The sequence below is a fragment of the Ranitomeya variabilis genome, chromosome 8 (assembly GCF_051348905.1).
Source record: "Ranitomeya variabilis isolate aRanVar5 chromosome 8, aRanVar5.hap1, whole genome shotgun sequence".
Classification (NCBI taxonomy): domain Eukaryota; kingdom Metazoa; phylum Chordata; class Amphibia; order Anura; family Dendrobatidae; genus Ranitomeya; species Ranitomeya variabilis.
Genome location: NC_135239.1, coordinates 41,666,470 through 41,784,657, shown reverse-complemented (window position 1 = coordinate 41,784,657; position 118,188 = coordinate 41,666,470). Strand labels below are relative to the sequence as shown.

At 42.5% G+C, this 118,188-nt stretch overlaps 2 protein-coding genes across 2 annotated transcripts; one reads left to right on the top strand and one right to left on the bottom strand.

Moving 5' to 3' along the window:
- Positions 1-11,001: 11,001 nt before the first annotated feature.
- LAMC2 (laminin subunit gamma 2) lies at positions 11,002-46,135 on the top strand. The gene is made up of 23 exons (XM_077278406.1): positions 11,002-11,215; positions 22,515-22,712; positions 22,832-22,949; positions 24,635-24,736; positions 25,372-25,508; positions 27,044-27,172; positions 28,149-28,338; positions 28,426-28,538; positions 29,765-29,983; positions 30,079-30,261; positions 31,351-31,596; positions 32,182-32,318; positions 32,417-32,564; positions 32,995-33,200; positions 33,505-33,584; positions 34,305-34,430; positions 35,289-35,433; positions 37,613-37,762; positions 38,772-38,886; positions 40,159-40,358; positions 41,365-41,523; positions 42,609-42,708; positions 44,153-46,135. Exons 1-23 carry the CDS (start codon positions 11,128-11,130, stop codon positions 44,404-44,406), a joined length of 3,543 nt encoding a protein of 1,180 aa, XP_077134521.1. The 5' UTR covers positions 11,002-11,127; the 3' UTR covers positions 44,407-46,135.
- Positions 44,739-97,263, bottom strand: NMNAT2 (nicotinamide nucleotide adenylyltransferase 2). The gene is made up of 11 exons (XM_077278407.1): positions 96,964-97,263; positions 61,868-61,956; positions 56,566-56,633; positions 54,628-54,706; positions 54,256-54,386; positions 52,457-52,533; positions 50,576-50,620; positions 50,393-50,469; positions 50,148-50,249; positions 48,617-48,684; positions 44,739-46,929 (listed from the first exon to the last, which is right to left on the bottom strand). The coding sequence occupies exons 1-11, from the start codon at positions 97,046-97,048 to the stop codon at positions 46,827-46,829; spliced, it is 924 nt and encodes a 307-aa protein (XP_077134522.1). The 5' UTR covers positions 97,049-97,263; the 3' UTR covers positions 44,739-46,826.
- Between the last annotated feature and the right edge of the window lie 20,925 nt (positions 97,264-118,188).

Genomic DNA, 118,188 nt, shown 5'->3' with positions numbered 1-118,188 from the left:
GTTCTGAGAACGATACATCTGTTACACCTGGTCTTTCTATACAGCAATCACTCATCTGAAGGACGCTCTCCATCCCTGCTCCCCAGCTATGTATTGGGGGGCTCTCTCGGAGGGTAACCCCTTTATCTTTTTTATTTTAAATGACACTGGTGCTATAAATGATTTTTGACTTTGCTTGATTCCTGTGAGTGTTTTTATTTTTTTGTATCCAGATTATAACTCAAGTTGAATGTCTATTTTGTTCCAGTTTTTAATCTTTTATTTCTGTAAATATGTTTCTGGCTGGAAGGAGATGGCATTAGGAGGAGAGGAAGGTGGTGGTCATTTGTAGCTAAGGTGTGCCCCCCGATCCCTTCTCCCTCTCCTCCTGTTCTCCGCGTCCTCCACCCGACAAGTCTCTCTGAAACATTATGTATCGCTCCACCCATAGAAGCACAGACACTTGTGTAGGGTTACAGCACAAAGCTAAATTTTACTCCTCACTGAAACTCCTCGTAGCCCCTAACTCGTGTCAGTGTTTCTTCTGTTTTTACCTCCTCGTGTGTCATCCTTCATCAAAGGACCCTTCCCGAAAGGAAAAGCAACCATTTCACTGTTACGCCCGCTCCTCTGGCCACAAAGCTTTGTGCCCGATTTGCTCTCTCCGTTTAATGTGTCCATAGACACATAACGTACTACAGACTGTTCAGAAGGGGAGACTGGGTCATCTGTGGTCTTTTTTTTTTTTTTTTTTTTGTCCAGGGAAGAAAGGGGTTCAACAGAACACAACGCATTTTTTATGTATAAAACAGTATTTCTTATTTATAATAAATTGAATATTTGTAACCCCTTATCATACTCAAGTTGTGCATTCTTTCCTCGTTCTATTCCAGTCTTAGGATTTTTTAAGGGTCTGTTCACATAACGTTTATGGCCTCTGGTTAAAGGGAATAAGTCAGCAGGTTTTTTGTGTAATCTGATAGCAGCATAATGTGTAGAGAGAGAGAGTCTGATTCCAGAGATGTATCACTTACTGGGCTGCTTAATATAGTTTTGATAGAAACCCTGTTTTGACTGATGCAGATGTAGCAGAGCTAAGACTTCTGTGCTGTGTATAACCCGGCCCCACCCCTGTGTGCACTGAATTGTCAGCATGCAGCCAATCAGTGGTTGGGGGCGGGGTTACACAGTTTAGCCTGACTTGCTTGCACTTGAGATGTAGTCCTCATTCCTTTTTTGGTAAACAGTAGAATGATGTGCTTTACCAAAAAGCTCTATCTTGGTCTCATGTGTCTACATGACACTTTCCCAGAAGGATTTTGGCTTACTCGTGTACATTTTGGCAGATTACAGTCTAGCTTTTATGTTTTGCTGTCCGCAGTGGGGTCCTCCTGGGTCTCCTGCCATAGTGTTTCATTCACATGTCGACAGTTTGCACTAACACTGATGCACCCTGAACCTGCAGGACAGCTTGAATCTCTTTGGAACTTGATTGGGGCTGCTTATTCTCTATTAGGACTATCCTGTGTTGCAACTTTTCATCAATTTTTCCTCTGTCATCCACATCCAGGGAGATTTATCTACCATGGGTTGTAAATGTCTTGATTCTGTTGCACACCATGGACAAAGGAACATCAAGATCTTGGGAGATGGACTTGTAACCTTGAGATTGTTAATGTCTTTCAACAATTTTGGTTCTCAAGTCCTCAGACAGTTCTCTTCTCTTTCTGTTCTCTATGCTTAGAGGTGTGACCCACACCCAACAATGCAACGATTGAGTTAACGTCTTCCCTTTGTATCCAGTTTCAAGTGTGATTTTCATGTTGCCCACACTGGTCATTTGCCACAGGTGAGTTTGAACGAGCATCACATGCTTTAAACAAAGTTGTTTACACACAATTTTGTCTGACCCGTTTTGGGGGTTTTGTGTGAAATCATATCCAATTTGCAATTTTTTCCATGCTTTATTCCAATAAGCACAAAAGAAATACACTTGTTTTGTTATAAACACGTTCAATTATAATCATTTTTGGGGAGAAATACTTCATTTTTTTGGAACAACTTCAGTGGTGCCATCACTTTTGGCAATGACTGTATAGTGTTACCTACCATCCAGTAAAGCCTTCAGAGAAGGCACACATGCACCAGAATAATGTTAAAGAATATGATCTTTCTCCAGGGTTTAGCATTGGCCTGGTTTCAGCCCATTAATTGCCATGAGTGATGTATAACTTTTCTGAGGAACATAAATGAGCCCTCGGTCACAACGTCGGCGATATTCTGGTTTTCTTTGTTGGAGAGAAGAATGTATCTAGAGTGAGTCCTCAAGAGGCTCCAAATGTATTCAGTCTTCTCCCACCCAGCCTGATTTGACAGCTGCAGCTTGTACTGAGCAGTGTGAGATCTCAGCAGGGAGGAGGTACACTGAGGAGTTGTCAACCAGACTAGGTTGGACGTAAACGAAGTGCAAACTTTCAAAATGGATTATACAGCCATTCTGATGTGTATTCTCAAAGTAAGTACACCAGGCAGTTCAGGTGTAATAGATTAATAGAATAAGCTATACTGTTTTGTATTGTGAAATCTGATGACAGATTGGTTTAGATTTTTACATTAAGCTTGGAGAGACTTGAATAAACTCAATATGCTTTTCATTTGATGCCACGAAGGGTCATGAGCTCCAGGAGAACCCCTCCTAATAGCCCCTCTTTATAAAAGATGAGAGTTCAGGGGACTCCACATTATAAATAATTTCATAATGGGACACTTTGTGCAATCTACCTCTCCTATGCTCGGGGTGCAAAGCTGAACATGTCCCAAGTACAGTGTATTTTCATATATTTCGGCAAGGATTAATGGGTGTGGGTACTATTTTAAAAATCCGCCCGAGGGGAAGAACTGGAGGCAGATCCAGCGTTCTTTACGTAGTAATGGCAAGCAGGTTAGGACACATCTCGCCTGGCATAGGAGCAGGGTGTTTCCCAATTAACTGTACGTTATATGATTGATGTTAAATCATCGTCACTCAGATCAGAATATTTGCTTATTTTTTTGGCTTTTTTTATATTCACGAGTCCCTCTTCCTTTTGATAGAGGTTGTTAGACTGTGAGCTCATCTTGGCCACAATGATGTTGAGTAATGAATGTGCTCTCGTACAGGGCTGTGTAACATATCGGGTTCAGACAACTCCTAGAATTGTGGACTGTTCTTTTGAGTCACTAAAGGTCATGTTCCCAAGTACATAAACGCTGCTACGTTTTTGGAAAATAATGGCATTCTGTATTTTTTGCTTTTTGTTTGTAGCCATTTTTTTAGCAGATTTTAATGAAGTGATTTCATAATGCAGAAATATTGGGATTCAGCACTTAGAAATGCATCTGCATTAGTAATGAGCGAAAGTGCTGGGATAAGGTGTTATCTGAGCATGCTCTGGTGCTAACAGAGTGTCTCCAGCATGCTCGAAAAATACGTTTGAGTTCTCGAGTCTGCATGACTCGCGGCTGTTCAACAACCACAACACGTGCAGGAATTACCTAAAAAAACAGGCAATCCCTCCATATGTTGCGGCTGTCGAACAGCTGCGGGAACTCAAACATATTTTTCAAGCATGCCGAAGTAACATGGTTAGCACCTGAGCATGCTGAGATAACATTTTATCTGAGTACGTTCGCTCATCACTAATCTGCATCTTTTACATGAGTTTTTTCAGGCTCCATATAGAAGTCTGTAGTGGAAAAAAGTATCTAAAAATGCACAGTACAACGGCATCATTAAACACAATGGGCAGGGGATTTCATATACCGGTAATCACATCCACTTTGCCTAAACTGTTAAAAGAGGCAAATTTCCTGCACAAAAAAATGCAGCGCAAACAAAAATGACGCATTTCCGCTACATGGGAACATGGCTTGAATCGCTCGAGTTTTTGTCGAATACGTTACAGGGGAACTCGTATGATGCTCGTTTCAATATTAAACAGGACAACTTTAAAAAGTAAAAAGCATTAGGCTATGTTCACATGTTACGTTTTTTTTCTGCAGGCAAAACCTGTTTTCTTTTCCATATAGAAGCTGTTTACAAAAAGCAGGTTTTGCTGCTTTTTTGTTATTTCTTGTGCATGCTGATAAATTTCAGCGCCCCCTCTCCCCCCCCAAAAAAAATCATACACAGCTTAAGGCCATGTGCACACGTCGCAGTTTTTTCGCTATAGAAACGCTAAAAAAAGCTCACATTAAGCATCCTATTTAATAGAATGCAATCCGCATTTTTTGTGCAGATGCTGCGTTGTTTTCCTGAGCGGAAACGCATTCCAGAAAAAAACACAGCATGTTCATTAATTTTAATTTGCGGAATCACGGGGATTCCGCACACATAGAAATGCATTGATCCGCTTACTTCCCGCATGGGGCTATGCCCACCATGCGGGAAGTAAGCGGATCATGTGCGGTTGGTACCCAGGGTGGAGGAGAGGAGACTTTCCTCCACGAACTGGGCACCATATAATTGTTAAAAAAAAATATATAAATTAAAAATAGTGATATACTCTCCTTCCGATGGCCCCCGGAGTCTTCCCGCCTCTCAGCCGTGCATGCGGGCGCTTCCGTTCCCATGGATGCTTTGTGTGAAGGACCTGCGATGAAGTCGCGGTCACGTGACCGTGACGTCAGCACAGGTCCTGCACACAAAGCATCTATAGGAACGGAAGCCACCGCGTGCACCGCTGAGGAGATCGGGGGCCTTCGGAAGGTGAGAATAACCATTTTTTAAAATTATTTTTAACATTATATATTTTTACTATTGATGCTGCATAGGCAGCATCAATAGTAAAAAGTTGGTCACACTTGTCAAACACTATGTTTGACAAGTGTGACCAACCTGTCAATCAGTTTTCCAAGCGATGCTAAAGATCGCTTGGAAAACGCTAGCATTCTGCAAGCTAATTATGCTTGCAAAACGCTAGTGTTTAGCAGGAATATGCATGCCAATTCGCATGTGATATACCCGCGGCAGGAGTTGCAGAATTGCCGCCGAAATTTCCGCGGAAATTCTGCGACGTGTGCACTTAGCCTAAGGCTTTTGCACCAGAAACACAGCAAGACCTCATAAATGCTTTTTTTTTCCTGCGTTTTTGCACTTAACCATTACTTTCTATGGGTGAAAAAAAACACAGAAAGAAGTGATATGCTGCAGTTTTCCGAATCACAAATAAAATAAAATAATGAGCTTGGATTAAGTAGGTATACATGCAGCACATAAACGCATGTTCACATTGGCCATAAAGCGCATACAACCTACAAGAAACAAACTGAGAAAAACCCTGCTGTAGCTAAATAAGTAAAAAGCAAAAGTGCATTTAAATAACACAGGATTCTTAGTAATACTGTTTTGATCAAAAATAGCACAAAAGCCATCCCACCGCGACAAGGTGACCCTGATCGGGACAGTCCTACACTGTCTAATACTAAAACCCTAACCATGTGTCAGAGTTGACCTCAGTGCGTGAATAAGGGCAGACAAAAGGACCGGGTCCCGACCTGTGGACACCAGTCTGGGAAGCCTTTAAATGTAATTTCCAGCTCAGGTCCTTTGTCTTTAATATTAGGCCATGTAGGTGAGTTGCCCACAGGGCAGTGGGGTACTCGGGTCCGGTCACAAGGGGGATGTCACGGTGGCTGCCACCCGGTCCGTGGCCCTGGGGCTCAACGTTAAAGGGGAACATGTTCAAAGTTTGTCGTAACGCCACCTGTGGAGTTCGGTCAGTAGTAGGACCGACGCTGCATTGAAGGGGTCCCCTGGGGGATGTTGCGGCAGCACAGATGTTACACTTCCCACAGGTGAAGCGGGATCCCCAGGGGTCCTATGGTGTAGGGCGTGGATGGTATAGCCGGTAAATTAATGGAGGAGACAAGCTGTAAGTCTTTACCTGGTTTACTATGGGTGACAGTCCAGGGCACTAGCAACAGGTGAATTAGGAGTCCAAGCAGTCCAGAGTCAAGCTGAATCCCCTTGGCAGGTCAGGTAGGAGCCTTCCACTTTGCGCTTGCTGTAACTGAGGTCCCTGCTGCCACTAAGTGTTCCCAGCAAAGTCCTAATTCGTTCTCCTGTCCAGGGACAGGTACCTCTATGGCAGGCAGCTTGAGCTGTGCTTACTGGGGTCTTTTCACAGCGACTCCAGGCTCCAAGGTGCTGCTGTACCACAGTTGAATATGGGCAAAGTCCATGTAATCCTCTGCCCTGCGGGTCTGCTTTGTGTTTTATTGTTCCACAAAAGCCTCGGGCTCCCGGTACCCGGTTTCTGCGCACTGACTCCCTGGAGACCTACTCGTGGCCTCCTGGAGTCCTGTACCTCCTCTCTGCTCCCTTCCTGTCTGTCTTCGCTCACAGACTGTCCCTACAGACAAACCTAACTCCTCCTTCAAACCAGGATCTTTATCCAGGGAAGCTGCCCTAAAACAGGGTTTTGAGCTCCCCCTCCTGGCCTGGATTTGGAAGGTGTTGTGTGTGATAACCTGCCAAAGGGAATCAGGCATAGCACTACCCTCCCCGAGAGGAAGGCAGCACTACTGTGGTACCCAAATTCCTCGGGTGCCACATAGGACGGTCCCGATCAGGGTCACCTTGTCGACGGTGGGATGGCTTTTATGCTATTTTTGATCAAAAACAAAATTACTAAGAATTAAAGAACTGATCAAACAAGAAAAGTGTGACCGCCTCTCTAATGATTTCAATAATGAAGCCGCTGCTACTGATTGTTTTAAATAGATGTGAGAAGGTTAGGGTGCGGTCAGGTGATTGGATAAATCGGACCGCGATGCACAGACTGGTTGGCGGCAGGTCTCCCAACTCGAGCGTGACAACCTCATCGATTACTGGACTGAACGTTTCTGGTCCCGTAGGCCAAGGTGCCCACCACTCAGGAAAATGCAACAAATTCATTAAATGGCACGCGTCTCGTTACCACTTTGGTGGCTTGTACTCCAGCATGGCGGGCAAAGAACGGCATTCACTACGCCAGACCTGATGAATCGTCTCCTTAGTGTTTTCTCCATACATCTAGGTCCCCTATAAATGATGTTGTATTCTTCCTCTGTAGCAATACTACGTAATTCAGCATCAAGTGCATATAATGGAAGGAACAATAATATGGTCTGTAGAGATCTGTGGGGAGCTTTATGGATTTATACAAAACAGATTAGGCCCCCTTCACACTTCCATATAATAACGGCACTGGCAAAAAAATGTTACTGATGTCATCAGTGTTTTGGATCAGTGTGTCGTCCGTGTTTATCTCGTATGGCTTAAGAAAAATCAATTCCAAAGCTGCTTTTATACCATGCAATGTTGGACACGTACCACACAGACACAGATGCCATCCATTTGTATTGCAAGGACCTGTAGACTTGTATTGTTCTTGTCATCCATAAAAACTCGGACTATTGTAGCACCATAGATTATAATGGGTACGTGTGACATCCGGGCAGCTCAGTGGTTAGCACTGTACGGTGGCTCAGTGGTTGGCACTGGGGTCCAGGGTTCAAATCCCATCAAGGACAACATCTGCAAGGAGGTTGTATATTCTCCCTGTGTTTGCGTGGGTTTCCTCTGGGTTCTCCGGTTTCTTCCCACATTCCAAAGACATACTGATAGGGAATGTAGATTGTGAGCCCCACCGGGGACAGTGATGATAATGTCTGTAAAGTGCTGCGGAATATGATGGCGCTGTATAAGCAAAGCATAATAAATAAGCGGATGCCCCACGTACCTGAAACAGGGACATGTGATGGAGGCCTTATAATATGGCCGGGTGCATTGGCCCTATGCTTTCCTAATCTCAGTCGTGCAGTGATACATTGTTGCCCGTATTACTCGTAATGTCTGGTGGCGACAGGAGAATACTTTCGGAAGTTTCCCTCCCGTTTGCTGTTTACTTTGTGTATCCGCAGGGCATGTAGTCTGTGCAGAGGGAGCGCCTCACCGCAGCCTCGTCTGCCTTCCCTGCAGGCTTGTTCTCAGCTGGGTGTCATTGCTCTGACCGCTGCAGCAATCATTACCTAAGTGTCTGATTCACTCACTGCTTCCTGTCTGCAGAACACAGATCTCCACCTCACATAGTGGAGGGCGTTCAGTATCACATGGTGATGCCCCGGATTTTTGTATGGCCGACCGTCATATTTCCATAATGCATGGATAGTTGGGAATATCCTAAAACGAACGGTCCAATGACAGATTGCAGGTTGGCATAAACAGCAGCCTGCACTCTGCTGATGTGAGACGTACACTGATCCTAGTTAATTATGGTCCATTCTCCAGCTCTATTAACTTCCATAACATGGATAGAACCTAAATGAGCAAATACCCCACAATAAATAAAAAGTACATGTAAATAACATAGGGGACGGAGTTGACTTTTGTTTTTGCTGTAGTTTTTTGTACTTTGTACATACTGGTGTCCCCATTTTTGGGCTCGGCATTTTGCTCATACAGATTTCCGGAGGCAGGTGTATGAGCGAGGAAAAAAAAAGTTGTTGTTCCAGCTTCTGGTAAAATAGTTCTTTCTTTATTTTAAGTCCATTACAAATTTACAATGGTTGCCTAGGCAGGCAAGGGAGCAAGACGCGTTTCGAACGTTCACTGGCGTTCTTTATCACAGCTGTGATAATGCAAGTGAGCATTCGAAACGCGTCTTGCTCCCTTGCCCTGTCTATGCAACCATTGTAATTTTTGTAAATTTTTAATGGACTTTAAAGAATAATTATTTTACCAGAAGCTGGAACAACAACTTTTTTTTCCTTGAGTATATTATTTGGTGTGGATCCACCTAGTTCCGTGCAAGCTGGACTTCAAGTACTAGGTGATCTTGCGTTCTCTTTACTATAGGTGTATGAGCAGTCAGGTCTGGGTCCTTCTCTGCCCCTGTCTGTTTTGAGGTCTGCTGACAGATAGCGAGGTGAGATACTAGAGTTAGCGTCCCTCCCGATCAGGTACACCTTGTCGCGGTGGGATGGCTTTTACACTTTTTCTTCCATTATCAAAATAGTGTTGATTAAATCCTATATTATTTCCATGCACTATTACTATTTATTTACTTACTGCGGGGTATTTGCTCATTCTGTTTTTATATTTGATTCTGTCTATTAAATGGTGACGGTGCACTCCCCAACTCCAGTCCTCAAGAGCCACCAACAGGTCGTGTTTTCAGGATTTCCTTAGTATGGCCCAGGTGATGGAATTGTTGCCTGTCTAGATGATGGAATTCTTACCTGGGCAATACTAAGGAAATCCTGAAAACATGACCTGTTGGTGGCTCTTGAGGACTATACTGTATGTTCTGGGACATTTCACTGGTTTTACCATAACATGGAGACTAAAAATATTTTGTGTAACAAGAAGTGTTTTCTAAAATCATTTATTATTATTATTATTATTATTATTATTATTAACCCTCCCAACCGCCACATCCACATGCACACTCCATTTGGCCGAGTGAGCATGTATTATGTATGGAGAGAGGGGAATAAGTTGCTGGACTTATCGACCCAAATAATAAAAGGATTGGGCAAGTTGAATCCCATAGCTGAATTCTGATGATCCCACCAAAACAGGTAGGTTCAGCTGACATTAATCTTATGTCTATGGCCAACGTTACAGATGTTTAAAGTGAACCTGTCAGCAGGATTGTGCACAGTAACCTACAGACACTGTCAGGTTGGCGCCGTTATACTGATTACAATGATGCCTTGGTTGATGAAATCCATCATGTGGTTGTGGTTCAATCTTTATTTGCAGTTTTTAGTTAATGAGATTAATGAGATTCTCGTGCTCTGGGGCAGGGCTTTATGTGGTGCTCTGCTTACATATTCATCCTTATGGGCTTATGACAGATCACTGATCCCTCAGTGGCCTGTCCCTTATTTTACATACTGTATATCTTATTGTTTGGAGGAAAAAAATGACATTCATCATGCAGGCTCCAGCGCTGTAGCATGATACGATCTATAGCATCCATATATTCATTTTATTTAGTAATATAAATTTGTTGAGAAAAAAAATCTCCCTCAAAATGGCTCCGGCCGTGCCTGCATAGTAGCATAATTTGGAACGCCAATAGATACTACTGCGCAAGCACCATCTTGGTGGAGACAATTTGTTTTTTCCTCTAGCAAAATGGCGCCGGCGGTGGTACCTGTGCAGTAGCATCTATTGCGTTTCGAATTATGCTACTGCGCTGGCACCATTTTAAGGAAGATATATTTGGGCGCAGTCCAGCCGCGAATTGGCGCGGGATTTGAACCACGCTTCGCGAATTGGTCGCAGCTGGCCGAATCCTGTGTATTCAATGTATTATTCTAAAATCTTCAGAAATAAACTACATACATATTCTAGAATACCCGATGCGCTAGAATCGGGCTACCATCCAGTATATATATAACTACTATAAAGTCATGGTCTCACGTGATATGTCTATTATGTTTCTTTTGTTTAATTGGGGTTCTTCTTACTTTTTTTTTTTTTTCGAAAATCTGCATTTAACTGTCCAAACAAAGTAGACATGATTTAATGAAAACTGCTGCCCAATGAGCATATAAAGATGGACTGTGGGTGTTTTTTATGCATTTTTTTCTCCGTAGGCTTCAAAAGAAAAAAAAAAAAAAAAAAAGCATCTAAAAAAACGCAATAGCATTTTTAAGTGCAGAAATAAAACTTTTTTAAAAAAAAAATGCTGATTCATATAAAAAAAGCAATTTTCAGAGAAGATTGTAATTGTGTATTTTAGTGCGGACACCTGCAGAAGAAACGCATGTACGCTACGTGTGAACACGGCCTAAAGCTATACTTTGACCGTCTCCATGCAGGGCTTTTGGAATGGAACGGTCTGCGATCCTGCGCTCTGCTGAGCCGGTCACCCCTGGCGCCCACTGAGCAGGTTGGATGATGTGTGGGGCAGGATCTAGTGTGTGCCTGTGAAATAGGGAAGGGTTGGGCTGTTATTCAGAGGGTGAGTCACAACAGAAGATCTTTGTGTCTGTAATGAGTCAGGTTACAGCGAACTCATAAAACACACCTGAAGGACACAGAAGCAGCCAGACTGAGGGTGCAGGGTGCACGACACGCAGAACCCCCCAAACAACCAAAGCGACCACAATAGGATGGTTTTATGGAGGAGCCTGGACCTGCCGCTGCTGCTTCCATTCCTGGGTTTACTCTCTGTGGCTCTTACTGCATCATCCATAGATGGTGAGAATCAAGATTTGTCTTTTGGTGGTGGGTAATGGTTCATCATGTAGAATGGGATCCAAAGAGTTAAAACTTTATGTGCTTTTGCTTTCTATGAGTATGACTCGCACATTTTGGCTTTGACAACAAGAAAAAGTTTTATTTTTAATGCCTAGGAGAAAATACTTTTTTTTTTTCACCCCAGAAAAAGATCCACTCTTGTACTTGGGTATTACAGCTCACTTTTTTAAGTGACCAAGATTGAGCTGAAATACCAGAAACAGCCTTTGGGCAAGGGTGGCGCTGTTTCTAGGAGAAAAAGAAAGAAAGAAGAGCCCTTTTATAAATCTTAAACAGTTATGTTTCTAAAGTTTAAAAAAAAAATCTTTGTTTTTTCAAATGTAAAAAATAATTAATTTACTCCATTGTCACCTAACTCGCCCAGATTTATGAAAGATGTATATATTTAGTATTGTGAGGATACAGAGACGTGTGGCAAATGTCTCAGTCAGGACTAAGAAAATCTAGTGGTCATCTCCTATGTGGGCATTAATACAGGCCTGTAATAGAGCGTGCCCAGCGGCTCTCTAGCTGTGGTACAACTACTACTCCAGCAGAAATGCCGCGAGTGATTGTGCAAATAATGGAGAACTACAGCACCAGTAAGAAAATACTACAGTAAAGTTTGTTTGCTTCATTGTACCGCTACATACTGTAGTTATTGTGGATTTATATATAACCAGCATAAAGTTCCGCAATAGAATCTTAAGAATAAATCTACAAAAGTTATACAAACACCAAGAACAAAACATCTCAAAATATATATTGTATATCGGTGTGAGTACTTGCCAATAGTTTCAAAGTTGTAATATTTTCTGATCACAGTTTGTATGGAGCAGGAGCTATCGTCAAGTGCTTATGTGTATGCATGTATGTCCATAGACAAAGTGTCATTGAAGTTGCTCCAATTGAAGGGATATTCTCAAGTTTCACAGTTATACCCTGTCCTTGGTATAAAGGATAAGTTCCCGATCACTGGGGGTCCCATAATTCCGAGAACCAGCACTGAAGAGCCTCCTATGAAGGGAGTTTTGGTTGATTATGAGCACTTCCGCTCTATCATTTTTATAGGAATATCAAAGACCACCCAGGCAAAACACTCGGCTATCTCCAGCTGTGCCACCAACGGGGTTCTCAAATATTCAGGCAACCTCTTCTCAATCACTATGTTTCCCCCAAAGTAATTACATCTATACTCGCCTCCAGTGCTTACTCTGTTTGAGCAGTGCCGGCATTGGCTCTCACTGGGATTGTGTGACATGTCAAGCAATCCCTACAGCCGATCAGTGGTCACTTCACTGTCCCTCCCTTTGGCTGTAATTCACGTCGAGAGGAAGTAAGAGCTGCGGATGCTCACTCGCTTCCTCTGAAAATCTGGTTTATCTAAAAGAGGGTACAGTTGAGCGGCTGCTGATTGGCTGCAGGAATTATTTTTACCTGAGGAAAGCACAGTAATTGAGAAGGGGTTGTCCAAGCAGTGGAATAAATAGAGCAGCAGTGTGCTTGATCGACTTCCACTCCATTCACACTGGACTCTTAAGAGATCTCAGGATCAGTGGTGGTCCCAACGGTCAGACCCCCAGCGATCAAGAAGTTATCCCCTATCCTGAGAATAGGGAATAACCTCCAAACTTACAAGTAACCCTTTAAATGAGATGATGAATAGTGACTATTAAAAGGAGTGCTGTGGGATTATTTGGCACAAGTCCTCCGGTTACGTGAGAGACACGTTACCTTTACCTTATATAGTTATGTATTAGAGATCTCATACGAAGATGCTTCATTTTCTGGATGGTGGCTGATGGTACATTATAGAGTTTATGTAGATATGTAATTGCAGATATATAGGCTACATAAATATGGAGCGCCCACCAGGGCCGTGGGGTACTCGGTACCTTTATGGTTCTTAAAGGGATGTGGTCACGGTGGCAGTGACCCAGTCCGTGGCCCTGGGCATCCAATAAAAGGGAAATAAAGTTTATGAAAATGTTTGTGATGCCACTTGTGGTATTCGGTCAGGGATGACCGACGGTGCTTAAAGGGGTCTACTGGGGATGATGTTATTGCAGCAGGGATGGTATGGCTTTCCACAGGTGAAGCTTAGTCCCCTGGGCTCCCGGTGTTTTAGGCAAAGATGGTGTGGTTCCGGAAAGAAGTGGAGGACACAAGGTTGCAGCCTCTTTACCTTTTTACTGTAGTAGGCAGCCACAGTCCAGGGTACGAATCACAGGTGATGGTGAGGTCCGGCCGGCCTGGAAGCGATTCTGAGATCCCTCTAGCCAGGTGGGGTTGGAAGCCTTCCTTTCTGCGCTGTGTTGTAGTTCCTTGCTGCCCTAGGCCTCACACAAGGTTCTCACTTTCTCTCTTTCCCTTTTGGTAGGACACTACCCGCATGGCAGGAAACTCAAGCCTTTTTACAGGTGTATCTCAGATGACTCCGGGCTCTATGTGCTGCTATGCCTTTGGGTGTTAATGGTGGACAGGCGACTTGCAATCTGCTGGCTGCCGGTTTATGCTGTGGGGCATAAAGTTACCCCCACAACCTCGGTCTTCCAGCCACTGGTTTCATGCTCTTCAGCATGGAGGAAGCTCAGTCGCAGCTCCCCTCCAGCTCTTCACTTCTGCTTTGCTCCTTCCTCCTTCACACTCTCTACAAACTGTTCTGTTCCTCTTTCTTTCTTTTCCAGGAGCTGCAGAATCACGGGTCTGCACGGCCCCAGCTTTCCTCACAGGAGCTGCAGCACCTCACGTCTGCACGGCCCCAGCTTTCTTCCTCACACCTCTCCTCTCTCTCTCTCACAAACTAACTAACTCCTCCTCAGACAGAATATATATAGGGAAGTTCCCCTGAATCTGGGTTTTGAGCTCCCCCATCTGGCCTGGTGTCAACACGTTGCATGTATGTGTTACCTGTTAATGGGATCTTTCCTCGCTTCCAGGCATGGCATCACCCTCCCCGAGAGGAAGGCAATACCACTGTAACAACGGGTTACCTGGGATGTTACAAATATATATACGCTTTAGTAGCTGATATAATTGCAGGTTACATAGGAAATTTCCAATACAACGTTACTTTATTGTCAGAAAAGTAACTTCACGCTGAAGTCTGCCATGGAGTCTATACTCCAAAGAGCCTTAAAGGGATATTCACATCTTCTAAGATGGGTACATTTGTAAAAACAAGCAACTTTGGTATTTAGTTATTATTAAAATTTCATAGAATGTTAGAGTTGAAGAGACCTCAAGGGTTCAGGATTCACTAAACCATCTCAGACAGGTGTCTGTCCAGCCTCTATTTGAAGACTTCTATTAAAGGAGAACTCGCCACCTCTCGTGGCAGCCTGTTCCACTCATTGATCGCCCTCACTGTCAGAAATGGTTTTTTTAATATCTAATCTCTATCTTCTCCCTTTCAGTTTCATTCCATTGGTCTTCTTGTTTCCATGTACAAATGAGAATAATGATGATCCCTCTACACTGTGACAGCCCTTAAGATATTTGTAGACAGCTATTAAGTCTCCTCTTAGCCTTCTTTTTTGCAAGCTAAACATTCTCAAATCCTTGAACCATTCCTCGTAGGACATGCTTTACAGTCCGCTCACCAACCTGGTACCTCTTCTCTGAACTTGCTCCAGTTTTTCAATGTCTTTTTTTTCAATGTGGTGCCAAGAACTGGATACAGTATTCCAGATGAGGCCTGACCAATGAGGAGTAGAGGGGGATAATTACTTCACATGGTCTAGACTCTATGCTTTTCTTAATACAACCTAGAATTGTGTTTGCCTTTTTTGCTGCTGCATCACACTGTTGACTCATGTGCAGTCTGTGATCTGTTAGGATTCCCAACTCTTTTTCTGTTGCTTAGTTCTAGTCCTCCCTTTCTGCGGATATAATTTTAGCTTTTCTTGCCCAGATGTAGAATATTGCATTTTTCCGTTAAATACCTCTCTATTAGTCGCTGCCTATTTTTCAAGCTTATCTAGATCCTTCTGAATACTTTCTTTGTCTTCTAGTGTTATCTATCCCTCCTAGCTTTACATAGTCTACAAATGTGATGAGTTTACCTTCAGTTCCCTTTTCTAGGTCATTTATAAAACTGTTCAACAACACTGGCACCAGGACAGAGCCTTGTGGTACCCAACTTGACACACTCTTCCAATTGGATGTGCAACCATTTATTACCACTCTTTGAGTACGATAACTGAACCAATTATTATTATTACTTATCATTATGGCACCTTTTCTTCCATGGCACTTTACATGTGAGGAGGGGTATACATAATAAAAACAAGTACAGTAATAATAATCTTTATTTTTATATAGCGCTAACATATTTCGCAGCGCTTTACAGTTTGCACACATTATTATCACTGTCCCTGTTCGGGCTCACAATCTAAATTTCCTATCAGTATGTCTTTGGAATGTGGGAGGAAACCCACGCAAACACGGAGAGAACATACAAACTCTTTTGCAGATGTTGTCCTTAGTGGGGCTTGAACCCAGGACTCCAGCGCTGCAAGGCTGCTGTGCTATCCACTGCGCCACCGTGACAGTAATCTTAAACAATACACACCACTGGTACAAGAGGAGAGAGGATACTGCCTGCGAGCGCTCACAATCTACAAAGGATGGGTGAGGATACAATAGGCGAGGGCAGAGCTGGTTATGAATCCACTTACCCATAGCCTTGTCAATCCCATACTTTGTCATTTTTCCCAATAATGATGGTATGATATACTTTATCAAATGCACTGCTGAAGTCGAGATATACTATATCTACTGCATTTCCCTGATCCACCCAGTCAGTGATTCCATCATACAAGGAAATTAGATTAGTCTGGCATGACTTGTTTGCTACAAACCCATGCTGGTTAATTACTGTGTATTCTAATCCAAGTATTTACAAACATGCTATTTAATAATTTGTTCAAATATCTGTCCTGGTATAGAAGTAAGGCTCACTGGCCTGTAATTTCCTGGCTCCATCTTCTTTCCTTTTTTTGAAGATAGGGACAAGATTTTCCCTGATCCAATCTCCTGGGACTTCTCCTGTTCTCCAGGATTTTTCAAAGATTCCAGCTAGTGGTTCTGCAATTTCCTCTGCTAACTCTTTCAGTACCATAGGATGTAATTCATCTGGACCAGGAGATTTAAAATCATTTACATTACCTAAGTGTTCACTGACCATCTCTCTGTTTATGGATAGATTGGATTATTTTATTCCTTCGATAGCACTGTGAAGATCAATGAATGTTACAATGGCTTTCTGAGAGAACACAGATGCAAAATAGGAATTGAAAAGTTCGGCCACCTCAACATGATTTTTGACCACTTCACCCTTTTCACCCTGTAAAAATCCTAGAGCATTTTTGACTATTTTTTTGCTTTTGACATACCTCCAAAATCCTTTTTTATTGCTTTTGGTCTCCCTTGCAAGCGTTACTTCATTACTGGCTTTAGCTCTGCTAACGCTTCCCCTGCATTCCCTGCAGACAGCATTATATTATTCTTTAGATATGCTCCCCTCTTTCCATTTAATATACATTTTTTTAAAAATTTTAACACTGGTCTCTTTAAATGCTTCAAATTCTTCCTTCTTTTTGGGATTGTTACCAATAGTGCAGTGAGAATTTAATTTGGTAAAATCTCCCATCCTTCTTGGACATTTCTGTGCTTTAGAACATCCAACCATTGGACCTTTCATACCCTCTTTCTGAGTCCATTAAAATCTGCCTTTCTGAAGTTGAATCTTAAAATCTGAGCCCTCACTGGTCTTCCTCCTCTTCTTATCCAAAATCTCTAAAAATCTCCCATCTTTTCTATTTTATTGTTTATTGCTTGTTGCCCAGAGGGGCAGCCGCCGCCGTTAATACTTCTGAACATACACAGTGTTTACAAGCTCTTTCCTATTGACCTTGTAAGCACCTTTCTCCTACTGGCTGGGATTGGTTGGCGCCCACTTTTAGCTCCTGATCCAAGCCAGCTTTAATTCCACTGCGCTTCTGATGCTGCAGAGGTAAAGTCAGGTGCAGGAGTTGGCCCATATGTAAAGACCATTACTAATAAAGATCTGAGATACCTGGTGGACCCCATTAGAGTTTTTGTATGATAATATAAAGAATATTTTAAGCATATACCGTAGTTGTATTTATTTCACAGCCTCTTGTCATCAGAACAGCCAATAATGCAATGGTTAAGCAGTGGCACTGCAGAAAAAGGGGAGCCACACATTATAAAAACAATTGCTCAAAGATACGCACAACACCAAACAATCAATAGGCAAGTAGGATGACTATCTGTGGTCTAGGAGAGGCGAGTGTGGCATCACCCCGGGTAATCATCCTACTGGCCTACTGACTGTTGGGCGCTGCGCATATCTTTTTACATTATGCGGAGCCTTTTTACTACAATGCTCTGTCCCTTGCATAGTGTTGGTACCCTTGGGTATCATGGAGCATGCCATGCCATTCCATCTGTATCTATTCTTACTCTTTTACTATATAGTTTATTAGCCCATTTGCCCTTGGTCTTTACTATTTGCTGATTAACATGCAGCCCTTTTTGGTGGAATCCTATCATTTTTCTTACATGACCCACTTGAGCATTTGCCTCTCTTCTTCCACATATGTACGGTATTTATACCTACCACTTTTTCTATGTACTGATAGGTCTCTTGTGTATATACACCTGATATAGACTGTATTGGGGGGGGCCTTTATTTCGGTGCATGCTCTATTTGTGATATGATGATCAGTGTACATTGTTTTTTTTGTACCTATAGTTCCTCTTATACCCAAGTATTGTCCTATATCATAATAAGCTTCTACCTTTACCACTTGTATAATCCTATGTTTTCCATTTGTACTTCCTGCATATACTCTTACACTTTTTGGCACACACCTGTTCCCTGTAGTCTTTTTTTTTTTTTTTTTTTTTTTTTTTTTTTTTGGGGGGGGGGTGTTCAATATAGTTTTTATATCATTTAATATATTTGGATACACATGAGCAATTGTTTTTATAATGTGTGGGCACCCGTTTTCTGCAGTGCAGCTGCTTAACCATTGCTAGTTTAATAAAGGGTTTGTTTTTTTTTTACTTTTGAGCTCATTGCCTTTGTCTCCTTTTATGACCTACGGTGAGATTCGGCTTTTTTTCTTCGGGTATTTCCAGTTCATTGTTATATAAACTTGGGATATCACACTTGCATGTAGCTGAGAAGTGAGGCTCTGGAGGTGGTTACTGGTGGGCTCTTGGCTCCCGAGTCTGACACTGCCCGGCAGACATCATTAATCCCTGTTCCATTCTGTGTATTTGCATCCCGCCTCTGCTGGAGGTTATTACAGCTGATTGGTGGCAGTGCCGGGTGTGTGTCAGACCACCACTAATCTTATACTGATAAGCAGGCTCGGACTGACCCACAGGATAACCGGAGAATCCTCCGGTAGGCCCTCCCTATGAAGGAGTGCTAACTACTAGTGCTATTACACTTGATTCATAATTTGCCGAAAAATGTATAATATCATCATTCATTAAACAAGCTAGCCAAATTGTCACGGATCCCTAATCCGTGGTGTCACTTCTTCATCACGTGCCCGCTCTCAGGCAACCCATATGCCTGCAAGGGTTAATCTATCTCCCCAATCTCAGTCCAGCATTCAACCTCTGTCCTATGCTGTAATGGAAGCATAAATCACACACCGGTCTAGGCCACACACCCGCTCATACACGCTGCCACCACTCACCGAATACATGGGTGATGAGTCCCGGAAATATTAGTGCTAATAATGTCTATCATTCATAGGGCTCACACACCTTAGGCTATGGATTCTTTTAGAACATTCAGGCCACGTTCACACTTTGCGGGTTCCTCTGCGGGTTAATCCCGCAGCGGAATTGATAAATCTGCAGGGCAAACCCGCTGCGGTTATCCCTGCAGATTTATCGCGGTTTGTTCCGCGGTTTCTGCTGCGGGATTACTCCTGTACTATTGATGCTGCATATGCAGCAATATGCAGCATCAATAGTAATGTAAAAAATAATAAAAATTGGTTATACTCACCCCCTCTGACGTCGCGATCTCCTCGGCGCTGCACGCGGCTGTGCCGACAAGGACCTTCACGGTCATGTGATCGCGGCGTCATCACGGTCATGTGACCGCGACGTCACCACAGGTCCTGCAAGCACAGCAACTGAGACCGGACGCCGCGGGCAGCGCTGAGAGGTGAGTATAGCATCATTTTTTATTTTAATTCTTTTTTTTACACCAAAATATGGTTCCCAGGGCCTGGAGGAGAGTCTCCTCTCCTCCACCCCGGGTACCATCTGCACATTATCCGCTTAACTTCCCGCAACGTGGGCACAGCCCCGTGCGGGAAGTGAGCGGATCAATGCATTTCTATGGGTGCAGAATCGCTGCGATTCTGCACCAAGAAGTGACATGCTCCTTCTTTTTTTCCGCAGAAAAGCCGCGCGGCTTTTCCCGCGGAAATCCGCAGCGTGGGCACAGCGGGTTTTGTTTTCCATAGGGTAACATTGTACTGTACCCTGCATGGAAAACTGCTGCAGATCCGCAGTGTCAAATCCGCTGCGGATCCGCGGCAAAAACCGCAAAGTGTGAACATGGCCTCAAGGTTCAACTTGTTAAAGTTTTATACTTTAATACAAAAAAAGTTCAGTGCTTACAGTAAGAAAAAGTTATAAAAATATGAGAATAAAAAGACATACAACTTATGCAAAACAGTATAAATATAAAGAGGAGAAACTTACAGAAATCATCTAACTGGTAGTTTAATTTCTGCTCCCTGAGGGGCGGTAAATGGAGTTGCTGGAACACATCAGCGTCGGCTGCCCTCACGTGAACACGTGTCTCTGTATACAGGTCTAATTTATAACTTTGGTCTGGAGGTCAGGTTTCTAGAACAGCCCCTCAGGTTAATACCATAATTGCTTGGTTTTTGATTGGACCAGGGGCCGCGCCCCCCAATGTATATATTATTTTCTCTTGAGATCCTGTGTGTAAAAGCTGTCACAGATATACTATCAGGCCATAATTAACATCTCTCTTCCAAGAGCTAGGAGGTGTCAAATGTTCCCTCTCTTCTTGGATCTCAGCACGACCCCCTGGTGAGATTTGGGGACAGAAGTCTGCTTGTCTCAAGAAGATACACATTAACACTTGGGTGAGACCTGCCTTCAGGACAGATGCCACATTATCACTAGTCACACATATAACCCTAGACATATGTCACTACACACATATAGATATATATACATATTTCACCACACAAATATTACAGGTTATTTTTGCATGTAGCTGAACAGTGTGGCCCCAGAATCAATGCTATAAGTGGGCCTTTGACAACACAGTGTGACACTGCTGATGAGGATGGGGAATCAATATAGAAATACTAGATAATCCCTTATGGTGAATCAGACATGTAGGATGAGAGCATGAAAACCACATCCATGGTGCAGAATTCCTATGGGGATGGATTTTTGTAGCAATATAACTGTTGACAGCAGAATTTACTGCACAAAGTTGGGAGTGTCGAAGCGGCGAGATGTTTAAGTCGTGTGACTCCAGGACGCTGTAAAGGGGCCGAGCAGAAGCTCATTACATGGGACAATGCAGGAGGGAACGAGAAGGAAATCTACTCTTTGGCTGGCATCTAATTGTCGTGGAATGTCATCATGTTACAACCTGAGTTTTGCTGGATCCGTCACTTATTACCAGACCCTTGAAATAGAGATCTAAGCAGTCGTAAACTATTTATATCAGGAAATGATTACAGGGAGACAGACCGCAGGACGTACGGTAAGTGTACGTCACCTAAACATCTTAAATTACCACTTCTCTGCTCTGATTATCCAGTTAAAGATGTTTTCACTGTCTGGTGTTGGAAAATAAATGCGTTGTAACAAGTGCAGGTAGAAGAAAATTGATCGCTGACGGAGAAGGCTTACCTTTAACGAACCTGTAGTTGTAGATTAGGGAGCTGGAGTGACGTAGGCAGTCGGGAGAACTGGTGTGAGGATGTCTAAGGGTCTGTGCACACAGTGGTTGTTGGATACCGGCATACCCGCCAAGCTTTGCAAACAGAAAATGCTTCATATAAATACTGGCGGTGTGTGTCCTGAAGTGTCTTTTTCGTAAGATTATTCATATCTTTCTGTGTCCGCTTTTTCCTCTGCCTTATTTTTTTATACTTGTTTGAATAAAATATTGAGTGACTTCTAAGCAAAAGTCACTTGAAGAAAGGACAGATGACTTCTTTTAAAAGCTTTGCCTCTTAACAAGCAAGAAGCGCTTAAAAGAAGCTTGAAAACCTGACCACATCGATTGCACAGCAAGGCGTTTTTACATTGCTGTGCATATGTTCTCTCTTCTTATTTAGGAGGGTTACAGAGCATGCCCACTAGACTTGGGAGACTTGATACTCAGGACCCCGGTCCATCAGACAGTGCACTTCAACCTTGGGCAGAGCCGAAAAGGAGATTGCGATTGGCGCATGCTCCAGATTAAAAAACAATTTTTTAACAGGCTTCATTCAGTCGTCAGTGATTTTTCTAATACAAAAAAAGGGACCAGTTTTTCAGTGTTAGATAGACCTCCCGAAGACATTAGATTTTTTTTTCATGAACGAGAAAAAGGGGGCCGATTATTTTGATCAAAGTGTGGTTCAAGTGTCATCTTATTTTCTCGTGCGAGGTGAAATAAAAAAAAAAACTTAATTTTGACTGTCCGTGAAAATAGGTACAGGAAAGATATACTGTATATCATGGTACCATGAAAATAGGACCACATACAAATGTCATCCGAGTACGGTCCGATTTTTCCACTGACTCATTGACTTGCATTGCTGATTTTGTTCTCACCCTCAGATCCAAATCAGACATGCCTCCGATATTTTCAGCAGACCGCTCAGACCGAGTAAAAAATTGGACATGTGCACGGCCCCATAGAATGACATTGGTCCGAGTGCGATCTAACATTTTGTTGGTTCGAGCTCAGACTGCTAATATGGTCCTCTGCACCTGCCCTTAAGCTACAGAACCTTAAATATTAATGGAGCTGGACCGTCCCTATTTTTTATCTGAATCTGCGTGTTCCTCAACAATGTCGTAATTCCATGCTTGTATTTAGGACCCGTTATCAGAGGTTAGCGGATGTTGAAATCCTTTCTTATAATGTTAAGTTATTGACGTAGGCTCTAATTCCCGTAAGTATCCTCCTTACATTTTGCTTCTTTTTCCTTTTCAGTCCATATATCAGTGTGCAACTGTAATGGCCACACTCAGCGCTGCGTGTTTGACCCAGAATTGCAGGCACAGACGGGGTCCGGCTTCCGCTGCATAGACTGTAATGGAGGCACAGATGGTCCAAACTGTGAGAAATGCAAGGACGGTTACTACCCACAACAGGATGGTGCTTGCACACCCTGTCACTGCCATGCTAAAGGTATATTTTGAAGAAGAGAAACTACTAATTTTATATAACTATGGCATGGTAAGGGTCAGGGATCAATAAACAATTTTCCACCTTTACTGATTGGATGCATTTTATATCTTTCCCTGCAGGTTCTCTTAGCTCTCAGTGTGATGACTATGGACGATGTAGCTGTAAGCCAGGTGTAATGGGTGAGAAGTGTGACAGATGCCAGCCCGGCTGGCAATCACTCACTGAGGCTGGATGCAGGTAAATATAATATGTGAGAAGTTTAACCAACAGAACTGCCATGATAATTAAGAAGGACCATCATTTTCTAGTTGTTTGACGGCAAGATATCTTATTGAGAACTAACATTATTGGACCTGAAGGTTAAAGTGGGTTAATAACCTCTCGAGAGCTGTAGCACATAGGCATGAAATGTCCATGACAGTGAAGTAGACTCAAGCTCAACACCATGATAAACGACCATGAAAATAAATATTTTGGCCTTGCCCCCAAGGACTTGAATATCCACCCCTGCAAAACTAGAAGGTCTGTCCGTGAGGACTTGAAAAGCCACCCCTGAGAAGCTAGAAGATCTGTCAATGAGGATTTGAAGGTCTGTCTCTGAAATACTAAAAGTTCTGTCCCTGAGGAATTGAAAATCCACCTGGAAAACTAAATTAGTCTCTGAGGACATGAAGGTCCACCTCTGAGAAAATAGAAGACTTGTCCCTGAGGTTTTGAAAATCCACCTCTGAGAAACTAGAGGACTTGTCCATGAGGACTTGTAAGTACACACCCACCCCATAGAAACTAGAACGTCTGCCCATAAGGATTTGAAAATCCACCCCCTAAGATCTGTCTCAGAAGATGTAAATCTTACATTAATTCCAGAGTCTATTCACTCTACTGTAAAACATCATGAAAATAAATACTTTGTCTTCACCCCAATGACTTGAATATCCACCCCTGAGAATCTACAAGATCTGTCCCTGAGGACTTGAAGGTCCACCCCTGAGAAGCTACAAGATCTGTCCCTGAGGACTTGACGGTTCACCCCTGAGAAGCTAAAATATCTGTCCCTGAGGACTCGAAAGTCCACCTCTGAGAAGCTACAAGATCTGTTCCTGAGGACTTGAAGGTCTACCCTGAAGAAACTAGATCTGTCTATGAGAACTTGAAGGTCCACCCCTGAGTAACTAGAATATCTGTCCCTGAGGATTTCAAGGTCCTCGCCATAGAAAATAGAAGATCTTCCCATTAAAGATTTGAAAATCTATCCCTAAGACACATGAAGATCCACCTCTGAAGATATAAATCTTGTGTTCTTTCCAGAGTCTATTCGCTCTTCTGAAACGGACAACCAGCATGTACATGGACTCATCAACTAATATCCAGGGATGTTTATATGAATGCAGAGACGTTCATAGAGCACCAATACATACATGACAACAATGTGTGGCTTTCAGGCATTATCTGCACCATACAGTACATTTTGTAGTGACAACCTTTGTGGGAAAGGTAATGGTGGCCATATTGGTTGTCACTCATAAACCAATCTAAGGAAGGTTGAATGGAATTTATGACACAATATAGGATGTAGCTACTTCAGATCAGCAATAAATAGATCTCTGCATATTAGAATCTCAGATAAATAAGAATCACTGTAATAATACAGAGGACCAGGGGGCATTCATTATGTTTGGAGGAAAGGCAAGTCTGGCAGCTAAATAGGAAAGGGTTCTTTACAGTTACAGCAATCAGACTGTGAAATGGCCAACCACAAGAGATAGTAATGGCAAACACTACATCAGCATTAAAAAAGGGCTAGCGATAGAGAATGTATAATGTAGAGAATGTGTAACTGGTGGAGAAAAGTTGAACTTGATGGACCTGTGTCTTTTTTTCTACCTATGTTACATTGTCCTTTTGTTTTCTCCAAATTTCAGACGACAAGGCTGCCTATGTGACCCAGCAGGTAGCAGCCAAGGGTGCGACAGGGTAGGAAATTGTGTCTGCAAACCCCAAGTCACTGGAGAGAGTTGTGACAGGTAATGTAACATTTTGGCGCTTTGTTCATTTTCCTAGTATCTCAGAAAATGGGGGATAATCTGGATAAATAGCAGTCTACATATATAAATATATGGCACTGCCGTAATGACTAGCAACAAAAAAAATCAAGATATCATATAACTGTGTCAAATGAAAACTATAAAGTTATGGCTCCTAGAATGCAGCCACACAAAAGTGATTTTTTTTTTCCTATAAGACATGTATTAAGGCTGGTTTTACACTTGCCGTGTTTTTGCGGCCCCAATAGCCATTTTTTTTCTCAATACTTTTGCTAAAGTATTGGTAACCCGAAAAACGGCAATCCGCAAGTTTTTTGTGGTCCATTATTGTGGCGGACCATGAAAATTGCGGCGATACGGCCCAGCAAAAAAGGCCCGCAATAACGGGCCGCAAAAAACACAGTATGTGTAAAATGTAAAAAAAAATAAATCCTACAAGTATTTGGTATGAGGGAATTGACTTAGATTACGGTAAATTTAAACTTGGTCTAAAAAAATAAAATATATGTAATATATGTAAATTATTATTATTTTTTTAACTGTTTGGATCCATGTTCCGAATAATAGCAGAAAACAATGTGCTTATAACGCCAGCGTCTTGGTGATAATTGCAGGTGTAAGCCGGGACACTATGACCTGCAGGCCGGCCGATCGGAGGGATGCCTGCAGTGTTTCTGCTATGGGCATTCAGCAAATTGCCGCAGCTCCAAGGACTACAGCCGGAATGAGATCACATCTTCTTTTGAGAAAGGTTTGTACCAAAGTTGTATTTATTATCTTCCTATATGTCCCCATGTGTGCCCGGCCTGTCCGTGGGAGCTTCCTCCTAGACAGTCGTGTCTCGGTGTGAGCCTTCCTATAGCTTCCTTATATCGTCGGTTGTAATTTCCTATTTATTTTTTTTCCCAAGTCTGCATTGTCTAATAGGAAGCAAAAGTAACAAATCTCTTTAATCAGCACACATAAACAAATACACCATACACCATACAAATACACCATAAACAGATCCACCAAATAGGGATTTTTCCGACTCAATGTAAAAGCTATCCAGTTTTGAAAAATGCTTTTCTTATAAGGCAGCGTTCACATATTGCATATGTTTTTTTTTATGCCAGCGTTCCTGCAGTTTTATTTTAGCAGAATTTGTGCAAATTTTGCTGCCTTTTTTATTGCAGACTAAGGGTAAATTTACACTAGGCATTTTTCAGCGTTTTTTTATGGCACTTTTCAGCTGCGTTTTACAGTACCAGCAAAGCCTATGTGATTTCAGAAAACTCATGCACTCATATTTTTTTTTATTATCAGTATTTTGTGCTTTGCATGTTTTTTTGCACAATAGGGCATGTCATTACTTCCATTTTTTTTAGCGTTTTTGTTTTTTTTTCAGCATTTTCCACCCATTAACATGATTGGGTGGTGAAAAAAACACTGAAAATCTGCAGCCAAAAAACACAGGTATTGGGTTTTGCTGCTTTTTTTGTGTGCCAAAACCTGATTCCGTAGAATAGGACTTTTTTTTGTATTAAAAACTATCAGCATGCACAAGAGACAAATCTAGCATGCCAAAAACGCACAAAAAACTAAGCTACGCTGAAAAAAAAACTGTGAACTTACCCTAAATACAGATTTCACCCTTTCCATTGCAAAGGACAAAATCCACATTGATTCTGGGCAAAGAATAAAACTGCTGCAGATTAAAAAATAATAAAAAAGTCTAATTTTGCCCAGATTGAAGAACGACCAGAGAAATAAAATTTGCACACTTTTCTCCCAAGGAGCATTGCATATAGGACTCCATACTCAGTCACTGTGTGTATAATTAACAATGAATGTTTCCATTGATAAAAAAAAGAAAAGAAAAACAAGTACTAAAAACTGTGAAAATGCACAAAGTTGCTTAACCCATTATCTACCAATGTCCTTTTTTTTGGACGCCTAATCTTTAGCTTCTAGCAACTAAGATTTTATAATTTGTATAATTAGGTCCAATTTTTTGTGTTGTGTTTGTAAAATGTATGTTTTCAAAATAGGAAATCATGTCATTGTCATTTTTAATTGAATATTGGGACGCCCTTTTCTGAAAAATCTGTACTTGTAAAAATTTTAATTTGGCAAGTAATGGGTCAAGAACTGCATAACTTTTTTTTGCAAAAGACTGAAACATTTCTCATATAAGTGAAAAAGTACCAGCGGCTTATAATCCATATTATTATCACAGATATTTCTTTGCACATGGCTTGCTTTCTATTTTTCTATCTGACCTTGTATCTGTCCTGTTCCCTGTAGATGTAGAAGGCTGGACTGGGGTCCTAAAGGACGGATCCCCTGCCTCCGCCCCTGTCCGCAAGTCCCGCCATCATAAGGAGGTGTATCTAGCGTCACGACAGCTGGAACCTCTATATTTCAGCGCCCCAGGTAATGTAACCCATATGGCTGAAGATTAGAGGCCAAATGCAAAAGATACATTAATAAAATGCAAAAAATAAATTAATATTTGTGCCTTAGACTTCGGATTACACGTACAATCCCCCAAAAGTCCAACATGGCAGATCAGACTTTTGACAGATTATCAGTACACAGTCTGTTGGATAAAAGAAAGAGATTATCAAACTCAAACCGATAATCCGGATATATACAATAAATGGAGAAAAGTATTAGCATACACTGCTCAATCTGTGAATTTAGGTTTTTGGTCCCCCCGACCCGTCGCCATTCTGTCTGCCTTTACATACGGGACAATGGCCGGTGGTGCAGAGCTCACTGATCCCCGCACGGTTCTGTAGCCACCTGTCACATTTCTTCCCTCTTAAACATTCTCCCATCACCTGTGAGTGATATTATTGAAAAATGGAAGGAAGTGTAACAAGTAAGCCATAAAGTGGAGACCCCGTAATGTTGCAGAGTGGGGGGCTGAGTGCTGAGGAGCAGGGGGCAGAAAAGTCACCAACGCTCTGCTGACTCCATAACTGCAGAGTCCAGACTTCCTCTGTGTGAGAGGAACGTTACGGCATGGATTTCCATGGACGAGCAGCTGCTTACAAGCCTTACATCACCAAGCACAATGTCAATCATTGGATGTCAACAGCACTGGGCTCTGGAGCAATGGAAACGTGTCCTGGGGAGTGACGGATCACACTTCTCTGTCCGTTGTCTCATGGATGAGTCTGGGTTTGGTGAATGACAGGAGAACATTACCCTCCTGACTGCGTTGTGCCTGGGGCCAACTTCATATTAAGGTCCATGGATGTAGAATATAAAGCTTCTGGAGGTGTAATGTGGAGGGGGGCACATACTTTAGTCCATGTAGTATAATAGCAGTCAAATATTTCAGACAAAACATTTTTCCTTGGGTTTTTCCAGGATTTTAACGTCTGAGCTTTGTCTTCTGCAGGAGCTTTCTTAGGAGATCAGTCTCTAAGTTACGGCCAACTGTTCTCCATAACTTTCCGCGTGGATCGAGGACGTCACCGGGCCGGTGCTGAAGATTTAATACTAGAAGGAGGAGGATTGAGAGTAACCGCGCCACTTACTTCCTCCAAAACCTCTCTGCCCTGCAGATTGCCTCAGACATACACCTTCAGGTGAGGTGACGATACTGTCTGCTGATAACAGTCTTTCCTGAATTTCTCACCATGAATGAAACGTACAAAACCGTCTCCTCTCTACAGATTAGATGAACTCTCCTTCAGCCCTTGGACTCCCAAAATCAGTCATTTTGACTTTCGCCGTCTTTTAAGTAATTTGACGTCTTTGAGAATTCGCGCTACTTATGGAGAATACAGTAAGTGCTAGGAAAAGCAAGTTTCATGTCTGTTTATTGCGCCCTCTAGTGATGGAATTGGTTACTACATCTCTTACTGTTTATAATGCGCCAAAAAAGAGAAATTAGAGCAACAAAAGTATCTTAAAAAAAGTTATAACTTTATTGAACAGATATTGTAAACCATCGTTTAACATAACATATACAGAGGTTTTTCAGGGCAATTCAAAGCAAAAGCATGTATACAAACCGATATAACACCCAGCATAAAGTCATTAAGGTGACCAATTATCTTATTATACAAACGTATATTATAACACAAGGTACAAGCAAGGAACTGAGACAGAAAGTGCAAGTCCATCATAATACATTGTAATGCATCTAATAGCGGGTATACCATGTGCTTGACAATAATCCAACAGATGTTTCGCATGTTTGCTTCTTCAGGGGGTGTTTTTTTTTTATTTAAAAAGACAAAATTAATTCCATGCTAGTCAGCTGAGGAATAAAAAAACTTTTGGAAACTACTCCGATTGTATGGTATCACACAGCGGTATTTTAGTGCTAATTTTGCCATCTTAATTCAGCTAGGCACTCAAGATTTGGTGCAATGATTTGGTAATCTTCAGACAAATCGATTTCTCGTTTTGCTTTGCAGACCTTATTATAGCAGATCAATTTCACTTTTTATTGGCTTAAAATGATGGGTGAGGGAATAGGCTCCTGCCTTTGGCTGCAGTTTATCTCCCGCAGGAACAAAGGATTGGGCGTGTTGTAATTCAGCATGCCCAGTCCTTATTTTCCACAATATTTTCCATTGAATGAGAACTAAGACACAATGTCAGCATGTAATACACAATAGATGGTCAAGCACAAACACTAGTGGAAAAACTGGCATCTAATATATACGGTCACCTTAAAAGGGTTGTTCACTACTTTAAGACATTTACTTAATAGTCTCAGGTGGTCAAAAAGTAAAAAAAAAGAAAAGTGCCTCATCTACCATGACAGCACCACCACTGTATATGTATGCGAGTATTCCCCAATAGTTTGCTGGCTTCCTCTTATGGTGATGGTGTAGGAGGGTGGGATGTGATGTCGGGTGACCGCTGCAAACAATCAGATTGGCTGCTAAAGCCTTGACATTTTACCCAGGAACAGGAAGAAACAGGGTTTCTTTAGGTTGTTGGATTGAGACAGAAAACTAGAAAATGTAATATACTATCTGTATTTACTGTGTCCACCAGGCACCGGATACCTGCAGAGTGTTTCTCTCATCACCGCTCGTCCTGGTCCCGAGGATTCGGCTCCATGGGTGGAGAAATGTGATTGCCCTGTTGGCTATAAAGGTGATTCCTGTGATCAGTGCACCCCAGGATACTACAGAGAGTCTCCAGCACTGGGGGCTTTCAGCCCTTGTGTCCCCTGCAGATGCCAAGGTGGAGGCCGCTGTGACCCAGAAACTGGTAAACGTCTCAATACGTTCATGTTTGGTCAGGAGTTTCCGCACATTCAGTTTTGTTGATTTTTTTTCTTGTGTTGCCTTTTGGTGATTAATCAGGTGACTGTTATTCTGGTGATGAGAATCAGAATATTGACTGCGCTGACTGCCCACACGGACAGTATAATGACCCGCGGGACCCCCAGAGGTGCCTGCCATGTCCTTGTGGTTCTGGCATAGGATGCTCATTGTCTCCCGAGACTCAGGAACCCGTGTGTGATCACTGTCCTGTCGGCCTAAGTGGTGAGTAACCAGCCGGGCTTGGAAGGGGACTGAGGTCACAATGCATTGTCTGTATGCAAGTTAGCTCTCCTCCAGAAGGAAGAAAACTATTTTTTTAGTGTCTCCTCTAGTTAGCTACTCTGGAGGTCCACGTCTGACCTATTAAAGAGCCTTAGATCATTAAAACATAGATCATAGAAATACAAGCTGTCATGCTCGGGGCAGGAGAGTGTTGTGATGCAATCGTCGTGTTATCTAAACCCATTTAAACCAAAAGTAGAGTCCCCTCTGAAATAAAGAGACACCCATGAAATATCGGATTTCTATTTTCTACAAGTCTGGAGTCTAGAGGTGGGTAGGTGGATCCTCTTCTTTCTCAGAAACCACTTTATTTTATCCATTTCTGTATTAAATATGTTTGCCATTAAAAGGGGTTATCCAACCTGATGATATTGATGGTCTTTTTTTCTTTAGAATAGGTCATAAATATCAGATTGGTGGAGGTCTCATGACCGACACCCCCACCGATCCCCTGGATGTCAAAAGTTGAACGGAGTCGGAGCAGCACAGCTGCGTTCTCTATATAATGTCCACTGCCGAGAGCTGCAGATCAACTCTTAGAGAAGTGAATCATTTATCCTATTGAAGGATAGCTAATTAATATCATAAGTCCAGGCACCCCTTTAATAAGTTTTATCCATCGTAATAATTGTCAATTATTAAAAGCCACAGTTTGTGTCATACATCTAGTTAAAAGCAAACTGCAGTAAAAGTTGGAAGTGAAATAAAAAAGTTGCAGGTAAAATATAAAGTTGCAGGTGAAATAAAATTGTGGGAGAAATAAAATGTTGAAGGTGAAATAAAAAGTTGCAGGTGAAATAAAATGTTTCAGGTGAAATAAAATATTGCAGGAGAAATAAAATGTTGGAGGTGAAATAAAAAGTTTCAGGTGAAATAAAATTGCGGGACAAATAAAATGTTGCTTGTGAAATAAAAAGTTGCAGGGGAAATAAAAAGTTGCAGGTGAAATAAAAAGTTGCAGGTGGGCGTAGATTGTGTAGTCAACTGCAACCATCTAATTGGGGTTCTTTTAACATCCACCCAAACCAGGTCTTCGCTGTGACCTATGTGCAGATGGATATTTTGGAGATCCAGAAGGACAACGTGGACCACAACGTCACTGCAGACCTTGTGCATGTAACAACAATATTGACCCTAATGTACCGGGAAACTGTGATGCCGCGACCGGCGAGTGTTTGAGATGTATCCACAATACGGCCGGATTCCACTGTGACCGATGCAGAGACGGATACTTTGGTAACGCTTTGGATCCAAACCCTGAACGCAAATGTATAGGTAATGCACCTTTATTTTACCCAAATTTGTATGTAATCAGTGCGGAAAGTTCTCAGTGGTGTAGATAACAGCGATCATTTAAGTAGACATTGTCCAAAGCAATCCAGCAATCCCATTGAATGAAAATAAATGTTACATGTTACAAGTTGAGCCATGTTGTAAATTTTGTGCAGGAGCTTCATAGTTAATCTTCTGTACCATTTTTCATACATATTATATATTTTATTACATATTATCATACAGTGTAACTTAGAGATATATTGTAACAGAAGTTAGAATTTTCTTTCATTGAAATGTCCACTTCATAAATGTTTTTGATGATTAAACTTTTAAAACGTCTTTGTAGCATTCACAGCGTTGTTTTCGGATACAGAGCGCCAAATCCTCTGCAGAGATAGATTTAAGTCATAATATTCTGGATGACTGCAGCCGCCACTAGAGGGAGCTTGGGAGCCAACTGCATACTGTTGATAAAGTGTAGAGCAAGCAGCTACACTCCCCCTAGTGGTGGATTTAGAAACAACACAAATGCTAACATTTGAACGTTTTTTGCTGTGAATGATCAGTTTCTATTTTCTGCCGCAGCTTGTTCCTGTCACCCAATTGGTTCCCAGCAGCCGAGCTGTCAGAAGGATAGCTCCTGTGTGTGCAAACCTCATTTTTATGGGGACAACTGTGATCAGCCACAATGCCCTAGCTGTTATTCCCAGGTCAGCGACAAGGTACGTAAACCAGCCGCTAGAAGTATAAAGTTGTGTTATCTTAAAAATCATGTATTTATATAACAATATCAACTTTCAATTTGCTTGTTTTTTCTTAGATGACATTATACAAGAAGCAGCTGCAGGGCCTGGCGGGTGCTGGCAATGGCCAGAATCAGGGGACAGATACACGTTACCTAGAGGAGCAAATGAGTAGAGCGGAGGAGGCATCTAAGGCCATGTTAAGAGATGCAGAATCTGCTCATGGTGAGAGCTCCACTGAACACCAAATTTAAAGGGGTCGTTCAACCTTACGGACAATATTTCTGTTTTCCTCAAATGCATGAATTTGGGGGTTAAAATAATTTTTGCTATTGGATCTCAGTAGAAATTTTGCAGCGTTTGGCTTTTACTGTTTTTTTTTTTTTTTTGCATGTTCAACTTTGATGTGGTCTGTGGACATAAATCAGCTGAGGAGAGCTCAGAAAAAGTCAGATAAAAGAGTTAAAAACTCTGCTGCCATTCAATATAGATGAGCTCACCAACCCCATTAATATTCCATCTGCCTGTAAGGGAAATATATCTATATATATATATATATATATATATATATATATATATATATATATATATATATATATATATATATATATATATATATATATATATATATATATATTTGATAATCATTCTATAGGTGCTGAGCAATCCCTTCAGAGACAGATGTCCGGGCTGCAGGGATTACAGGCAGAGACCCAGAATGACCTGGAGCGACTGCAGACGAAGCTGCAAGGTGCAGAGTCTGACTCCAGTCAGCACCAGAGCCGGTTACAGGATTTAAAGGGGAAGATCACAATTGCAATGCAGCAACTCAATGGTGGCCAAACTGAATTAAACCAGCTGGTAAGCTAATATACTGTGCACTTACTCCATATATCTCCATTATATCCATGTGGAGACTCTGCTGCCTGTCTCTGCGCATGCGCCGCTCCTGAAGCCAAGAAAGCATCACATGGATGTTACTGACACAGAGACCACCAGGGGTAACACAGCCCATACATGCATAGTAAAGGGTATTAATTACAGATTTATCAGCCACAACTTAGTTCATGGCCTTTCCTGAAAATATTTCTATATGGTCACCAACCCCTTTAACAATTTTTCACAACTTATTTTTTATTTTAATAATTTCTTTTTCTTATTACAGACATTTTCTTCTGTAGATTCGTCCTGGAATTCAAACTCTTTCTCACAACTTGGCCAAGAGGCCCAGACTATAGCAAACAGGTAATGTCCTGCTGATTGTCCTAGACTCGGGAGACATAGTGGTCTACGCCATGTAGTATAATGCCGTGCTATCGCAGTGTGTCAAGACCCATGCCAAAGCATAAAATTACACCTACTTATGCATGGGTATGATATCCATACTTGTGCACAATGAGCACATCATTGGTATATATATGCTGTGTCCCTTTAAACTACATCCACCACATGTCCCTTTCTCATCATGTCTATTGCTACCTCCCTGAATCAAAAAGTTACCCCAAATAGTTGTTTCTGGCATTTTTGTCAGGGCATAGATGAGTTGCTGACTCTGCCGGGAGTTCGGGAGGTCTTCCCTTTAGGGCACATGAACATATATTGCGGCCATGTCCTATCTGATGCCTTACCGGATCTGCTACTTTTTACAGCATGAGAAAAAAATTGCAAATATGCAATCAATGTAACTAACTAAGTCAATTATTCTAACCAATATATCCATGCAAGCGGCAAACTATAGATAATCAGCAAGGAAATTAGAGCTGATGAGATACATGTGCTGGAGATGAAGAAAATTGTTGGGTCTTTTACGTGATATTCGATGTGATCAGTTGTTATAGTCCTAAATTTCCAAATGTGATGTAATATTTATTATATCCATCTCCCTGTATAATAATAGTCCAGTTACTGGACAAAAAACAATCCGATTCTTCACTGTACCTTCATTATTGATCTTGTGTCACACAGGCTTTCTCAGGATGCTCAGACCGTCGTGCAGGATGCAGCCGATGCCTTGGCCGATACTCAGAGAGCAATGCAGATCCTGCGCTCCGGAGATGTGGACCTCGGTGCCGCGGAGAGACTAAGAGCAAGGTACAGGTTAGCGGTAACCGTTGCAGATTTCGGCATTCAGAAGAATCATTCGGCCACTCGTTGTGGGAGAATAAGGCTATGTGCACACGTAGAAAGGAGCTCTGTGGATTTTTCCGCAGCGGATTTTATAAATCCGCAGGTAAAATGCACTGCGTTTTACCTGCGGATTGACCGCGTTTTCTTTGCGGATTTTGTGTGGATTCCACCTGCGGTTTTACACCTGCGGATTCCTATTATGGAGCAGGTGTAAACCGCTGCGGAATCCGCACAAAGAATTGACATGCTGCGGAATGTAACCCGCAGCGTTTCCGCCCGTTTTTTTCCGCAGCATGGGCACAGCGGATTGTGTTTTCATTGGTTTACATTGTACTGTAAACGCATGGAAAGCTGCTGCGGATCCACAGCAAAATCCGCAATGTGTGCACATAGCCTTGTTTTATTTAGGACATAGAAGAACCTTTATCTGGCATCATGGCGGATTACAGGAGAGAACGGAGAGGTCGTACAATACAGTCCATGCCGTCTTCTCAGGATAGTCCCGCCAAAGCATAGGGCATGGAAGAAAGTTATATTGCCAGTCAGATGATACATAACAGCCTCCAATTGCTTCCTGCAGGCGGCGAAAAAAGGCTCAAAAGCCTTTTTCTGAGTGCTTTCTCGGGTATTTTTTGAAAGCCGACCCACTAGAAGAACGCCTGAGAAAACCGTTGTGTGAACATGCGCTGATGAGTGGTCATCCATGTAATGAGCAGACAGCTGGGGTCCATCAGAACCCTGTTCTAGCTCGTATATGGGGGTCCTCCGACATTTATATGCCTTGTTTTCCCTAGATATGTCTATAGCGTTATGTGTTCATAGGTTGGATGATGTCCGCACCCAAAATGGAGAAATAGAGAGCGAGGCCATTAAAGCCGCAGCGGCGGCAGAGAGGTCCTACCATGAAAGCGTGCAAACCGCCCGAGCGCTGGCGCAGGCGTCTCTTACGGATCCTCTAGGATTCCAGGTAATGGTGTCAGCGAGACCGCCACATATAATCACATTGATCGTCTCAGATTCCACCGGTATGGAGAGTTTGGACATTTTACAAATACGGTGTCAAGTCCTGAAAATATGAAGGACTCCAAACAAATCGAGTTATTTGAGCACATGAGTTTGTTATAAATGTTATCGGGTAGTTGATAATAAAATATATAATTTCATCCATTTATAGATTAAATAGCCAAGAAGGAACGTGTGCTAATGTCTCCATGGCGACTGTAGAACACCTCCCGTCTGAAAGGAAATCATAGCAACCAATCAGATAACTGTTTTCTTTTATAAAACAGCTGTGGTAAATTGAAAGCTGCGTTCTGATTGGTTGCTAAGGTGCAAGAAAGATGATTTTTCATTTATCTGCCTCATTATTCTTGGTGCATAATAACGTATGAGGTGGAAGACAATAAAATGGCACCATGCATGGCCTATTAATAGTGTGGAACCATTATATTATATATGTATATAACCCAACTAGTCTGATAATTGGGATCAAGACAGATCTGCGGTGCTTCACAGATTGTTTTGGGCTTTCTTTCTGGAGAATATATTGCTGATTAATTGGGTTATCCTACAAAGGAAACAAAAATGGTGACAAATGTCTAATGGTTGAGGCTACAACTGTTGAGACTCCCAATAAACACAAGAATGGGAGTCCTGTGTCCCCCCATGTGGATGGAGTGGCCGTGCTCATGTGTGACCACCAGTAAATTCACTTTGCTGGGCCTATGCGAGCGTTCGAGCACAGGCATGAGCAGCCTCCTGTCCTTTACACAGTGAATGGAGCAATGGCCACACATTGGTACTGCCACTCCAGCCATACGGGGGGACACGGGACCACCGTTCTCATGATTGGTGTGTGCCTCAGCGGTGGGACTCCTGGGATCATACATCTACCACCTATACTATGTTATGCGTCATAGTGCGTGTCTATATGTAAAAAATGATAGTGAGAGCCCCATCCAGAACCGGGGCTGATATTGGTGGCTGCAATCTGTATACAGCGCTACCAAATAGGTTTCAGCCTTATAACAGGAAAAAAAACATACTAAATAGAATACATAAATGTACACACCTCAGTACTGAAATTGCAACGCCAAGAAGGAAAAGTAATGGAATTATAGAGATGATAGGATGGAAAGACATGTCCATAATTCCATGAGTTTTCCCTCTTGGTGAAGCAATTTTAATGTGGAGAATATAATGAAACTCCCAGAAATGACATGGGTCCCATAGAACCAAAAATTAAATCCAAGTGAATATATATCTTTACCCATGTAACAGTGAGTGTATACTCCCGATACAATTAGAAGCCAAAAAAATTGGAGTTCTATACACAATGGTAAAATTAGAAAAAAAGATATTATATTACACAAAATGAAAATTACAAGAAAAAAACTGAATGAAGCACGAACAAGGAATATAAAACCCTAGTGAGAAGCACATGGGTCCAAGGCATAAGAAAAAATAATGATAAACATCATGCTTTAGTACGAGGCACTATAGTTTGCAAAAATGTGTAATGTCAACCATATATGTCAGCAACAAGTCCACCTCCTTGGCACCAAGTTACGTCCATCATGGGTAAGTGATCCAGCGGTTAAGGGCACTTCTTTTTCCTTCATGTGGGGGCGTATTGTCACTGTGGCAGCCTCAGGGAATTCACTATGAACGTTGTAGATTTATTACATGGTTGTCAGCACCATAGGATCACATAAAATTCTAATTTGTTGCTGACTTATATGGTTGACATTACACATTTTTGCAAACTATAGTGCCTCGTACTAATACCATGATGTTTATCATTATTTTTTCTTACGCCTTGGACCCATGTGCTTCTCACTAGGGTTTTATATTCCTTGTTCGTGCTTCATTCAGTTTTTTTTTATTGTAATTTTAATTTTGTGTGATAAAGTATCTTTTTTCTAATTCTACCATTGTGTATGGAACTCCAATTTTTTTATTTCTAATTTTAATGTGGAGAAGTATAAACCCTATATAGACATCTACAGATATGTCTCAGTGACAAATCATGGGTGAAATACCCGACATTCTAGGCTGTCAGATCTGGAGAAGGCTCTCAGTACCTGGGAATAATTATTAGGAACCATCTGCTTGGACTCACGGTGATACATCTTCTTAATTATCAGGGGGAGATGGAACGTCTGAGAGGAGAATCCTCGTCCTTGAGAACTTCAGTGGAAGCTGAAATATCTCAGATCAAGAATTTACAAAGCAAATTTACTGCCTGGGAACAGGATGTAGAGCAGCAGCTTCAGGAGGGACGAAGCAACCGGCTGGTAAGGATATAAATCACCACTGACCACCAATCTCCTTTATTACCTTGGCAAAGAATTTCAATTTATATGGATATACTGGTAATTATTTCATAGACCTCCCTATAATGCTAATGTAACTTTCAATGCAGTTTTTGAGCCAAACATGCGAGTGGATACAATATAGAGAAGTATCAGTCTTTGCGTTATATTTTTCCTTCTTTTTGGATTCACAATTGTGTTTAGATAAAACTGAAATTTCAATAAGTGCAGAAGGGTCTGATCTGGAAAGTGTAAAATGGGATTTGCTCACCTGGGAGGTTGTGACCCTGTAGTTAGCTTGTATGGAAACGGCTGCCGCAGATCGACCAAAAAGACAGGCTACAAATTAGAGGATGAAAGTAGATGTAAACCCGCGCCGCTGAGGATCCAGTATAACATAAGAGACCAGAAACGGTATTGACGCGGTTTTATTTGTCAACGCGTTTCGAGGTAATCCTACTAAACTAAGGCACGGTTCACATGAGTGTTTGGTGCAGATTTTACAGACCGATGCATTTCTACATCAATCTCGGTATATAATAAATTTTTTATTTTGCACCAAATTCATGAACCACGTGTACCATTTTGGAGAATAATGTGAACGAATACCACAAGCCATAAAAAAAAAGTGACTTAAAAAATGCAATTGATGAATCGGCCCCTATGTTTCTATAGGTATGGTTCAGGAAAATATAATGAAGAATATTTCACTTTTTTAGGCCGGTTTCACACATCCAACATCCATGATCCAATTACAGACTGCAATGTCCGGTGTGGCTGAAAGTCTCCTGACCTGATCTTCTCATCATCATGTATTGGGAGCTGCTGAGTTTGGGACAGGAGACACAGCCAGACTAGACCTCGTGGTTCGTTTTCAGAAAGATGAATGTCGATGAGAGAAATCGGCCTCTCCATCTCTCTTCAGATGGCCTGGATCTTATTACTTTATTTTTACACATTTGAGAACTTATTTTTCCTGTATTTCTTGCAGGTGGCAGATCAGTTGCTATCACGCACAAGTGCTGCGAAGAATAAAGCAGAAAAGGCAATGCAAACAGGGAACAGCACGTACCATGAGATTGAAGGGATCCTGAGCAGCCTGAGGGGTGAGTATGTGTACACTAATAGTTAGGATAGGAGCACACAGTGTCTGTAAGATGCTGGCGGAACTGTCGAGGTTTTCCTAGGTGAAGAAGACTATTGAAGTTTGCGATCTTGCGGTTGTTTTTTTTGCTTTTTTTTCGTTAATTTAAGCTTTAACTAACGAGCCCAAATGAATAGGCTACTTCTCTATATCTGAACCCTGATCTGTGCGAGCGGACAGCATGAGCAGTGAGCTCAGTGGATCTGTGGGAGCGGACAGCATGAGCAGTGAGCTCAGGGGATCTGTGCGAGCGGACAGCATGAGCAGTGAGCTCAGCAGATCTGTGTGAGCGGACACAATGAGCAGTGAGCGCAGGGGATCTGTGCGAGCGGACAGCAATGAACAGTAAGCTCAGGGGATCTGTGCGAGCGGACAGCATGAGCAGTGAGCTCAGCAGATCTGTGTGAGCGGACAGCATGAGCAGTGAGCGGACAGCATGAGCAGTGAGCTCAGCAGATCTGTGTGAGCGGACAGCATGAGCAGTGAGCTCAGCAGATCTGTGTGAGCGGACAGCATGAGCAGTGAGCTCAGGGGATCTGTGCGAGCGGACAGCATGAGCAGTGAGCTCAGGGGATTTGTGTGAGCGGACAGCATGAGCAGTGAGCTCAGGGGATCTGTGCGAGCGGACAGCATGAGCAGTGAGCTCAGCGGATCTGTGTGAGCGGACAGCATGAGCAGTGAGCTCAGGGGATCTGTGCGAGCGGACAGCATGAGCAGTGAGCTCAGGGGATCTGTGTGAGCGGACAGCATGAGCAGTGAGCTCAGGGGATCTGTGCGAGCGGACAGCATGAGCAGTGAGCTCAGCGGATCTGTGTGAGCGGACAGCATGAGCTGCTGAGCTCACTGATTGGCTGCAGTGTTTTTATTGACGTGACATCAGCGCTGCAGACAATAACAGATGTTGTGAGCAACGGCGGAGACTCCGTGCTGGACTTGAAGCATGTGAATATAGCATAGTTGTGTATTTTTTTTTTTTATTATAAACTCCAGGTTTTCTGAAAATAGAAATTCTAGATTTTACTGTGTTGCATTTTGAGGCCTTTTGGATTAGTTGTTACAGGCATAATTTTGAGGGTACACATAGAGGTTTGGATGGATAAATGGATGACTCTTTATTAACTCAGTATTGAGTCAAAGAATATTGATTTTTTTTTTTTAATCCAGACATCCCGTTAAATGGGGTTGCACAGCGTTTGTTTGTAATTTTGCCATAAACCTCACTTTTTTTTTTTAGGGTGTGGAGACTCGGTAGGCGACCGTCGCACAGAGGCTGAGGACGCACTGAGGCGTCTCCCGCAGATCATGCGCCAGACTCAGGCTGCTGTGGATACTACAGAGGAAGCAGCAGCCGCTCTGAAGGGGGCAGAGAAGGATGCCGGCACTACGGTCGGAAACGCCAGAGAGGCGCTAAGTATAACATCAGCAATACAACAGGTACAGCTGGGACCTCGGTGGAGAATGCCACGATACTAAAAATGGCGGCGATGTGTCGGCTGTGTGTGGCGCTGTCTTGTTTTATAAGATTTCTTACTCACAAAGGTTGTCTAACAGATCCAAGAGCAATTTTATAGTCAATGCAATAACCCAGAGGAGGCTGTATGACGCGGATCTTGAGGATTGTATACCGTACTTCTTCAATGTCCATTGTCCAGATATCAGGACAGTAGCTGCCATAATCCCAATTTTTGCTTTTCTGCAAAAGGTGAAAACGTCGGAATACACAATGAGTAAGATTCATCTGTAGTGTTGATGGCTGCATGAGTCTGCAAGGTGCCGACAAATAATGCATCATGTATTTGGATCAGCTTGTTAGCTGTATTAGGTTATACGTACACGGCTAAATAATGGCTCCGAACAACCGCCAATAATGCAATTGCCATTCATTTAGCCTTAGAGCGGTTTTTCAAAATCTAGAAAAAAAAAAAATTCTAATGTTTTTACACTCTAGGAAACCTATTCCATAGCATTTATTCTTTACAATGATGATACTGTAGTTAGGCGGTTCTGTGGATATCGCTTATCACCATCATGCGTCGATTGATGGGTAGTGCCAAGCTTCATATGTCCCCAAATTGCTGATGTGTCCATATTTAAAAGTCTAGGTCCTCAGCCTGTAACCTATGCACTAGTGATGAGTGAACGTGCTGGGATAAGGTGTTATCTCAGCATGCTCGGGTGCTAACCGAGTGTCTTCGGCGTGCTAGAAAATGATGTTCGAGTCCCCACAGCTGCATGTCTCGCGGCTATTCGACAGCCTCAACACATGCAGGGATTACCTACCCAGTGTTGAGGATAGGAGGCTGGTGGACATCTGGCCTGGGTGCATGAACACAACACTATTCCTAGTGGAGATTGGCGCAGTGTCCCCATGATGATGATGATGAGATGCTAGTAATCTTTGGCTTGTCTTGTATAATACATGCCGTGCTCTACTTCACAGGACATGATGCAGATGAGCCTCGATGCAAACAGCACAGCTGAACTGGCCTTGACTTTGGAACGAGAGTTTGCACAGTTGCGTAAGATGGTTACCGAAACAGCTGGAGATCTGGATGACAGGACTAAGGTTGCAGAACAAGACAGTGCGGCAGCTCAAGGGGTACGAATCATCTTATCCCAAGACATGTATTGGTAGATAAAAGATGAAATAAGGTCTTATCCAAGTGGTGAAGGAGAGAAAATATCTGGTTGTGCTCAACTTGTAGGGTTGTGTGTGACACAACCAGTAAATACATATAAGACAACTGTTCCAGCTTCCAAGGAAAGTACCGATATATGAAAGGGTAATGGAAGTAACCTGTGCTGCTGGATCAATGACGAGCCGCGATGGAAAAGGAGATGTTGGTTTATTGTCAGCGCGTTTCAGTGTCACTCCGACTCCTTCTTCAGGACAACAACAATAAAAGCCATTGTGATTGTCCTGAAGGAGTCTGAAACGCGTTGGCAATAAACCAATATCTCCTTTTCCATCGCGGCTCGTCATTGATCCAGCAGCGCCGGTTACTTCCATTGTCCTTGGCATATTTTAAGACATATATTGGCACATTTTTAGATCATCCTCTGGGGACCATATTTTTTTCATTTATATTAATCTGTGCTAAATCTGTCAGCTGCTTCATGATGCTTGAACAGCGTGAATCAGAGTCTGCAGCGAGACATGTATCACTCTGAAATACTGCGGCCGTTCAGACAAAACATACTTTAACCTGGCGGCCCGGGATGATGCGACTAAGATGTCTAATCCAAGTGGTTGGCTTCTCCTGGTCCCAATCTCCTTGGCTGACGGGACTTTCCCAATTTTTGTGTGTCTAACGGAGCCAGTCTGTGATTTATGCTGTACATTGTTCAGGCAGAATGAATCTGGTACCATTCTGTGATTTATGCTGTACATTGTTCAGGCAGAATGAATCTGGTACCATTACATTAATGTTAGAAATGTGATGTGAGCTCATTCAGAAAATACTTTGTTCCCCAAAACAGCACCTCTCCTGATTACTGGTGGTATGTGGTATTGCATCCAAGCTATGCAAACTGCCAATAGATATCACCAATCTCATCTTTGTCACTGCTAGCTGATTAAGTTTGTAATAATAATAATAATTTAAAAAAATAAACTCATAACTGAGTTATGACGTTTCTGGAGATACCTGGATGCATTTTGTAATTTTCTTTGTCCTCCATTAGATTGCTGTTAGTGCTCTGGAAGCTGAGGTCAGTGCTGGCGGCAGCCTGGACGCTGTAACAGAAACGCTGAATGCCCTTGATCATGTTCTGAGGCTACTAGGTAAGAGGCCGCCATCATTCATCTTCTGGAGGAGCCGGCTCTCCTTGCATCATGTCCGGATTGCATTACTGCAGCTATTAGTACTTCTGTGCCAGCTGAGGCCTCGTAGTCTTCAGAGACCATTGTCACTACAAATCAGATTTCAAGGCAGAAATTAGGTAAATCCTGCCTGGAGTGATGGTTTCTCCTCAGTGGCCAGTTGCTCTGTTGCAGTGTCTGCTTCATTAATGATTTCCATAGAAGAACTATACTGAACTTTCCACCTCACTCCTTCATATACTTACATCTTATCCTATCGGCTCTCGTATTTGTTTATCAGCTGTAAATTACTATATATCAGTGTAAAGGATAAGGCATCAAATGTAAGGGAGCCAAACATGTCGTTCACATAGGCCTGGGGTCCCGCACCGCCACAATGCACATCCTTTAACTCATTCGCTCTCTTGGGCTCTGTCTCCCTCTTTTCTTCCTTCTCTCTGTTGTTCTGTGTTTTATTATCCATTTTTCTTTCTCTCTCTCCTGTTATTTCATTCTCGCTCTATCCTTCCTTTTTAAATGTTCTCTCCTCTTTTTCTTGTATACTGATTTCTTTCTCTCATCCCCTCTTTCATAATCTCCCTTATGTTCTTTTTTCGTTCTCTCTCATCCTTCCTCTGGTTGTTCTCCTCTGGTTCTTGTATTCTCTCTTGTTCTATGTCTCTCTCATTCTTTCTCTTTCTTGTTCTATGTCTCTCTTGTTTACTCTCTCCATCTCTGTCTCAAGTTCTCTCTCTCACATCCTTTCTCTCTTGTCCTCTCATTTTCTCCTTCTATCTCTATATCTCTCACTCTTTCGCCTTAACATTCTTTCATTCTCTCTCTCCTTCTGTCTTTCTCACTCCTTTACACTCCTTTGTTCTCTCTCGCTCCTCTCATTCTTTCATTCTCTCTCTCATTCTCTCCATGTTTCTGTTTCTTGCTCTTTCTTTTACACTCTTTCATCCTCTCTCATTCTCTCCATCTATTAATTTCTCTCCTTTACATTCTTTCTTCCTCTCTTGTCCTCTAACATTCTCTCCATCTCTCCTACTGTCTCTTTCTCGCCCTCTTATGTCCTTTCTCTTGTCCTCACTACTCTCTCATTCTCTCCTTTTGTCTGTTTCTCACTCTCCTTTACACTTTCATCCTCTCTCTTGTCCGTCCTCTCTCATTCTCTCCTTTTGTCTCTATTTCTCTCTTATCCTCTCTCCTTTACTCTTTCATTCATTCTTTCTCTCCTTTACTCTTTGTTTCTCTCTTTTACTCTTTCATTCCTTTTTTCTCTCCTTTACTCTCCATCATTCTTTCTCTCTTTTGTCTTTTACTCTTTCATTCCCTCCATTTCTCCTTTACTCTGGCTCATTCTTTCTCTCTCTTGCTCTCCTGTCTGCATTTGTCTCTAAACTGTCTGATTTTCTTTTTGCAGACCAACCCGTAGAAGGCAGTGAAGAAGCGATAAGAGCATTGGATCGCAGTATGCAGAGCGCTCGTACCAAGGTCACCGGGGAGCTCAGGCCCGCTTTGGAGGTGTTGGAATCAGCAGCTAAAACTCAAAAACAGGAAATTCTCATTTTAGAGAAAGAGATTCAACAGGCTCTCACCGACATCCAAAACCTTCGTGACATACGTAAAGCTCTACCACCAGGGTGCTACAGTACCTCTGCCATTGAGAGACCTTGAAAGCACCATGCACAGTGATGGTTCATCAAAGCGGCGCCAAAAGCCACATGGTCGCCCAACCTCACCCATACTGGGTGCAATATGCTGCAGTATTTAAGAACACGATCACTCATTGATATTTTTTCTATTTCAAGGAATATATTCAGTTTTGGACATGGCTGAGAAAGAGAGAGAGGACTCGCGTATATATATATATATAAAACTACCTGAAACATTGAACTTCGTCCATTGCACCATTGTAATTCTGCTTTGTACTGTCCCTATTTATTTATTAATAAAATGTGATCCTTATTCTACCATTTCCTCCCATCGTCGATATGACAACTCACAGGTTCTAGCAAAGCAAGATCTTTATTGGTAAAACAGCGACATTAATATGAACAGAACCGTACACTAGTCAAAGAACTGCAATCAACCCCTCCAAACATGAGACGAACCCCCACTTTTTATTTTTAGTTTTTTTTGCACAAGTTACATCAATTTAAAAAAAAAAAAAAAACTTTCTGGTCCTTCATTCTTGACTTTTTATGGCCACACGAAATTCAATTATTTCCCAAATTTGCCTTCAAGTAAATGAGGCCAATAAGGGACAGTAGTAAACCATGTTTGGGGCCAGTAACCACAAGGGCAAGTGATTTTATCGTTTTCACAGTCCCATCTGCACTTTTTACAGTCCTCAAAGACAGTATTCCATTTGCGTTTTTGTAAGAAATTCATCCATTACATGCCGTAATGAAAGCCAAGCCAACATATGATGAGGAGGGATGGGCACTGATGTATACAAGGCATGTCTATATGGTTCAGGCTCTATGAAATTATGCATGCTGGCTAAAATGAAGGACCTATGCCAAGAAAAGCCTATGCACTTAGATGGTCCTCATAGCGTCAGTCCATTGGTGGGATCATGTAGACAATGTCTGCTCTTAGTCTCTGCTGACTCCGCAGACCATCTTGGATTATTGACCATGACTGATACCACATTTTATATTTTCAATCTGATTTCAGCATTACGTCGAAAATAGTATTTGCTCACCGATAGCCCTTTCAGATGTAGTTTTAGATTGTGTTTTATGTTACTCTACAATCTCTAATACTAGTGATGAGCGCAAGCTCTCGTTACTCGAGTTTGCCATGAGTGCTTGGTATACACGGAGTTTCGTGGGTGTTCGAGTGACATGTTCGACTTGCCGCGCCCGCATGTTTTACGGCTCTTATAAAGTCAAAAAACGTGTGGATTGCCTGACAAACATGGGCAATCCTCGCATGTTTCATGGCTGTCTAACAGCCTCGAAACATGAGGGCATGGCGAGTCGAAAATGTCACTCGAGTACCCGCGATACTCCGTGCATACCCGAGCACCCTTGACAAACTCGAGTAACGAGCACTTGCGTTCATCACTATTTATATTCTTTTTGAAGTGATTATTAGACCAAAAATTATTTTGCTCCCTTTGAAAGTCTATGATAAATGGTATCAGCTCAATTGTGGCCCCCGATCCCAATAAAAGGTATTTTCGGAGCGGGACATAAAGGTTTAGGAGTGTGCGCCGCTGCACAAATACGTCATAAAAACTGCTACTCCATCATATAGGAGTGAGTCCTGATTTGCTAAAGCAGACATTGAAAGTAGAAAATTTGGAAAGTTGGGCTGCGCAGAGTCTGTGACACCATTTTGAGCCGCACTTCCACAATAGTTGTAACTGGAGTAAAGGATCCTGGGTAAAAAAAAACTTTTATCCAAGGATCTGCACGATGTCACTATTAATCTGTGTACTTTTTAGTGAGTCATATGCCATTTCCTCCCAGATAGGGGGTGTTAATAATGTTATGCTAACACCATGGAGCTATAAGCAGGGGAAGAACATGCTAGTTGCATGCAGAATGCTTATGGAGGGAATGCACCAAGGACCCCCTTCTCTTGGCATCCACAGTCCTCCGATGGTAGGTAGGAAGAGGACTGGAATATTTGATTTACTCCCAGTTACCACCACTAAAGAAAGTTGAGAAAATAATATGATTTGTACTTAAACTCCCACCCTCAAATCCTGATGAACAGGGGAATAAATAAATATATATATATATATATATATATATATATATATATATATATATTACCCTGTTACATTATATAGTCCACCCTTCCCCTATCATATACAGAATGGTTGGACAGCATGGTTACACCCCAGAATAACACTGCCCCCGAGCACTCCCCTCAGATGTACCGCGAGCGTTCCCCACTTTGGAGTCATAAGATATTAGAAGTGAATGAGTAAGGCATAGAGGTGAGGAGGACAGGAATGAGTGGGGTAAGAGAGGCATCATGATCTGTGAGGAGACTGTGGTGGGTAGTGAGTAATAACACATTGGATTGTGATGACCAAGGTGAGCACAAGGCTGCGCCTACAGCAGGAGCGGGCACGGTCACCCCGATGTATTGATATAAAGCTGACTTTTCAGTACATAGTCAATGACAGGTTGCACCAAGTAATCCACCACGTGTCCATCCCCATGCTGCAGGGCCAACCTGGAGGAGACAGACATGGGCATCAACAAGATTATTCTGCAACTTCAATCTCAGACGTATCCATGACATACATTTTTCTAATTTTTTTGTACTATTTATGTCTTGGAGTGAAACTAATGGAGGTGTAAAGGTGGTTATTGCATATTGGGCCTGTGGCAGCCCTATGACCTCTATGCCATATAGGAAGACGCCAGCATTATAAATGGGCCCAGTTACAGATTTTGCATTGGTTTGCGTGATTCTTTTAAAGCAAATCATTCTATAGCATTAAACGGGTTGTTCGGGCTTGTGAATCCTCAGAGCGTGCAGCGTGCACACTGTCGAGATTCTCCAGTGTCGGCCCTGGGAGCAGACGGGCACATGACATGCATACATGCAGTCACTTGCCAACTAGACATGCGTGGCTTGCTCAATACAAATGAATTGAGCGAGGCCAGACACGTTTAGTCGGAATGTGGCCGAATGTATGGAAATCGCACACTTGCAGTCACGTGACCCTTTGGCGCCAGCACCGGAGAATCCTGACAAGCGCGCACACAAGGCATGCTGTGAGCAATCACAAGTCTGCAGTCACATAGAGTGACTGCAGACTTGCGCCCCCAGCCTGGAAAACCCCTTTAAGGTAAAAAAACAATTGTACTTAATATGATTGCAAAGCAAGATCCAATTTTTAAATAGGAAGACAATACACATTTTAGGTAGTGTTAAAGGGGTTGTCTTGTAAAAACAGGCAACTTTGCAATTTGATTGCTATTAAAAATCCTCTCTGCTCTCAAGAATAGACGGATATTTAATTCTATAGTTGACTACTCCTTGTATAGTTTCCCCACCACCTCTGCAGGCTATCAGCGGTGGCCGGGCTCCTAGGCATGGAGTGCACTGCTTACAACTTCTTTGCTATAGACTAGCAGTGTTTCCCAAACTCCAGTCCTCAAAGACCCCCAAATGTCATATTTTCAGGTTCTCATTAGTATTGCAAAGACGAGATAACTTGTGGCCATGTCTGATGCCTTGATAATCATCACTATTACATATCTGCAAATATGAAAACCTTCAGGGGTTATATAGGAGTTCTACCCTTAGTATCAACCATTAATGTATGATCAGTAGAGGTAGAACTTCTTGGACCACCACTGATCAAACCGAGGGGTCAGAGCACTTGTTCTTTTTCCAAGATGACCACTTTAAGGGTTCGCTCACACCGGTGTATACATGATCGGTCCCTTTCTCATCCAGGAGGGTGGGATGATTTTGTTCTCACTTGTCATCCGTGTGTTGTCCGTGTACAATCCGTTATTTTACCCAGCAGTAATGAATCATTTACAGTTTACTATCTTACAGAATTGGAATGTATCTGTAAAACTTGGGTTCCATATGGCATGCGATTTTTTTTTTCTCGCACTGTCTGATTTTGGAGTGAAATCGTAGCATGCTGAGAAAAAGCCAGCAGATCTGCACGGCCTCACTGAATAACATTGGTCTGAGAGCATTGGTCCGATTTTTTATGGGATTGCACTGGTCTGTTTCATATTCAAGTGTGAGCGACCCCCAAAAGTAACTAAGCTGGACAGATGTTAAAGTAAAGTGTCCTGCAAGTCATCCTGATATACAGACTGAGAATCAGCACGTATAGAAACAAATCGAATATCTATTTCGGGCCGGTAGGATACTAGACGCGCAGTATTACCTGCTCTTGGTGGAGCTCACATGGGACATCGGATGGTTGGTGTCATCTTTCACCACAAGGATGTTGTTCTGTAGAGGACAGTTAGCAGGTTAAGTTCTGCGATATTATTCCAATGTACCGTAATTCTCGAAAAGAAAATATGTTCCCCAAGCAAAACCATTCAAGGGTTTATGTTCACCACAATTGGGGGCCATAGACCGGTATCAGCTCAGGGAACTGACATTTCTCTCCCTTCTGGATGGCATTGCAATGTTAGCAAACAAGTGTTGCAATGCAGTTACATTCAAAACTTTGACCCATCTGGTTTCTACATCCTCTGTGTATCACAATACATAGCAGACCAGGATAACCAGTGAATCCGCCAGTTAGCTCATTCTAAAGGCATGGCCGGTAACACTTCTCTTTTCTCTCCTGAACCATCCTCTAAGCTCATTTATGACCAGACCAAAGTTCAGCTTTCAACTGCTTAGAAGGTGGTTCAGAAGAAGAGAGATATGTGCTATAGGAAAAAAGATTCTCCAGCTATGAAGCGAGGTAAATATTAAAACCTCCCACTTATTAGCAAGTTAAAAGGTTTACGGCAGCCTCATTTCACACTAAACCTACGTGTTTTGGCTAAAGAGCGTTGCTCTTTTTTTCTTCAACCATAATGTTCAGATTACAATTTTCGATAAAACTCTCATGGTTGTCCCACTGTTTCCTATATTTTAGCAAAATGGGCACAATTAATCAAGGAGTTTTTGTTGATAGTTTTCTGGTGTAGAACTACTTGAAATTTTTTGCTCAAATGAAAATTGCAGTAAAATTTTACAACTTTTAACATTTTTACACCCAACTAATTCATCCTAATTTACGCCAGAAATGAACTCAAGCTCGTAAAGAACTTGGCACACCGTACTGGAGAGTTTCTTTAATTAAGACTAGCACGCAAAGCGCCATTCTTAAGGAGTAACGGTCGTTTTGCTTATTTTTTGGACATAAATCGATAGTACAGACAAAAAGTAGAATCTTTGTAATATATCTTTATCAGAGAAATCTGCTACTTTCACCTCCTGGATTGATCTTTCATTCTTAAAATTCTCAATTCAGAGGTACAATCTGTCTTCAGTGATTATTATTGATTTCCCCATTAATGAGATAGGAGATGACAGTTGGTGCTTATAACATTCCATGGAATGTCCGTTTCTGCCTTTAGCTCCTCCCCTCTCTATAGAATTTTATAGTCACCAATTGTCATCTCTTATGGGAACATTTGTCTTCACCGAATATAAATTTTATCCCGGAATTGAGAGTGATTGATTAATCCAGGAGGAGAAATAGGCAGATTTCTCTGATAAGATATATTACAAAGTTTCTTATTTCCACAAGTATTATTGAGTTATGAAATGCAAAATTAAAACGGCAATTACTCTTCGACTGCATGAATCAAACCTAAAGTCTCAATTTTTAGAAATGGTAAAATTTTTTTCTTCCTCTGAGAAACACTTGTGTTGTTGATAAATGAAAGTCTACAGATAAGAGCAGGACGCACCTTGTATTTACGGAGAACCGATGAGTGATTCATGATTTGCTCAGTGTCTGTACCGTCACGTGGCACAACCACCATCCCGAAATCCCCGACAATCACCTCCATCTGCAGAGGAAATACAGACACACAATACAGTGAGGAACAAAGAAATCCAGACATCAAGTCACTATCCAGTCACCCGTATAACACAACACGTCATCCATACGAGGATGGAGGAGGATCTGGACGACATAAGGAACAATACTCACATCCGACTCATTCCAGAGGCCGGGGATACAAAATGACTCAAGCAGGTCACTACCACACAGGAGCAAGATCCGCAGCTCTGGGTAGGAAGGATAGCAAGTGTATGAGTCAGGAGACTAAAGCCAACAGTACCATAGAGAGAGGGCACCACCAGCGCCCACAACATGTCCCCTATCACCACCTACCTATTTCTTCATATCTCATCACTGTGCCCAAGTTTGCATTCTCGTCTGTCAAATAAAACACAACCAGGTCAGCATAGTCACAAATGGCCAGATGCACACTTTCTACTCTGTAAAACCATTTTTTTCTCATCTAACTAGCTTTCTTAATATAGCTTTAATCAAATCCCTTGCACAGAATGATAAATTGCTGGATGCCCGTAGTCACCACTAGAGGGCGCTAACTGCATTCTGCTATACACTGAAGTCAAGCATGAGACCGTATGCGGTAAGCTCTTGTGCTCCCTCTTGTGGTGGTTGCAGGTAACCAGTTATTTAATCATTTTTAAACCAATCTATATAAAAAAAGGAAATGTGGAATTCTGCATCAAATTAGTGGCATCCTTACCTCCATAAGGAATTAAATAGCACAGAACATTTCACCACCCTCTCACCCAACAAAAATGACAATGATAAAAAGTTGGGATTCTAACACAACATATAGAGACGTCAGGATTGAACAGTGGATCCTCAGCAAAAAGCCATTAGTGTAGATTACTTTTGCACTTGGCTGATTGATTAAATTAGGGTATTAAAGGGTTATTCTGGCAAAAAATTCCCTATCCAAGAGGCGGGGGTAACTTCTTCATCATTGGGGTCCTACCACTGGGACCCCCAGTGATCCTGAGATCGGGACTTTAGAATAAATATAAAAGGAGCGCAAGCCACACGTGCACCTCTACCCCACTCTGGATGTGGCTGTAGAACCCTGTTATTGGGGTCCTAAAGCTCTGATTACAGGATCGCTGGGGTCCCAGTGGTCAGATCCCTAATTATAGTTACGGGTCAATTCACTTATTATTTTAAATAACGGGACAATCCAATATATCGTATTAAAGAGGTATCAATGCTAAATGTATCGCAATAAGCTGTTCATCTAAGGCATCAGCTTAAAAGAAAAGTGGTCTTACTACACGGCACCCATTGAATTCAATGGTCTGCAGCGTCATACGTGTTCAAAGCCCTCTAAGGTGGGAGACACTGTTATACCATTGTGCACACTGTAGACAATACAACGACACAATCTTGTAAAATCACAAAAAAAAAAACCAGAACACTTTTTAAAAGTTTGAATCCCCAACAAATAATAGTGACCTCTGCAGGACACCGGAGATATAGCGCTCTAGATGTTACATGCACAGTCTAAACCAGTGTTCCCCAACTCTGGTCCTCAAGAGCCACCAACAGGTCATGTTTTGAGGATTTCCTTAGTATAGCACAGGTCACTGAATGCTTGTCTGTCCAGGTGATGTAATTATCACCTGTGCAATACTAAGGAAATCCTGAAAACATGACCTGTTGGTGGCTCTTGAGGAGCGGAGTTGGGGAACACTGGTCTAAACACTACAGGGCCGACTCACTTTTTTTTCTAGAGCAAAAATGGTTTTATTAGTTTTGTTTGTTTTTTTTTTTTCGTTATGGGTGCTGATTTCATTTTCCAGATTTTTTTATTCTAATTTATTATTTGGGACATTTTGAAAAATCCCAAATTATTTGCATAATTCTACTCCAGTGGAGTACAATATCTGTTGCTTTGGGGTTCTTTTTGCGCAGTTGAAGACTAACGTACACCATTTCAAACGTTGCTGAAAGGATCATGTGACTTTTTACTGTAAAAAGGCCAAAGACAGGAAAAGAGGCCCCCAAAAACGCATTTTTTCGAAGTCGCGATTGCAATTCATCACACATTCTGCTCCCATTTAAAAGAATTTGGAGCTAAGTTCGCCAATGCAAAACAAAGATAAGACAACAAAAAAATAACTTCAAATAAAAGCAAAAATCTAATAATAATAATTTTATTATTATTATTTATTATAATAAAATAAAGTGTCTCCTAAAACTTACCCACAAAGGTAACACGCTGCAGATTGGGACGGACACAGCACATACGACTCAGTCCTTCTCCAACTTTTCCCAGAAACCTCACTAACAGAAACAAATACCAATTATCCAATTGTGTTACCACTGTGACAATGGACATACAGAACATTAGGAGTTTGCAGGTGATGATTTTACCAGGGTTTAGGATTTTTTTTTGCATTATTGAACAAAATCTGCTCTTTGATGGTTCCCAGTTATCAAAAGGTTATCAATATATAAATTTCCACTAAGATAAGGATAGCAACAATACGTGCACGGGACTATGAGGTTGCGCCTCCCTTAAAGGGGTATTCTCCAGACAGGTCAATGAGGTCCTTTGGATGTCATTTACATCCGTCATGTATAGGAATTCCATTTCTAGAACAGGACAGAGAAGCCAAATAATGCAGATGTGAACAGAGTTGAGGGGGTTTTCTCAAGTTTGCAAGTTATCCCCGATTTATGGGATAGGGGATAACTTCTCGATCACTGGGGGTCCGACCGCTGGGACTCTGAAGAGTGAATGGAGTGGTGGTCGATCGAGTGCACTGCCACTCCATTCATTCCTATAGTAGTGCCGAAGACCAGCCGAGTGCAACGCTCGACCATCTCCCTAAGTTCCATTAAAGAGGTATTCCCATCTGCAAGATCCTATCCCAATATGTAGTAGTTGCAATAATAGTAATATTAGCAAACACCTCCAATTAAAAATGTAGTAGTCAGTTTTTCTGATTCTTTATGTCTCTTTCCACGTGTGCAGGCATTGCAGGACCTTATTTCCTAGTAGTCGTAACCATGGATACCTAACTGTCATGATATCATTGGTCGTAACCATGGATACCTAAGGTCCTGCAATGCCTGCTCATGAGGAAAGAGACATAGCGAATCAGAAAAACTACACTACATCTGTAATTGGAGATATTTGCTAATATTATTATTACCCCTACTACATATTGGGATAGGATCTTGGAGATGGGACTACCCCTTTAGGAATAAATGTTCCTGAACTAATCAATTGATTTTGCATTGAAATATTAGTTATATCACTCTGGATAATATCAATATGCTGTCCCCTGCATCTGGTGCTAAAGCCGGAATTCATTTGTTCTTCCCAGCAGCGTTCGCTGGAGAGAAGGAATGAAAAATCATTGTTTTTTTATTTTTTTGTGTTTAAAATAAAGATCCTTGTCACCACCCCCCTCCCACCCCCTGTTCGCCCGCCCGCTGGAAATAAAATACTCACCCGGCTCCCTCGATGCTTCCTCTCAGCATAGGGGTGGAGCCGCATATTCATCACTGTAATGAGCGGTACCACGTGACCGCTCATACAGGAAGAAGCTGCGGCGCTGAGAGGAAGCATCGAGGGAGCCGGGTGAGTATTTTATTTCCAGCGGGCGGGCGCATAGGGGGTGGTGACAAGGATCTTTATTTTAAACACAAAAAAAATAAAAAAAATAATGATTTTTCATTCCTTCTCTCCAGCAAACGCTGCTGGGAAGAAGGAATGAATTCCGGCTTCAGCACCAGATGCAGGGACAGCGCTTATCTCTAGCGCTGTCTCCTGCATGGTCCGTGTGATACCCAGTCGGCACACGGCTGCCGCACGTGTGCCACGTGAGCTCACGAACACACGGACACGGATAACTCCGGTACCGATTTTTCCGGTACCTGAATTATCTGGACGTGTGAAACTGGCCTTAGGAGAATACAGATAAGTCTTGATGAGCACCAATGGGGAAGTTTCCACTGTGACTGTATTTTGCTTGCCCCGATCACGCACACACTTGCCTGCGGTGGGCTTGTTGGTGAGGTTGTTATTTTGATAGACGGGCTGTGTAGGTTGGTTCAGGGTCTGATTGATCACCGGTGTGACCGATGGTGTGTTCACATTAGACAGGATGCAGCCAGTTACCCTCTGGAAAGGAACAACAGGTCTGTTAGCGTCAGCAATGGCGGCAGTGTAAGGAGTTTTATGGGAATTAATAGTAACATAACGTCTCTTATTCGCAGACACCCCATCATTAGAGGTTTCTTATCAGTGTAAAGTGAAGCTAATAACCATTATCCTTATGCACGGTGGCGTCTGGAGTCCACAGCACGATGTCCTGCTCTTATACTCATCCATTCTGTCCCCCATAATGTATGGTAGATCTCACCTTCATTAGGTCTCGGTGATGCTCCAGAACGCTGCACGTTGTCTGCCATGTATCCTGGTAGCACTCCCACGGGTCCACCCTGCAGAGAGGAGAGGTCATAGTGAGAACTGCCCCATCTGGGAACATAGCCCTGATAATAGCCTTGTACATGTGGAAGGGTTAATTCCAAGAAATCAAGTTGTCCCCTATCCTTATGATGGAGGATAATATGTTGATCGCTGGGGGACCCCCAACGATCCTGAGATCGAGGCTCTAGAACCCCTGAGAATGAGGCTCTGCAGCTCCATCCTGAATGCACAGGAGGTGCACACGCTTAGCCTCCGCACCATTCATTGTCTATGGGACGGCAGAGTTCAGCGCTCGGCTATTTCCATCAGTCTCACAGACAATGAGTGGAGCAGAGACCGAGTGTGCGCACATCCTCTCCATTCAGGATAGAGCTGCAGAGCCTCATTCTCTGGGGTTCTAGAGCTCTGATCTCAGGATCGTTGTGGGTCCCCCAGTGATCTACATGTTATCCACCATCCTAAGGATAAGGAACAACTTGATTTTTTTGGAAAGAACCCTTCGACATCACTGGTAGTCCCATCAGTCGGACCTCCAGCGATCAGCACGTTATGATGGATAGGGGATATTAAGATTTTTTGGAATAACCCATTTGGTTTCTATATGACTCCTTTGGAAGTCCCTGTTGTACAATCCCAATCTAGCCTACATTTTTCTACCATGGTGGATTTTTCCTTTGACAGGTTACAGCATTGCTACCACTAGTATGGCGCCATCGCATTGATTATGGAGTGAGTTACAGGAAAACTTGGATGTGTATCCACAGGCACAGATTCACTGGACACAGATAGAAAACCAAGTGTCCTTCTGGGCCAGGACACATTAATAAACTTTTTTTTGCAGTATAGAATAGCTCTGCGAAAAGAGTGGCCAAGAGTCAATCAATATAAAAAAGTACCTCTCAGCACACTCTTTTTAGCATGAGATCCTAGGGGATCGTGCACACGACCTTATAACTCGGACGAGCACTATCCCTTGTCCTGACGGCTAGCACTCGTCACTATGTTATTCAGTGAGGCACAAATTGCCTCCTATCATCAGATTGCACTTGGCCATTCAAGTCTATGGATCCGTGGAAAACATCAGACCGCACTTGGATGACATCCGAATGCAGCCCGATTTTTAAGAACAGACTGAATGGATAACAAGGGAGAGATACTTTATTTTCTCCACCAGAACATAGTAAATTCATGGCTCACAGGACGCTTCATGAATAAGATCGAAAATGTTTGTGCAAATCAACCCGTAAGAAACTGACTTATGACATTGACTGACTGAAAGTTAGTTTTCAAGGGAACCTGTCACTTGCCATAATGGTGTCTGTTTTTACCCAATCTAAATGTCGCTGTTCTCCTGAATTCGGCGCTCTTTTTCTTTCGCTTCTGCGCCTCTCCGTTCCTGAGATATGGCCCCCTCTTCCTTGTATATAAATGTAATCTTTTTAGCCAACTGGGCGTAGAAGATGACAATGAGAAGACTTGAGGGCCACGCCCAATTGGTTAAAAAAGACTAGCTTTATATACAGGGAAGAGGAGGCCATATCTCAGGAACGGAGAGGCGTAGAAGCAAAAGAAAAACATCGCCAGATTCAGGAGAACTAAAGCATTTACACCAGATAATATATATATTTATATATATATATATATATATATATATATATATATATATATATATATATATATATACATACATACATATATATACAATATATATATATATATATATATATATATATATATAGCAACAGACACGTCATGTTTAAATAGAGTCGCCAAAGGTGGACCATCTGATTTCCCGGGGGGCGGTCTGTGCCTGCACAGCTTTAGTTACACAATCATCTTCATGAGTTACTGATAATATGTCAAATCTCACCGAATCCAGTCCGAATTCTGCACGGCCAGCTGGCACATGTTCAGGCGATGCCGACTTGAGACCAGACCCTAAGGAAGACACATAGGAGGACATCTCATGGACATGGGAAATTCTGATATAATCTGCCTTATTCTATTGCAAGAAAAGACAAAGGAATCAGCGCAGGAAACATTTTCCCAGAGACACAGGACTTGTGATTTAATATTGGATTTACATTTATTTTTTATTTTTGTCAATTAGATTTCCCATGAGTAAAATTAAATTTTCTTCAAAGGATTACTTGATGAAAGAGGAGACTAATTTTAGCAGCTTGCTCCTGAAATGATGGCACTATCCCACTGGAGGTCATGGAAAGTAATTGGATTTACCTTGGCAGAATTACAAGGGTCCCTGTGAACAGTCCGGATCAGTGAGAACGGTAATGTCACCTGGACCCTACACATCAGCCTCATTCAGACGGCCAGGCTGCACGTACGTGTTCTGTTCGTGTTTTTCATGGATACAACATGTACCATTATAGTCTATGGGGCTGATAAAATGTCCAGTGTTTTGTATTATGGATGAAACGGGTCAATACCAGTCTATAGGTCTGTGAAAAACACGAACAGCAGATGAATGGCATCACGTACAGTCCGTGTGTGCTGTCCGTATTTATCATTGCAAAGGATCGGAGATCTTTGTAATTTATTTAACCATATGTGAAAAACACTGATGACACACTGACCAAACACTGATGACACACTGACCCAAAACACTGCTGACACACTGGCCAAACACTGATGACACACTGACCAAACACTGGTGACACACTGACCAACATTGATGACACACTGACCAAACACTCATGACACACTGACCAAACACTGATGACACACTGAACAAACACTGATGACAAACTGACCAAACACTGGTGACACACTGACCAAACACTGATGACACACTGATCAATCACTGATGACAGTGACAAAACACTGGTGACACACTGACCAAACACTGATGACACACAGATCCAAAAAACTGATGACACACTGACCAACCACTGATGACACACAGATCCAAAAAACTGATGACACACTGACCAAACACTGATGACACACTGACCAAACACTGATGACACACTGACCATTTTTTTGTGTACATGAAAAATAGTGAATGAGGCCTTAGGCTGCATTCACACATTCTCTGCAGAGTGTTTTTTTTTCCCGGAATCATAGTAAATGGCAGGTGGGGCCGCATATTCATCCCTGTAATGAGCGGCACCACGTGACCGCTCACACAGGACAAGCTGCGACGCTGAGAGGAAGCATCGAGGGAGCTGGGTGAGTATTTTATTTCCAGCGGGCGGTGGGGTGGGAGGGGGGAGGTTACCGGGAACTTTATTTTAACCACAAAAAAAAACAATTACTTTTCATTCCTTCTCTCCAGCGAACGCTACTGGGAAGAAGGAATGAATTCCGGCTTCAGCACCCAAAACAGGAGACAGTGCTTACTGTAGCGCTGTCTCCTGCACGGCACATGGACGGCACACGGACAGCATCCGTGTGCGGTACGTGTTTACAAGGACCCATTGACTTTAATGGGTCCGTGTGATCCGTGCGCTCCCACGAACACTGACATGTCTCCGTGTTTTTCACACGGACACACGGTCCGTGAAAACACGCTGACATGTGCAGAGACACATTGATTTTAATGTGTCTACGTGAGTCAGTGTCTCCGGTACGTGAGAAAACTGTCACCACACGTACCGGAGGCACTGACGTGTGAAACAGGCCTAAAGCGTAGACTGTTGGATGAGCCCTCCAATACTGGCAAGTTTGCCCAATATTAGTCTCATGTGTATGAAAGCCTGAAAGATATGCTTACATGTTCAGGATTTTTTATGCAGTTTCTCTTCTTTTATGCACTATTGAATTGGGACTTAAGAACATAAAAAACCTGAATGTGTGAACACACCATTCAGTTGCCATACAAATTTGCCAAAGCATCTGATTTTGGTGGAAATGGCTGACAATCGAAAATGATTTCCAAAATCCTATTCACATCCACATAAAAATGAAATAATGCAGGGTGCTCATTTTTGTGCAAATTTTCGTTGCGGATTTGACCCTATTCAATGCTTACTAATGTAGTAGGGTGAAATCTACAGCAAAATCCACAAGTAACACATGGGTCTGTTGTAGATTTGTGACCAAATCCGCAGTGGAATATTTGCCACAATGTGTGAACTTGGCTACAGAGACACAGAGTGTTTAAGGTGAGGGTTTCTACAGTGTTCATTTTAGGACATGATCACATATTAAAGTCAAACATCAGAAATACTCTGTCTGATACCTGACTCTGATACCTGATTCTGATACTTGAGTCTGACACCTGACTGACTTTGATACCTGACTCTGATACCTATCTCTGATACTTGAGTCAGAGTCAAGTATCAGAGTCAGGTATCAGAGTCAGGTATCAGAATCAGGTATCAAAGTCAAGTATCAAAGTCAGGTATCAGACTCAAGTATCAGAATCAGGTATCAGAATCAGGTATCAGAGTCAGGCATCAGAGTCAGGCATCAGAGTCAGGCATCAGAGTCAGGCATCAGAGTCAGGCATCAGAGTCAGGCATCAGACAGAGTATTTCTGATGTTTGACTTTGATATGTGAAAGTCAGGTATCAGAGTCAAGTATCAAAATCAGGTATCAGACACAGTATTTCTGATGTTTGACTTTGATATGTTATCATGTTCTAAAATGAACACTGTAGGTTTCAGGGCCATCAGCAGCCACATTTTGGAAGGCGTTGTCTTTGGTGATACAACCTTTCTAGTAATTTGATGGTGAGGGAATAAGTCTACAGACAACCCTACAGGGGAAAGGAACAACAGAAAATAGCTGAGGATGAGAAAAGACTGAGCATCAAAAATGAAAGCTAATCAATGTGAAGCTCTGAACGGAGAAGTTATCAGGCTGGAAGACTGGAGAACATTAAAGGGGACTAAAAGCATGAAGGGAGAAGGAGGAGGCAGCTTGGCCGACTTAAGGGCGAAGAACAATAAAGTAAGCTGAAGGCAGAGACAAGACAGACAAGAATGATAGGTCGGTACCAAAAATAACAAGCGCTAGATAAGAATCGTCTGGAACAGGAGAAGCGTAAAAAAGCATAGAAAACAATACAGCAGAGTCTCGGAATATTCACTTTGGAGATGGAATTCAAAGGTTTGATAATTGCCACCAATGACATGTGTTCTGTAAACTATCGTCTGTGATGAGAACGCAATGAATTTAATTTACTAAGACATCATATTCCTACAGTTTAGTAGCATCAAAAGAAAGAACACCAATGAGAAGGGTGCGATTAAATAAGTCTGATCTGTTAAATCAGCCAAAATTGGATTGAAGTGTAGCATGTCAGCATTGTCGTGTAGTTTATAAAGGAGGAACTGCTAGATACAGTATCATCTAATAATCTCCTTTATATACAGCGTAAAAATCATCATTATTAATGTGTTACCCAAATTTAAGGACCACCTGTCACCAGGTCAAAAGTGGTCAGTTTTTTATCCTATTTTATTCCCACTGCTCCCCTGAGTATCCCACTTTTTGTCTTTTCAAAATCCACTAAGCCGTTCCAGAGATATGGGGCTTTTTATCTACTGCTAATTTTTATGGTCTCTAAGAGGGAGGCTCCGAGCATTCCCTGAGGGCGTGTCTGCATTATTAGCGTGAGCCACTCCCTCTTCGTAAAGACCGTAAACATTAGGAGCAAATAAAAAAAGCTCATATCTCTGGATCCATAGGGCGGATTTTAACAAAACAAAAAATGGAATACTCAGGGGAACAGTGGGAATAAAATGATCACAAAAACTGGCCAATTTTGATTTGGTCACACGTCCCCTTTAAAGATTTTAATCCAGTTATAACCAACATATCATCATTGTGCAGAGCTTGAAGGGGGCATGACTCATTTTGGTACTCTTTTCCTTGTGTGATGCACCAACACTACCAGGCTTTACATTAAGTGAAATTCCCTCAATAAAATAATTTGAATTATTATAAAAATCAAAAATGTCATTTTCTTTGCTGCGGATTTCTGCTAAAGACGGGATTAGGACAACGCTATCAGGATTTATCTTCTAATATCCACAGGTAGCTGAATAATCATTCAATTTCATTATTACCACTATTGCAGCCATAAAATATGCATTGCAGATAACGACAAGTCAGCATTGCTTTTGTTTGAGGACTGCAACCGAGAAAGATATTTTGATAAATGACGACCTGAATGCTTAGCAGAATTGTATGTAATATTGTGCAATTCTCTTTTCACTCTGACGGATCCTCTGTTTAGTATCAATGGGAAGAAGTCATCACTACCGGTTCCTATAGACTAAGGCATCCGGACAATGCCATAATCAAGGACATACAAACCATAGAGGCCGACCGTTGACCCAAGGGTCAAATAGAGAGGGGCGAATTGACTGCAGGACACTTTAGGGGTCTGAGGCCGACGTACCGGAGCCCAACCATCTGCCTCTTTCTTGTCGGAATCCTCTGCGCCTCTTCTGATTAGAAGGGTTAGCGCCGGGCTGACAGATCAGAAATTACCGGGTCTACAATTCAGGCTAATGATTCCGGTAGGCTGGAGCACTCCAGTCATAGCTGTCAGACCGGGGTCTCACAAGTCGATTAGCTCATCTCTATTGGCAAACATTAGCCGCTTCTAACTTGGGTTGAAAAAAAACCTCAAGGGCCAATTTTGATTTTTGCCATGGGGTCCTCTTCTCCGATATGTGCGTTGCATGCAAAATCATGTCTATTAAATATACCCCAGGCGCCAGAAGATGTAAATCCGGCACTTTGCAGCTCGAAATGGTGGTTCCATAACTTATAAACAGCTGAAGCCTAAAACCGGCGCCACAAGGAGACTAATGGTCACTCGTACAAAGCTACCGCTATATAAAGTAAGTATATGTGGCTGCATTTCGACCAGCAAGTTACCGAACATACTGTTCGAGCATGCCGAAGACACTCAGTTAGCACCGGAGCATGCTCAGATAACACCTTATCCCAGCACGTTCGCTCATCACAAGACCTAATGTCTTACTGATAGTCTTGATTGTCATCACCATTATTATGACGACAGGAAATATCTTTACAAACACAAGGCAGTTTATTTCCGTGGTGAGAAACACGCGGTTCTGATCTGATTATTGATTAATATCGATTGCTTGTTACCTGCACAAACACAGACATAGGAAAAAAACATAATTGTATTTTATAGGAAAAATAACAATGAATCTGTACCAATCCGCACCTGTTTCCCGTAAGAATCATGGACAGGGGAGATGATTCCTCCTATCACGATAAACCGTCCTGTTTTATGCAGGTAATCCCGGGCTCTCTCTGCAAACAGAAAATGGATTACGGTTAGGAATCCACAAGAAACTGAATCTAAAGGTAAAATAATGATCATAGGGACAAGGATTTATTTTTCGCATTTCCTATTGAAAAACGCTACAGTCAGGCCCTCCCTACCCTAAGAGGGCTGCTAACAGAGAACAGTAGACTACATATAACTGAACAGTAAATTATTGATAAAATAGGCGTTAGGACAGGAATGTAAGAATTGAAAAGTACTTATATTAAAGGGCTTGTGTGATGTTAATATCCATTTTCTTAGGCAGAATACAATGGCTGCATTGTCCAGATGACATAGATGGTGCAGTCATTGCTTCTGGATCCAGTGCAGACCAATGGAGAGGCCTATACTGGATCCACATGGGTCACAGCAATAATCCATGCCTAAAATTTCTTTTTTTTTACATCGGACAACCCCTTTAGGATGGTCATACATGTTCAATAGCTGCTGGTGACTACAAAGCTGATATCTATTCCTCTGGACTTTTTCACACACATAATGAATAATCCGCATGTCATGAGCCACAGAGAATTCATATTTTTGGTATTAAAAACAATTATTACTGTATTAGGTTATTCCTATATGTGCAAAAACATGAAATATCAATATAAAAAGGGCTGTTGTCTTTGGATAAGCAGATAAGAGGACGTCCTTCAGGTGATCGGTTGCGATTGGAGGGTACATCTGGGTGGAAGTGTTTCCTACAGCGCCTCTAGAGGAGAAATCAAGCATAACAGTGTCCATTGAAATGAGTAGACTGTCTGTATAGTCCATGCATGCGCTGAGTCCTCCATGGCTAGAGAAGCTCTTAGTAGCTGCGGCCCACAGTGAACATGGGTCCTGAATGAAGAGACCCTTCTTAACTATAATAGGGTGAATATTCTAAACTAGAAAACCTCTTTTAACTATAAACAAAACAAAACACAGAGAATTTACAATTAAGAAATTTAGGATGGAAGCCTTTTTTTCATCCCTCTTTTCTCTTTCTTACATGGGCTCTATAGAAGAACATATGCTTATAAATGAATTACATCTCAGATAATGGAAGCATCTTCAGTCCCTCGGAAGACTACTAATGTGTCCTGCACTGTCTGACGTGACACTGAGATCTGTATTGGATCATTCCAATTAAATTAGGGAAATCCTCAGAGACTTGATAAGAATATATGAAGAAGACAAGAACCAGATATTGGGCACATTAGTTTTATAAATAAATACTTATTATTTTTGTCAATTATAAACCCCTGAAGTTCACTATTTGTTTGTGGAAGTCTAGCAGCTCTTACTAGGACGTTTCACAAACTATTACTTTAAAGGGAATCTGTCACCATATAAAGTAGGGCGAGCACCTGTACACCCTCATATACAGCATTGTAGTATGCTGTATATACAGTAAGTCCCCTATTATATCACCTGTGGAGCGGTGGGGCCCGATGAGCGTTTGCTAGACTTGATCCGACACCTCTTCTCTTAGTGGGGGCGGCGCATGCGCACTACAATATTTTGCTCTGTCCTCGGCGGGGCAGAAAGAAGTACGCCTGTGAGGGAGCGTGATGGGGGACACTATATGGATGAAATAGGATGAATCATCCACACGATGCAAGAAGGAGGACATCGATCGCAAGAAGAGATGAGGCGCCGGCTTTAAACCAGAGATTATCATCGGACCAGGCCGCGCCGCAAGTGAGTATAATAAAGGCTGTTTTTTGTGTTATGCAGAGCACATTGGGGACATATATACAGAACATTAGAATGCTGTATATGAGGGTGTGCAGGTTCTGGCCATACTTTATATGGGAAAGACCTGGTGACAGGTTCCCTTTAAGCAGGTTACAGGGGATGCTGACCTGCACCCTTTAGCTCTTTTCAGGGATCTGGACTTATGCAGGGTGCCCGGAGTTATGTCCATGGAGTGGCTGTTGGCTGGTGGAGCGAGCTGGCAGATAGAAGGATTGACAAGAGAAGTCGGAGAAACATAAAAACAAGTCAAGGTCAGGAACTAAACACCAAGCGATTAGGGGCTAGACAAAGTAACAGGCCAGGGTAGCACAAAACTATAACTAGCAACTATAAGTTGATGCAGTAGGGTTAAATACAGCATGGGCAAAGCTTACAGCAAGGAGATAATTAGATGGACAATGTTAGGGTATGTGCACACGTAGAATGATCCTCTGCGGATTTTTCCGCAATGGATTTGATAAATCCGCAGGGCAAATAGAGAGGGTGAATTGACTGCAGGACACTTTAGGGGTCTGAGACTGAGGTACCGGAGCCCAACCATCTGCCTCCTGTGGATTTATTGCGGATTTACCACGGTTTTTGTGCGGATTCCACTGCGGTTTTACACCTGCGTTTTTTTATTATGGAGCAGCTGTAAAACCGCTGCGGATTTCGCACAAAGAATTGACATGCTGCGGAATGTAAACCGCTGCGGTTCCGCGTGTTTTTTTCCGCAGCATGTGCACTGCGGATTGGGTTTCCCATAGGTTTACATTGTAATGTAAATGCATGGGAAACCGCTGCGGACCCGCAGCTGCGGAAACGCTGCGGATCCGCAGCAAAATCCGCAGCGTGTGCACATAGCCTTAAGGTATTAACCCACAAGCTACCTGTCTTGATGGCACCACAAGTGTAAGAAATCAATAAACAGAACTGGCACCTCAAGTCTAAGATATCAATCAACAGATGTCTGCAATGAAAGTGCTGCACAGCCTGGCGACAGATGCAGAGATAGTAGGGGCGCATTTATATATCCCTAGTGACGCTCTATTTAAAGGGGCTCCTTAACATTATTTAATAAATGGATCTAATACAATAGATCACTAGAAAATATGCTAACAATGTAATATACATAATATTGAAAATCCTAGATAGCAGCTGTATGGTTGGGGTGTATTTGCTTACATATAACATTTCCATACAGGATTACATTTTCACAATACATACATTGATTGATAATAATGCATAAATATACATATGGCTCACTCATTTACATTTTCAAGTCTAGGACTACCATTCTATAGATTTATTGTAACTATATGGAATAATGTGTAAGGAACAGCCCATCTTAGTAAAGGTAGAGAGCAGTATAGTACATAGAGTAGAACAAGTAGAGACTAGGACAACACATGTAGTACAGGCAGAGATCAGTACAGCACATGTAGTACAGGCAGAGATCAGTACAGCACATATAGTACAGGTACAGAACAGTACAGCACATGCAGTAAAGGTAGAGAGCAGTACAGCACATGTAGTACAGGTAGAGAGCAGTACAGCACATGTAGTACAGGTAGAGAGCAGTACAGCACATGTAGTACAGGTAGAGAGCAGTACAGCACATGTAGTACAGGTAGAGAGCAGTACAGCACATGTAGTACAGGTAGAGAGCAGTACAGCACATGTAGTGCAGGTAGAGAGCAGTACAGCACATGTAGTACAGGTAGAGAGCAGTACAGCACATGTAGTACAGGTAGAGAGCAGTACAGCACATGTAGTGCAGGTAGAGAGCAGTACAGCACATGTAGTACAGGTAGAGAGCAGTACAGCACATGTAGTACAGGTAGAGAGCAGTACAGCACATGTAGTACAGGTACAGAGCAGTACAGCACATGTAGTACAGGTAGAGAGCAGTACAGCACATGTAGTACAGGTATAGAGCAGTACAGCACATGTAGTACAGGTAGAGAGCAGTATTGCACATGTAGTACAGGTAGAGAGCAGTACAGCACATGTAGTGCAGGTAGAGAGCAGTACAGCACATGTAGTACAGGTAGAGAGCAGTACAGCACATGTAGTACAGGTAGAGAGCAGTACAGCACATGTAGTACAGGTACAGAGCAGTACAGCACATGTAGTACAGGTAGAGAGCAGTATTGCACATGTAGTACAGGTAGAGAGCAGTACAGCACATGTAGTACAGGTAGAAAGCAGTACTGCACATGTAGTACAGGTAGAGAGCAGTACAGCACATGTAGTACAGGTAGAAAGCAGTACTGCACATGTAGTACAGGTAGAGAGCAGTACAGCACATGTAGTAAGAATAGAGATAAGTAAAGGTACATGTAGTATTGGTAAGAGATGGAGCGGTATAGCTTGTGTTGCACAGATAGATATAAGTGAATAACATGTAGTGCAGATATAACTGTACAGAACATCAGCTACATTATTGTTTATTCTTATGATGCAATGATAGTGATTGATACACAAACTGTAGCACAGTACAAATAGTTGAGTTATTTATTATTTTTTTTAGAAAAATAGAATCTGATCTTATTTGGAGATCTTCCAGCTCTAGTGCTATGGGGTTATAATTCTAGTTATTTGAATAATGGTTTATGAAATATTACAAACCATTATGAGCCTATGAAAGTAAACGAGCCCCCTTTCCATAAGGAATACTTTATGTGAAATAACTACTTCTGTTATCAGGGTTTCTTGCTTTATGAGCAGACATTAAATGAAGGTGTATTTGTGTATTTGAGTTTTTGCATTAATCCTTTATTATGTATAATGAAACCGCATACAAGGGTCAATATCATTCTGACGTTTATTCCTCACAATTTAGATTTGTTCTTGCTGCTGTTCAGCAGGGACTTGTATGAATATACTGTCTTGTCAAAGCATGACATAAAGATGAGTATGTGTCAAAGACCAACAGACATTTTCAGCACCAGGATGGTGGACAGTTCCCAGTTGAATACTGTTATTATAGCTGCAAGGCTTTCTTAGTAAGTGAAGATAAACTTTTGTGTCCCCTGGACATGTCAGTGCTCTGTAATATCTCTATATGCTAAACAACATGAATATTACAGTTTTTATTTGGAAGAACAGGAACATCAAGAAAAAGAAGGAAAAAGGAGAAAAAGATGAAGAAGAAAAACAAGAAGAAGATTGATAACATCAGAGACAGTTTTGGTCAACAACCCCCAGAGCCCTTCCTCCAGACTTCCCAGCCCTCCACCTCCAAAACCAACTTCTCCACCATTACAGAAGATCAACTCTCCACTTTACTCTCAAGATTGCATCTTACCACCGGTGCACTTGACCCGCTCCCATCCCACTTCATCCCAAACCTCACCACAGTCTTCATCCCAACCCTAACCCATCTCTTCAACCTATCACTAACAACTGGTGTATTCCCCTCAAGCTTTAAACATGCCTCCATCACACCTATCCTCAAAAAGCCCTCTCTTGACCGATCCTCTGTATCTAGCTATCGCCCTATATCACTTCTCCCCTATGCCTCCAAACTACTGGAACAACAAGTCTACCTTGAACTGTCCTCCCATCTCTCTTCCTGCTCCCTCTTTGACCGCTTACAATCAGGCTTCTGGTCACACCATTCCACTGAAACTGCCCTAACTAAGGTCACCAACGACCTCTTAACCGCCAAGAGCAAGCGACACTACTCTGTCCTCCTCCTCCTCGACCTATCGGCTGCCTTTTGACACAGTGGACCATTACCTATTATTACAGACCCTCTCATCCCTTGGCATCACAGACTTGACCCTATCCTGGATCTCATCATACCTAACAGACCGGACATTCAGCGTCTCCCACTCACACACCAACTCCTCACCTCGCCCCCTATCTGTCAGAGTCCTACAAGGTTCAGTCCTAGGGCCCCTGCTCTTCTCCATTTACACCTTTGGCCTGGGACAGCTCATAGAATCTCATGGCTTTCAGTATCACCTTTATGCTGATGACACACAGATCTACATCTCTGGACCAGATATCATCTCCCTACTAACTAGAATCCCTCAATGTCTGTCCGCTATTTCATCCTTTTTCTCCGCTAGATTTCTGAAACTTAACATGGACAAAACAGAATTCATCATCTTTCCCCCATCTCACGCAACCCCCCCAACGAACCTATCCATTACAGTAAATGGCTGCCCACTCTCCCCAGTCCCACAAGATCGCTGCCTCGGGGTAATCCTTGATGCTGATCTCTCCTTCAAACCACATATCCATGCCCTTTCCACTTCCTGCCGACTTCAACTCAAAAATATTTCACAAATCCGCACATTCCTCAACCAAGAATCTGCAAAAACACTAGTCCATGCCCACATCATCTCTCGCCTTGACTACTGCAACCTCCTGCTCTGTGGCCTCCCCTCTAACTCTCTCGCACCACTCCAATCTATTCTAAACTTTGCTGCCCGACTAATCCACCTGTCCCCCCGCTATTCCCCGACCTCTCCCCTCTGTCAATCCATTCACTGGCTCCCCATTGCCCAGAGACTCCAGTACAAAACCCTAACCATGACATACAAAGCCATCCACAACCTGTCTCCTCCATACATCTGTGACCTCGTCTCCCGGTACTTACCTACACGCAACCTCCGATCCTCACAAGATCTCCTTCTCTACTCCCCCCTTATCTCCTCTTCTCACAATCGTATACAAGATTTCTCTCGTGTATCACCCCTACTCTGAAACCCTCTACCGCAACACATCAGACTCTCGCCTACCATCGAAACCTTCAAAAAGAGCCTGAAGACCTACCTCTTCTGACAAGCCTACAACCTGCAGTAACCACCGATCGACCAAACCGCTGCATGACCAGCTCTACCCTGGCCTACTGTATTCTCACCCATCCCTTGTAGATTGTGAGCCTTCGCGGGCAGGGTCCTCTCTCCTCCTGTACCAGTTATGACTTGTATTGTTTAAAGGGCCACTGTCACCCCCTCCAGCCGTTATAAACTAAAAGAGCCACCTTGTGCAGCAGTAATGCTGCAGTCTAACAAGGTGGCTCTTTTAGTTTTTGCTTCTGTTATTCCCTCAATAAAGCGTTTTATAATTTTCCCTAAATACCTGTCTTTGTACCTGGAGGCAGGTCTGAAGCCTCCTCTGTGAAGCGCCCAACTGCCGTCACTCATCTCTTCTGGGGCGATGGTCGCCGCCCCCTGAGCGCTGTTTTTCTTAAATCCAGCACATGCGCTGTGCGTGCCTGCCTGGGGCAGGCGCAGTGTTCATTGGCCGTCATAACTCAGATGCCGGGTGCCTGACTGCGCCTGCGCGGGCAGTGCGGCCACCCTGTTACTGAATCCCCGCCCCGCACTGTGTTATGCATTATGCACAGTGCGGGCTGGGATTCCTGGGCAGATTCCTGCACAGACCGACGCTGGAAGGCGGGGAACCTGGGGGAGCGTCTGACAAGCGCAGTGCGCATGCCCAGTAATCCCAGCCCCGCACTGTGCATAATGCATAAGTAATTCAGTAACAGGGTGGCCGCACTGCCTGCGCAGGTGCAGTCAGGCACCCGGCATCTGAGCTATGACGGCCAATTAACACTGCGCCTGCCCCAGGCAGGCACGCACAGCGCAGGCGCCGGATTTAAGAAGAAAAGCGCGCAGGGGGCAGCGACCATCGCCCCAGAAGAGATGAGTGACGGCAGTTGGGCGCTTCACAGAGGAGGTTTCAGACCTGCCTCCAGGTGCAAAGACAGGTATTTAGGGAAAATTATTAAACGCTTTATTGAGGGAATAACAGAAGCAAAAACTAAAAGAGCCACCTTGTTAGACTGCAGCATTACTGCTGCACAAGGTGGCTCTTTTAGTTTATAACGGCTGGAGGGGGTGACAGTGGCCCTTTAAGATTATTGTTCTTGTTTTTATTATGTATACCCCTCCTCACATGTAAAGCACCATGGAATAAATGACAATATAACAATAAATAATAATAATAATAATAAACAAGAAGAACAAGAAGAAGAACAAGAAGACCAAGAACAAGAAGAAAAAGAACAAGATGAAGAACGAGAAGAAAAAGAACAAGATGAAGAAAAATAAAAAGATAAAGAACAAGAAGAGGAAGAAGAAGATGAGCAAAAAGAACAAGAAGAAAAAGAACAACAAAAAGAACAAGAGCAAGAACAAGATGAAGAACAAGAAAAAGAACAAGATGAAGAACAAGAACAAAAAGAAGAAAAAGAACTAGAAGAAAAATAATGAGAAACATATCCTTACATGTTCATATTAACATTTTTGGCTTTACTGCTTTACTGCAAATTCACTAACACAGAAAAATATATATTGTTCATAGATCTCTTTTACCACCATGATGACATTATGTGTAGCTAATTTTCACACTCCAGAGTCAAATTTTAATTTACTAAATGTGCTTCACCATAACCAATAAAAAGAAAATATTATTGACAAATTCAATATAGATAATAAACACTGTAAAGTCAAATAAAATTATTATTGCACACAGTAATGTCACGGTTTGGCAATAATATACACTGTGATGTCACAGGACAGGGAATAAGTACCGTAGATATAATAGCTAATAGTCAATGATGGTGATGTGATAACACATGGGTTATGGATTAGTATCAGAATGCACAAAGTGAATTCACAGAACAGGGATGAAAAAAACAGTGATGTCACGGAGCAGAAGGAATAAACAGTGATGTCATAGCAAGGGGATAGCTGAAAAAGAATGTTAAAAATGATGTCATAGCACAGGGGTGAAGAACAGTGAGACACAATAGATATGACATCACCAAACAAGAATAATAAACACAGTGATGTCATCATCTGGTAGGGTGGTCCCACGTCTTCCAGGAAGTCCTTACATTCAGGTATAACTCCAACTTCTAGTTCCTGACTTATATTGTCATGTTACACCTGAAAGCAAGGGCTTCCCGGAAGACGCAAGACCACCCTACCAGATGATGACATAGCTGTGTTTATTCTTAGAAATGTGACATCACAGTTTATTATTCCTGAACTGTGACAACATTGGACAGAAATGCAGGGAGATAATCCACAAATCAATGAATGAAGTTAGTGCCACAATCCAGAAAAAACTGCAGTAAGAATGACACAACCGCACAATTATACACTGAGTTTATATATACAGTTAGGTCCATATATATTTGGACAGAGACAACATTTTTCTAATTTTGGTTATAGACATTACCACGATGAATTTTAAACAAAACAATTCAGATGCAGTTAAAGTTCAGACTTTCAGCTTTCATTTGAGGGAATCCACATTAAAATTGGATGAAGGGTTTAGGAGTTTCAGCTCCTTAACATGTGCCACCCTGTTTTTAAAGGGACCAAAAGTAATTGGACAGATTCAATAATTTTAAATAAAATGTTCATTTTCAGTACTTGGTTGAAAACCCTTTGTTGGCAATGACTGCCTGAAGTCTTGAACTCATGGACATCACCAGACGCTGTGTTTCCTCCTTTTTGATGCTCTGCCAGGCCTTCACTGCGGTGGTTTTCAGTTGATGTTTGTTTGTGGGCCTTTCTGTCTGAAGTTTAGACTTTAACAAGTGAAATGCTGCTCAATTGGGTTCAGATCAGGTGACTGACTTGGCCATTCAAGAATATTCCACTTCTTTGCTTTAATAAACTCCTGGGTTGCTTTGGCTTTTTGTTTTGGGTCATTGTCCATCTGTAGTATGAAACGACGACCAATCAGTTTGGCAGCATTTGGCTGGATCTGAGCACACAGTATGTCTCTGAATACCTCAGAATTAATTCGGCTGCTTCTGTCCTGTGTCACATCATCAATAAACACTAGTGACCCAGTGCCACTGGCAGCCATGCATACCCAAGCCATCACACTGCCTCCACCATGTTTTACAGATGATGTGGTATGCTTTGGATCATGAGCTGTACCACGCCTTCGCCATACTTTTCTCCTTCCATTACTCTGGTAGAGGTTGATCTTGGTTTCATCTGTCCAAAGAATGTTCTTCCAGAACTGTGCTGGCTTTTTTAGATGTTTTTTTAGCACAGTCCAGTCTAGCCTTTTTATTCTTGATGCTTATGAGTGACTTGCACCGTGCAGTGAACCCTCTGTATTTACTTTCATGCAGTCTTCTCTTTATGGTAGATTTGGATATTGATACGCCGACCTCCTGGAGAGTGTTCTTCACTTGGTTGGCTGTTGTGAAGGGGTTTCTCTTCACCATGGAGATTATTCTGCGATCATCCACCACTGTTGTCTTCCGTGGGCGCCCAGGTCTTTTTGCATTGATGAGTTCACCAGTGCTTTCTTTCTTTCTCAGGATGTACCAAACTGTAGATTTTGCCACTCCTAATATTGTAGCAATTTCTCGGATGTTTTTTTTTCTGTTTTCGCAGCTTAAGGATGGCTTGTTTCACCTGCATGGAGAGCTCCTTTGACCGCATGTTTACTTCAGAGCAAAATCTTCCAAATGCAAGCACCACACCTCAAATCAACTCCAGGCCTTTTATCTGCTTAATTGAGAATGACATAACAAAGGGATTGCCCACAACTGTCCATGAAAGAGCCTTGGAGTCAATTGTCCAATTACTTTTGGTCCCTTTAAAAACAGGGTGGCACATGTTAAGGAGCTGAAACTCCTAAACCCTTCATCCAATTTTAATGTGGATACCATCACATGAAAGCTGAAAGTCTGAACTTCAACTGCATCTGAATTGTTTTGTTCAAAATTCATTGTGGTAAAGTCTATAGCCAAAATTAGAAAAATGTTGTCTCTGTCCAAATATATATGGACCTAACTGTATACTAGATTGTGGCCCGATTCTAACGCATCGGGTATTCTAGAATATGCATGTCCCCGTAGTATATGGACAATGATGATTCCAGAATTCGCGGCAGACTGTGCCCGTCACTGATTGGTCGAGGCAACCTTTATGACATCATCGTCGCCATGGCAACCATTATAACATCTACGTCGATACTGTGCCCGTCGCTGATTGGTCGAAGGCCCAGGCGGCCTCGACCAATCAGAGACGCGGGATTTCCTGGACAGACAGAAAAACCCTTAGACAATTATATATATAGATACATATATAATTTTATACATATAGCATAATAAATATCTATATTTATATACACTGCAAAAACTGGGCAATATATCAGGTTTCAAACAAAAAAAAACTAAATTAGCCTAAAAATTCTATCTCCCATCAAACTGACATAGTAGAGAATCATACCAAATAGCCACTAAATATTATATCCATATACGTCCTTCCTCTGTGACACAGTGACAGTGCCCTCTGCTCGTTAGAGCCAGTGTTGCTTGGAAACTGAACTTGTCTTTATGGAACAATACATCTTACATGACTACTGACATGGTGATAGGAAATAACACTTACATGTACAAATGACCTTGTTTTTTTACTTTGAAGTCAAGATTGACGTAACAGAATATTCTAAAAAGAACTTTAAAGGAAATCGATTCTTAAAAAAAATATATAAAAATACAAAACAAATAAAAACAAATGCACAAAAGAATAAAAAAAAAAATCTCACCACTTCTTCCCTTAAAGAGAAAATTATATGAAATTCATCCTGCCCGAACTACAAGCAGGAATCTGAGCCTGGCTGCACATTTGGAGCTAGATATGTCTTTCTGCTCAATGGTGGCAAATGAAATGGAAGATAGGAAATATCCAGCCGTTTTTTGGATTAAAAAAATATGCAAAAACTTTATTGTCAATTTGGATAAAACAGGGCATTCCCAATACTAGAAAGATACATGTGAGTTTTTGCTACGCATTTTGGACTAGAACAGGACTTAAGAGTAAGGAAAATGTTCTAGCCCAAAACTTGTAGGAAAGCTCGCACATATTTTTTCTAGTACTGGGAATGTCCTATTTTATCCGAATTTACAATACAGTTTTTGAATATTTTTATCCAAATTTCTCTTGTACTCTCTCATTAATTCTGCCTGTGGATTGGGCAGAATAAATCTACTGATAGAAGATTAAAGAAAACCTACTTTACTTTCATTCTAATTTTTTCTCATTTCACAATCACAACTGAGAAATATATAAAATATTCTCTGTGGTTTCCAAGAGATCAATCTCTGCAGGTTTTCTACCAGACTGAAGAAAATACTACAAGAAAATGCTGCAGACTAACAAATTGTGAGGGCAAATATATGTCTTGGCTAATTTCATTATTCATGCCTAGGTTTAGTGTTCCTTTAATTTACCAAACAATACATCATTTTAATTCAGATGTTTTAATAAAGTAAAACAATGGATACTAACTCTCATCTCTGTCCATTAATGTAAATAAACCATAAATAATGTCTAGTTAATTATTTGGACGCTGAAAATATTGAATATTGAAGAGTTATCAGTAGGCTGTGGCTCACTGCTGTAGCTGCTGTCTGCAATGATACATGTTGTGGGTTCTAGTCCTAGCTCCAAAGAGAGAATGATGTTTACCAATGACAGCTACTGTAACAGCTTTAAAAAAAAAAAAAGGCGTGGATTCAATCCTTAGCACTAATGGCATTGTTATGATTGGTATAGATAATTTAGTGGCAAAGAATTTATAATTGCTGGAAAAAGGTTGATCTTGATGGACGTAGGTCTTTTTTTTCAACTTATGTAATTATGTAAGAATTATTAGTTTTATGTGTGTAGTAGACAATACAAATTACATGTGAAATCTCTTTGAGACAATGACAAATCAAACTTGCATTGAAATGTGTTTTTAAAGTGGGGTGATCTTCTTAAAGTAACTGCAGAATAAGTGGTGTAACTGAAAATCTTCCCCAGAAAACCTGGTCTGAATAAACGAGTGGTCTTGTCAAAGAGGTGGTCCTGTTTTACTGTGCTAGGATAGTTGCACGAGGATGGAAGACAATCATCCTTTACAGGAAATCTGTCACCAGGTTTTTGCTACCCCATTTGTGAACAGTATGATGTAGTGACAGAGACCCTGATTCCAACTATGTCACTTATTCGACTGCTTATTGCAATTTTGATAAAATCACTGTTTTCTCTGCTGCAGATCTCCCAGTTCTCTGAAAGCTGCGCTGTGTATAACTCCGCCAACACCACTGATTGGCAGCTTTCTCTGTACACTGCGAATAGGCAGAAAGTTGCCAATCAGTGGTGTGAGCGGGGTTATACAGAGCCCATGAATATTGAGGATTAGATGGCAGCAGTTTTACTAGTCCTCTTGAGATAAAATCACTGTTTTATTATCAGGAGATTATAAGCAAGTAGCCCAGTGACACATCGCTGGAATCAGGGTCTTATGAGTGCAGAAACTCACTCTTGAAAAATAAATAACACACTAAAAACTGCAACTGACCCTGCCAGTCCATGAACAGACTAAAGATCCTGACCCCCGCAGGCCCTAGTTCCTGCCTGAGCTGAGATAGCCCTAACCACACACTAGACGATGGCAACACGGACTTATGCCGCCTGAAAGGCCGTCAAGCGCTTCACGTTCGTCCTAAAGAATGGGTATGCAGAGCAGAGTGTAAATTACCTACAGAAAGGAAAGGGTGCTGAAAAAAAAAGAAAAGATCCCAAAGTGAGTAAAATAAACCAGGAAATATAAAATAAAGAATTAAGCATGTACTGTTAGAGAACATACCACCTACATCCTAAAAAGAAACAGAAGATAGGTGCAGGGTAAAGAACATAAACAGCAGAGAGATAAACCCTAGCTTGTCTTTCACTGACTAGCTTAAACTACAACAGTATGACAGGACATCCAAATGAGACTATTACCAGCAGGAAATATCAGCAGGAGGAAAGTATATAAAGCTGCACCCAAAAGGTGATAGGGCAGACAAATGAGTAACTGAAAACACCTGTTATCCTAAAAACTGAAGCAAGAATAACAGAAACTAAACACCCGGAGAAAAGGTGTATCTGCTGTGGCTCGGTGGACAGTGAAGCCGACCAGAAAGCACAGGTTCAAGGGGGTCGAACCCAGACGCATGATACAGGGTCTCTGTCTCTACATCATGCCGCTCTCAAATTAGGTGGCAAAAACTTGGTGACAGATTCCCTTTAAGAAGTGACATCTTCTGGTATGTCAAAATTACTTAATAACACCACCATAGAAAAGTAATGATGTGTATAGTGAGCATGTGTAATAATATAATATCTCAAAGCTATCTAAAAATTATAAGGTCATTAAACACTCATTTTTTTGGTAATAATCTAATAAAAGGCAAAATGCTGTGTTGATTAAATTCTTGATATAGTGGTCATGGTGAAATGGATGCTAGATTTTCAGACAATTTGATCTCCTCGATAGATAATATGATAAATAGACTCTATGAAAATCACTTTTTAAAAAAATGATGCAGTCTTACGTACAAAGAAATCAGCCCAAAGTGCCAGACACCGAGCATCTCCCTTCTGCATAACTTGCTGTCCACTGCCTGTTTTAGGTGTAAGCAGTAGAGGCACTGAGATAGGGAAAGTAAGGGTAGGTCCTTATCTCTGTTTTGTCTGTATGTACTTTTACAGCAGAGCAAGGACAGAGTGGCGGCAAGCCAATATATTTCAGTAGCAGCACATGCTAGGAAGTAGAAAAAAGGAAGTTCCAGCACCTATAGTGCTGGAAGAAAGCTGACCAATAGGAGCTGCTTATTCATAAAAGAGTTGATGGCAAGTTATAGAGCATGAGAATCAGCACAGTTGCTGGATATATTAGACCCCAATTCCACTAGAACCAATTTTACCTTGCTGCGGAGGTATGGTTTTCTACTGGTTTTGTGTGAAAGGACAGGTAAGCTTGAAAAGATACAAGTGCATACTTTGCTATCACCTTAGGTTAATCTATAATTATCGTGCAATAGGCCCAAAACTCCCGCGTAGTGCTGGCTGTGTGCAGCCATCATTGTATGTTTTACCATATTCCTATATCAGTGAGCTCTAACAGCACAGAATTTTGGATATAAAAATGACATGGTATCACATCTCGTGCACTATAGCCATGTCTCATCCTGTAAATCCGACCGGTGACATTAACCTACCACAATTAGCTATCAATAAATAATGAAACCGGACCTGCGCTGGAGGAACGCGCTCAGACTCATTATTTATTAATCGCTCTGATCATACCAATATACAGGCGTCTGACCTCAGTCATATATCGAAGGTACATTATTATATACAGTCTGATCTCTCGCTCAGCGCTCAGATGCAGAGAAATTAGAAAAGTATGAATCCATAAGGTAGATCCTAATTTGTTTTTAGATAAAATACCTAACAATCAAATTCTTCATGTTGAACTGGACCCAAGATGTAATAGTGGCTGCAAAGTGGAACAAAACATTTTTTTTTATTTTGCAGAGATATTCGTAATTAAATATATGGCACCTAATGAGTTATCTTTAATTACCGTAAGCCCAAGTGGGAGTTATTTTCACTGGGTGAGTATCCTTCTGTTTTCTGTATGAAGCTGACCAATCATAAGCATGCAGCAAGATAGAAGTGCAAAAGCCCCCGTGATGATGTCATCAGGGTCGTCACATGACCTGAGTCCACAGGAGCTGCCAGCTGGAGAGTACAGCCCAAATAAGTGCTGAACAAATATTATTCAGCACAGAAGTGATAATTTTTCCAGAACTTCTGGGCTGTGACATATCTAACGTGCTTAATTAGGCTGCACACTCCAGCTGGCTTGACCAGTGGACTGAGGTCATGTGACCCTGATGACATCATTACAAGTCCTTCTGCACTTCTATATTGCTGCCTGCTTATGATTGGTCAGCATCACACAGGAAGCAGAAGTACACACCCCCAGTGAAAACTATGTACTAACACCAGCTTGGACTCCTAGCAATAACTATATTACTCCCTTTCCTGTCAAAAAGTAATAACGTGCAATTTTGGAATAACTCTTTAATTTTAGATTTTCAATCTGGGGGCTGAATGAGCTTAGGGGGTCTAATCCAGAGTTTGAATAACTCTAGGGGTCGGATCTGAGTACTTAATTAAAAGGGATCTGGTCAGGGGTCCAAATTAATTTTTGGGGTGTAGTCTGACTTAATTTTAAAGGAAGCTATCATCAGGAAATGAACCTGTTGAAATCATTTTTGGTGTATTAAATGTATTTAAAAAATGTTTTGTAATGTTTTATTTTGAATTTTTACAAAAAACAAAAACAAAATAAGTTATCCTGAAATCCTGCCTACCCTTCCCTTTATTTACCTCTCTACCTTTGGTGAGTCTTTTGTATGTTACTTTGTTATCCCTGTTTGTCTTATGTCTTTATACACTAGCATTTCTGTCCCTCGGGAGTGGAAGGGGACAGCTTAGGGTATAACAGGAGAACAGTAAGGCTGGTGGCCCAAACCTCCTCACCTTTAGAGGTACCTTTGGGAGCAGGGATAGTTAGGGTCCCAACCCTAGAGACAGAGCAGGGCCCCTTTCCCTATTTATGTACAGTCACAGCGTGACAAATACGAGTAGTTTGATAAATGCCCGACTACAACATCCATATTATGCAAGTTGTTTACCCAGGTTATCTGAAAGGCATCTTCATGGACACAGCAATGTGTGCAGAGATTCAGGTATTATTTAGTAGGACAAATGTTTGACACAGCTCCTGGATAATGGGTACAACTTTTTTTTTTTTTTATAAATTATCCTTAAGATAAAACAATAATGGCAAAAAGAAGCCATGGTGGAAGAAAAGAAAAGCAACGCGTTTCGAATGCCATCCGGCATTCTTTGTCACAGATCTATAAATTGACTATTAGTTCCTTTCTAAATAACCTGATCATTTTACAGAAATTTTCCCTGAATCTGCAGGATTAAATTTAGACACTCTGCCATGGGATGACATTCAATATTTTTATTTTTATGTTGCATGCATCAGATTACTAAGAAAGAGCATGAGCAACGGAGATCAAATATGAGAAAGCTGAAGAAAATGTTTGATTTTTTTTTGCAGAGGAGGCTGGTGAGATGTTCAATAACATGAGGATGCAGCCTGGTTCTAGAAACCGAGCTGCTCTGGATCCCCAGGGGAAGCAGTGGTGTCAATCACCATTTTTCTAGGATGGATAGAAACCGCCAACATACAAAACAAATATGTCATGCAGACACATACTGTCGGTCTTGCATTATTATAGAATGTGCTATGAAACAGATTATTTGTTCATGATCTACAGTAGACAGCTCATCCCAAAGTGACAATGCTTCTGGAAGAAAGGAACCATATTTATCTAATTTTATAAGACCCCTTCAATTCAATGTTTCTGTAATCTAAAATATGTTAATCTTTTAAAAGATATGGACACATTTAGGTTATTTTTGTACTTATATGTTTATATTTTTGAGTAAATATCAGTTTTGCTATTGCCTTTCATCAAAAATATTGCGTTGTTTGCCCCGCTATATCCTCTGTTACACTTTCTATTGCTGGCTACGGCATGAAAAACCTACAAAAAAATGAATACCTACTCAAAAAGTGACCTCAAAATCAATTTTATTGATATATGAAAATATTAAAGAAACATGAGGAGCGTAACACAACAGAAAGTTCATGAAAAATGCATCAGCTATGGGTGTAATATACTGTATATAGAGTCAGTATTGTATTCTATGGTAATGAAGTGGCTGTACATAAAGACACGGTATTAGAAGAAGCAAATAGAATATAATAACATGCAAAATAAGATATATACATCCACAAATTGGATATATAGAATATAGCATAAATACTTTTTATAATAATAATTCAATACTAATATTAGATGTAAACATACCATATATAAAAAGAGACTGAGCAAAAAGCAAAAACCCCAGGACTCCAATATACGTTTCAACTTGGCGTTTTCACTTAAAAAGACTCTTTGAGAAAGCCATGGCGAAACTTATGTTGAGGTCATGAAGTCTTTACTTATTGGTCAGTCTGTTTATATATCGTATGTTTGCAAACTATGCAAATTTTTTTAATCCTAATGGCAAAAATGATTTTTTTTTCCGCCAAAAATACATTGGCAAAGTTCCAAAAAGCCCCTGAAGGTGTCTATTTCACTCACCTACCAATTTTTATCTCACCTTTCAAAATTACACTTCATATTTCTCAACACTCCCTCTATCCAAATGGGATTTACGTCACTATTCATTATTAAAATTCCAGTTTTGTGATCTCAATACTAAAGTAACAAAGAAAACCATACAACTCAACAATTAAATGCCAAAATGCCCACTCATACCCCAAATTGCGTAGAAATGCCTTTTAACAAGTGGTCAAAGAAAACCATGTAAAGCCGTAAAATTAAAACCACCTGTCTTTTATGGTGTAATAATATTGTATTTTGCTGCCAAAACAGCTCTGACCTGTCAAGGTCAATGATTCAGCAAGACTTCTAACAGCTCATTCAGACGCCCCCATTTTCTGCTCTCAATCCTTGCTTTTCAAGGATAGTACTTGTACCTATAATAATGAATGGGGTCTTTCACATGTCCATGATTTTTCGAAGACCAATGGTCGAGGAATAATTGCAGAGACATGTTCAATTCTGATCGGTCTTTTTTTTACTGTCGTTTTCTGGTCTTTTTTGGTTTCACTGCATGGAATAATGAAGAATAACAAGTTTTTTAAGCAAAACATCCGCCTGTCTTCCAGATATCTTTTGAGCTTCCCAATTGGCTTGTGTTGTAAAGTACAGAGCATCTTCCGAGCAAAAAAGGCCAGAAGAATGGACGTCACTTCTTTTAACCGATAGGCATTTTTAGAAACTTGAAGCAGTTAGATAGTTAAAAGCCAAGTCGTTTTTGGATAGAACTGCATATGTTTATTCATTTGAGTGAAATGTGATAGGTTTTTCTTGAAGGTCTCCTCATCGGAATCAGCCTGAGGAACACGTTGTGTGCACATACCCTTAAGGTGTCCTGTGATATCTTCCAACAAGCAGGAGGTGTCTTATCTCATGTAAGGTGCAAGGTAAGGACTCCATGGATCAAGGTTGTTTTTCCAGCACGTTACAGATGATTGACCGGATTTAGATCTGGAACATTTAAAATGTGTCGTGTCCCTCAATCCAAGACGTTATGAAATATTAGGAAGCAAAATAGAAGGAAGCAGCGTCAGAGGTTAAACCAACATTGTCGATTTACATGGTAGTCAGGACTTGTGGAAAGTAGTAGTGGAAAGTCCCCTGACTACGCTGCTTTCAGTAATTAGGCCTCTTTCACACTTCCGTCTTTGTAGTCCCGTCGAGATACGTCGTTTTTTGAGAAAACAGGATCCTGCAAAAAAATTTGCAGGATCATAGACTTGTATTAGCGACGTATTGCGACGTATGGCCACACGTTTCGTCCGTCGTACACTGGATCCTGCGGAATTTGAGGGGCCGTCTTTTGGAAAAAACGTTCAAAGGAACGTTTTTTGTCTGCAGTGGAAAAATGTGCCAGGATGCCTCATGCGTCATACGTCCTTCCACAGAATGGGAGCCTATGGCCGCAGGATCCTGCGCACACTGTGAAACGCAGGAAACCAGTGACGGATCCTGTTTTTACATTTGAGCATGCCCGGAAGCATTTTCCAATCAGGGGAAAAATTCTCTCTCTCTTGTCCCCGGAATACAAAATCCAACTTCTGCACTGGAAAGATTCGGACAACGCATCTGTCAAAATACTGCACACGTTGCATCCGTTTTAACACTATTTACTAAACGTCCATCTCCTCGACGCATTACGACGGGACACTGCCGACGGAAGTGTGAAACAAGCCTTACTGTCATAAGTGGTTGGATCCAGTATCCATGAAAGACATTGGAATCCAAGGTAACCAAGACAAGAATGAACAGCGCAGAGATATCACAAAAGAATACATCAGAAGGTATTTACATTTTAGGGTCAAATACTCATTACAAAAGCTAACACACAGCATTATGTTCTGGTTGTATACTGAGTGACTTCAATAACTTGGCACACACTCTTCGTGGCTCCGCAGCCAACAGTATTGTAGAGATAATCTCCCCTAGAAACAATGTTGTACCTGATGGGGTATAACACAAATTAGGATATGTAAAGAGTCCACGGCACTCAAGGTTCCTGGGTGGTGCACAAGTAGGGTATCCAACCCGTATATAGACAATAAAGCACTTGGCACTCAGAGATTCATTTGCAAAAAACGTGAGAGTTTCGTTTATTTGTGCGACCAGTTCGAGAGTGTCTAAACGTTTTCGGTCATAAGACCTTCATCAGAAACATCTCTCATAAAGCTGGAGGCAGGACGGCGCAATACACAAGGTCTAAGAGACCCAATGTATGTGTGGGAAACCCGGTAAAGATCACCTCGGAGGTTCTGGAGTTTATGTGAGAGGTAGAGCGCTCTAGGGAGGGCAAAAAAAGCCGCTGCAGGCAATGGCGCGATAAATCCGGGTCCGGGGAGCCGAGGTACTGAGGGAACGGTGTAGCCAGCCCCTCAGCCAGGCTTCTGGCTACACCGGCCCCTCAGTACCTCGGCTCCCCGGACCCGGATTTATCGCGCCATTGCCTGCAGCGGCTTTTTTTGCCCTCCCTAGAGCGCTCTACCTCTCACATAAACTCCAGAACCTCCGAGGTGATCTTTACCGGGTTTCCCACACATACATTGGGTCTCTTAGACCTTGTGTATTGCGCCGTCCTGCCTCCAGCTTTATGAGAGATGTTTCTGATGAAGGTCTTATGACCGAAAACGTTTAGACACTCTCGAACTGGTCGCACAAATAAACGAAACTCTCACGTTTTTTGCAAATGAATCTCTGAGTGCCAAGTGCTTTATTGTCTATAACACAAATTAGACATCTATCAGAGCCGAAATACAACGTGGAAGCTAAACAGAGCCATAATACAGTAGTGTACATGTCGACGAACCAAAAAAATGATTTTTTTTTTTTTTGCTTACAGCAATCACGTTGCAGCTTTCATTTTCTAGAACAGCTAAAATAATGAAGAAGACCAATGTCTCTGATTGGATACTATGGTAAGAAGACCAATTTCTCTGATTGGATACTATGGGCAAGAAGACTAATGTCTCTGATTGGATACTATGGTAAGAGGACCAATGTCTCTGATTGGATACTAAGGTGAGTAGACCAATGTCTCTGATTGGATACTATGGGCAAGAAGACCAATGACTTTCATTGGATATTATGGGTAAGAAGACCATTGTCTCTGATTGGATACTATGGTAAGAAGACCAATGTCTCTGATTGGATACTATGGGTAAGAAGACCAATGACTTTCATTGGATATTATGGGTAAGAAGACCATTGTCTCTGATTGGATACTATGGTAAGAAGACCAATGTCTCTGATTGGATACTATGGACAAAAAGACCAGTGACTGATTGGATACTATGGGTAAGAAGACCAATGTCTCTGATTGGATACTATGGTAAGAAGACCAATGTCTCTGATTGGATACTATGGGCAAGAAGACCAATTACTTTGATTGGATACTATGGTAAGAAGACCAATGTCTCTGATTGGATACTACGGGCAAGAAGACCAAAGACTGATTGGATACTATGGTAAGAAGACCAATGTCTCTGATTTGATACTATGGTAAGAAGACCAATGTCTCTGATTGGATACTATGGGCAAGAAGACCAATGACTTTCATTGGATATTATGGGCAAGAAGACCATTGTCTCTGATTGGATACTATGGTAAGAAGACCAATGTCTCTGATTGGATACTATGGGTAAGAAGACCATTGTCTCTGATTGGATACTATGGTAAGAAGACCAATGTCTCTGATTGGATACTATGGGTAAGAAGACCATTGTCTCTGATTGGATACTATGGACAAAAAGACCAGTGACTGATTGGATACTATGGGTAAGAAGACCAATGTCTCTGATTGGATACTATGGTAAGAAGACCAATTTCTCTGATTGGATACTATGGTAAGAAGACCAATGTCTCTCATTTGATACTATGGTAAGAAGACCAATGTCTCTGATTGGATACTATGGGTAAGAAGACCAATGTCTCTGATTGGATACTATGGGCAAGAAGACCAATGACTTTGATTGGATACTATGGTAAGAAGACCAATTTCTCTGATTGGATACTATGGTAAGAAGACCAATGTCTCTCATTTGATACTATGGTAAGAAGACCAATGTCTCTGATTGGATACTATGGGTAAGAAGACCAATGTCTCTGATTGGATACTATGGGCAAGAAGACCAATGACTTTGATTGGATACTATGGTAAGAAGACCAATGACTCTGATTGGATACTATGGGTAACAAGACCAATGACTCTAATTGGATACTATGGGCAAGAAGACCAATGACTTTCATTGGATATTATGGGTAAGAAGACCATTGTCTCTGATTGGATACTATGGTAAGAAGACCAATGTCTCTGATTGGATACTATGGGTAAGAAGACCATTGTCTCTGATTGGATACTATGGACAAAAAGACCAGTGACTGATTGGATACTATGGGTAAGAAGACCAATGTCTCTGACTGGATACTATGGTAAGAAGACCAATGTCTCTGATTGGATACTATGGGCAAGAAGACCAATTACTTTGATTGGATACTATGGTAAGAAGACCAATGTCTCTGATTGGATACTACGGGCAAGAAGACCAAAGACTGATTGGATACTATGGTAAGAAGACCAATGTCTCTGATTGGATACTATGGTAAGAAGACCAATGTCTCTGATTTGATACTATGGTAAGAAGACCAATGTCTCTGATTGGATACTATGGGCAAGAAGACCAATGACTTTCATTGGATATTATGGGTAAGAAGACCATTGTCTCTGATTGGATACTATGGTAAGAAGACCAATGTCTCTGATTGGATACTATGGGTAAGAAGACCATTGTCTCTGATTGGATACTATGGACAAAAAGACCAGTGACTGATTGGATACTATGGGTAAGAAGACCAATGTCTCTGATTGGATACTATGGTAAGAAGACCAATTTCTCTGATTGGATACTATGGTAAGAAGACCAATGTCTCTGATTGGATACTATGGGCAAGAAGACCAATGACTTTGATTGGATACTATGGGTAAGAAGACCATTGTCTCTGATTGGATACTATGGTAAGAAGACCAATGTCTCCGATTGGAAACTATGGTAAGAAGACCATGTCTCTGATTGGATACTATGGTAAGAAGACCATTGTCTCCGATTGGAAACTATGGTAAGAAGACCATGTCTCTGATTGGATACTATGGTAAGAAGACCAGTGTCTCTGATTGGATACTATGGGCAAGAAAACCAATGACTTTCATTGGATATTATGGGTAAGAAGACCGTTGTCTCTGATTGGATACTATGGTAAGAAGACCAATGTCTCCGATTGGAAACTATGGTAAGAAGACTATTGTCTCTGATTGGATACTATGGACAAAAAGACCAGTGACTGATTGGATACTATGGGTAAGAAGACCAATTTCTCTGATTGGAAACTATGGTAAGAAGACCATGTCTCTGATTGGATACTATGGTAAGAAGACCAGTGTCTCTGATTGGATACTATGGGCAAGAAAACCAATGACTTTCATTGGATATTATGTGTAAGAAGACCATTGTCTCTGATTGGATACTATGGTAAGAAGACCAATTTCTCTGATTGGATACTATGGTAAGAAGACCAATGTCTCTGATTGGATACTATGGTAAAAAGACCAATGTCTCTGATTGGACACTATGGTAAAAAGACCAATGTCTCTGATTGGATACTATGGTAAGAAGACCAATGTCTCTCATTTGATACTATGATAAGAAGACCAATGTCTCTGATTGGATACTATGGGTAAAAAGACGTATGTCTCTGATTGGATACTATGGACAAGAAGACCAATGACTTTGATTGGATACTATGGGTAAGAAGACCATGTCTCTGATTGGATACTATGGTAAGAAGACCAATGTCTCTGATTGGATACTAAGGTGAGAAGACCAATGTCTCTGATTGGATACTATGGTAAGAAGACCAATGTCTCTGATTGGATACTATGGGCAAGAAGACCAATGTCTCTGATTGGATACTATGGTAAGAAGACCAATGTCTCAGATTGGATACTATGGGTAATAAGACCAATGTCTCTGATTAGATACTATCGGTAAGAAGACCATTGTCTCTGATTGGATACTATGGTAAGAAGACCAATGTCTCTGATTGCATACTATGGGCAAGAAGACTAATGTCTCTGATTGGATAATATGGTAAGAAGACCAATGTCTCTGATTGGATACTAAGGTGAGAAGACCAATGTCTCTGATTGGATACTATGGTAAGAAGACCAATGTCTCTGATTGGATACTATGGTAAGAAGACCAATGTCTCTGATTGGATACTATGGGCAAGAAGACCAATGACTTTGACTGGATACTATGGTAAGAAGACCAATGTCTCTGATTGGATACTATGGTAAGAAGACCAATGTCTCTGATTGGATACTTGTCACGGGAGACCTAGGCAGGAAAGAGCTAATAACCTGGGCCCCTGCGATTTCCGTCAGACTAGGGAAACCCTGACTGACCCTCTCCCAGAGTTTACACTGGTGGTGTGCATGTCTGGGCCTCCACCCTCGCCCTATCTCCTGTTTCAACCCTAGGCTGAAACCACAACCCACCACCCAGTGAAGAGTCCACACTCCAATACCCACAGTTAGCACAGACAAGGATAACGGAAAAATAAGCACCACGCCGCAGTCACTCAGGAATACACTATAAATGCAAAGGGCAAAACAAATACAAATATAGGAAGGAGCAAATAAGACAAAGGGAAATACACCACCAGCAACGATACTCCAACAACCAGCTCTCCACTCCAGACCGAGATAACAACGCACAAGACAGAAGCTATAATCGGCGACGCCCAATGTTCAGGAGAACTATTTAAAGGTAGTGGGCATGGCCCAGCTTCCAATCCGAGCACCAGGTAATTTAACCCTGGACCAGCTAGATAAAATCTAGCCGACGCCAATGAGCGCATAGTGGTCAAAAGCGGAATTACCGCTGTCTGTCGAACGACCTGGTCTGAACAGCGTCCGACATGACAATACTATGGGCAAGAAGACCAATGTCTCTGATACACTGTTTCCATAAATGTTACCTGTGGACTAATGAAGACGAGATTGTGGACTTTTAAAGAGATGATTCTGATGAAAAAAAGAGACAAAAGTGGGCATTGTCCTGAAAAGGGAAAAATGGGGTTATATTTAAAAAGGCAAAAAAATAACAAATTTTATAATTACTTTTTTAAAATTTGGTGATGAGCAAGTGTACTCGTTGCTCGGGTTTTCCAGAGCACACTCGGGTGATTTCCGAGTATTTGTAACTGCTCGGAGATTATGTTTTCATCGCCTCAGCAGCTTGATTTGCGGCTACTAAACAGCTTGAACACATGTGGGGATTCCCTAGCAACCAGGCAACCCCTACATGTACTCAGGCTGGCTAGTAGCTGTAAATCGTTTAGCTGCGGCGATGAAAACTAAATCTCTGAACACTAACAAATACTCGGAGATCACCTGAGCGTGCTCGGGAAAACCTGAGCAACGAGTATATTCGCTCATCACTAGTAATAATGTATTATTTTACCAAATTAACAATTCCCTCATATACTACATGGGGGAAGGGAGATACGTGGCAAAGAATAGCATTTTTTCTGCATTTTCCCATGAGGCCTGTAGACAAAGCCCCCAAGAAAACATTCTTTATCCTATTGACAGTGAGAAAAGGGGAGTTTGCGTTCTTTGTGGCTCCTAACAAAGCTGTTTCTATTTGTATCAAGGCTAAATAAGATAATGCAGATCCCTAATATATGAGCTCCTGTACATTGCAGGGAATCTGTCACCTGCTCTCTCAATACAAATTCCATACATTAATATCTCTTAGACCTGATGAGGTTGGTATGCTGACTTTGAAAACCTGTTTCGTAACAACTGTATAATCCTTTGCAAATTTTTCCTGCTTGATATTAAAGAGAACATGTCAGGTTCCCATCCCTTCCTAAACCAGAACCATAGCTTTATTGAATTAGCCAGGATCTTCCTTGGATCTTGTAATCACACCCAGAGATGGGTGATTAAGATACAACACACAGGCAACGTCACCATCAGGGCACTGCCACTCTTGGGCATGAGCCCGATGTTCTGCCTTCCTGGTCATGCACAATGAAACCGAGTCTACATTCACCAGGTTCATCCGTAGATACACTGCTCATGCCAAAAAGGGCATTAGTGACACCGATCCCTGCAAAGCTGGATGCAAAGCATGATCGGTGTTACTAACACCTACCGGGTCCACATAGTGAGCTTATGAGGACCATACCCCCAGCTTCATTGTGTATGACCAGAAAGACAAATGTCACCCACATGCACGAGAGTTGTAGAGCCCTTATGGTGACATCTCCTGTGTGATAGATGCTAATCACGTCCCCCTGGGCATGATTACAAGATCCCGGGCAGGACTGGTCTGGGGGAATCAATGTCCCGCCGAACTTTCTATGGCCGATTTTAACACCACAACCTAGATTGATATCTTGATTTTTTTCAGACTTAGAAATAAGTGTATGGCATATAATGGACCTTCTTATAATCCAGGAATAGACTTACGGTATATAAAGTTATGTTGGTGATTTAAATGGAGTTGGGAACTTTACAGATTCACTTTAAGATTATTTTATTAGTCCAGCAGTAGCATAGTGATTATTGAGGCTGCAGGGCAGTGCCTAATGACCCATGGCCAGAGGGGACCTAAAGACCCATGGCCAGAGGGGACCTAAAGACCCATGGCCAGAGACGGCCTAGAGACCCATGGCCAGAGGGGGCCTAAAGGCCCATGGCCAGAGAGGGCCTAGAGACCCATGGCTAGAGGGGCCTAAAGACTCATGGCCAGAGAGGACCTAAAGATCCATGGCCAGAGGGGACCTAAAGACCCATGGCCAGAGATGGCCTAGAGACCCATGGCCAGAGGGGGCCTAAAGGCCCATGGCCAGAGAGGGCCTAGAGGGGGGCATAAAGAGCCATAGCTAGGGGAGGCTAAAAGAAACAGGGCCAGAGGAGGCCTAGAGACCCATGACCAGAGGGGGCCTAAAAACCCATGACCAGAGAGGGCCTAAAGACCCATGGCCAGAGGGGGCCTAGAGACCCATGGCCACAGGAGGCCTAGAGACCCATGGCCAGAGGGGGCCTAAAGACCCATCGCCAGAAAGGGCCTAAAGACCCATGGCCAGAGGAGGCCTAGAGACCCATGGCCAGAGGAGGCCTAGAGATCCATGACCAGAGGGGGCCTAAAGACCCATGACCAGAGAGGACCTAAAGACCCATGGCCAGAGGGGGCCTAGAGACCCATGGCCACAGGAGGCTTAGAGACCCATGGCTAGAGGGGGGCATAAAGAGCCATGGCTAGGGGAGGCTAAAAGAAACAGGGCCAGAGGAGGCCTAGAGACCCATGACCAGAGGGGGCCTAAAAACCCATGACCAGAGAGGGCCTAAAGACCCATGGCCAGAGGGGGCCTAGAGACCCATGGCCACAGGAGGCCTAGAGACCCATGGCCAGAGGGGGCCTAAAGACCCATCGCCAGAAAGGGCCTAAAGACCCATGGCCAGAGGAGGCCTAGAGACCCATGGCCAGAGGAGGCCTAGAGATCCATGACCAGAGGGGGCCTAAAGACCCATGACCAGAGAGGACCTAAAGACCCATGGCTAGAGGAGGCTTAAAGACCTATGACCAGAGGAGGCCTAGAGCCCTATGGCCAGAGGAGGCCTAGAGACCCATGGCCAGAGGAGGCCTAAAAACCCATGGCCAGAGGAAGACTAAAGACGAATGGCCAGAGGAGGCCTAGAGACCCATCGCCAGGGGAGGCCTAAAGACCAATGGCCAGAGGAGGCCAAGAGACCCATGACCAGAGGACGCCTAAAGACCCATGGCCAGACGGGGCCTAAAGACCCATGGCCAGAGAGAGCTTAAAGACCCATGGCCAGAGAGAGCTTAAAGACCCATGGCCAGAGAGAGCTTAAAGACCCATGACCAGAGGGGGCCCACAGACTCCTGGTCACTTAAACAACTACTACTTAAAATGTTGGACTTGCAAACAAATGCAGGTGATAAGTGATACTCAAGTGTATTTTATTAACCTAAATCAAATGCATTCTGGCTTAATCCCAAAAATGACGCCACTCAGTTTCTCTTTTACAGCATGATAGGTTTAGTTTGGTCTTTATTATTGAGAATTATACCAAATTTTAAGCATTTGGTGAGTAGTTATTTACAGCATCTGCCAGCAGCGGGAACATGCTTATTATCTATATAATTCATCTTAACAAAATTGTTTTAAATTTTGCTATTAAGGTTTTTTTTTTAGAATGTCCTTGGTGGTCTGGAGGTCACTTTTCCTGATCAGTGCGGTGTTAAGAAATAATGTCCTTGTTGTCTACGCTACGTTCACATTTGCGGTCAGCGCCGCAGCGTCGGGCGCCGCAGCGGCGCCGCATGCGTCATGCGCCCCTATATTTAACATGGGGGCGCATGGACATGCGTTGTGCTGCGTTTTGCGCCGCATGGCCGCAAGCGTTGGACGCAAGAAACGCATCAAGTTGCATTTTTCTTGCGTCCAACTTTCGGCCAAAAACGACGCATGCGGCGTAAAACGCAGCGTTTTAGCGTGCGTTTTGCCGCGTTTTTGTTTGCGTTGTGCGCTGCGGCGCCGACGCTGCGGCGCACAACGCAAATGTGAACGTAGCCTTACTGGTATTAATAACATTTACCTAGTTAGTGTCTAATAATATCTCTAGTGACTTATTAATATTTACCAATTTCCCTCTGCCTGGATCCTGTAAAAGCTAAAATAGCTTTTCTAAGTATATATGTGGTGCACTGATTAATTTAATTAACTACTGTCTTAGAGAAATTTTATGGCTGTGCCTCTGACAAATGCACAAACTCAGTTTTGGGGTGGTACTCATGACATGCCAGGTTTTATTTAACCCCTTCACCCCCGGAGCTTTTTCCGTTTTTCCATTTTCGTTTTTCGCTACCCTCCTTCCCAGAGCCATAACTTTTTTATTTTTCCGTCAATTTGGCCATGTGAGGGCTTATTTTTTGCGGGACGAGTTGTACTTTTGAACGACATCATTGGTTTTAGCATGTCGTGTACTAGAAAACGGGAAAAAAATTCCAAGTGCAGTGAAATTGCAAAAAAAGTGCAATCCCACACTTGTTTTTTGCTTGCCTATTTTGCTAGGTTCACTAAATGCTAAAACTGACCTGCCATTATGATTCTCCAGGTCACTACGAGTTTATAGACACCTAACATGACTAGGTTATTTTTCACCTAAGTGGTGAAAAAAAATTCCAAACTTTGCAAAAAACAAAACAAAACAAAATTGCGCCATTTTCCGATACTCGTAGCGTCTCCATTTTTCGTGATCTGGGGTCAGGTGAGGGCTTATTTTTTGCGTGCCGAGCTGGCGTTTTTAATGATAGCATTTTGGTGTAGATACGTTCTTTTGATCGCCCGTTATTGCATTTTAATGCAATGTCGTGGCGACCAAAAAAACGTAAATCTGGCGTTTCGAATTTTTTTCTCATTACGCCATTTAGCGATCAGGTTAATGCTTTTTTTTTATTGATAGATCGGGCGATTCTGAACGCGGCGATACCAAATATGTGTAGGTTGGGTTTTTTTTTTATTGATTTATTTTGATTGGGGCGAAAGGGGGGTGATTTAAACTTTTATATTTTTTTTATTTTTTTCACATTTTTAAAAACTTTTTTTTTTTACTTTTGCCATGCTTCAATAGCCTCCATGGGAGGCTAGAAGCAGGCACAGCCCGATCGGCTCTGCTATGCAGCAGTGATCATAAGATCGCTGCTACACAGCAGATTTGCAGGTGTGCTGTGAGCGCCGACCACAGGGGGGCGCTCACAGCCACCGGCAATCAGTAACCATAGAGGTCTCAAGGACCTCTATGGTTACCTTCCTGACACATCGCCGACCCCCGATCATGTGACGGGGGTCGGCGATGCGCTCATATCCGGCCGCACGGCCGGATGCGGTAGTTAAATGCCGCTGTCTGCGCTTGACAGCGGCATTTAACTAGTTAATAGCGGCGGGTGATCGCGATTTCACCCGCCGCTATTGCGCGCACATGTCAGCTGTAAAAAACAGCTGACATGTCGCGACTTTGATGTGCGCTCACCGCCGGAGCGCACATCAAAGCGGGGGTCCCGACATGTGACGTACTATACCGTCACATGTCGGGAAGGGGTTAAGGCCACGTTCACACGCTCAGTATTTGGTCAGAATTTTATATAAGTATTTGTAAGCCAAAACCAGGAGTGGGTGATAAATACAGAAGTGGTGACGTGTTTCTATTATACTTTTCCTCTGATTGTTCAACTCCTGGTTTTGGCTTACAAATACTGATGTCAAATACTGACCAAATACTGAATGTGTGTGAACACGGCCTAAAAGATGTTCTAGTTTGGTGGTGGATCCATTCAGGGGTGACGACACAGCTTTGGACCAGCACTTTCCCCCTTACTTCAGAATATTGTAGTGCCCTAAAAAATAAGAAAAGCAGGATCTGGGCTCCGGCCACTCAAACTTATTCTGCTGTAACATGATTGTCCCTTATATTTCCACTAACCCACCAAGGATGTTATTTACTACCAGAATAGACAGCAAAAATATTATACATATGCAAAACACATGTGTATCATTATTTAACCAACTAGACATTCAAAAATGTTATAAATGACAACAGAAATATACTCAAACTATAAAAAACACCTTACCTTAAACATTCAATAAAAATCTATGTTTGGAATGGAAGAATTTTACATTGAAAATGAATCTTGACTTGAATTCACTTTAAAAAAACAAAACAAAACACACTTTTGCTGAAGATAACACAGATATTTTGGGGGTGGTGTGGCTGCCTTAACCCCTCTACTAAGTTATGTTCTAAATAATATCCATCATTATTATCGTCTGTAGGCAGATGCCAGAGAAGACAGGAGATGTTGGGTGCACAAATAAAATGTTAGTGTAGGAGGCCGTCAGAATGATGTCACGTCATGGGTAACAACAAGGAAAACAACATGAAAAGGATCATATTTATATCAGATACACCATTAGTCATCCTGAGAATATGGACTTTAAGGCCACGTTCACACGTTCAGTATTTGGAACAATCAGAGGAAAAGTATAAAAGAAATACATCACCACTTCTGTATTTTCTCCCACTCCTTGTTTTAGCTTACAAATACTGATGTAAAATACTGACCAAATACTAAATGCGGTCTTAATGTTTTCTTTTTATAAGTTATTTTAGTTTTTTATAGTTCAATTTTAAAGAAAAAAATTCCAACTGTTAATAGATGACAAATATAGTTGCTTGCAAAAGTACTCATCCCCTTGGCATTTTTGCTACTTCACAACCCTGGAATTTCACCTTTTTTTAGGGTTTGCATCAGTTCATGTAAAAAACATGTCTATAACTGTGAACATTTTGCATTCTTTTAAGTCCCCTTAAACCACTCAAGTGTTGTTTTAGCAGAATGCTTTGGGTCATTGTCTTGTTGGAAGGTGAACCTCCATCCCAGTCTCAAATCACTGACAGACTGATAAAGGTTTTGCTCAAGAATATCCCTGTATTTCATACCACACATCTGCCCTTTTACTTGGAACATTTTCCCTGTCCCTATTGCTGAAAAATACCCCCACAGCATGATTCTACCACCACCATGTTTCACTGTGGGGATTGTGTTCTTGGGCTGATGAGCTGTGTTGGTTTGGAGCCAGACATAGAGTTTACCTTGGTGGCCAAAAAGTTAAATTTTGGTCTCATCTGACTACATCACCTTCTTCTATACATTTGGGGAGTCTCCCAAATGTCTTTTGGCAAACTCAAAACGAATGCTACAATGTTTGTGTGTACGTAAAGGCTTTTTCTACCCTCTCTTCCATAAAGGCCACCTCTATGGAGTGTACAGCTTATTGTGGTCGTATGGACAGATACTCCAGTCTCTGCTTGGGAACTCTGCAGCTCCTTCAGTGTTACGTTCCGTCTCTGAGCTTCCTCTCTGATTAATGCCCTCCTTGCCCAGACTGAGAGTTTTGCTGGGTGGCCCTCTATCGGCAGGTTTGATGTGGTACCATGTTCTTTCCATTTGATGATAATGGATTTGATGATGTTCTGGGATCATCAGAGATTGGGGTATTTTTTATAACCCAACCCTGACTTGTACTTCTCAACAACTTTATACCTGACTTGTTTTGAGATCTCCTTGGTCTTCATGGTGTTTGGTTAGTGGTTCCTCTGGACTAATGGTGTTGCAGCCTCTTGCCTTTCAGAGAAGGAGTGTATATAGTGACAGACCATGTGGCACTGAGAATGCACAAAGATGGGCTTGAAGGGAAAATTAAGAAAGTAATTGCTTGCAGCAGAACTTTTTAATTGCATCATCGAAAAAGGGGTGAAAACATATGCCCATGCCAATTTTTACTTATTTGATTCCATAAATTTAATTTATGCCTAGATTTTTCTCACTTCACCACCAAATCAAATTACTAAAATATTTAAAGACAGGTTGTAATGTAATAATGTAACAAAGTAGGTAATGCCAAGGGGGTGAATACTTTCGCAAGGCACTGTATACAGTAGTCAACCAGAAAAAAAAAAAAGGAAACTGTCAACAAGCTGACTAGCTGGCACTGACCTTCTATATTTGTATTTATACATATTTTAAAGCAATAACCAATAAACACTCAAAGTACTAATCAATAATAACTAAAAATCAAGACAGATCCATCAACTGCAGATTTTAAACCAGTCTATTCAGGTCTAAGAGAGTATTTAATAATCTATGAGGTTTGTATTGTGAAATCTGGTGACAGATTCCTTTTAAACACCTTAATTACAGCAAACAGATAAAAATGTTTATTACAAAAATGCTGCATTCCACTTGTGCTGAATATACTTTAGTCAATGCTAATTAAAGTGGATGTTCACAGGCATGAGACCCTAAGACACGTAAGGATTTTGGGATGCTTGAAGCGATTCTCAGTACCATACCTCTCATGACAACACTTCCCTGCCAGTCTCTATTTTTCTGCTGTAACAATGATGTATTGCTGTGATGTCAGTGGTACTGATATGTCACTGCTACAGCAGTGATTGGTTGCAGTTGTCATATGTAAGGGGCATCGATGGACATGGAAGAACAGACAACGGTGGAGTACCAGATGTGCTGGCAGTGCGAGTTTGGTAAAATATTACTTTTTTTTGTTATTTTATAGCAATTTATCTAATGGATAGTTGGACAACCCAATAAAGCTCAGGGCCATGAAGGACAAGAATCTCAGGGAAAATTACGAGATGCTCAGGGCAAAGGACAAGAAGCTCAGGGCAAAGGACAAGATGCTCATGGCAAAGGATACGATGCTCAGGGCAAAGGACAAGATGCTCAGGGCAAAGGACAAGATGCTCAAGGCAAAGGACAAGATGCTCAGGGCAAAGGACAAGAGGCTCTGGACAAAGGACAAGAAGCGCAGGGCAAATTCCCAACTACTGGCCAATAATAATTTTTACACCTCTCACATCCAATTATCTTTTAAATCTATGGATTTGTTGACAAACTTAAAGGGGTGGTTCCCTACCTGGCCAGCCCCTTTTTAAAATAAGTCAAATAAAAAAAGATATACTCAACTTCCGGATGGGCACCATTCCAGCAATGTTGGCGCCGTGCCTGCCGAGGTTCACGTGGCATTTTTTGTTATGCCACGTGAGCCGTGCAGTCAATCAGCGGCTGCTATTGGGCTGCTGAGCTCTCACTGCTTCTGCTAATAAGAGTGCGGTAGCCCAATAACAGTTGATTATCTGCAGGACTCACGTGGGATAATGCCACCCATGCCAACCCTGGCATCTTCATCGCTGGAATTGTACTCTTGTGGGAGGTGAGTGTATAGATATATATATATATATATATATATATATATATATATATATATATATATATATTTCTTTATTTTTTCAATTTTACAAGGGGACCACTTAATTAAAAAAAAAGGGTTGTCCATGTAGCGGACGAGCCATCTAGGCATATAAAATCATGTAAGCTCATTAGTAGGTTGTTTCCCATGGGCTTTGACCATTTTACCAACTATTATTTATTTATTCCTAATATCCAAATATTAAAGTCTAGATTTTATTGAGTCTTTTCCCTCACGGATTATTAAAAGGCCGCATGTGTGATCATACTGCAGAGTCTCCTGAACATTGCTACCACATTCTCATTTTATTGTCATCTTTTCACAGCAGGAGATGACATTTCATTTCCTAACACTTTTCTGGCAGCTGAGGCCTCCATGCGGTTTCTTTAATTATGCATCCTATAAGGACAATGCGTTAATTCTTTGCTATCATTATCATGATTATTACAACATTGAATTATGATGTTATTTTGATATTATTAATATTAATATAGCAAATGACAAACTAATGCCAACTACGGTCCAACTCGAGACATTTCGACTCGCTGGATTGGGGGCTCATGATTTAGTTTGGTGATTCTAAAATGCCACATAAGCTGTGAAATATCACCACAATGATAGAAACCATTAACTAAATGACAAATAATAATTAAAAAAAATAATAATAATTAAAAAAAACGAATCTAACATTGTAGGTTCAGGTATTAAACCCTTTCCACCGAACCTGTAATGACTGGTACAATTCTCGGGCGCCTAAAGTTCCCCTCTTTTGGCACGAGGGTCTGGTCTCTTTGTTGTGGATCCTAATTATGCATAAATTTATCATGGCACGGAATAGCTTCCTTTATGGACTGTCTGCCTTGGAAACACACGAGAGCCATTAGCTTTTACCCACGACGATATTAACCATTTCATGCACAGATCTATTCCATTGTATGCCGTCGCATCCATAGAGCAGGGATTGCAAAACACAAACCGCATTAGATAACGGGCCTGGGACAATTTTGTAGGTTCATAGGTATGAAGTAAATGTGCTTTTTGGAGAAGAGGGGGGATCTGTTGACTCTGCAATCTCCAACATGGATCAATGCCAACAAGGCAGACGCAATGGAAAAATTGGACTGACGGAAGGGCAGGAGAGATGTATATCTAATGGGAAGAATAGAGGATGCGGATGAACTAGATGGAAGCCGAGTGTGGAAGATGGAGGGCGGTACAGTAAAGGAAGGAGATGATTAAAAAAAAAGCTCTATGCGGATAGATAGGTGAACATGTATGGACTCACCAAACATCTGAACATGTCCTTTTGTCACAGGATTGAAGCTGCCGCAGGCCAGCAGGATAACGTGGGTCTTAGTGGTTTCAGCCATGCTGGAAGGTACAGAGGCGCAGGTAGAAGATGGATGGGTGAGGAATAGGGGTAGTCTGTGGGTGGGGGCAGATGGTGAGTTTGGATAAGGGATTTCTCTAGGTGAGTGGGTTATTCTTTGCCTCTGCAGAGAAAGGAGATGAGACTGGCTGCTAAAGACTCGGAGGAGCAAATGCAATAGGCAGAACGTCACTCCTCTGCTTCCCTCCTCCTCCTCCTCGCTCACAGCTTTCTCTCCATGGCCTTCCCCATTTAACTACTAACACAAGCATATATCCACCTGCTCAATGGCTCAAAGGACCAGCGATAGCGCTTTACTGCCGTCTAACTACTGTAATTAAGGTTAAAAAAAACAATTAAAAAGTCAATAATAAAGCGGTATATTGCTGGAAATACTTCTGCAAACCAGACGTTAACATAGATTGAGCAAAGAAGGATATTTCTCATCTGTTGTTTTTCATATTCTTAACATCAAATATTTCTTAATTTATGCATATAAATAATTGACGGGTTTTTCAAAGGTACGGAGACCGCCACAAAAAGACTTTAAAGCGAAGATGTATGTTAAGCCGGTTTCATGCGTCCAACTTTCAGGGACTGAGAAAGGATCATGATGTCTGGGCCTGCCGCAGATCACTTGACCCAAAACCCAAGGCATATACGAGACTGTGGAGTTTGGGTCACGAAACTCACGACTGGTCAAGATTAGAGAAGAGCAGACCCATGGATGTTCAGGTTCAGTGGGTTCGACCGAACTCTAGTCCAAATTACCCGAACTTGAACCCAAGCCCCATAGAAGTCAAAGGGGGCACCAACTTTGGTGCTGTAAAATGATCATAAGGGTTAGGGGGCTGCAAAAGGAAGCAAAATGGGGGTAAGAGCAGGGCAATTGTCATGCAAACAAATGTGGATGACTTAAAATAACATAGAATTAAAAAAAAAAAAAATCTTGACCCAGCAGGCGGAGGTCCAAGTGGAGGTGGAGGTTGAGGTAGTGGTGTAAGTGGAAGAGGCTGAGAAGGAGAAGGTAGCCAACACTGTTTTTTTTATTTTTTTTATTTTAGGAGTCCCCAGAACATTGGAAATGGCAAATAGAACAAACAAACTGCAGTGGAGAATAAGGCCACGTGCACATTTAGAGTAGTTGGTGAGTTTTTTACCTCAGTATTTGTAAACCAAAACCAGTAGTGGGTAAAAAATACAGAAGTGGTGACGTATTTCTATTATACTTTTCCACTGATTGTTCCACTCCTGTATTTGGCTTACAAATACTGAGGTCAAATACTGAACGTGGTCTTAAAGTCCTTATTCTCGGGATGACTAATGGTGTATCTGACATAAATATGATCCTTTTCATGTTGTTTTCCTTGTTGTTACCCAAGACATGACATCATTCTGACGGCCTCCTACACTAACATTTTATTTGTGCACCCAACATCTCCTGTCTCCGCTGGCATCCGCCTATAGATAATAATGGTGATGGATGTTATTTAGCACATAAATTAGTAGAGGGGTTAAGTCTGACACACCACCCCCAAAATCTGTCTTATCTTATAACAGAAATAAGTCACCAGTTCTGAATTTATCACCCACTCCTGGTTTTGGCTCACAAATACTGAGGTAAAAAACTCACCAAATACTCAAAGTGTGCACGTGGCCTAACAATGGCTGGGTGTGATTCGTATACTTCACTGTTCAGCCAAAGTTACGGACAGGTCCTGTGGGATCCACGCCTGGTTCATTCTATGCCTCCTTCACAAGTCCCAATAATTCCAGTACTAGAAAAAACAGTACCGGAGTTACCCGTGTCCTTGTGTTTCATACTTGTGGCAACCGTATGCCACATAAGTATCACACTGAGAACAGCTGGCACAGTTCACGCTGTTCTCAGGCGCCGGGTACTGAAGACAGCTCACATCATTGTCCCTTGCTCCCCTTGTGATGTGCAAGAGCAGGGGACAATGTTGAAAGTTGTATTCAAGTGTAAAATTAAGAATAGAAAAAAAAATCACATTATACTTACCTTAACACATAATCCCCTGAAGCCAATGTCCCCTGTAAACAAACAAAAATAAAAAACAACTATATCACCTGTCTGAAGTTGAAAGAATCCATTGTGTCCATCTGTGCAACATTTGCTCATCAGTGTAATGACTGGTACGTCGGTCCTTGCTTGAGATGGGAATACGGCGCTGCTATGAATGACTCAGAACTCAATATGAAGGTAAGCCAACTTTTTCTTTATATCTACTGCAAAGAATGACAGAATTTTCTCTCCCAACACAATATGGGCCACAACAGCCACAATTCATACAATACAAGTTATACAGCCTGAGAGACCCCAAGTGCCAGCTTCACAGACAGGAATCAGACTACCCCAAGACTATACCACTCCCTCACTTACCTGTAACGGGCCTACACGGGGTTATACTGTGCCTGTGACACGTGGTCCTCTCAGGAATACAATCTTACACCCGCCTCCCGCCTAATTTACAGTAAATCACAGGTGCCCGGTTTTTCCCAACATACATATATATATATCTCACAGTATATACTCAATGTATACGCAGTGCACTGTCTTATTGTTGAGCTGTACTCCTTCACAAAATATGCTTCAATGGTAAATAACTGAATTTGTTAGGCTACTTTCACACTTGCGCTTTTCAGCTTCCGTCGCAATCCGTTTTTTTTTTAAATGCAGGATCCTGCATTTTCCCATAGACTTGTATTAGCGACGGATTGTGACGTATGGCCATACGTCGCGTCCGTCGTGCACTGGATGCGTCGTGTTTTGGGCGGACCGTCGGCACGAAAAAACGTTCAAGGGAACGTTTTTTCGTACATCGGGTCCGCCATTTTCTACCGCGCATACGCGGCCGGAACTCCGCTCCCTCCTCCCTGGGACTTTACAATGGGCAGCGGATCTGTTGAAAATCTGCATCCGCTGCCCACGTTGTGCCAAATTTTCACAACGTGCGTCGGTACGTCGCGCCGACGCTTAGCGACGGACTCGTACTGAGTGTGAAAGTAGCCTTATACAGACGTCCGGCAGCGGATTAAATAGCTTTTTGAGCCAACAAATCTTCTGATGCAGATCCAGATAAAGTTCACAAATAATTCCAGGAATATCCCACAGCCAGAATCTTGAAGCACAGGAATCCACACAGTCTCTATTAGTTCGTATGCAATCCCTAGTACAAGAGGGTCCTTAAAAAGGCTGTGATTCCTATCTAGCTATCCCTAGCTAACTACACAGTCGGTGACCGCTCACACTTCTCTGTTTACTCACAAGAGTAGCTTTCTTGAAATCACACGGTCCCAAAACAGGAATGCCTCAAACTCTGGATTTCTCTCTCTCCATCCCCGCGCTGCTTCTCCTCAAACGCCCGGAAAACTCTCTGAGGTAACTGTCCTGTTTCCAGAATTTTCTTGTCCGTGACTCAAGGGTGACCTCCGGTGGCTGAACAAAGTTACTGCATCAACATTGTTTAGAACAGAAAACATCAGGATTAACCCCTTAACGACCGCCGATACGCCTTTTAACGGCGGCCGCTAAGGGTACTTAAACCACAGCGCCGTTAATTAACGGCGCTGTGGAAAAAGTGAATAGCGCCCCCCAGAGTCGGATTTTCTCTGGGGTCTCGGTTGCCGGGGGTAGCCGAGACCCCAGAGAACATGATTCGGGGTTTTTTTACCGACCTCCGAGTTGCGATCGCCGGTAATTAACCGTTTACCGGCGGTCGCAAAAACAAAACGCGATTTGTCATTTAATTTCTCTGTCCTCCAATGTGATCGCACATCGGAGGACAGAGAAATGTGGTCTCCGATAGCCCCAGATAGCCCCCCAATACTCACCTACCTCCCCCGGAGCTCCTCGTGGCTCCCGATGGGCGCCGCCATCTTTTTCCGGGGAAATAATGGCGGGCGCATACGCAGTGCGCCCGCCGCCCGGCACCCGGATGTTCTTTGGGGTCTCGGCTGCCGGGGGTAGCCGAGACCCCAAAGAACATGATTGGGGTCGGTTTTTACCGACCCCTGTTTTGCGATCGCCGGTAATTAACTGTTTACCGGCGACCGCAAAAAAAAAAAAAGTGATGTCATTTCTCTGTCCTCTGATGTGATCGCACATCAGAGGACAGAGAAATAGGGGGATTCGGGGACCCTGTTATACTTACCGGTGTCCCTGGGTCCTCCTGCTTCTTCTGCTGGCCGCCAGCTTCTTGCTTCGGTAAGAAAATGGCGGGCGCATGCGCAGTGCGCCCGCCATGATCTGCCGGCCGGCAGAAGAAAATTCTTCCTCTTTTTTTATTTTGGTCACTGTGAGATCCTATCACAGTGATCAAAATTTAAAAAATAGTAAATAACCCCCCCCTTTATCACCCCCTTAGTAAGAAAAAAGTAATAAAATTAAAAAAAGTATGAATTTCTATTTTCCAAATAGGGTTAGGGTTAGGGGTAGGTTTAGGGGTAGGGTTAGGGTTAGGGCTAGGGGTAGGGTTAGGGTTAGGATATGTGCACACATAGAATGGTTCTCTGCGGATTTTTCCGCAGCGGATTTGATAAATACGCAGGACCAAAACGCTGCGTTTTTCCTGCGGATTTATCGTGGATGTACCGCGGTTTTTGTGCGGATTCCACTGCGGTTTTACACCTGCGGTTTTCTATTATGGAGCAGGTGTAAAACCGCTGCGGAATTAGCAGAAAGAATTGACATGCTGCGGAATGTAAACCGCTGCGTTTCCGTGTGTTTTTTTCCGCAGCATGGGCACAGCGTTTTATGTTTCCCATAGGTTTACATTGTACTGTAAACTCATGGGAAACTGCTGCGGACCCGCAGCTGCGGAAACGCTGCGGATCCGCAGCAAAATCCACAACATGTGCACATAGCCTTAGGGTTAGGGCTTGGGTTAGGGTTAGAGCTAGGATTAGGGTTAGAGCTAGGGTTAGGGCTAGGGTTGGGGCTAAAGTTAGGGTTAGGGTTGGGGCTAGGTTTAGGGCTAAAGTTAGGGTTTGGTCTAAAGTTAGGGTTAGGGCTAGGGTTGGGGCTAAAGTTAGGGTTAGAGTTGGGATTAGGATTTGGATTAGGGTTGGCATTAGGGTTACATTTGGGATTAGGGTTAGGTTTGGGATTAGGGTTAAGGCTAGGGTTGGGATTAAGGATAGGGGTGTATTGGGATTAGGGTTAGGTTTTGAGGTTAGGGTTGAGATTAGGATTAGGGGGGTGTTGGGTTTAGGGTTTTGATTAGGGTTATGGTTAGCTTTGGGATTAGGGTTAGGGGTGTTTTGGGGGTTAGGGTTGTGATTAGGATTATGGATCGGGTTGGGATTAGGGTTAGGGGTGTGTTGGGGTTAGGGTTGGAGTTAGAATTGGGGGGTTTCCACTGTTTAGGTACATCAGGGGGTCTCTAAACGCCACAGCCAATTTTGTGCTCAAAAAGTAAAATGGTGCTCCCTACCTTCTGAGCTCTGCCGTGCGCCCAAACAGTGGTTTACCCCCACATATGGGGCATCGGCGTACTCGGGATAAATTGGACAACAACTTTTGGGGTCCAATTTCTCCTGATACCCTTGTGAAAATAAAAACTTGGGGGCTAAAAAATCTTTTTTTGTGGAAAAAAAAATATTTTTTATTTTCACGACTCTGCATTATAAACTTCTGTGAAGCACTTGGGCATTCAAAGTTCTCACCACACATCTAGATAAGTTCCTTGGGGGGTCTAGTTTCCAAAATGGGGTCACTTCTGGGGGGTCTCTACTGTTTAGGTATATCTGGGGCTCTGCAAATGCAACATAACGCCCGCAGACCATTCTATCAAAGTCTGCATTCCAAAACGGCACTCCTTCCCTTTCGAGCTCAGCCATGCACCTAAACAGTGGTCCCCCCCACACATAGGGTATCAGTGTACTCAGGACAAATTGGACAACAACTTTTGGGGTCCAATTTCTCTTGTTACCTTTGTGAAAATAAAAATTGGGGGGCTAAAAAAATCTTTTTTGTGAAAAAAATATTTTTTTTTGTTTTCACGACTCTGCATTATAAACTTCTGCGAAGCACTTGGGCATTCAAAGTTCTCACAACACATCTAGATAAGTTCCTTGGGGGGTCTAGTTTCCAAAATGAGGTCACTTGTGGGGGGTTTCTACTGTTTAGGTACATTGGGGGCTCTGCAAACGCAACATAATGCCTGCAGACCATTCTATCAAAGTCTGCATTCCAAAACGGCGCTCCTTCCCTTCCAAGCTCTGCCATGCGCCCAAACAGTGGTTTATCCCCCACATATGGGGTATCAGCCTACTCAGCATAAATTGCACAATAAATTTTGGGGTCCAATTTCTCCTGTTACCCTTGTGAAAGTAAAAATTTGGGGGTGAGAAGATCATTTTTGTGGAAAAAATATGATTTTTTTTATTTTCATGGCTCTACATTATAAACTTCTGTGAAGCAGTTGGGGGTTCCTAGTGCTCACCACACATCTAGATAAGCTCTTTGGGGGGTCTAGTTTCCAAAATGGAGTCACTTGTGGGGGGTTTCTACTGTTTAGGTACATCAGGATCTCTGCAAATGCAACATGACACCTGCAGACCATCCCATCAAAGTCTGCATTCCAAGCGGCGCTCCTTCCCTTCCGAGCCCTGATGGGTGCCCAAACAGTGCCCTCCCCCCACATATGGGGTATCAGCGTACTCAGGACAAACTGGTCAACAGATTTTGTGGTCCAATGTCTCCTGTTACCCTTGATAAAATAAAAAATTGCAGGCTAAAAATCATTTTTGAGTGAAAAAAAAGGATTTTTTATTTTCACGGCTCTACGTTATAAACTTCCGTGAAGCACCTGGGGGTTTAAAGTGCTCACCACACATCTAGATAAGTTCCTTAAGGGGTCTAGTTTCCAAAATGGTGTCATATGTGGGGGGTTTCCACTGTTTAGGCACATCAGGGGCTCTCCAAACGCGACATGGCATCCGATCTCAATTCCAGCCAATTCTACATTGAAAAAGTAAGACGGCACTCATTCTCTTCCAAGCTCTGCAGTGCGCCCAAACAGTGGTTTACCCCCACATATGGGGTATCGACGTACTCAGGAGAGGTTGCACAACAACATTTGTTGTCTAATTTCTCCTGTTACCCTTGTGAAAATAAAAATTTGGGGGCAAAAAGATCATTTTTGTAGAAAAAATTCAACTATTTTCACGGCTCTACGTTATAAACTTCCGGGAAGCACCTGGGGGTTTAAAGTGCTCACCACACATCTAGATAAGTTCCTTAAGGGGTCTAGTTTCCAAAATGGTGTCATTTGTGGGGGGTTTAAACTGTTTAGGCACATCAGTGGCTCTCCAAACGCGACATGGCATCCGATCTCAATTCCAGCTAATTCTACATTGAAAAAGTAAAACGGCGCTCCTTCTCTTCCAAGCTCTGCAGTGAGCCCAAACAGTGGTTTACCCCCACATATGGGGTATCAACGTACTCAGGAGAAATTGCACAACAACGTTTGTGGTCTAATTTCTCCTGTTACCCTTGGGAAAATAAAAATTTTGGGGCAAAAAGATCATTTTTGTAGAAAAAATTTGATTTTTTATTTTCACGGCTCTACGTTATAAACTTCCGTGAAGCACCTGGGGGATCAAAGTGCTCACCACACATCTAGTTAAGTTCCTTATGGGGTCTAGTTTCCAAAATGGTGTCACTTGTGGGGGGTTTCCACTGTTTAGGCACATCAGGGGCTCTCCAAACGCGACATGGTGTCCGATCTCAATTCCAGCCAATTCTACATTGAAAAAGTAAAACGGCACTCCTTCTCTTCCAAGCTCTGCGGTGCGCCCAAACAGTGGTTTACCCCCACATATGGGGTATCGACGTACTCAGGAGAAATTGCACAACAACTTTTGTGTTATAATTTCTCCTGTTACCCTTGTGAAAATAAGAATTTGTGGGCGAAAATATCATTTTTTGTGTAAACAAATGCGATTTTTTATTTTCACGGCTCTACGTTATAAACTTCTGTGAAGCACTTGGGGGCTCAAAGTGCTCACCACACATCTAGTTAAGTTCCTTAAGGGGTCTAGTTTCCAAAATGGTATCACTTGTGGGGGGTTTCCACTGTTTAGGCACATCAGGGGCTCTCCAAACATGACATGGCATCCGATCTCAATTCCAGCCAACTCTGCATTGAAAAAGCCAAACGGCGCTCCTTCTCTTCCAAGCCCTGCCGTGCGCCCAAACAGTGGTTTACCCCCACATATGGGGTATCAGCATATTCAGGAGAAATTGCACAACAAAATGTATGGTTAAATTTCTGTTTTTACACTTGTGAAAATAAAAAAATATGGTTCTGAATTAAAGTGTTTGCAAAAAAAGTTAAATGTTCATTTTTTCCTTCCACATTGTTGGAGTTCCTGTGAAGCACGTAAAGGGTTAATAAACTTCTTGAATGTGGTTTTAAGTATCTTGAGGGGTGCAGTTTTTAGAATGGTGTCACACTTGGTTATTTTCTATCATATAGACCCCTCAAAATGACTTCAAATGTGATGTGGTCCCTAAAAAAAAATGGTGTTGTAAAAATGAGAAATTGCTGGTCAAATTTTAACCCTTATAACTCCCTAACAAAAAAAAATTTTGTTTCCAAAATTGTGCTGATGTAAAGTAGACATGTCGGAAATGTTATTTATTAACTATTTTGTGTGACATATCTCTCTGATTTAAGGGCATCAAAATACAAAATTTGAAAATTGCAAAATTTTAAAAATTTTCACCATATTTCCATTTTTTTCATAAATAATCGCAAGTAATATCGAAGAAATTTTACCGCTAACATGAAGTACAACATGTCACGAAAAAACAATCTCAGAATCAGCAGGATCCGTTAAAGCGTTCCAGAGTTATAACCTCATAAAGTGACAGTGGTCAGAATTGTAAAAATTGGCTCTGTCATTAAGTACCAAATTGGCTCTGTCACTAAGGGGTTAAATTACTGCAACATCACTGTTTATGATAGAAAAACATCACCATACTACATCAGCATGAGCAGTGAGTGGCCTGGTGCAACCGCTCATGGTGAAGAGCTGGGGAGAATGACTAACTGCAGCAAGAGGAAGCCTCACAGTGAACTGCGCTGTAAACACTGAACATGGCCTGTATACAATATGCCCACAGAGGCTGTTTTGCAGAGTACCTCAATGAGGCTGTTTTGCAGAGTACCCCCACAGAGGCTGTTTTGCATTGTACCCCCTCAGAGGCTGTTTTGCAGAGTACCCACATAGAGGCTGTTTTGCAGAGTACCCCCATAGAGGCTGCTTTGCATTGTACCCCCACAGAGGCTGTTTTGCATTGTACCCCCATAGAGGCTGTTTTGCAGAGTACCCCTCAGAGGCTGTTTTGCCGAGTACCCCCATAGAGGCTGTTTTGCAGAGTACCCCCACAGAGGCTGCTTTGCTGAGTATCCCCAAAACTGTTTTGCAGAGTACCCCCAACAAGGTTGTTTTGCAGACTACCCCACACAGAACCTAACACTGTCCCTCATTCAAACCACGTCCTGTCCGTTTGCTAGTCAGAACAGAATGGCAGTGCCACCCGTGATCCGGTGGTTATACAGGCTGGGTCACGTGGTGCACCAGCCAATCACAGCCATGCCAATAGTCGCAATGGTTATGATGGCTGTGGAAGTGCCCACAGCCGAAAAGCTTGTTGATTGGCTGTGCTGCAGCCTTTCAATAAGCTTTATTTAGCATCCAAACTCTGAACACTAAAACGGACTTCCGTGAGAAGTCAATGATCTGATTTCATCACTGGACACTAGGTGTCTGGTTCGAACCCCGAACTTTACAGTTTGGTTTCGCTCATCCATAGTCAAGATATAGGAAACTCAGAAGTGTGAAAGCGGCCTGCACACGGCAATAAATACTGTGGTTAAAAGCTCCTTCAAAAGTGTTCCAAAAGTGATCAAAATCAACCATTTCCACTTAAAATTCCAACATAAATGATCATTTTAGTCTACCGACAACAGATGGTCCTCGTCTGGAAAGAAATTGGGTGTCTTTTAAACTTTCCTGCGATCAGCCGAGTCACAAGTTCACAAAAGATCTTCACTTGGAACAACGTATCCAGAAGAATTATTCTTCGCCACTTGTACATGTATACCAGTCTAAACAATGGTTATAGACAAAGGTGTGTATGGCTGCATGGGAAGATCAATCGCTCGCCAGACAATCGCTCGACCAATAGTTGTTCAACCATCAACCTTCTGCTATTTAACCAATTATAAATCATCACTACTAATTCACATCTGTTCATATTATGTTTATTAGAGTTTGACTTAGGGTACCGTCACACAGTGGCACTTTGGTCGCTACGACGGTACGATCCGTGACGTTCCAGCGATATCCATACGATATCGCTGTGTCTGACACGCAGCAGCGATCAGGGACCCTGCTGAGAATCGTACGTCGTAGCAGATCGTTTGGAACTTTCTTTCGTCGCTGGATCTCCCGCTGTCATCGCTGGATCGTTGTGTGTGACAGCGATCCAGCGATGCGTTCGCTTGTAACCAGGGTAAACATCGGGTTACTAAGCGCAGGACCACGCTTAGTAACCCGATGTTTACCGTGGTTACCAGCATAAAAGTAAAAAAAAAAAAACAGTACATACTTACATTCCGGTGTCTGTCCCCCGGCGTTCTGCTTCTCTGCACTGTGAGCGCCGGCCGGCCGGAAAGCGAGCACAGCGGTGACATCACCGCTGTGCTTTCTGGCTGGCACAGACACAGTGGAGAGAAGCAGAACGCCGGGGGACAGACACCGGAATGTGAGTATGTACGTTTTTTTTTTTTTTACTTTTACGCTGGTAACCACAGTAAACATCGGGTTACTAAGCGCGGCCCTGCGCTTAGTAACCCGATGTTTACCCTGGTTACCCGGGGCCTTCGGCATCGTTGGTCAATGGAGAGCTGTCTGTGTGACAGCTCCCCAGCGACCACACAACCACTTACCAACGATCACGGCCAGGTCGTATCGCTGGTCGTGATCGTTGGTAAATCGTTATGTGAGACGGTACCCTTACTCTTACCGGGTCCAGCACTGCCTCTCTGATACTGACCTGGTCTTTTTTGACTGGCTGCGGCGGTGATGTCATGATAACAGTGCTGTAGGTAATTACAATCACTAAGCTGATTGACTAGTGAAGTCTACACATTCGCAGAGCCGCTGAGCCCTGCAGCGTTGTCTTCATGACGTCACTGCTGCAGCCGATCAATAGAGATAGGGAAGCGGCGCTGGACTCGGGCAGGGTAAGTGAAGCTCAGTTTGTTTTCTTATACCTGAGACTGTAGGTAAAGGTTTTTTTTAAAGGGGGACAAACCCTTTAAATTGAAATGTTAATATAATTAAAATGATTGTTAAGATTAGAAACATTTCAAGCCTTAGTGTTATGATCTGGTGGCCTAAGAGCAGCATGAGACATACTCTGGAGAAGGTGGTACCTGTACTGACCGCAGACCCTGAACTTAACACCACAACTAGAAGTAGCCGTGGAATGTACCTAGCGCTCCCTAGACATCTCGACACAGCCGGAGGACTAATTACCCCTAGAGATAGAAAAGGGAAAACTATCTTGCCTCAGAGAAAATCCCCAAAGGATAGGCAGCCCCCCACAAATATTGACTGTGAGAGGAGAGGGAAAAAACATACACAGACTGAAATGAGAATTTAGCAAAGGAGGCCACTTCTAGCTAAATAGAAAGGACAGGACAGAGTACTATGCAGTCAGTATTAAAACACTAGAAAATATCCACCACAGAAAATACAAAATCTCCACAGCTAACTAAAGATATGGAGGGTATATCTGCATCTCCAGAGATACCAGCTTGGCTAAACAAATCCTTATACAAACCAAGCTGGACAAGACAAAAACATGGAAAAGAACTGAACAATAAGGCCACAGCATGTGGACAGCAAAAATCAAGGCCAGAACTTATCTATGTTGAAATGAACTGCAAAGTAGAAGAGACCAGGCAGGGATGTGAATCCTCCAGGAACAATGGACAACTGGCACTGACTAAAGGGTGAAGCAAGACTAAATAGCCCAGTCAAAATTGCAAAAAGTGAACACACCTGATAAATGCTGCGATTCAGAGACAGTAGCGCTACCACTTCCAACCACCGGAGGGAGCCCAAGAGCAGAATTCACAACAGTACCCCCCCCTTGAGGAGGGGTCACCGAACCCTCACCAGAGCCCCCAGGCCGATCCGGACGAGCCAAATGAAAGGCACGAACCAAATCATCAGCATGAACTTCGGAGGCAACAACCCAAGAATTATCCTCCTGGCCATAACCCTTCCATTTGACAAGATACTGAAGCTTCCGCCTCGAAAAACGAGAATCCAAAATCTTCTCAACCACATACTCCAACTCCCCATCAATCAACACCGGGGCAGGAGGATCAACAGAGGGAACAACGGGCACCACATATTTCCGCAACAAAGATCTATGAAAAACATTATGGATGGAAAAAGAGGCTGGAAGGGCCAAACGAAAAGACACTGGATTGATAATCTCAGAAATCCTATAAGGGCCAATAAACCGAGGCTTAAACTTAGGGGAAGAAACCTTCATAGGGACATGACGGGAAGACAACCAGACCAAATCCCCAACCCGAAGCCGGGAACCAACACACCGACGACGGTTAGCAAAACGCTGAGCCCCCTCCTGAGACAACACCAAATTGTCAACATGAGCCCAAATTTGCTGCAACCTGTCAACCACAGAGTCCACCCCAGGACAATCAGAAGGCTCAACCTGCCCCGAAGAAAAACGAGGATGAAAACCAGAGTTACAAAAGAAGGGTGAAACCAAGGTAGCAGAACTAGCCCGATTATTAAGGGCAAACTCGGCCAATGGCAAGAAAGCCACCCAATCTGTTGTGAACTCTGTTTTTGGGCTCCCTCTTGTGGTCACAACTGGTACTGTGTGAGTGCTGTCTTTGGGCTCCCTCTGGTGGCTCTTTGTGTCATTCTGCAGGTCTGAGGCTTGATCAGCTGTCTCGTTATCTGTTAGCTGGTTTCCTATTTAGTTCACCTGGACTCTCAGTTGTTGCCTGCTGTCAATGTCTTCAGTGCTATTTTGGAGCTCTCCTGCAGTCCTTCGTTATCAGTCTCTTCAAGAGAAGCTAAGTTTTGCTTGGTTCATTTTTTGACCATCAGTGGTCATATGTTTCTTGGTTTATTTTTGTTTCTTGTCCAGCTTGCTAATATGTGATTTCCTTGCTTGCTGGTAGCTCTAGGGGGCTGAGTTTCTCCCCTCACACCGTTAGTTGGTGTGGGGGTTCTTGTACTCTCAGCGTGGATATTTTGCATAGGGTTTTTTACTGACCGCACAGTTCCCTATCTGTCTTCTGCTATCTAGTATTAGCAGGCCTCATTTACTGTATCTGTTTTCATTTCTACGTTTGTGTTTTCCCCTTACCTCACCGTTATTATTTGTTGGGGGCTTCCTATATCTTTGGGGTGATTTCTCTTGAGGCAAGTGAGGTCTTACTTTCCCTCCAGGAGTAGATAGTCTCTCAGGCTGCGTCGAGACGTCCAGGATTTTAGGCACGTTCACCGGCTACCTTTAGTGTGTTGGTTAGGATAAGGTTTGCGGTCAGTCCAGTTACCACCTCCCTAGAGCTCGTGTCTATGTTCATTAACTTAGCTAGTCCATTTTGTGATCCTCAGCCACTAGGATCATAACAGTACAGCAGGCCGAAAAGTGTTTAATGCATCGCAGAAGTGGGATAAGAGAACCCTGAGTACAATTTTTTTTTTTCCTCTCTATCTTTGCTGCAGTCTGTCCAGCTTCTCTCATCCCCTTAATCTCTGGGTGGTTTTGTGTTCAGCTGCAGACATGGATATTCAGAGTCTGACTTCTAGTGTGGATCATCTTGCTGCAAGGGTGCAAAGCATTCAGGATTTTGTTGTTCATAGCCCTATGTCAGAGCCTAAAATACCTATTCCTGAGTTGTTTTCTGGAGATAGATCTAGGTTTCTGAATTTTAAGAATAATTGTAAATTATTTCTATCTTTGAGACCTCATTCCTCTGGTGATTCCGCTCAGCAAGTTAAAATTGTTATCTCCTTGTTACGTGGCGACCCTCAAGATTGGGCTTTCTCTCTGGTGCCAGGAGATCCTGCATTGCTGAATGTGGATGCGTTTTTTCTGGCGCTTGGACTGCTTTATGAGGAACCTAATCTTGAGAACCAGGCAGAAAAGGCCTTGCTGGCTCTTTTTCAGGGCCAGGATGAAGCTGAGGTGTATTGTCAAAAATTTCGGAAATGGTCGGTGCTTACTCAATGGAATGAGTGTGCCCTGGCTGCAAATTTCAGAGAAGGTCTTTCTGAAGCCATTAAGAATGTTATGGTGGGGTTCCCCACGCCTGCAAGTCTGAATGACTCAATGGCTTTGGCCATTCAGATTGATCGGCGTTTGCGGGAGCGCAAATCTGCGCACCATCTGGCGGTGTTTTCTGAACAGAGACCTGAGTCTATGCAATGTGACCGAGTTCTGACCAGAATTGAGCGGCAAAATCATAGACGTCAAAATGGGTTGTGCTTTTACTGTGGTGATTCAACTCATGTTATCTCAGCATGCTCTAAGCGCGTTAAAAAAATCGCTAAACCTGTCACCATTGGTACTATACAGCCTAAATTCATTTTGTCTGTTACTTTAATTTGTTCTTTGTCATCCTACTCGGTTATGGCTTTTGTGGATTCAGGTGCTGCCCTGAATCTGATGGATTTGTCGTTTGCCAGGCGCTGTGGTTTTGTCCTGGAGCCTTTGGAATTCCCTATTCCACTGAGGGGAATTGATGCTACACCATTGGCTGAGAATAAGCCTCAATATTGGACTCAAGTGACCATGTGCATGACTCCTGTGCATCAGGAGGTGATTCGCTTTCTTGTGCTGCATAATTTGCATGATGTTGTCGTGTTGGGTCTGCCATGGCTGCAGGCCCATAATCCAGTTCTGGATTGGAAAGCTATCTCTTTGTCAAGTTGGGGTTGCCAGGGGATTCATGGCGATGCTCCTTTGGTATCAATTGCTTCTTCCACTCCTTCTGAGGTCTCTGAGTTTTTGTCGGACTACCAGGATGTATTTGATGAGCCCAGATCCGGTGCCCTGCCTCCTCACAGGGATTGTGATTGTGCTATAAATTTGATTCCTGGTAGTAAGTTCCCTAAGGGACGACTTTTTAATTTGTCTGTACCAGAACATGCCGCAATGCGGAGCTATATAAAGGAGTCTTTAGAGAAGGGACATATTCGCCCGTCCTCCTCCCCTCTTGGTGCAGGATTCTTTTTTGTGGCCAAGAATGATGGTTCTCTGAGACCTTGTATAGATTATCGTCTTCTAAATAAAATCACGGTCAAATTTCAGTATCCTTTGCCATTGTTGTCTGATCTGTTTGCTCGGATTAAGGGGTCCAGTTGGTTCACCAAGATAGATCTTCGTGGTGCGTATAACCTTGTGCGCATTAAGCAGGGGGATGAATGGAAAACAGCATTTAATACGCCCGAAGGCCATTTTGAGTACTTGGTGATGCCTTTTGGACACTCTAATGCTCCTTCTGTGTTCCAGTCCTTCATGCATGACATCTTCCTAGAATATCTGGATAAATTTATGATTGTGTATCTGGATGACATTTTGGTCTTTTCTGAGGACTGGGAGTCCCATGTGAAGCAGGTCAGGATGGTATTTCAGGTCCTGCGTGCTAATGCCTTATTTGTGAAGGGCTCAAAATGTCTCTTCGGAGTACAGGTTTCCTTTTTGGGTTTTATTTTTTCTCCTTCTACTATTGAGATGGACCCAGTCAAGGTCCAGGCTATTCATGACTGGACTCAGCCTACATCTGTTAAGAGTCTTCAGAAGTTCTTGGGTTTTGCTAATTTTTACCGTCGCTTCATTGCTAATTTTTCTGGCGTGGTTAAACCCTTGACGGATTTGACCAAGATGGGTTCTGATGTGACTAATTGGTCTCCTGCGGCCGTGGAAGCCTTTCGGGAGCTGAAGCGCCGCTTTTCTTCGGCTCCAGTTTTGTGTCAGCCTGATGTCTCTCTTCCTTTTCAGGTCGAGGTTGATGCTTCTGAGATTGGAGCAGGGGCTGTTTTGTTGCAGAGAAGCTCTGATTGCTCTGTGATGAAGCCTTGTGCTTTCTTTTCAAGAAAGTTTTTGCCTGCCGAGCGGAATTATGATGTTGGTAATCGGGAGTTGTTTGCTATGAAGTGGGCATTTGAGGAGTGGCGACATTGGCTCGAGGGAGCTAAGCATCGTGTAGTGGTCTTAACTGATCACAAAAATCTGATTTATCTCGAGTCTGCCAAGCGGCTGAATCCTAGACAGGCTCGTTGGTCGTTGTTTTTCTCCCGTTTCGATTTCGTGGTCTCGTACCTGCCTGGTTCGAAGAACGTGAAGGCTGATGCTCTTTCTAGGAGTTTTGTGCCTGACTCTCCGGGAGTTTCAGAGCCGGCTGGTATCCTCAGAGAGGGAGTGATTTTGTCTGCCATTTCCCCAGATTTGCAACGAGTGCTGCAGAAATTTCAGGCGGATAGACCTGACCGTTTCCCACCAGAGAGACTGTTTGTCCCAGATAGATGGACCAGCAGAGTTATTTCCGAGGTTCATTCTTCGGTGTTGGCAGGCCATCCTGGGATTTTTGGTACCAGAGTGTTGTGGATTCTGTTTGTGGGCTCCCTCTGGTGGTTACTGCTGGTACTGGGTGACTTTGGTGGGTTGCGGCCTTTGGTTTCCACCTGTCCATCAGAGGCTGGGTGTTTCCTATTTTACCTGGCCTTTCTGTCATTCCCTTGCCGGCTATCAATGTATTCAGATGTGCTCTGTTTGGTTCCTGCCTACCTGCTCCCAGATCTTTCAGGATAAGCTAAGTGCTGATTTTCAGTTGTTGGTTTTTTTGTCCAGCTTGCTTATTATGTCTCTATGCTAGCTGGTAGCTCTAGTGGACTGAGGTTCTCCCCATGTGCCATGAGTTGGCACATGGGTTCTTGTAATCTCAGGATGGTTTTTTGATTAGGGTTTTTTGCTGACCGCTCAGACCCCTTTTGTTTCGTTCTGCTTTCTAGTTTACAGCGGGCCTCAATTTGCTGAACCTATATATATAATCTCTATGTGTGTGCCTTCCTCTCATTTCACCGTCAATACATGTGGGGGGCAACTATACCTTTTGGTGTTCATTCCTCTGGAGGCAAGTGAGGTCTTTATTTTCTCTGCAGTACTAGTTAGCTCTTAGGCTGGTGCGTGGCGTCTAGAACCAACGTAGGCACGCTCCCTGGCTATCTCTAGTTGCGTTTGTCAGGCGTAGGGCAGCGGTCAGCCCAGGTTCCATCACCCTAGAGCTCGTCCGATATTTTGTATTACTTTGCTTGTCCCTTGCTATCCCTAGCCATTGGGATTCATGACAGTATAGCCGGCCCACAAAGTGTTAATTGTTTGGGCTGAAGCAGGAGAAAAAGAAGTGTTTAAGGGAAAATTTATTTTTTTTTTTTCCTTCAGAGTTTTGCTGCCTTGCCCTTAATTGCTGTCTAGCTGCTTCTTACCTCCTCTTAACCCTTGAATGGCTCTGATATTAGCTGTTTAACATGGATGTCCAGAGTTTGGCTTCCAGCCTGAGTAATCTCGCGGCAAAAGTTCAAAACATACAGGATTTTGTTGTTCACACTCCCATGTCTGAACCTAGAATTCCTATTCCAGAGTTCTTTTCTGGAGATAGATCTACCTTCCTGAATTTCAGGAACAATTGTAAATTGTTTCTTTCTTTAAAATCTCGCTCCTCTGGAGACCCTGCTCAACAGGTCAAGATTGTAATATCTTTCCTGCGAGGCGACCCTCAGAATTGGGCATTTGCATTGGCACCAGGGGATCCTGCTCAATGTGGATGCGTTTTTTCTGGCATTGGGATTGCTCTATGAGGAACCCAACCTGGAGATTCAGGCTGAAAAGGCTTTATTAGCCCTCTCTCAGGGGTATGATGAAGCGGAAATATATTGTCAAAAATTTCGGAAATGGTCGGTGCTTACTCAGTGGAATGAGTGCGCCCTGGCTGCAAACTTCAGAAATGGTCTTTCCGAGGCCATTAAGGATATTATGGTGGGGTTCCCTACGCCTACAGGTCTGAATGAGTCGATGGCTATGGCCATTCAGATTGATCGGCGTTTACGGGAGCGCAAACCCGTGCACCAGTTGGCGGTGTCTTTTGAACAGGCACCTGAGACTATGCAATGTGATAGAATTCAGTCCAGAAGTGAACGGCAAAATTATAGGCGGAAAAATGGATTGTGTTTTTATTGTGGTGATTCAGCTCATGTTATATCAGCATGCTCTAAACGCACAAAAAGGGTTGATAAATCTTTTGCCATTGGTACTCTGCAGCCTAAGTTCATTTTGTCTGTGACTCTGATTTTTTCACTGTCTTCCATTTCCGTCGATGCCTATGTGGATTCGGGCGCTGCCCTGAGTCTTATGGATTGGTCATTTGCTAAACGCTGCGGTTTTAGTCTGGAACCTCTGGAAGTTCCTATTCCTCTGAAGGGAATTGACTCTACACCATTGGCTATGAATAAACCGCAGTATTGGACACAAGTGACCATGCGCATGACTCCCGTTCATCAGGAGGTGATTCGCTTCCTTGTACTGTATAATTTACATGATGTACTAGTGCTTGGTCTGCCATGGTTACAAACTCATAATCCTGTCCTGGACTGGAAAACAATGTCTGTGTTAAGCTGGGGATGTCAGGGGGTTCATGATTATGCACCTCCGATTTCAATCGCTTCATCTACTCCTTCTGAGATCCCTGCGTTTTTGTCTGACTATAGGGATGTTTTTGAGGAGCCTAAGCTCAATTCGCTCCCTCCGCATAGAGATTGTGACTGTGCTATAGAATTGATTCCTGGCAGTAAGTTCCCTAAGGGTCGTTTATTTAATCTGTCACTGCCAGAGCATACTGCTATGCGGAATTATATTAAGGAGTCCTTGGAAAAGGGACATATTCGTCCATCTTCGTCCCCTCTGGGAGCAGGTTTTTTTTTCGTGGCAAAAAAGGATGGTTCCCTGAGGCCTTGTATAGATTATCGCCTTCTGAATAAGATTACAGTCAAGTATCAGTATCCATTGCCATTATTGACTGATTTGTTTGCTCGCATTAAGGGGGCTAGGTGGTTCACTAAGATAGATCTTCGCGGTGCGTATAATCTGGTGCGGATAAAACAGGGTGATGAGTGGAAAACCGCATTTAATACGCCTGAGGGCCATTTTGAGTATTTGGTAATGCCTTTTGGACTCTCCAATGCTCCGTCAGTCTTTCAGTCCTTTATGCACAATATTTTCCGTGAATATCTGGATAAGTTTATGATTGTGTATTTGGATGATATTTTGGTGTTTTCTGATGACTGGGAGTCTCATGTTCTACAGGTCAGGAAGGTGTTTCAGGTTCTGCGGGCCAATTCTCTGTTTGTGAAGGGCTCAAAGTGTCTCTTCGGAGTCCAGAAGATTTCTTTTTTGGGGTACATTTTTTCTCCTTCTACTATTGAGATGGATCCTGTCAAGGTTCAGGCGATTTGTGACTGGACACAACCTACATCTGTTAAGAGCCTTCAGAAGTTCTTGGGGTTTGCTAATTTTTATCGTCGGTTCATTGCTAATTTTTCCAGTATTGTTAAACCTTTGACTGATTTGACTAAAAAGGGTGCTGATGTTGCTGATTGGTCTCCTGCGGCCGTGGAGGCCTTTCAGGAACTTAAGCGCCGGTTTTCTTCTGCTCCTGTGTTGTGTCAACCAGATGTTTCACTTCCTTTTCAGGTTGAGGTTGATGCTTCCGAGATTGGAGCGGGGGCGGTTTTGTCACAGAGAAGTTCTAATGGCTCGGTGATGAAGCCATGTGCATTCTTCTCTAGAAAATTCTCGCCCGCCGAGCGCAATTATGATGTGGGTAATCGGGAGCTTTTGGCCATGAAGTGGGCATTTGAGGAGTGGCGTCATTGGCTTGAGGGTGCTAAACATCGTGTGGTGGTCTTGACTGATCACAAGAATCTCATTTACCTTGAGTCTGCCAGGCGTTTGAATCCTAGACAGGCTCGTTGGTCGTTGTTTTTTTCTCGTTTCAATTTCGTGGTTTCATACCTGCCAGGTTCAAAGAATGTGAAGGCAGATGCTCTTTCCAGGAGTTTTGTGCCTGACTCTCCTGGAGACTCTGGGCCTACTGGTATCCTTAGGGATGGGGTGATATTGTCCGCCGTATCCCCAGACTTGCGACGTGCATTGCAGGAGTTTCAGGTGGATAAACCGGATCGTTGTCCACCAGAAAGACTGTTTGTTCCGGATGATTGGACCAGTAGAGTCATCTCCGAGGTCCATTCTTCTGTGTTGGCTGGTCATCCTGGAATATTTGGTACTAGAGACTTGGTGGCCAGGTCTTTTTGGTGGCCTTCCTTGTCTAGGGATGTGCGTACCTTTGTGCAGTCTTGTGAAGTGTGTGCTCGAGCTAAGCCTTGCTGTTCTCGGGCCAGTGGCTTGTTGTTATCCTTGCCCATCCCGAAGAGGCCTTGGACGCACATTTCCATGGATTTTATTTCTGATCTCCCGGTTTCACAGAAAATGTCCGTTATCTGGGTTGTGTGTGACCGCTTTTCTAAGATGGTTCATTTGGTGCCCTTGCCTAAGTTGCCTTCCTCCTCCGAGTTGGTCCCTTTATTTTTTCAGAACGTGGTTCGTTTGCATGGGATTCCGGAGAATATCGTTTCTGACAGGGGATCCCAGTTTGTGTCTAGATTTTGGCGGACGTTTTGTGCCAAGATGGGCATTGATTTGTCTTTCTCGTCTGCATTCCATCCTCAGACGAATGGCCAGACGGAGCGAACTAATCAGACCTTGGAAACTTATTTGAGGTGTTTTGTTTCTGCTGATCAAGATGACTGGGTTGCTTTTTTGCCACTGGCCGAATTTGCTCTTAATAATCGGGCTAGTTCTGCCACGTTGGTCTCTCCTTTTTTTTGTAATTCGGGGTTTCATCCTCGATTTTCCTCTGGTCAGGTGGAGTCTTCGGATTGTCCTGGAGTGGACGTGGTGGTGGACAGGCTGCATCAGATTTGGAACCAGGTGGT

What these genes read in the sequence shown, in the direction of transcription:
- NMNAT2 (XM_077278407.1), bottom strand. Translation starts at nt 97,048, where the DNA reads ATGGCTGAAACCACTAAGACCCACGTTATCCTGCTGGCCTGCGGCAGC. An exon ending in ATCACCGAGACCTAATGAAG is followed by an intron (nt 54,387 to 54,627) that starts GTGAGATCTACC and finishes GTTCCTTTCCAG; the next exon opens with AGGGTAACTGGCTGCATCCT. An exon ending in GTGAGCTCCACCAAGAGCAG is followed by an intron (nt 46,930 to 48,616) that starts GTAATACTGCGC and finishes TGTCTCCTCCAG; the next exon opens with GTTGGCCCTGCAGCATGGGG.
- LAMC2 (XM_077278406.1), top strand. Translation starts at nt 11,128, where the DNA reads ATGGTTTTATGGAGGAGCCTGGACCTGCCGCTGCTGCTTCCATTCCTG. An exon ending in CCGCTGTGACCCAGAAACTG is followed by an intron (nt 29,984 to 30,078) that starts GTAAACGTCTCA and finishes GTGATTAATCAG; the next exon opens with GTGACTGTTATTCTGGTGAT. An exon ending in AGGGACGAAGCAACCGGCTG is followed by an intron (nt 37,763 to 38,771) that starts GTAAGGATATAA and finishes TATTTCTTGCAG; the next exon opens with GTGGCAGATCAGTTGCTATC.